The 144,179-nt window shown below is 38.7% G+C and overlaps 1 pseudogene; it reads right to left on the reverse strand.

The window, feature by feature from the left end:
• Nucleotides 1-47,333: 47,333 nt before the first annotated feature.
• On the reverse strand, nt 47,334-97,729 carry LOC149147272 (mannan endo-1,4-beta-mannosidase 6-like; annotated as a pseudogene).
• Nucleotides 97,730-144,179: the final 46,450 nt, after the last annotated feature.

Consider the following 144,179-nt stretch of genomic DNA (forward strand, 5'->3'; position numbering starts at 1 on the left):
GACGAAAGTCCAAAGGTCGAAACGGCAGTTGACCCGGTTCTGCCTTCAGAGATTTCATCTTCAAATGACACCGTCACTGAAGATTCATCTTCAAATGACACCCTCACTGAAGAGAATAAGGATGACACCATCCAGATTCTTTTCATCAACACCGACTTTGATGAGCATCAGGGCAATGCGCCCATTCCTTTATCGCAGGAAGGAACATCATCAGGGTCATATCCGGCCGTGTATTCGGTCCCACCACCAAGCAACCTGGTTGTGTCCTTTGATTGGAACCAACTTGGCAGACCCCGGTTACCAACCAGTATACCATTCAGAATTATAGTCCAAATATACAGAATGGTAATGGCTGGAACTATCATTGATGAAGGGGCATCTGTGAGTATCCTTTCCTCTATTGCTTGGAAAGCACTAGGTTCCCCGGCGCTTTTGCCTGAGATAAGAAATCTCTCGGGTTTCGATAAAGGAACCAGTCGACCATTAGGGATCCTCCCCAATGTGCCTATTACATTGAAAGGGAAGGCCGTTCAAATAAACGTGATGGTTGTTCAAGGACCCTTGGATTATAACCTACTCCTTGGACGAGACTATATATATTGCATGGGAGCAGTAGTCTCCTCACTCTTTAGACTAATGTGTTTTCCACACGAAGGAAGAATGGTCAAGCTCGTAGACCAACTTTCATTTCTGGGATCACGCATCGCAAATAGTCACATACCAACCCTGAATGGTCTATTCAATCAAGAAAGGTCTCCACCCCCGGTTCTTCTTCCTGATGAGTGCGAGTGATTCGGGAAAATAGTACTGGAACCCAGGGGGCATGCATCCTGGTCTGCTTTGGGCAGAGAAAACCCTGGGTATAAGGTAGAATTTCAGCGGGAGAATATGACTAGTCCGTACCCCGTCACATCCTTCCTCTTCGTAAGATAGAGCCGGCAAAATCCAAGCTCCCATGAAGAAGAAGGAGATGAAGGAAGAGGGGTTGTTCTAGAACAAGATTCTTTTGTCAAAGTTATGTGTTTAAGGCAACGCCACTCACCTTTGTCTACTTCAGTAGACACCGCCAAGGAATGTTCTGTTTAAACTACTAATGGAACAATCTTTGGATAACCTGAAAGAGGTATCCCTTTGGTAAAACAAATGTTTTGTCTTTGAGGAATGTTCTTCTCTTATCGCAAGTAGTTGTTCTCTTGTTGCAAGTAGCTGTTCTCTTGCGATCTTGCAAAGATCCATCAAAGTTAGACTAACGAGAAAAACCAAGTAGTTGCTCTCTTGTGATCTCGTATAGTCCCAGTAAAACTAGACTAGCAAGGAGACAAGTAGCTGTGAACACCCAAAGAAAAGCAGATGTGGAAACTGGAGGGATGACCTTGAAATTGTACTTTATACCTGGGGGCATGCAAACCTTTTGGAGTGCAAGCGAGGAGCGGTTATTTATCTGCTTTTTGGATTAGTCGTAACCAAACTTGCATAAAGAAAGGATATGGAGCATAGCTTCGTGATATAAAGCTCCATAAAAAATAGCTATCTCACAGGAGACATTTCTTATTATATGACTGGTATAAACGAGCAGTTTTGGCAAGGTTCATGCTCGTTAAAAAATAAACGCAAAACCGAGCAGTTTTAACGCGGAATTCATGCTCGTTAAAAAATAAACATAAGCATGTGAGCAAGCTTCCCCTAGAGTTCAAGCTCATACAGAAAAAACGAACCGGTAAATAACCATTTGAGATCGTAAATTCATCAGCCATAAAAGCCTTGGTCGTGTTTGCACCGTCACCTCCACTTTTCATTTGGCCAATCATTCACTTCCACGTGATTGTTTACCTATTTTGAGGAACAACTTCGAAGAGTGATTTCACCTAGCCATCCTTGTGACATTGCCGTGATTGGAAAATTCCAACCTGTACCTGGAATCTGCTGCTATCCCTGTTTATCACTCGTTCCTCAAAATACGAGTCTTCTTTGAGCTCTTTTCACTGACTCGTAAAATATGAAAAGTTTGCCGAGTTTTGGCCTTCCAACTCGTTAAAGCGACCGGAAGAGCTATCCCTCCTCTAGATTTTAATCTTTTTGGACCTGAGGGATTATTGCACAAAAAGATCGAGCGCTTGTCTAGTTCGGCTCGATAAAACTATCGAACATTCATCCCTTCTGTATTGTTTTATACGGACTTGAGGGATTAGATGATGAAAAAGGACCTTTGGAGTTAACTTTACGTACCTTTTCAGACTCTCTAAAAATGAAAAGGACCGAGTTGTCTTTGTCGCTAGACTCGTTAAATGCATTAAATAGCGACAAACTTGTCTTTAGACGAGAACGAGTTTCCCTATCGCTAGGCTCGTTAAAACATAGCGATGGGCTTGCCCGAAGGGCAGGTTATAGAACAAGCATATGTTATCCTCCTCAAGCTTGACAAAAATAAAGAGGTACTGGTCAGAAATGACTGGGGAAAAATTGGGAGAACCTCAAAGCTTTAATGGTAGCAAGTCGCTCTTGAACATGACACTTTTGCCTCCGTACCACATCGGGTTGGGTTGTTTCATTCACCGGTCTCATAACCATGGTCTCGCCATACCATCCACATTTGGGGTAATGCTACCGATCCATCACATCAGTGTCGTCATATGTTCAAGAGATGTCGTTCAGAAAGAGTCAACCGTATCCCATCCACTGCCATACATCATCTTTCATCCTTTCATGACCGCCACCCTGAATCATATTTCACAGATCGTTTTGACCTTCATCACAATCATTAGCTCCGTTCCGTGTCACTGATGTGGGATTCATTAAGGCCCTCCTTTGACGGATCGCTTCTTGTCGACATCAGCTCATTATCCAAGAAGTTGATCTAGGAACACCCCCCTAGTACTTTGAATCTTGCATGCCTCAATGGCAAGTTTCTCACTTCCGGCGACAGGTATACATCAATGACCTTCGACCAGAAGATTCTGCGTGGTGTTCGACGCCAAGTCCTATATTCACACCACGTGAATTGTACTGCAGTACCTTGAGGATCATCATCATTATCGGTGATTCCTCTCGCGCTTGTTAACAGTTTACATTATTGACTGGTAATCAAGCGATGTCTTTCCATGTTCGACTCAAAGAAATTCTCACAAGGATCGACTTGTACTTAGAGTGAAGATCGGACGAGTTTGAAGACCCCGGATCTAGTTTCATCCATCCGGGCTGCGATATATATTCAGGAAATAAAGACATTGACATGTGCAGCAGATGATCATCCTACTCAAAGGATGATAATTTCAGCAGAGAATTATCAGTCTACCTTCAGACGATTGTCTGTTCTATGTACAGAAAAATGTATTTATAAAGCTGAGCATGGGAAATGCCCGCCTCAGCTAGATCATGAAAGCAGTATGAAAAATAATGTATTGTATTGTATTTTATTACAGGTCACCTCCCGGCGATTGAATGAACTTCGGATCCTCCTGATAAAGCATTTCACCCGATAAACGACCTCATACTTTAGGGGGCAACTGTTATAGACATTTTTGTGCCTTACAGCATGAAGCATGAAATGTCAATAATCTAAGGGATCCAAAGTCCCTAAACATGTTGTTCCTACCCCTAGAGGAACAGGGCCAGCAAACCACAGCAATTCAAATCAGTTCTCCACTGAAAAACACTCAAAAACAAGTCAATTCTGGATCATGTCAACTGCTCCACTGAGCATTTGCGTTGAATGTCAACTGCTCCATGGTCTACCTACGTTGAATGTCAACTCCAACAAAGGCTACCTGCGCTGAGCGAGTTTTGACATGTGGAGGTATCTTTCCTCAATGTGTCAGTGCCCAGGAAGCTTCCAAAGTGACACTTGGATCAAGGAATTCGCCTAGTGATGAGTAAGAGGTTCTAAAACTCCAAGTGGAAGCAAGGATCTCCAAGTGGAAGCAAGGATCTCCAAGTGGACTCAAGAACTGAAGAAGAACTGGAGTTGAAGAGGACACTAGTCACACATCAAGCTGACTCATCTTCTCTCCAAAACTCTATATAAGGATCTCTACCCTATGAGATCTGGGGGCTGGAATTTGTGCAAAGAATTTTTGTTGGTTTTAGTATAGAATTATTGAGGTGATTTGCTTTGAAGGAGGTGAAGAGGAGATTTCTTTCCGTCGGGAAGGTGATGCTGGATTGGGCCTCTTATGGTTGTATCACATCCTGAACCTTACTTTCTTCCATTAATAAAGCATTTGAGGTTCTTCTATATGCATGTGTTTCAATGATGTATTGATGTACTTGTGTATTTGATTTATTCTAATCCTTGAATCAATTATGAATGTATGCTTCTTGTAGTTTCCCTCTCTTGTTATTTTGCAGGATCTGTGTGTAGCTGGGCCCGTGAAAGAGCAAGGAGCTGGGAGCAAGCAGCAAGGAGAGAAGATTGGATCAACCATTAGCGGAAGACATCGGTTAGTGGACCTATTTCTCCCTCCTTTTACTTTCATAAAGAAGAAATCTTAGATAGCTTTGCTTCGATTGTTGCTAAGGAACTGTCACCCTTAGAGTGGGATAGGGTCATTCCGTATTGGATACTTTTCCCAAAAACAATGTTGTTGAATTTTTAGGCTATGATGCTTCTCTATATAATGAATGTTTGTCGTTATTTTGTCTATATTTGAAATTTAGAAACTTTCCTTTTTTTGGATTGATAGCAGAAGCTCAATCAAGTTGTTAATCCGTAGCATTTAACATAAATGGATTTAATAAAAGCTGGTAAGCGGTTGGTGGGTACTTAGCTTTTTAATGGCTAAATGGAGTAGTTGGTTAACCACTTATACACCTTGATAAGGGTTTATTTAACACTTTATCAAGCTATTTGAATTTGAAAATTAAGTACTCAATTAACTATTTTAAGCACTTGATTGGACTCTTGAGGTCCTAAAAATCATAGTTTTAGCAATTTTTTGGAGATTTCTCTGCAGCCCCATTTTGTACCCTAGCAGATTGAGAGAAAAATTTATCCTTAAGTGCCAAAGTTGATCATGTTGGATTCAGAATTTGTCTCTTTCAAATTCATATGATATTTTTTGTCTAATTTCTTTTAAACATAATGCTTTAATTTTTTTTTGGACATTTTCAAAGGGGCTCAATAAAAAATCAATAACATAAAAAAATTCAAAAAATACAAAATGCAATTGAGATATTAGTTCTCCAACTTCCAAAAATAACAAAAAATATGAGTTTGCATAAACAAAAAAAAGTAATATGAAAAACTTAGTTCTCTCCATGTAGACCATGCTTCCTATATATATATATATATATATATATATATATATATATATATATATATATATATATATATATATATATATATATATATATATATATATATATATATATATATATATATATATACACTAAGTTATGCTAAGCAACACACTCATACCTCTTAAGATGTGCAAAAGTTTGCAAGGACAAGTAATGCATTTCATGGAAAATTGAGAGATTATAAGACATTCATTTTTTTTGCAAAAAAATCATTAGGACAACATAATTCCCCACATATTATCTTTTCACTCTGAGTCAAAATTCACAATGCTACATGAATTTTGAAGGCCTCAAAACTTGAAATTTTATTGCCAAAAGTTCATGCATTCGCCATATATATATATATATATATATATATATAGATATATATATATATATATATATATATATATATATATATATATATATAGAGAGAGAGAGAGAGAGAGAGAGAGAGAGAGAGAGAGAGAGAGTTATGTTATTGCATTGAGAGGCACTCTACAACCCAGTAGAGGAGAGATGTTACATTTAAAAATAGTAAAATAATAATTTAAATTATTAAATTAAAAATAGTAATAACAAAAGAAATTAATGTTGACCATAATTAAAATATTTCAATTTGAACCTTAATTTTACATAACTTTATATAGAAATATAGAGTGACTGAAAGTAAAAATAATTTACCGTTTAGTATGAGTACAAAATGTAATTTATTTACTACTTAATATGGAGATGAGTAAAAAAAAGTAATTTACTTTTTAATACGAGGAAATGTAATTTCATCGCTACTATTGATATTACATGTGTAATTCATAAATAAAATATTTCAAAGTGAACTAAATATATATTATACTAACCTAGTTCCATCTTAACTCTAGGCTAGTATGCTAGATGCTATATAGTTATATTATATAGAACTATATATATATAGTTATGTTTTTTCATATATATATATATATATATATATATATATATATATATATATATATGACTTTATGCTTTGTTTTATATATAGATATATAAAATAAAAAAATAGTTTTGGACTCTTAATCTACTTTATATTTTATTTAAGTAGAATTATTTTTTTAAACCGATTACTATATATATATATATATATATATATATATATATATATATATATATATATATATATATATTTATATTTAAAAATAAAAAATAAAATAAAATTTATTATTTGATTTAATAGAGGTTCACCATGAGCAACAGTAACTATCATGCCAATCTAAAACTCTTAATTTATTTATTTACCAGTTATAGTTTAGTTGTTTTCTGTTTTGGAATTTTTTGGGGCATACTTCTAGCCAAATATGTTAGAAATTTAAAATGCATTTTAAATAACAAAAAAATTATTTTTTGAAATTTTATTTCACTAAATTTCTAACAAAAAAATTTAAAACCTAAAATACCTAAAAAAATAAAGTTTTTACCATAGAAAATATTCATAATAAACGTGCTACCATTGTCCATAACTTATACAATTAAATAAATTAATAAATGAATTAAAAAAACCTAAAATACAATTTCATTTGGGTGGTCTTCATGAGTTTTCTTGGTGGTTTTCTAGGTTTTTGGTCTTCAAGGATTTTCTTGGTTTTTTTAAGGTTATTTTTGTGGTTTTCAAGGGTTTTCTTGGTGGTTTTTTGTGCTTTTTATGGTGGCTTTCATGGTTTTTTTTTGTATGGTAGTTTTCTTCCAAATTAATTTATTTTATTTTGCAAGAAAAATTAAATAAAAGAGACAAAAATGATAGGAAACCTACCTTGTCTTGAGGCTTTGGGTCGTTGGCGAGGTTTATGGGTAGTTGGATTGAGTTCTTCCATCTCTGTCGAGCTTAGAAATCTACCTTCAAACTCCTTTTTCCTCATGGTCTATACAAAACGGCTCAAGTATATTGCAACCTAGGTTTTTAATAAGAAATAGGGCTCAATTGACTTATAGCACTCAATCAAGCCATAGTGCTTGATCAAACCATATAGCTCGATCTAGCCCTAACTCTCGATCGAGCCTCTAACTTGAGTTACAAAGTATCTCAATCAAGGGTTTGTTTAAATTTTCGACCAAGCTATTTTAAAGCCTTAAGAAGCTCAATAGAGAACTTAAAAATTGCTTCATTGAGTGCTTAAAATTTCTCGATTGAGCATTCTTTTTTCACCAAAATGTGCCCTCACTCTTCCTAAAAGTGTAAGCCAACTTCATGCACCCACCCCATGGACACAATTTGAAAACAATCACCAATAGAGGATCCAATTGTATTGAGCTGTCAAATCTTGCTATCTCCTGCACGAAGACAAGTGGCTCACGAGGGACTAAATTTAGCAAAAGTTTCCCCATCTTATTGAGATACTCAACGCAATGGGGACCATTGATTCCCAAGGGGGGAGGACCGATCCAGGTGGATATTGGTGGCCACCAACCTATTATACTTGGACCTATAATGTTGTTTCCTTTTAGTTTCCTAATTTCTAGCATAGTTTCTTATTTCGTCATTTTTCTATTTTTGGTAGTTTTTGAATTCCTCAACTTCCAGAATGTTTTTTAGGCCCTAAACAAAAACAAATTGGGAAATAGGTAAACACATGTCAAACACAAGGCCTCTAGCCTATGATTGTAGTCGAAAGTTTTTTTCCTCAGATAAATCTTTCTAACTATCTATCATGTGTACCAAACGAAGATCGTATGCCAAAGTTACAACCCCAGGAAGTTCATGTTCAAACTAACCCCGATGAGGCCCACAAGCTTTTGGTGTTTCATCTCCTAGAGTTAGGCTTTTGGATGTTTATGGTTATCCATTATTTCTTGATGATAAAAATTCCTAAGAGGTTCATCGTAACTCAATTCAGAAGGCATGTAGTCGTCGCATCTGTTCTTAGAGATAGGCTACCATCGCTTGAGCTATTTTGTTTCCTTTCTGCATGTAAACAATTTTCCACGATTACTATTTAATAACTGAAGTTTTGTTTTTTTTTCTATCTCTATGCTTTTGTTTAAATCTATATTTAATTTTGTTCCTTCATAAATCTCGATCATAACCACCAATGTAGGTGATGCAGACTAATGTTGACATGGTTCCCATGTGGAGTGACATGTGGTAGAAAGAATCAACCTTGTTGGATGGTGGAAGAGTCAATTTTTAGATGCAATGTGGTACTATCAAAGGATTCCACATGGGAGGATGATGTGGAGACAGTTTATGTGGATGCAAGATGGCACCGCAAGGCATGCCACATCATCCTCAAGACATAAGGTGCGAGGTCTATTTTTTATGTTAAGAAATAGGAAAGTTTTGATTCATGCCTTGTGTTTAGCACCCAAAGGAGAGTGCTAAATGAGAAACATTTTAGGAGATTAATGTAAATGTCTACATCTCGACACATCATGGAGGGTAGATAGTGGAGTGCCATGCATGCATGGGCTCAATGGTGTAGACTAATGGAGAGTGCTAGATGGGGAACTTCTTGGTAACTAACGTGCAATTTATCATCTCACTGTGCCATATTAGAATGGTATTTCCTCTCATGTTAGCATGATGGCATGATGACAATAGGTGCATTGGCATGATGGCATAATGGCGCTAGGCACACTGGCATGGAAGGAGCCATGTTGGCCTATGAGCAATGAGGCATAGCCATGTATGCCATGTGGTGGTGCAAGCTGATGTAACAAGCATTAATGAACAAATGTTCAAATGGGAATAACTTTCAATATTGATGTTGGATTGAGATAAAAAATTATATTACCAAAAAGCTCTCAACAAGCCAAACATGATCATGACTTCAATTTTCAGCTTTAAAAAGGTTGGAAAAAGAGGATTTTTTGACTCCTTCTCAATAATAGACCTTGGAGATCAGTTTATTTTTAAAGAAGAACCTTCCATGGCCTAAGAATAATCCAAGGGGGTAGGAGGGTGTGTTACATCCAATTTGCATAAACACATACACAACTTATGGTAGATAAAGGTTCCATTGCAATAATGTGTTGTGCCAACACATTTAGCTACAAACAATTGGTTTACTAACAAACTCAGTTGCAAACTCGTGAAAAATATTAAATTCTAATGTTAATGCACTACCTTACTTTCTAGTCTATAAGGATTAAGCTTGAAAAAATCTCCTAAAAATAGTCCCTTCTCGTGGAAGAATCTATCCCATTCTAGGTCAAATACCATGTTCAAAATGAATTAACATTATAACAACCAACAAAACATGTAGGTCTTTGTTTATTATTGTTAACTATGTTTTGTTTGTGTACTTAAAAGGATAACTTCATATCCTTCCCATGTAGTCTCAAATTTTATCTCTAACATGTTTGTCTATTATAGGTTGATTGGAACATACAAATTACCAACATTGTCACTCTTACTTAAGCTCTTGAGGGTGGGATGTGGTGTCTCCAAATATTTGAAACCCAAGGAGTTAGCTCAATCTGTGTTTACCAATATTCTTAGGAATTTAGTTAGCCTATTCAAGAAAGTGCCCAATTTAAATTCTCATAATACAAATGTAAGAAAATTTCCCCTAAATTCCTTGAAAATAAAATCTACATTTACTATTCACAATTAAATACACACACACACATATAAGGTGAACATTCACATAATATTAATTTCCATATTTGTAAATAAAATTATGATAATTATTTTTATCTAAAATTCTATTATTTTAAACACTATTCATATGATCTAATAATAAAAAATTACTTCAACCTAGGTTTGAAGTGATTGGAAGTATGTCATTTTGACTTGTTGCATTGAAAATAAAAACTATCAAATTTGATGGATGGTTATAGGAGTATATATAGTTTGAGTGGTTCCACTGAAAAAATCTCATATACGTATTTTGTTGATAAAGTTGGCAACGATTTTCATTGATGTCAAGTTCAAGGGAAGATTCAAATTCATATGAAAAATTCCTTATTGGATAGCCGTCTACAACACCTTTTCAATGGCATATGACACTTATCCTAACTCCCATGGGATGAAGAGAAACCATAGTTTTCAATTTTAATGTCAGCATGGTTCTAGAGGTTCATGGTTTCAAAGGGCCCCACCATATCAAATCGGTGAATTCGAAGAAAAATGTAGAAAATCTCGGGAGGAATAGTTCGACAGTCGATGAGTGGTGAATTGGTAAACCCCCAGTCATAGCCCCTAGTTCTAAGGGTTTTATAGTTAGTGCCAAAGTTCTCATCAGACCACCTAGTCAAATTGTTGTCAACACAATAAAGCTCCTGGTCATAATCGCCGATCATAGGGTTCTTAGCCAAGGCACCAAATTGTTTATTAGAGAGCTTAGACCACACGATGTACAAAAGAAATAATAGGTGGAAAGAAGCAGGTGACAATAGTTGGAACATTTGTCAAGGTATCAAGTGGTAGAGATACTAGGCGGTAGGATAATGACATGTCCAATAAGGTGATAACATGTAGTGGTGAAATGTACTAGATGACATGTGGCACTCTTTAGACATGACATGTGAAAGGTGGATTTGATATTTTTGGTGGGGCAAGTTACCCTGTCCTAAATGACATGTTGTACTAATGTGGAAAAATAAGTGGCAAAGAGATGGCATGGCAGAATGTGAGAGTAACACATGGTAGGTGGATTCAAATTTTTGGATGGCCAAATGGAATATTGTCAAGTGACACATGGCAATACATGTGGTAGGATCTGATTTGTTGTACATGATGATGTGGATGACATATATAAGGTGACATATGACATGTGGCACAGGGTGATTGGTAAATGTGGACTTGACATGGCAACTTTGGATGCATTAGGATCTGCACCAGGGACTGGTTTTGCATGAGTTTTCAATGTTTAATATTTCGGTATTTTCATCAGTTTATGAAGTGGGGACAATTAGATACCACCTGTCACCCATCAACATGGTATCAAGTTTCAAATACTTTGTCTAGTGGCAGAGTGGTAAGCATTGAGGCAACTAATGAAGATTTGGGCATTAAGTGTGGTAATGTCAAGCAATAGTATTGTTTGTCGAACTGCCCAGTTGGTAAGGTGTTGCACACAACAACAATAAATGGGCAATAGGAAGCGAGTGATGGGTTGATAGAAGACTATCCATTGGTCATGGATCTCAATCAAAATGGGCTAGTATTAAGTTCCCAGGGATCTATCGACCATCGAACATCAGATTGCAATGGTGCATGGAGAGATGCTAGTGAGTTTGACATGGCGATAAGCACATTAACGCCTAGGCTCTTGGTTTTTCCTGAAGCTCTCATGTGGTCAAGGGTTACATGTCAAAGGGTAATGAGACTTAAATTTGACATTCGAGTGCCAAATTATGCTAAAGAATTAAATTCTACAATGGGATGAAGATTAAGGAAACCACATGTATAAAAAAAGAAAAAGAAAAAAGGATGATGACATTATGTGGAATGGTTCACATACAGGTGAAAGATTTGTAACTATTATGACATGTAGAAGCATAAGAAACTTGAACTGATAGGGGAGAGAAAATGATAATTGAACAACATATTGATGTTAAGAAAAACTAAGAAAAGTTTGATGACAATTGTTGGATAAAGGCCTCGTGTGTGGATCAATTGAGAATCAAACTTAAGAATTGCTAGCATACCATAAAAAATTAACAGTTGTCGGTTTACAATATTTTAGTTAAAATTTTCCATGATATGAGTTTGAAAATTAATGAAAAATGGATCTAAGTGGTTGTTGCGGGTTGGAGCTTTCAACTTATGGGATTGGAGTCTTCTCCAGGTTGGTTCTTATAAATATCACGGGGTTGGTGCCTCCAGCAAGTTTGTGTTTGAAAATATGAGGGGTTTGGCGCCCCCTTCAGGTTGGTGCCTACAAAGGTTGATTTAAATTGAAGTTATGGCTTACATTTACACTATAACTACAAGAAGCTTTGTGGTTTTCTCCCGTATGAGTTTCCACGAAATATCTTGTGTTCAACATCTTATGTGATTGGTGAATTGTTGCATTATTGATTATATTTGATTAGTTAAATAATTGTGAAAAAGTTATAATACTAATTCACCTCTCCCATTTTAGCATTACTTTGACTCCCAACAATTGATATCATAGAAAGTTCCTTTAGGAAAAATTTAAGAACTAGAAGGTAGATTTGAAGGGAATGAATGGCTAATCAAGATGGATTTTTCTCAAAAAGAGTACAAATATTTAATGGACTAAATTATTTGTACTAGAATATAAGAATAGAAACTTAAGTAATTTTTCATGGTGTTAATTTATGGGTCTTTTTTGATGTTGGATACACAATTCTAATAACTCCTCCACTATATTCAGATGAAATAAGGTCCTACTAGAACAATGCAAAGGATAGCAATGCAATTTGTTTGGTCTTAATCAATCTGAACTTGTCAAGGTAATGCATTGCAAATCTACTGAGAAGCTTTGGGATAATCCCAAGAACAATTATGAAAGAGATGCTAAGGTAAATAAATCTAAACATAAAAGACACAGAATAAGGTTTAAAAGACTAAAGATGAATGAGGATGAAAGTATTGCAAAATTATTTCTCAAATTTGATGATGTAGCTAATGCCATTAGAGGCCTTAATGAAAATATTGATGAAGAATTTTTGGTTCAGAAAGTATTGAGATCTCTTCCCATGAGATTAGATGCCAATATATCTTCCATTGAGGAGATGCGTGACCTTAACACTCTCATGATGGAAGAACTACATGGAATTCGCACAACATATGAAATGATGACTGGAAAACATAAGTTAGAACAAAAGGAGGTTTCCTTCAAAGAATCAAAGAAGTTTAAATAAAATCAAACATTTCTCTAGTCACGAGTCAAATCAGGAGATGAATAAATTTATGAGGAATTTAAAAAGGGGATCTAGAAAATATAAAGGTAAGTTTCTTATCAAAAGTTTACATTGTGGTAGAATTGGTCACTTTGCTTCAAAATTTCCTTACTCTAAAGAATACAAGTAGGAAAACAAAAGATATAAAAAGAGTAGAAATAGAACCATAAATATAAGAGTTATAGAGAGTCATATGAAGAGAGAAGACATCTTCGAATGTGTAGGGATAATTGCAGAAGAATTGCTAAATAAAAGGCCAAAATATCAGTCGATAAGAAGGCTTGAGAGAATGTTGAGGAGTGTGGTGTAAAGAGAAGATCGTTGTGTTGAGAAGGTGGGGTCACAGTGGACTGTGGATTCCTGTCTAGTGTGTGGAGAAGCTATGTTTTATGGTTCATATTATGGTGTTTAATGGGTGGAGACCCTAAGGGTGGACTCTTGATTCATTTGATGCCAAATAAGTGGAGACAACATAGGCTCTAGATTCATGTAGTGATTGTTGAGTGGAGGAATGTGTGCTCTAGATTTCTTGAAGTGTCGTATTGGGTGGAGACACTGTGTGCTATGGAACCTTGGGCATCAAGTGGAGACACGTTTTGCTCTGGACTCCTGGGTATTAGGTGGAGAAAACATGTGCTATGGATTCCTAGTTATGTTAGGTAAACTTGACTTGAGGAAACAGTCAACGTTGAGTAGGTCAAAGGGTAGTGGTTTTTGGAATTTGGTTTAGCATACCCATGGTTTTCTGCCCATGGGATTCATGTAATGAAGCCTTTAAAATGCTTTGAATACTTCATTGTAATGGGGCCTAGGGGACGTGAGCGGTCAAGGCTCACTTGGTAGGCTTGGCCAGGGTTTTGGTGAAGGTATCTTATGGAATTCTGTTAAGATGGGCTTTTCCTCAGAGTTAAAGTTTTCTTAGGGTAAATTGTGTGCATTATGTGTTTGATTTTGTTCTTGGTGTGTTATGTTTCTCTCAATAATTTATTTCTCTCCTATAAATTTATATCATTTGGTATCAAAGCTGGATATTAGATTCAATGGGATGTCTATGTTTCCAAGGGTTTATATGCTCTAACGAATAAATGTCACATAAATCCAGACATCCCGATGACCGAGAGGTAGAGAAGGGTCATCTAGTTGTGGTGCCATCATTGGAGCTTTCTAAGTATTTTTAAAATTGCATCGTTGTGTTCTGAGATTCAAATTTGAGATCGACTAGTATGGTGGTGACAGTGGACGAGTTGGATAACACTAGTATTATATAAAAGGCATAGCAAATGAGGAGGAACTAGTTGTGATCCTAGAGAGATGAGACATGAGGAGCCATGTGTTGATGGCCAAAAATGACCTCCTCAACATTAGGGAGACCACTTGATAAGAACCCCAAATCAGAGTCTTTTTTATATGGGATGGTGGTTTTCACTTATTAAATGGGTCAAGTTACCCTTGTCCTAAAACTAGCCTAATCCAATGTTATTCTAATCTAAATTAATCTATACGTACAAACCTAATTCTAACAATATCCTTTGCCCGCTAGTATATGATATTGTGTGTTGGAACTAACAGACAAAGAGAAATATTTTCCCTCTCGTGGACACTTGAAAAAGGAAATATTTCATGTTAGTTGAAATAAGGGCTCAACTAAGCCACATGGATTTTGCTCCTGCAAAAGGAGAATTCAAGAAATGAAATGAAATTACCCTAAATGCAAATGCAAATCTAATCTATGATGTAAGTGATAGAAAGGAAATATAATGTATCATATGTCAATCAAGAGAAGGATAAGCCTTACTCCTAATCAAGAGTAAGACTTGGAAAAGGAAAATGACTTGGATTGAACTTAAGATTAAGATACACTTGTAAATCATCAAACAATGCTCAAAATACGCCATGTATATACTTAAATCCAATCATTGAAAATAAATTTGATATTAGATTTATATTGGACTAAAGAAATTGTTCATTTAATTCAATATAAATTGAAACAAGATAAAATTTTGATTAGCTAATAAATAGTTATCAGCAAACACAAGCTAGTCTCCTCGAATTCAATGCCAATCCTTATGAAAATCTTGTTCAGTCTTGCATAAGAAAGTTTTAGACAAAACTTCAATTAGCAAAAAATAAATGAGATTAACAACAATGCTAATACAATTATTAATATACTAATTGAAATAGAATTAGAAACAAAATTGAATAATCATTAAAGAAATAATATGTGTATAAATCTAATACAATAATGCAAAGAAACTAGAACTTATTATTAGCTTCAAATGATTTTTTTTAGTGTATTCCTTTGAGCTTCAACCTCATTCAAATGAGATTTACAAAAGTACAAATTCCTCTCCTCTCAGAGATCAAAAATCTCCTTATAATACAGAAAGAAAGCTCTCTCATACGATAGTGCAATTTCCAAATGCATATCCATACTTCTTTTATAAGCATATGATTTTTTTTTTTACTTCCATGACCTTATTCCTCCAAAATCTTTGTAATCCAAACCATAAGTTATTATTAAAAACAATGTAATCTAAAAATAAACAAATAAAAACTAAATATAATTATAACTAAATACAAATTTCATAAAATATAATAATCATATATAAATTAAAATATAAAATAATACAATCTAATTAAAATATATTCAAATTATATCAATGCTAAAAGGAAAACAAATTAAAATATGTTAAATAAAACCAAAAATTAAAATAACTAAAACTAATTAAATATATAAAAAATTAAAATATAGCTAAAACTATAGTTTAATAAAACAACTAAAAGTAACCAAGGAAATAAAGATAAATAAAACTAAATATCATAATAGAAACCAATCATTAAAAAAAACTAAACTACAAAATTAAACTAAAGTTAAAATTCTTTTGAAGTACTAAAAACGATAACTAGAAATTTCACCACATGTTTCAATGGGAATGTAGTAAGGCTTGTTGCAGAAAGGGCTCACCATGTATTTATTTGGTCGTCTAACAAAGTGATCTAAGGGCTCACGTGGAATGGAGTGGATTTCTTCTCAAAGGTAAAAACAATAATATAATAGATAACCACATGCCATTCATTAACATAAAATGTTGTGTGATAATGTAGAGTTATTATATCTAACATTGATAAACACCAAATTAATTTATATTAAACCCATTATGTAAAATTCATAAGATTAATAAAAAAATACAAAATAGATAACCACGTGTCATTCAATAAAATAATATGTTTGTGTGATATAGAATTAATTAATTTTATCCTTAAAACAAGACATGAAGAATCATCAAAACTTTCCTTTCTCTTCTTTGTTATTTAAAATAACTAGTATATAATGATATTCATTAATGTGAACTATAACACGAACACAAACCTATGTTAAAGATGAGAAGGATTACAAAAAATTGACAACAAAAAAACATTAACATGGATGGCTTACTTATGTTAAACATATGTTGTGTTATATTCTTTGTAGATAGGTGGTGTAAAGTTCATAATTTTTTTTCATATTAATATATTGAAAAAATTCAATATATCAACATGAAACTTAAAAATAAATAAACACTCATTAATAAATGATTAGAAATTCCAACCCAATTCTATTACATTTTAGAAACCTCGTGTTGATTGTTCTCTTCATGTTTATATTTCTAGATACTAATGAGAGACACAAATGTTCTCACATCCACTGAAGTGAATCCAAGGGCAGCCTCAATCTAACCCATGTTGTTTATGGGAGTGAGAGCTGCCTCAATACAACATAGTGACCCTATAAAAAAAATCCACATGTCTAAGTTCAACAAGCCTTGAAGAATTGAGTAATTTTCTCCTCACATAGGAGCCTTGGTATATTTTGAATATATTCCTCTTAATCCAAGCTCCTTTAATTCTTTTGAAGCAGAACCAGGAGCCTTGATACACAATGAATATACTTTTGTGAAACTTACTCTAAAAATTTTCAGTATCCCTATTATAGAAAAACCATCAATATTTGTTTCCTGGACATCTTTGGGTTGATCTACATGAGTGTGGGCCAACCCAAGATCCCTCTTCTTTGCTTGGAATTTGTTAAGCTCTTCCCTTGCAACCACTCCTAGGCGTGCCATGAGAACAATTGCAATTATAGCTGCCACAATCTTAAACCCAATGGAAGGGAACTTGGAATGATTTTCTACAATGATAACAACTAAAAGAAACCAAGAGTCTCAAGATTGAACCCCCAAGACACTAAAGATCACAAGAAAAGAAATAAATATATTAGGGTTAAAGATAAAGATCATGACCAACAAAGAAGCCCATCCATTTCTAAGATCGTCCTGCTCGCTGTCAGTTTCCCCTACCCCTACCCATCCCCAAAGAATTCTTCTCTCTTTCACTGGATCATAAAATGACTTGGAAGCATAATATTTTCCATAATCATACCACAGCCCGAGCCCGATGTTCATTTCTGGATTATCGAGATTTTTGTTTTGGCTCATGGCACTATAAGTTCCAATGGCATAACAATCGTGCTTATTGTCATCGAAGATAGCTTTGAGCTCATGCCTAATGTCCACTCCATTTTCAGAAGTGTCCAAAGTTGACACTCCAGAGGCAGTTGCAGGATAGAAATCCACTCACTCCCACATGTTAGTTTCATTAATAGAATGAAAAATATTCTCTTCTTCATACTTGATGAAGACCTCCATCTTGAAAATCAAGGCCGCTCCGGTCATCTTGAGCTTTGATCTGATTTTAATTCGCTAAGCTCCATCTTCGTCGATCTAGCTCGTGGTGAGATCCCTGAAATACTTTAGCCCTAGGCCCTTTGGAGGGACGATGTGAGGATTCACATCTGATTTCACCCATTTCTAGAGAAGCTAATTGGAGGCATTCTTTGGAAAGGCCAAGTTTTGGAATTGAACAGATTCTACGAAGCATAGTACGACACAAACTGTTAAAACAATAAATAAATAATCTAACCTAGTGCTCTGAATAGTAATGCTTATTCCCATTTGAACTGATAGTTAAGAAATCACATAAATCTTGAGTTGAGATGCATATAATCTAAATTTTGGCATCCTATGATGCTATTGATGGCACCCAAATTGGTTGACTTCTCCGAAATAATTTTGCGGTTGACTAGTCTTGTGATAGCACGATCTCAAACCCATATCCCATACAATCTTTGTCCTATGGAGATGTTGTGGCCACCAAAAACCCCCCTCCTTACTTAGTATTAGCAATAACACTATGTAAGTGGGGACCCTTAGTCAAAAAATTCAAAAAATCAATTAGTGCTCATATATGTCACTCCTTATGAAACATCGCATCGCACAAAGAATGATACAACATTTTCTTATGATTAAAAATGATAAACTGCGAGATTGCGATGCGAACTCCATCGCATCGCATGCATTAAGAAAAACTCACATTGGAAAACCTTAAAAAATCGCCGATATGCGATATCGCATCTCGCAAAATTGCTTGAACGACACATAACGATTTAGCGATACTGCAATCTACGATCTTGCGACACTGCGATCTTGCGATAGCGCGATCAAGCAACATTGTGATATCACAGCACGATGAAATTGCGGTAATGCAATACAGCGAAATGTGATACTGCGATGAAAATCGCAGAAACATTCCATCGCAGATTTTCCCGGCTCAACATTCAAGAAAACGTTTTTCCATAAACCAAGAACTGGGTACGCACTTTAATGATAATTAATGATTTATATGCCAGTTGTTAATGAAATATGGTTTTGTATTGTTCGAAGAGCCAGTTCACGTCAGGTGGCGTGTTTTTGCATATCCATAGCATTTAAAGCTTTCCTGTCGTTATTTATTATCATTACTCTCTCCTCACTTGTGAACTGCAGGAACGAAAAAAAATAGTTACACAAAGCAATGTGCAGGAAGCTATGAGGAAAAAGGGTAAAACTCCAATGTTCAAAGACAGAGAAAAGACGCCCTCATAAATAGATACCAAATGCAACAGAGCCGCAGATTCACAGAATGCTGCTGATCTTTCATTTACATCCATGATTGAATGAGTATTGAACGATGCTGATATCAACAGGCAGTTTAATGCTTAAGGTCAAGAGCTCACTAAAGAATTATTTTTACAAATTTTGAAGCTTTATACCCAACAAAGGTGAAGAGGCACGAAAGGCAAAAAATGCATCAGAGAAGCCCGGATCAAAGAACGGAGGCAGTTTCCGATGCACGATTAGCGCCTAGTGCTAATCGCGCATCGTTGAGAAAATTGCTCAAGAAGGAAAGCCTCTAACTGCTCAATCACCTGTAAGCCCGAAAAATGCAAGAAAGCAATGGTAAAGAACAAACTGGAAATAGAAAGCTAAAGAAAAGGCAGAAGCAATCCAAAGGGTTAACCAAGTTGAAATGAGATTATTACTGGGCATACGCGGTAAAGCCACATAATCAGAAGATGACTCTCGAGTATATCATCGATTTTGCTGAAAAGATGGTGCCAGCTCTTACCATTTCTGTTTGTTTAGCTCAACCAAAAGCGGAAGACAGTCAGCCGACTCTACCTAGGCAAATATTGAATGCTTGCAACATTAAGGAGCAAATGCAGAAATAGTTAGATATTATATTTAATTTTTAGAAATAGTTTTGTTTTATTTTTGCTTAGAAAAAGGGCAGTCATTTAAATCGTATCCTGAATCTGTGTAATTAAGTTATTTAGTTAGTAGTATTTAAACCCTTCTCATGCATTTAGAGAAGGGTCCAAAATTTATCAAAAACTTGTCCTCAGAACATGCACTTTTGCACCCTCAGAGGAGGTTTTGGTGAATGAATGGAACAGGATTTGTTGATGTTTGCATTTTGATATATGCTACTGATGTTGCACTTCTGTACTCTTAGTGGATGTTAGAGCAACGAGAGATAAATCATTGTCGCTTGAAGCTCATGAGTAGGGCTAGTCATAAATGGTACTTTTATCTCTTGACCATTGCTGCTTATGTGTTAAAGTGATATACAATTTTTAGTTGTTTATGTATTATTGCATGAATGCCTGAGTTATCATTTGGCACTTTTGTACAGTGATAGCTATTTATTTATGCTTAATGTATGAATAGCTCATTATGCGATATGTTTTTCACAACTGTTTCGTCTAACTTTTTATGCGAAGTGGTTCATTCTTATTGATTTATTTTCTCATAATAGCTGAATGATCTTTATTACCAGTTGTTATTTGAAATCTTTTTAGATTGCATAATAGAAGAATTACATCCCGGGTTAGTATAGACTTAGATGTTGCTGTTTTTTTAGATTACAATAGCATAGAATTAGATTAAAGTTTGAATTAGAATATATTAATTAGGAACTGTTAGATCAGGGACATCAAATTCTACACACACACACACACTCATAGATTGGGAAACTGGTCCCATTATCCCCAGCCGGACCCGCTATACCAAAAGGATAAGGAGCTGCCAACCAAGGTCCGGACCGGGCAGGTATCCCCCTTGTTGTCGACCCGATTTTCGGGGCTTCAACATATTTGGCGCTAGAAGGAGGGTCTGAACTATGAATGGCAAGTAAATCTAAATCTGAATACCATTCTGAGAGTAAATCGCCCTCACCATCTCCCCCGACTTCTCCATTACACTTAAATCCAGAGTTAGAAGTCGCTCGAGTATCAACTGCTGCTATAAACCCTGACGTTTCAGAACAATCTACTATTGAACTTACTGAATTCGAAACTCTAATTCACAAACTTCAGCGATTTTCCATTTCTCCTCAAAGGTCTGATAAATCTCAAGGCAGCGTGACTTCGCAATACAACCCTGCTCGTCCCCTGACCAGGGTAAAGAGTGAAAAAATTGGCATTCAGCCAACTGAATTACCTCTTCCCACCAAGAAAAGTGCAAGGAAATCACCTAAAGATTCCGACAGCGAGACTCTTTTGTCAACATCGTCCATCTCAACTTCTTCACCGCGAAGTCAACCATCCACTATTCCACTCCAGATCATCATCCATCCATCCATTGGAACCCCCACAACTCCTCTTCAATCATCTACAATCGTAGTATCCTCATCTTCCCAGCCACGGGGATCATCTTCTGCACTTTCCTCTGTTAGTAGTTCAGTAATGGCCCAGTCTCCATGGAATAACCCTGGGGCAGTCTTAATGCCTGCACCCTTGAGTCAAATACCGGCCCATCCTGAGAAATGGCTGCCTAAGTTTAATCCCGAGGCAGGCATGCTAGTAGAAGAGCACATAAACAACTTCATGCTATCCATTAATCTCAATGGGGTTACTAATGAAGATGCTTTTGTTCGACTTTTTCTTTATACTCTGCAAGGAACAACCGGATCATGGTATTTTTCATTACCCTCCAGATCTATCACTAGTTGGGATATTTTCTAGGAGCAATTCCTGGCCAAGTTTGGTGATGACAGGTCTACGGAAACGTTAATCAATGACCTATCCAACTTTAGGGCCGAATCTAGAGAGCCTATCAAAGATTTCAATTTACGTTTCAACAAAATCCTAAACAAAATTCCTACTGCTTCCCAGCCTAGCGAAGAAGTACGATGTGAATGGTATATCACCACTCTACCATCAAACATAGCAATCTTCATGGACAGGGCTAATAAAACAACCTTAGCCGAAAACATGAAAGAAGCAATAGCAGTATAGAAACATATAATAGCCCTGGAAAAGAAATCCACGATAGAGGAACGCAAATCCAAGAAACTCACCTTCAAGGAAGATTCCAAGAAGAAACAAGCAAAAGATCCATTTGATTTGGAAGGATTGCAGAAAGTTCTAAAGACCGTGTCTAATGAAATGGTCGACATTAAAAAGAAAGTAGCAAAAGCTTCTTCAAAAAAGCCCTACAGAGCTTTTAAAAGAGGCCCTTCAACGGATTCAAAGCCACCCAATGCTATTTCAAATGCTGAATCCGAAGAAGAGGAAGAGGAAATTGCCACTGAAGGGCAGACTGATGAAGACGAGGTTGAGGAATTACAAGGACTGTGGGATTTCATCCTCCCACAAGAAGAAGATCAAGAAGTATTCCCAGTTAGCACACGAAGCAAAAATCAGCTTGATCCTCCCCAAACTATCCCTAAGCCAAAGAGCGCAAGCTCTGCAATAAAGGATAAAGTCGCAACAAAGAAAACGACATCTAAAGCGACTCAAACCAGCCCAGTCCAAACAGATGAATCAACTCCATCTAAAACATTGATCGTGTCGGATGAAATGGAGTACAATATTATAGAAGATATGAAAAAGACTAGGGCCAACATCACTCTTTACGAACTGAGCAAGTTAAAGCATCAACAAAAGATAATGATGAAAGAATTACATGCTGTGCCAGTTGCACCTTTGCCTGCCGCTGTACTTTCTCAAGCTTCCCATAACATGGGAAGACCTCCAACTAATGCGATCAATAAGATTGATCCAAATGACATCGCTCTAATTGGAGGAAGATCAAGATCTCATACTCCCCCGTTTCTCCTTACTTATGAAATTTTCAATAAAAATGTGCACAATTGTTTGGTAGATTCTGGCACTTCATCCAATATTTTACCAAAATCAATATGTGCCAAGTTAAACGTTCAACCACAGAAATCTGCCATGCGCATGGTTCAGCTAGATCAATCTCAAGTCGAAGTGATTGGCAAACTAAATCAAGTAACCATAAGGTTGTCATCCAACCCAAAGGTATGTCAAATTATTGACATTTTAGTTGCTGATATTCCAGAATTCTATGGCTTAATTCTTAGCAGGGATTGGTCAGAAAAACTTCATGGATACTTTGCAACTGACTGGTCGCACAAGTGGCTGCCCTACAATGGTAAACCGAATCAAATAAAAGTTGAACGAGAGCTACACTAGAAATACATAGTAACGGAGCTAGAGGGGGAAAATGAACCAGTAGCGTATAACAACAGCATTATTGGCAATTAATCGGTAGATTCTTTCCTCGGCAATTTCAATGCTCATGCGTCACTCTATTTAGAACACTCTGTTTTGTCCCAAGTCGAAATTTTTTCTCAAACTGATAGTTCGAAATGTATCAATTTTTTAGATAAACCTGTAAATAAATCTTTGTTTTGGAAATTATTTTTTGATGGTTCTAGATCTAACGAACGAGCAGGAGCAGGATGCATTTTGATTAGTCCAGAAGGAGATAAAATCATGCTAACATGCAGACTTGAATTTTATTGCACCAACAATATAGCAGAATATGAGGCTTTGGTCCAAGGGTTGTACAAAGCAATCGGGTTAGATGTCAAGTACCTTCAAGTTTTTTGAGACTCTGAGATTGTGGTTAGGCAGGTATGTAACACTATACATTTCTTATCAGGTCATTTAAAACATTATAAATCCTTAGTTCAAGATCTGACTGAGCATTTCATAGCATTTAATATTTCTTCAATCCCCAAACTCCAAAACGCAAGAGCAGACCTTTTGGCTAACGTAGCTTCTAAGCTTATTCCTTCAGAAGATTTTAGTCCAGATAGATTCTCAATAGAATTAATCTTTACACCATCCATTCCTGATAACATCTCAAATTGGAGAGTATTCAACGACGATTCTGATATTGTAAATTTCCTCACATCTGAAGGATCCTACTCCAATCAAATAATTGACAAAGACCAACATGATCGACAATTGCAACAAGATAGCACTAACAATGCTATACCTAAGTCGGTAGTCAAGTTAGAAGACTTGTATGATTTGAAAGATTGGTTTAAAAGGTCTACCAATTCGAAACTCCAAAGTTCAACCTTGAACTACGAATTAGTAAACCTAGGAACCCATGCCAAACCACAAAACATTAATCTAGGTCTCGGCCTAGCCCCTAAAGAAAAATCAGTGTATATTTGTCTTTTGAGAAAATATAAAAATGTTTTTGCCTGGAATTATGATGAGCTCAAAACATATGACACTTCCATCATCCAACATACTATTCCCATGATCGATAATGAAAAACCTGTCCAACAAAAGTTGAGAAAGATCCATCCCAATTTAGAAAATCAGATAAAAACCGAACTCAATAAGTTATTGAAAGCCAAAATAATCTTTCCCGTCAGACATTCTAAATGGGTCTCCAACATGGTACCTGTTAGAAAGAAAAATGAAGATATTAGGATTTGCATTGACTTTCGAAACCTTAACAAGGCCTGTCAAAAAGATAATTTCCCTTTACCACTTATGGAATAGATATTGCAGGCAGTGGCAGGCTCAGAATTAATGTCTTTCTTGGATGGATTTTCAGGATACAATCAAGTGTTGGTCCATCCTGATGATCAATTGAAAACCACATTCAAAACTAAATGGGGCACATATGCATATCGAAAGATGCCGTTTGGTTTGATTAATGCTGGTGCCACATTTCAGAGAGCCATGGACATCGCATTTAAAGGTTTAGTCAATAAATCTGTAGTAATTTATTTGGATGATATAACAGTGTATTCCAAGAAGCAAAGTGACCATCTTAAAGACTTGAAACAAATCTTCCAAAGGTGTTTAAGGTATGGAATTTCACTTAACCCAAAGAAATCTTTTTTCGCACTAAGTGAAGGGAAACTTCTAGGATTCATAGTGTCAAAATCTGGTATTCACATTCATCCCGACAGAATCAAAGAAATTTCTGAAATATCCCTACCTCACAACAAAAAAGCCATGCAATCTTTCCTTGGTCAGATAAACTTTATAAAGAGATTCGTTCCAGATTTTTCACGAATCGTGTCTCCTTTGCAAACCATGATTAAAAAGAACTCAAATTTTAAATGGGGCCAAGATGAACATAAAGCATTCAACTTGATCAAACAAGCTATTATTAATGCTCCATCGTTAGCAACTCCAAATTTTTCAGAGCCTTTTATTTTATACACATTTGCCTCAGATAAGTCATATGCTATGATACTCACTCAAGTAAATCAAGAAAAAGCGGAAGCCCCAATTGCGTTTTTCAGTTGAAATTTACAGGGTGCTAAATTAAATTATTCAGACGTGGAGAAACAGGCTTATGCTTCAAAGTGGTCAAATACTTCAGACCTTTCTTACTCAAGACCCATACTAAAATTATAGTACCATTTCCAGCGGTAAGGAATCTTCTAGTACAGAAGGATGTGGGTGAGAAAAGGGCCAATTGGGTTACTGCCTTACAGGAATATGACATTGAGATTAAACCAGCAAACATTGTAAGAGGCCAAGGCTTTTGCAAAATGCTGGTTGGAGCGTCGCAAATTTCTGAAATTCCATCTGCAGAGGTACAAATGTGCGAGGTAAGCCTAAACGATGCAGAGTCATTATACGTTGATATCATTTATTATCTTAAGAACGGGAATGCTCCTTCAACCCTCGACCATACTAAGAAAAGAGCTCTAATGTTGAAAGCCAAACAATATCAGCTCATAAATGATATTCTTTTTAGAATAAATTATGATTCTGTTCTTCTTAGGTGTCTTGTGAAATCTGAAGCTGAAAAAGTTTTGCAGAAACTCCACGATGGGCCGGTAGGTGGACACTATGCTGGAGATGCTACTGCACATAAAATATTGCGCGTAGGATATTACTGGCCCATGTTATTTAAAGACTCGCGCAGTTACGTGAGGAAATGTCAAGTCTGCCAAACTACTGCTAGAAAAAAAAAGAAGCCATCCTTGCCACTACAACCGATAAACATTGAGCAACCTTTCAGTCAGTGGGGATTGGACATAATAGGTGAGATTGTTCCTCACTCTTCCAAGCAGCATAGATACATCCTCACAGCAACAGATTATTTTACTAAGTGGGTAGAAGTAGTTCCACTCAAGGCGGCTAATGCTAAAAATATCATTGAGTTCATAGATCAATTTATAATCACCAGGTTTGGATTGCCTTCCGCTTTAATGTTTGATAATGCATCATACTTTTTTGGAAATGCAATGACTGAATTTGCACTTAAAAGAGGATTCAAACTTAAATATTCGGCCAATTATTACCCGCAAGGCAATGGGTTAGCTGAGTCCACAAATAAAAACCTAATCAGGATTATAAAAAGAACAGTTGACCAAAATCATAAAAATTGGATTAAGGCTTTGATATATGCTTTATGGGCAGACCCAATAATGCAAAAAGCTTCTATCGGCACTTCTCCCTTTAACTTAGTTTATGGGAAAGAAGTGGTTCTTCTGACTCATTTAGCGATTCCCTCTTTGTCTCTAGTTCAATACATTGATGAAGTACCCACTTCCTCCTTACAGCTAAGACAAATGGAAATAATCAAATTAGAAGAACAATGAGAACAGGCTAGGAAAACGCATGCTCATCATCAAGCACTAGTAAAATCCTCTTTTGATTCAAACATAATGACCGGAAAAGATTTTCAAATGGGAGACTTAGTTTTAAAATGGGACAAGGCTCATGAAGAGAAAGCTAAACATACAAAATTTCAAAGAATGTTGCTTGGTCCTTTTCAAATTGTAGAAGTCATAGATCCATTAATGTTTGTGTTACAGGATTTAGCAGGTAAGAGGGATCCTTTGCCTGTTAATGGACAAATTCTCAAGAAATATTTTCCATAGAAGATTATTCTTCTATTTTTGTAGAATAGTTGTTTTTTTCTTTTTCATAATAAAACCAGTTGTGAGTGGTTACATTAGGCATTTACGAAAAAGATACCAATTCTCTTTTAGATTTTGAACTTTTCGCTTGTATAAATAGAAAATCTTTTGGAAAACTGATCTTTATTATTGATAGATACAGTTAAAAACTCTAGCCTAGATATGATACTAGTTTCAACTTCAAAAAGTTTGATGAAAACAACCTTTAGTGAAGAAATTGTTTTATCTCAGTACAATGAAAGGTATCAATAACAAAATAAAGATTCTCTGTAGAACAACTGTTTCCAAAAATCTATTATTGTCGTCTAGAGCTATCTTAAGGAAACAATGACTTCCACCTTGCTAAGGAAATCACAACTTTTAGAGGAACAACCCAAGGATACACTTTATCTTGAAGAATAAGAGGTTTCATCACGAGTCGGCTTATCATAATCACAGATATTATAACTTGTTGATTTTGCCAATACTTTACACCACAACAGGGCAATGACTCAAGATTGTTGCAATCAAAAGACAAGGGGTCTCATCACGAGCCAGCTTGTTCAGCAAATTTATAAATCAAGTGAATGACTGTGTCATAATTTGGCTACCAAACCAAGACATTGTTCTTTAAAGAGTAAAAAAGAAAATCAAAGCAATAAGTGTGGATATGGATTTTTCCTTGAAAGTTGTAGGTTGCCTTAAGTAGGATACAGGATCATTGCTGGGTAACAGGTAACCCTGTCGAGGCTATAAACGCCTGCTGGCAGCAGAGGCTCTACCTACGACAAACGAGCATATTTAAAATTGGTTTACAGAGAAGACTTTGTTTTATCTTTACAAGACCAAGTAATGACTGGTGTAAATACAAGGACTAGCCTGAGGAAGCAAAGAATCAAAGTGGAAAATAGTTGAAACAAAATATCATTGACAGGTTAGAGAATAATGTACTTTATCTTTCCATAATAAAGTTTAATTTTCTGAAAAATTTTCTGTTTTGGAAGTTTAGAAAATTCAATAGAATAACAGAGATAACTGGTTCTTCCAAGAGAATCGCTAATTGTTGTGGCCACCAACAACCCCCCTCCTTACTTAGTATTAGCAATAACACTATGTAAGTGGGGACCCTTAGTCAAAAAATTCAAAAAATCAATTAGTGCTCATATATGTCACTCCTTAAGAAACATCGCATCGCACAAAGAATGATAGGGCATTTTCTTATGAGTAAAAATGATAAACTGCGAGATTGCGATGCGAACTCCATCGCATCACATGCATTAAGAAAAAATCACGTTGGAAAACCTTAAAAAATCGCCGATATGCGATATCGCATATTGCATCTCGCAAAATTTCATGAAAGACACATAACGATTTAGCGATACTGCAATCTGCGATCTTGCGATCTGCGATCTTGCGATAGCGCGATCAAGCAACATTGCGATAGCACAGCACGATCAAATTGCGGTAATGCGATACAGCGAAATGTGATACTGCGATGCAAATCGCAGAAACATTCCATCGCAAATTTTCTTGGCTCAACATTCAAGAATTTTTTTTTCCATAAACCAAGAACTGGATACGCGCTTTAATGATAATTAATGAGTTATATGCCAGTTGTTAATGAAATATGGTTTTGTATTGTTCGAAGAGCCAGTTCACGTCAGGTGGCGTGTTTTTGCATATCCGTAGCATTTAAAGCTTTCCTGTCGTTATTTATTATCATTACTCTCTCCTCACTTGTGAACTGCAGGAACGAAAAACAAAAGTTACACAAAGCAATGTGCAGGAAGCTATGAGGAAAAAGGGTAAAACTCCAATGTTCAAAGACAGAGAAAAGATGCCCTCATAAACAGATACCGCATGCAACAGAGCTGCAGATTCACAGAATGCTACTGATCTTTCATTTACAACCATGATTGAATGAGTATTGAACGATGCTGATATCAACAGGCAGTTTAATGCTCAAGGTCAAGAGCTCACTAAAGCATTATTTTTACAAATTTTGAAGCTGTATACCCAACAAAGGTGAAGAGGCATGAAAGGCGAAAAACGCATCAGAGAAGCCCGGATCAAAGAACGGAGGCAGTTTCCGATGCGCGATTAGCGCCTAGCGCTAATCGCGCATCGCTGAGAAAATTGCTCAAGAAGGAAAGCCTCTAACTGCTCAGTCACCTGTAAGCCCGAAAAATGAAAGAAAGCAATGGTAAAGAACAAACTGGAAACAGAAAGCTAAAGAAAAGGCAGAAGCAATCCAAAGGGTTAACCAAGTTGAAATGAGATTATTACTGGGCATACGCGGTAAAGCCACATAGTCAGAAGATGACTCTCGAGTATATCATCGATTTTGCTGAAAAGATGGTGCCAGCTCTTACCATTTTTGTTTGCTTAGCTCAACCAAAAGCGGAAGACAGTCAGCCGACTCTACCTAGGCAAATACTGAATGCTTGCAACATTAAGGAGCAAATGCAGAAATAGTTAGATATTAGATTTAATTTTTAGAAATAGTTTTTTTTTTTTTTTTTGCTTAGAAAAACGGCGGTCATTTAAATCGTATCCTGAATATGTGTAATTAAGTTATTTAGTTAGTAGTATTTAAACCCTTCTTGTTGTGGGGAAAAATGCCTATGCAGGACGATCCTATCCACCTAAGATGTGACAGTGCCTTAGCAACAAACAGAGACAGCTATTCTAGTATTCTTCCTTTATGAATTAAGAATGAAGAGAGATGGATGGACTAACCGATGTCTTCTGTTTGTACCTCGATCCGGTTTCTCTTCTCTTTGGGAGTTCCCAGCTACTTGTCTTCTCACTCGCCCAGCTTCAACAGGTCTTTGCAAGATCACAAGAGAAGAACACTACACAAAGACATTGATTCATAATCATAACTAGTTCAGGATTAGAAGTAAACTAAACATACTAATGCAATCATACATCAAAGATACATCAGTATATAGGAGAAACCAAGATAGCTTTATTGATGAATAACAAGGTTCAGGAAGAGATACAACCCAGAGGGCTCCAATCCAGCATCTCCTTCCCAGCAAATGGAATTCCTATCTTCACCTCCCTTCAAAGCATTAAGCACCCAATGATTCCAATCTCAAACCAACAGCAATTCTTTGCAATAACAAAATTCCAGCCTCCAGATCTCATGGAGGAGAGATCCATATATAGATGTTTGGAGAGAGGATGAGTCAGCTTGAGATCTGACTAGTGTCCTCTCGCTCTGTCAGTTCTTGATTCCACTTGGAGGTTCTTGCTTCCACTTGGAGATTTGGAACCTCTTACTCATCACCAATCGAATTCCCTGAGGCAAGTTTCATTTTGGAAGCTTCCTGGGTTGTGACACCTTGAGAAATGAGCTTGCCACATGTCCACTCTCGCTGAGCGCAGGTAGCCAGTGTTGGCTTTGACATTCAGCGCAGGTAGCCAGTGGAGCCATTGACATTCAGCGCAGACAACCAGTGGAGCCATTGACATGATCCTGAATTGACTTGTTTTTTAGCAGTTTCTGGTGGAGAACTTCTGTGAATTGCTGTGGTTTGTTAGCCTTGTTCCTCTAGGGGTAGGAACAACATGTTTAGGGACTTTGGATCCCTTAGATTATGGACATTTCATGCTCAATGCTGTAAGGCACAAAAATGTCTATAACAGTTGCCCCCTAAAGTATGAGGCCGTTTATCGGGTGAAATGCTTTATCCAGGAGGGTCCGAAGTTCATCCAATGCTGGGAGGAGACCTGTAATGAGATACAATACAATACATTATTTTTCATACTGCTTTCATGATCTAGCTGAGGCGGGCATTCCCACGCTCAGCTTTATAAATTCATTTCTTTGTACATAGAACAGACAATCGTCTGACGGTAGACTGATAATTTTGATGAAATTATCATCCTTTGAGTAGGATGATCATCTGCTGCAATGATGTACATGTAAAATGTCTTTATCTTTCCTGAATATATATCGCAGCCCGGATGGATGAAACTAGATCTGGGGTCTTCAAACTCGTTCGATCTTCACTCTAAGTACAAGTCGATCCATGTGAGAATTGTTCTGAAGTCGAACATGGAAAGACATCGCTTGATTACCGGTCAATGAGGTAAACCATTAACAAGCGCGAGAGGAATCACCGATAATGATAATGACCCTCAAGGTACTGCAGTACAATTCACGTGGTGTGAATAAAGGACTTGGCGTCGAACACCACGCAAAATCTTCTGGTCGAAGGTCATTGATGTATACCTGTCGTCGGAAGTGAGAAACTTGCCATTGAGGCATGCAAGCTTCAAAGTACTGAAGGGGTTGTTCCTAGATCAACTTCTTGGATAATGAGTTGATGTCGACAAGAAGCGATCCGCCAAAGGAGGGCCTTAATGAATCCCACATCAGTGACACAGAACGGAGCTAATGATTTTGATGGAGGTGAAAATGATCTGTGACATATGATTCAGGGTGGCGGTCATGAAAGGATGAAGGATAATGTATGGCAGTGGATGGGACACGGTTGACTTTTCTGAACGGCTTCTCTTGAACATATGGCGACACTGATGCGATGGATCGATAGCATTACCCCAAATATGGATGGTATGGCGAGACCATGGTGATGTGACCGGTGAATGAAACAACCCAACCCGATTGTGGTACGGAGGAAAAGTGTCATGTTCAAGAGCGACCTGCTACCATCAAAGTTTTCTTTAGTTTCTCCCAATTTTTCCCCAGTCATTGCTGACCAGTACAAATTGGTGACTCCGCTGGGGAAATTTGTTTTAGTCATTTTATTTGTCTCTCTATCATTGTTTGTTTCATAGACTCAACAGCAACAATCGAACTGCTTCTGCTATTCTCAGTTGCAAGGTAGACAGTTGTTGCTTTGATCCAATCACTGGATTTGTCTATGATTGAACAATGGACTCACAAATGATTTGATGATCCTTTGTGATAGATCTTAGTACCCCCTCAAAGCATCCCTTTGATTGCACCTTGCTTGTTGCTTTTATTTGGCCTGAAACAATAGATTAATTAGCAATCTGTGACCCAGAACCCAGTGAGAAACTCTCGTTTCTCGTTCAGCGCGACCCCTGTGAAGGGATTCTGCATTTTAATGCAGGTCCCGTGAAGGCTACCTGCGCTGAATGTCAAAACCCCAGTGTTGAGGTTGCGCTGATCCAGTTTGTCCTTGTGCAGCTAGGGTTCTCTGCTCTGTTTTGCCCTGTTTTGATCTCTGATTTTTGCAGCCTGTAACCAGCATAGGTACCAGTCTAATAACTCCTTTTCTCTGCTTAAATTCTGCCTCCTTTTGTACAAAAGGACTGTGAATGTTTTTATGTGTTTGTGGCGTCATTTACAGTTTTCCTTTGCATGAGTGAAATAATCATCCTGTAGCCCTTGATTCAGATCTGTTGATTGTGATCTTAGGAGAGAGTTCATTGGCTGTTTACAGTTGATTATGCATTTGCTTTTGCTTATTGGTTTGAGTTTGTCTCTTTTAAGTGTCGAAACAAGTGTTCATTTCAAAAGTCGTAAAGTGTTGTAATCTCTTCTACCCTTTCTGATTTCGAAAAAGTAAACTTGTTTGTACTTGTCATTTAAAAGCAAATTCAAAGTTGTACAAAAAGCTTTCTTTGTAGGCATCAATACTAAGAAAGCGGAAAACAAACACCTGCATTGTGCATTTTCATTTTGATAGTTTGCATGCTTGATTTAGGAAAAGTGCATTAGAGTGTGTTGATTACTCTTTGAGAAAAAATGGTGTCTTTCTTTTCCCTTAGTAGCTAGGATTTTCAAAGTTGAAAAGATATAAAGCTTGCTTATCATCTTAGAATGCATTTAGGAATTGTATCATACATCTCGTGGTGATCCAGAAAGGCAACCTTCTAAAAAGATCAACTTAAAATAAACTGAATGAACTTAACAATGCTTTGCAACATAACGCACAACATAGAGGTCTAGGCTAGAGACGTGTTCCGGCGTTGTAAAGCCTGGTGACTGTCGATCTCGTTGAAGGTGGGTGATTCCTCCTGAGGGACGATAGCGCCAGTACGGATTGTGCTCCCACGTACCGTCGCGTATATATTGGGAGACCCCTATAGGAATATAACCTTTATCCTTAGGAAGTCGTGTCGGCCACCCTACTGATCGCAATGCACTGAACACAGCATTCAGGAAGATTGACCGCCCGTACCTTAAAAAGTATTCTGCGGTTTTGCGAAAAGTTTGGCACACCCTCTGCCTAGAACTCCAGAGCAATTCCTTTTGGCCTTTTTCAGACTCTATAACAGAAAAAGTCCATCCGAGCATTTGTCACTTTGGGCTCGTTAAAACATCGAAGGAGACTAGAGTCATCTTTAGCTTTTTCTCGACTCTTTAAAAGTGAAAAATCAAGTTGTCTCTAAAGCGTCGTTAAAAATTTATTTTAAACAGAACAATCACCCTTTATTCCCGCGTTGATCTTTAGGTTGAAAAGATGGAGCCCACCAACCAAGGAATTCCCCTTGGTGGAAATCCTAGTCCCTTCTCCTCTTGGGGAGATGTTGGTGCGCCCCACATGGCCACTTTGTCACTTCCAGGATTGAAAATTGGCCTGCCGGTCTGGCTCTTTTCAACCAATGTCGTTCAGAACACCACTATTCCTGAACAGTCGAGTCAACAGTTAGACCAGACCAGAGTTGCCCACCAGCCTTCGACTTCATATAATTCTTCCTCTCCTCCTTCCTCTTCGCTTGACGGAACTGGTAAAACAAAAAACCGAGTTCCTAAGGAGAAGAAGGAGAAGAAGAAGAAAGAGAAGAAGAAGAAGGAGCCAAAGGCGACTGGGGGCAAACAAGTGTCGTCTGACAAAAATCCACACACAGCACTGACCAGGCCTAAATCACCATGTGTCATATGCAAGGGAGACCACTTCCACAGAGATTGTCCCTACATCCCTCGGATACTAAGCGACTGGTCTCCCCGTTTGCACAATTCGGTAGCATCGACCTCTGATAGCCATGTTGACTGCTCACCATCAACTAGCGGGAGTGAAGCCCCAAGACAGAGAGGGAAAGCTAGTTTTCCCTGCAAACTGTGTGAAGGCGATCATGCCATCCACCGTTGTCCCTTCTTAGATGAGGCAAAAAGAGTTTTGGAAGATCGCCCGATTTTACGAGCGCAACTTCCTCCTGGATATCAAAAACTCCTGCCAAGTCCTTCGCTAGTTGAGAACTTGGCTGGCCCACTCAGGTGGTCAGCCGAAGCACCTATCATTGAAGATGAACCGTCTGAATCCATACCTGACGAAAGTCAAAAGGTTGAGGCGGCAGTTGACCCGGTTTTGCTTGCAGAGGCTCTATCTTCGAATGATACCATCACAGAGGAGAATAAAGACGACATCGTCCAAATTCTCTTCATCAACACTGACTCTAATGAACAAGGGAGCAATGCCCCCATTCCTTTATCGCAGGAAGGAAGTTCGTCAAAAAGATATCCGGCCGTCTATTCGGTCCCACCACCAAGCAACCTAGTTGTCTCGTTCGACTGGAACCAACTAGGCAGTCCCCGGTTGCCAACCAGTATACCATTCAGAATTATCGTTCAAATATACAGAATGGTAATGGCTGGCACAATTATTGATGAGGGGGCATCTTTGAGTATCCTTTCCTCTATTGCTTGGAAAGCGCTTGGTTCGCCAGCGCTTTTGCCTGAAATGAGAAATCTATCAGGCTTTGATAAAGGAACCAATCGACCTTTAGGGATCCTCCCCAATGTGCCCGTAACATTGAAAGGGAAGACCGTTCAAATGAACGTGATGGTCGTTCAAGGACCCTTGGATTATAACCTACTCCTTGGACGAGACTATATATATTGCATGGGAGCCATCGTCTCCTCACTCTTTAGAGTAATGTGTTTTCCGCATGAAGGAAGAGTGGGCAAGCTCGTGGACCAACTTTCATTTCCTGGATCACGCATCAGAAATAGTCATGTACCATCCCTAAATGGTCTATTCACACAAGAAGTGTCTCAACCCACGGTCCGTCCTCCTGATGAGCGCGAGTAATCCGGGAGGATATGACTGGAACCCAGGGGGCATGCGTCCTGGTCTGCTTCGACAGGAAAACTTTGGGTATAGAGTAGGTTTCCGTGGGAGAATATGACTAGTCTGTACCCCGTCCGTCTAGGAAGAGGGGTTATTCTAGAATAAGATTCTTTTGTCAAAGTTATGTGAGTTGGCGGGCTTCGTCGCTCACCTTTGGTAGACATTGCCAAGGAAGTGTTTTGTTTGAAAAATTAACGAGACAATCTTTGGGTAACCTGAAAGAGGTAGGCCTCTCTTGGCAAGACAAATGTTTTGGCGGAGGTGAAGTAGAGGTAACCTTGAAATCGTACTTTATGCCTGGGGGCATGCAAACCTTTTGGAGTGCAAGCAAGGAGCGGCTATTTATTTTTTAAATTTTTAGGACCTCTAACCCCTTAAACTCGTAGGATTAGTCGTTTCCGAACTTGCATAACGAAAGGATCCAGAGCAAAGCTTACGTAAGATCTAAGCTCCCTAAAAAATAGCATCTTCAATGAGACACTCTTATCATATGACTGGTAGAATCGAGCAGTTTTAGCATACAGTTCATGCTCGTTAAAAAATAAACGCAAGATTCGAGCAGTTTTAACACGGACTTCATGCTTGTTAAAAAATAAACATAAGCAATGAGCAAGTGTTTCCACCAGTGTTTAAGCTCATTTTAAAATAAAAAATGAACCACCACCCAGTAAATAACCACTGTGAATGTAACCTTATCAGCCATTAAAGCCTTGGTCGTGTTTGCACCGTCACCTCCACTTTTCATTTGGCCGATCGTTCACCTCCATATGATTGTTTACCCATTTTGAGGAACAGCTGCGAAGAGTGATTTCACCTAGCCATCCTTGTGACACTGTCGTGATTGGAAAATTCCAACCTGTACCTGGAATCAGCTGCTAACCCTGTTTATCACTCGTTCCTCAAAAGACGAGTCTTCTTTAAGCTCTTTTCAACTGACTCGTAAAATATGAAAAGATTGCTGAGTCCTTGGCCTTCCAGCTCGTTAAAGGGACAGGAAGTGCTATCCCTCCTCTAGATTTTAATCTTTTTGGACCTGAGGGATTATTGCACAAAATGATCGAGCGCTTGTTTTGTTCGGCTCGTTAAAACTATCGAAAACTCATCCCTTCTGTATTGTTTTATACTTTTTCGGACTAAAGGGATTAGATGACGAAAAAGGACTTTTGGAGTTAACTTTATGTACCTTTTCAGACTCTCTAAAAATGAAAAGGACCGAGTTATCTTTGTTGTTAGACTCGTTAAAATCACTAAATAGCGACAAACTTGTCTTTAGACGAGAACGAGTTTCACTATCGCTAGGCTCGTTAAAACGTAGCGATGGGCTTGCCCGAAGGGCAGGTTATAGAACAAGCATATGTTATCCTCCTCAAGCTTGACAAAAATAAAGAGGTACTGGTCAACAATGACTGGGGAAAAATTGGGAGAAACTAAAGAAAACTTTGATGGTAGCAAGTCGCTCTTGAACATGATACTTTTCCTCCGTACCACAATCGGGTTGGGTTGTTTCATTCACCAGTCACATCACCATGGTCTCGCCATACCATCCATATTTGGGGTAATGCTACCGATCCATCGCATCAGTGTCGCCATATGTTCAAGAGAAGCCGTTCAGAAAAGTCAACCGTGTCCATCCACTGCCATACATTATCCTTCATCCTTTCATGACCGCCACCCTGAATCATATGTCACAGATCGTTTTCACCTCCATCAAAATCATTAGCTCCGTTCCATGTCACTGATGTGGGATTCATTAAGGCCCTCCTTTGACGGATCGCTTCTTGTCGACATCAACTCATTATCCAAGAAGTTGATCTAGGAACAACCCCTTCAGTACTTTGAAGCTTGCATGCCTCAATGGCAAGTTTCTCACTTCCGGCGACAGGTATACATCAATGACCTTCGACCAGAAGATTTTGCGTGGTGTTCGATGCCAAGTCCTTTATTCACACCACGTGAATTGTACTGCAGTACCTTGAGGGTCATTATCATTATCGGTGATTCCTCTCGCGCTTGTTAACGGTTTACCTCATTGACCGGTAATCAAGCGATGTCTTTCCATGTTCGACTTCAGAACAATTCTCACATGGATCGACTTGTACTTAGAGTGAAGATCGAACGAGTTTGAAGACCCCGGATCTAGTTTCATCCATCCGGGCTGCGATATATATTCATGAAAGATAAAGACATTTGACATGTACATCATTGCAGCAGATGATCATCCTACTCAAAGGATGATAATTTCATCAAAATTATCAGCCTACCGTAAGACGATTGTCTGTTCTATGTACAAAGAAATGAATTTATAAAGCTGAGCGTGCGAATGCCCGCCTCAGCTAGATCATGAAAGCAGTATGAAAAATAATGTATTGTATTGTATCTCATTACAGGTCTCCTCCCAGCATTGGATGAACTTCGGACCCTCCTGGATAAAGCATTTCACCCGATAAACAGCCTCATACTTTAGGGGGCAACTGTTATAGACATTTTTGTGCCTTACAGCATTGAGCATGAAATTTCCATAATCTAAGGGATCCAAAGTCCCTAAACATGTTGTTCCTACCCCTAGAGGAACAAGGCTAACAAACCACAGCAATTCACAGAAGTTCTCCACCAGAAACTGCTCAAAAACAAGTCAATTCAGGATCATGTCAATGGCTCCACTAGCTGTCTGCGCTGAATGTCAAAGCCAACACTGGCTACCTGTGCTGAAAGTCAAAGCTAACACTGGCTACCTGCGCTGAGCGAGAGTGGACATGTGGCAAGCTCATTTCTCAAGGTGTCAAAACCAAGGAAGCTTCCAAAATGACACTTGTCTCAGGGAATTCGACTATGATGAGTAAGAGGTTCCAAATCTCCAAGTGGAAGCAAGAACCTCCAAGTGGAATCAAGAACTGACAGCGGGAGAGGACACTAGTTAGATCTCAAGCTGACTCATCCTCTCTCCAAACATCTATATATGGATCTCTCCTCCATGAGATCTAGGGGCTGGAATTTTGTGATTGCAAAGAATTGATGTTGGTTTGAGACTGGAATCATTGGGTGCTTAATGCTTTGAAGGGAGGTGAAGATAGGAATTCCATTTTGCTGGGAAAGAGATGTTGGATTGTCGATCCTATCCACCTAAGGTGTGACAGTGCCTTAGCAACAAACAGAGACAGCTATTCTAGTATTCTTCCTTTATGAATTAAGAATGAAGAGAGATGGGTGGACTAACCGGTGTCTTCCATTTGTCCCTCGATCCGGTTTCTATTCTCTTTGGGAGTTCACAGCTACTTGTCTTCTCGCTCGCCCAGCTTCAACAGGTCTCTGCAAGATCACAAGAGAAGAACTCTACACAAGACATAGATTCATATTCATAACTAGTTCAGGATTAGAAGTAAACTAATCATACTAATGCAATCATACATCAAAGATACATCAGTATATAGGAGAAACCAAGATAGCTTTATTGATGAATAACAAGGTTCAGGAAGAGATATAACCCAGAGGGCTCCAATCCAGCATCTCCTTCCCAGCAAAATGGAATTCCTATCTTCACTTCCCTTCAAAGCATTAAGCACCCAATGATTCCAATCTCAAACCAACAACAATTCTTTGCAATAACAAAATTCCATCCTCCAGATCTCATGGAGGAGAGATCCATATATAGATGTTTGGAGAGAGGATGAGTCAGCTTGAGATCTGACTAGTGTCCTCTCCCTCTGTCAGTTCTTGATTCCACTTGGAGGTTCTTGCTTCCACTTGGAGATTTGGAACCTCTTACTCATCACCAGTCGAATTCCCTGAGGCAAGTGTCATTTTGGAAGCTTCCTGGGTTGTGACACCTTGAGAAATGAGCTTGCCACATGTCCACTCTCGCTGAGCGCAGGTAGCCAGTGTTGACTTTGACATTCAGCGCAGGTAGCCAGTGGAGCCATTGACATTCAGCGCAGACAGCCAGTGGAGCCATTGACATGATCCTGAATTGACTTGTTTTTGAGCAGTTTCTGGTGGAGAACTTCTGTGAATTGCTGTGGTTTGTTAGCCTTGTTCCTCTAGGGGTAGGAACAACATGTTTAGGGACTTTGGATCCATTAGATTATGGACATTTCATGTTCAATGTTGTAAGGCACAAAAATGTCTATAACAGTTGCCCCCTAAAGTATGAGGCTGTTTATCGGGTGAAATGCTTTATCCAGGAGGGTCCGAAGTTCATCCAATGCTGGGAGGAGACCTGTAATGAGATACAATACAATACATTATTTTTAATACTGCTTTCATGATCTAGCTGAGGCGGGCATTCCCACGCTCAGCTTTATAAATTCATTTCTTTGTACATAGAACAGACAATCGTCTGATGGTAGACTGATAATTTTGATGAAATTATCATCCTTTGAGTAGGATGATCATCTGCTGCAATGATGTACATGTCAAATGTCTTTATCTTTCCTGAATATATATCGTAGCCCGGATGGATGAAACTAGATCCGGGGTCTTCAAACTCGTTCGATATTCACTCTAAGTACAAGTCGATCCATGTGAGAATTGTTCTGAAGTTGAACATGGAAAGACATCGCTTGATTACCGGTCAATGAGGTAAACGTTAACAAGTGCGAGAGGAATCACCGATAATGATAATGACCCTCAAGGTACTGCAATACAATTCACGTGGTGTGAATAAAGGACTTGGCGTCGAACACCATGCAAAATCTTCTGGTCGAAGGTCATTGATGTATACCTGTCACCGGAAGTGAGAAACTTGCCATTGAGGCATGCAAGCTTCAAAGTACTGAAGGGGTTGTTCCTAGATCAACTTCTTGGATAATGAGTTGATGTCGACAAGAAGCGATCCGTCAAAGGAGGGCCTTAATGAATCCCACATCAGTGACACGAAACGGAGCTAATGATTTTGATGGAGGTGAAAACGATCTGTGACATATGATTCAGGGTGGCGGTCATGAAAGGATGAAGGATAATGTATGGCAGTGGATGGGACACGGTTGACTTTTCTGAACGGCTTCTCTTGAACATATGGCGACACTGATGCGATGGATCGGTAGCATTACCCCAAATATGGATGGTATGGAGAGACCATGGTGATGTGACCGGTGAATGAAACAACCCAACCCGATTGTGGTACGGAGGAAAAGTGTCATGTTCAAGAGCGACTTGCTACCATCAAAGTTTTCTTTAGTTTCTCCCAATTTTTCCCCAGTCATTGTTGACCAGTACCTCTTTATTTTTTTCAAGCTTGAGGAGGATAACATATGCTTGTTCTATAACCTGCCCTTCGGGCAAGCCCATCGCTATGTTTTAACTAGCCTAGCGATAGTGAAACTCGTTCTCGTCTAAAGATAAGTTTGTCGCTATTTAGTGATTTTAACGAGTATAACGACAAAGATAACTCAGTCCTTTTCATTTTTAGAGAGTCTGAAAAGGTACATAAAGTTAACTCCAAAAGTCCTTTTTCATCATCTAATCCCTTTAGTCTGAAAAAGTATAAAACAATACAGAAGGGATGAGTTTTCGATAGTTTTAACGAGCCGAACAAAACAAGCGCTCGATCTTTTTGTGCAATAATCCCTCAGGTCCAAAAAGATTAAAATCTAGAGGAGGGATAGCACTTCCTATCCCTTTAACAAGCTGGAAGGCCAAGGACTCGACAATCTTTTCATATTCTACGAGTCAGTTGAAAAGAGCTTAAAGAAGACTCGTCTTTTGAGGAACGAGTGATAAACAAGGTTAGTAGCTGATTCCAGGTACAGGTTGGAATTTTCCAATCACGGCAGTGTCACAAGGATGGCTAGGTGAAATCACTCTTCGCAGCTGTTCCTCAAAATGGGTAAACAATCATATGGAGGTGAACAATCAGCCAAATGAAAAGTGGAGGTGACGGTGCAAACACGACCAAGGCTTTAATGGCTGATAAGATTACATTCACAATGGTTATTTACCGGGTGGTGGCTCATTTTTTATTTTAAAATGAGCTTAAACACTGGTGGAAACACTTGCTCATTGCTTATGTTTATTTTTTAACGAGCATGAAGTCCGCGTTAAAACTGCTCGGATCTTGCGTTTATTTTTTAATGAGCATGAACGGTATGCTAAAACTGCTCGATTCTACCAGTCATATGATAAGAGTGTCTCATTGAGGATGCTATTTTTTAGGGAGCTTAGATCTTACGTAAGCTTTGCTCCGGATCCTTTCATTATGCAAGTTCGGAAACGACTAATCCTACTAGTTTAAAGGGTTAGAGGTCCTAAAAATTTTAAAAATAAATAGTCGCTCCTTGCTTGCACTCCAAAAGGTTTGCATGCCCCCAGGAATAAAGTACGATTTCAAGGTTACCTCTACTTCACCTCCGCCAAAACATTTGTCTTGCCGAGAGAGGCCTACCTCTTTCAGGTTACCCAAAGATTGTCTTGTTAATTTTTCAAAGAAAACACTTCCTTGGCAATGTCTACCAAAGGTGAGCGACGAAGCCCGCCAACTCACATAACTTTGACAAAATAATCTTATTCTAGAATAACCCCTCTTCCTAGACGGACAGGGTACAAACTAGTCATATTCTCCCGTGGAAACCTACTCTATACCCAAAGTTTTCCTGCGAAGCAGACCAGGACGCATGCCCCCTGGGTTCCAGTCATATCCTACCAGATTACTCACGCTCATCAGGAGGACGGACCGTGGGTTGAGACACTTCTTGCGTGAATAGACCATTTAGGGATGGTACATGACTATTTGCGATGCGTGATCCAGGAAATGAAAGTTGGTCCACGAGCTTGACCACTCTTCCTTCATGCGGAAAACACATTACTTCAAAGAGTGAGGAGACGACGGCTCCCATGCAATATATATAGTCTCATCCAAGGAGTAGGTTATAATCCAAGTTCATTTGAACGGTCTTCCCTTTCAATGTTACGGGCACATTGGGGAGGATCCCTAAAGGTCGACTGGTTCCTTTATCAAAGCCTGATAGATTTCTCATTTCAGGCAAAAGCGCTGGCGAACCAAGCGCTTTCCAAGAAATAGAGGAAAGGATACTCACAGATGCCCCCTCATCAATAATTGTGCCAGCCATTACCATTTTGTATATTTGAACGATAATTCTGAATGGTATACTGGCTGGCAACCGGGGTCTGCCTAGTTGGTTCCAGTCGAACGAGACAACTAGGTTGCTTGGTGGTGGGACCGAATAGACGGCCGGATATCGTTCTGACGAACTTCCTTCCTGCGATAAAGGAATGGGGGCATTGCCCCCTTGTTCATCAGAGTCAGTGTTGATGAAGAGAATTTGGACGGTGTCATCTTTATTCTCCTCTGTGATGGTATCATTCGAAGATAGAGCCTCTGAAGGAAAAACCGGGTCAACTGCCGCCTCAACCTTTTGACTTTCGTCAGGTATGGATTCAGACGGTTCATATTCAATGATAGGTGCTTCGGCTGACCACCTGAGCGGGCCAGCCGGGTTCTCAACTAGCGAAGGACTTGGCAGGAGTTTTTGATATCCAGGAGGAAGTTGCGCTCGTAAAATCGGGCGATCTTCCAAAACTCTTTTTGCCTCGTCTAAGAAGGGACAACGGTGGATGGCATGATCGCCTTCACACAATTTGTAGGGAAATCTAGCTTTCCCTCTCTATCCTGGGGCTTCACTCCCGCTAGTTGACGGTGAGCAGTCAACATGGCTATCAGAGGTCGATGCTACCGAATTGTGCAAACAGGGAGACCAGTCCCTTAGTATCCGAGGGATGCAGGGACAATCTCTGTGGAAGTGGTCTCCCTTGTATATGACACATGGCGATTTAGGCCTGGTCAGTGTTGTGTGTGGATTTTTGTCAGACGACACTTGTTTGCCCCCAGTTGCCTTTGGCTCCTTCTTCTTCTTCTCTTTCTTCTTCTTCTCCTTCTTCTCCTTAGGAACTCGGTTTTTTGTTTTACCAGTTCCGTCAAGCGAAGAGGAAGGAGGAGAGGAAGAATTATATGAAGTCGAAGGCTGGTTGGCAACTCTGGTCTAGTCTAACTGTTGACTCAACTGTTCAGGAATAGTGGTGTTCTGAACGACATTGGTTGAAAAGAGCCAGACCGGCAGGCCAATTTTCAATCCTAGAAGTGACAAAGTGGCCATGTGGGGCGCACCAACATCTCCCTAAGAGGAGAAGGGACTAGGATTTCCACCAAGGGGAATTCCTTGGTTGGTGGGCTACATCTTTTCAACCTAAAGATCAACGCGGGAATAAAGGGTGATTGTTCTGTTTAAAATAAATTTTTAACGACGCTTTAGACACAACTTGCTTTTTCACTTTTAAAGAGTCGAGAAAAAGCTAAAGATGACTCTAGTCTCCTTCGATGTTTTAACGAGCCCGAAGTGACAAATGCTCGGATGGACTTTTTCTGTTATAGAGTCTGAAAAGGGCCAAAAGGAACTGCTCTGGAGTTCTAGGCAGAGGGTGTGCCAAACTTTTCGCAAAACCGCAGAATACTTTTTAAGGTACGGGCGGTCGACCTTCCTGAATGATGTGTTCAGTGCATTGCGATCAGTAGGGTGGCCGACACGCCTTCCTAAAGATAAAGGTTATATTCCTATAGGGGTCTCCCAATATATACACGACGGTACATGGGAGCACAATCCGTACTGGCGCTATCGTCCCTCAGGAGGAATCACCCACCTTCAACGAGATCGACAGTCACCAGGCTTTACGACGCCGGAACACGTCTCTAGCCTAGACCTCTATGTTGTGCATTATGTTGCAAAGTGTTGTTAAGTTCATTCAGTTTATTTTAAGTTGATCTTTTTAGATGTTTGCCTTTCTGGATCACCACGAGATGTATGATACAATTCCTAAATGCAGTCTAAGATGATAAGCAAGCTTTATATCTTTTCAACTTTGAAAATCCTAGCTACTAAGGGAAAAGAAAGACACCATCTTTTCTCAAAGAGCAATTAGCACTCTAATGCACTTTTCCTAAATCAAGCATGCAAACTATCAAAATGCAAATGCACAATGCAGGTGTTTGTTTTCCGCTTTCTTAGTATTGATGCCTACAAAGAAAGCTTTGTGTACAACTTTGAATTTGCTTTTAAATGACAAGTACAAACAAGTTTACTTTTTCGAAATCAGAAAGGGTAGAAGAGATTACAACACTTTACGACTTTTGAAATGAACACTTGTTTCAACACTTAAAAGAGACAAACTCAAACCAATAAGCAAAAGCAAATGTATAATCAACTATAAACAGCCAATGAACTCTCTCCTAAGATCACAATCAACAGATCTGAATCAAGGGCTACAGGATGATTATTTCACTCATGCAAAGGAAAACTGTAAATGACGCCACAAACACATAAAAACATTCACAGTCTTTTTGTACAAAAGGAGGCGGAATTTAAGCAGAGAAAAGGAGTTATTAGACTGGTACCTACGCTGGTTACAAGCTGCAAAAATCAGAGATCAAAACAGGGCAAAACAGAGCAGAGAGCCCCAGCTGCACAAGGACAAACTGGATCAGCGCAACCTCAACACTAGGGTTTTGACATTCAGCGCAGGTGGCCTTCACGGGACCTGTGTTGAAATGCAGAATCCCTTCACAGGGGTCATGCTGAACGAGAAACGAGAGTTTCTCACTGGGTTCTGGGTCACAGATTGCTAATTAATCTACTGTTTCAGGACAAATAAAAGCAACAAGCAAGGTGCAATCAAAGGGATGCTTTGAGGGGGTACTAATATCTGTCACAAAGGATCATCAAATCATTTGTGAGTCCATTGTTCAGATCATAGACAAATCCAGTGATTGGATCAAAGTAGCAACTGTCTACTTTGCAACTGAGAATAGCAGAAGCAGTTCGATTGTTGCTGTTGAGTCTATGAAACAAACAATGATAGAGACACAAATAAAATGACTAAAACAAATTTCCCCAGCGGAGTCGCCAATTTGTTGTGGGGAAAAATGCCTATGCAGGACGATCCTATCCACCTAAGGTGTGACAGTGCCTTAGCAACAAACAGAGACAGCTATTCTAGTATTCTTCCTTTATGAATTAAGAATGAAGAGAGATGGATGGACTAACCGATGTCTTCTGTTTGTCCCTCGATCCGGTTTCTCTTCTCTTTGGGAGTTCCCAGCTACTTGTCTTCTCGCTCGCCCAGCTTCAATAGGTCTCTGCAAGATCACAAGAGAAGAACACTACACAAAGACATAGATTCATCATCATAACTAGTTCAGGATTAGAAGTAAACTAAACATACTAATGCAATCATACATCAAAGATACATCAATATATAGGAGAAACCAAGATAGCTTTATTGATGAATAACAAGGTTCAGGAAGAGATACAACCCAGAGGGCTCCAATCCAGCATCTCCTTCCTAGCAAATGGAATTCCTATCTTCACCTCCCTTCAAAGCATTAAACACCCAATGATTCCAATCTCAAACCAACAGCAATTCTTTGCAATAACAAAATCCCAGCCTCTAGATCTCATGGAGGAGAGATCCATATATAGATGTTTGGAGAGAGGATGAGTCAGCTTGAGATCTGACTAGTGTCCTCTCCCTCTATCAGTTCTTGATTCCACTTGGAGGTTCTTGCTTCCACTTGGAGATTTGGAACCTCTTACTCATCACCAGTCGAATTCCCTGAGGCAAGTGTCATTTTGGAAGCTTCCTGGGTTGTGACACCTTGAGAAATGAGCTTGCCACATGTCCACTCTCGCTCAGCGCAGGTAGCCAGTGGACCCATTGACATTCAGCGCAGACAACCAGTGGAGCCATTGACATGATCTTGAATTGACTTGTTTTTGAGCAGTTTCTGGTGGAGAACTTCTGTGAATTGCTGTGGTTTGTTAGCCTTGTTCCTCTAGGGGTAGGAACAACATGTTTAGGGACTTTGGATCCCTTAGATTATGGAAATTTCATGCTCAATGCTGTAAGGCACAAAAATGTCTATAACACTTCTCATGCATTTAGAGAAGGGTCCAGAAATTTATCAAAAACTTGTCCTCGGAACATGCGCTTTTGCACCCACAGAGGAGGTTTTGTTGAATGAATGGAATAGGATTTGTTGATGTTTTCATTTGATATCTGCTACTGATGTTGCACTTCTGTACTCTTAGTGGATGTTAGAGCAAGGAGAGATAAATCATTGTCGCTTGAAGCTCATGAGTAGGACTAGTCATAAATGGTACTTTTATCTCTTGACCATTGCTGCTTATGTGTTAAAGTGATATACAGTTTTTATTTGTTTATGTATTATTGCATGAATGCCTGAGTTATCATTTGGCACTTTTGTACGGTGATAGCTATTTATTTATGCTTAATGTATGAATAGCTCATTATGCGATAAGTTTTTCACAACTGTTTCGTCTAACTTTTTATGCGAAGTGGTTCATTCTTATTGATTTCTTTTCTCATAATAGCTGAATGATCTTTATTACCAGTTGTTATTTGAAATCTTTTTAGATCGAATAATAGAAGAATTACATCCCGGGTTAGTATAGACTTAGATGTTGCTGTTTTTTTAGATTACAATAGCATAGAATTAGATTAAAGTTTGAATTAGAATATCTTAATTAGGAACTGTTAGATCAGGAACATCAAATTCTACACACACACACTCATAGATTGGGAAACTGATCCCATTATCCCTAGTCGGACCCGCTATACCAAATGGATAAGGAGCTGCCAACCAAGGTCCGGACCAGGCGGGTATCCCACTTGTTGTCGACCCAATTTTCGGGGCTTCAATAGGAGACACTAGCTGCCATACTAGGCTCTCTCATACTGCTCCACCAATTCTTGAGGACCTTAGCACACTATCATACACAACCTCTATGCAAATATCCTTGTATCCTCCATCTCTTTTAGGGATTCCAAATTCAAACAATAATAGAGGCATTTTTAGTGTCTTCTCACTGTGTTCAATATGAACTCGCCTCCCATTTTTCACAAACGAGATATGACATTATCGATCAATATTCTAAAAAATCTTGTGCAGAAGGATACCTTGGTGTTAATCTTGTTAAGGGCAGGCTCATAACCTTATCATTCACTATATGAAACCCTGTAAAAAGCTTGAGTATTGCACCAAGATAAACAATCGAAGATGTTTCATTTCAGTGAAAGATGGGTATGTCACGCTGTGTAATATCATCATTGAACTATGATGGAAAAGAATGAATGTGCATAATCTCAAAAGAGTAAATATACCCGAAATCTTTTCATCTTTATATGAAAATGTTTTCACAGTTTGAACTCATGTTGCCGATCAAATGTTTTTAGAAGAAATTATGTTTGTGTGGGAAACCAAAGAGCAAATATATCTTAACCTTGAATCTTTTAAATGAAAAGAAGTTTGGGAATGAAAATTTCCACAGTTTGAACTGATGTTGTGGATAAAATGCTTCTAAAAGAAATTGTGTTGTGTGTGGAAATTTTCTGAGGATGCTCCACCCACTATCGGGGACAAACAACACTATTTTTAGAGGTAGGGCATCCCTCCAAACATCAGACATTTCCCACACCAAACACAGTTTCTTCCAAAAATATTTGATTGAAAACATCAAAAGAAGTTTTATCTATTGATTTAAAAGAAGTTACACAACAAGTTTTTTAACAGATTTACCAGTTGGTGAGATAGATGTGTATAGAGGCAAAGTCGATGCCAGCAGCTTGGTGGTGGAAAATGTTCCTTCCTGATGCACACAAGTATGGGGATTAGACTCTATTCTATCAGGGCTAGAAGGCCTATAAAATCCTCCCATCCCTATGCCCGCTAGATGCTTGGGATCAATCAATTTTACATATGCATCCTTTTATTCTATCCACACTTGATCACATCAACATATATGTATGTACATTGATCATACTCTTCTTTACACATTATTATTTACAATCAAGAACATCCATGTGTCTAGTAGCAGAGGTCATAGTCACTTACATGCATTGTGTCTCCCGTTGGATCGGATTCACACTGGGATTCGTTTATGAGCTCTAAAGCAAATATAGTTGGATCATTCTTGTAAATCACATTTGTCAATGTGATCACATTGTTCAATATAACCTGTTGAAATGTATGTCATTCATGGTAGTGCTTAGTAGTGGGATTGTGAAACACTTTATAGTTGAGGTGGAATAGATGTGTTATTCATGAATAAATTTCTACATAGATATAATGTATAATTAAAAAAGAAAAAGACATAAAATTCTCAACGTTTAAAAATTTTGAAGTTAAAATGACCCTGTATACACTAGAGCCACCTAGATACTTAAACCAGATAGACAAACCCATTAACTAGAGAAAAAATAGCTAAAATGGGTTAGGCTTAACCTATTGGCTGAATAAAAATGAAGAGGCCTAGCCCTAACTAATCATGGAACCAACAAAATGGCACTTTGGAATAAATTAGGGTTAGATTTATCCTATTGGCTGAACAACAATGAAGAGCAGTGGCCCTCACCCTAACTGGTCATGAAGCTAACAAACTAGCACTTAGTAAAAAACCAATATTGCTTTAGTATGAGACTTCAAAGATGCACAGATAGCTTGCAAATGGGGAAATGAAGCTACAGTCAATACAATGCAGCACAAGTTATAAGAAGTTTTTTCTCACAATAGGAGAAGACAAAAAAAAATATTAGAACAAAGGATGTAAGATCCTTGTTGTTGGCATTAGGGCACAAGAGATAGCCTAATCTTGCAGTTTGTGTAAACTAATGTGAAGCACAAACATATAGAAGAAGATCGGTACTGGATAGTGTGGATGTATTTATTTCTTGTTGCCACTTGTTTTACCTATCATTTATTGATTTAAGATCCGTACTTGTACCCTATAACAAAGTTTCCTATCTCATTTTTCCATAAGTTGTTGCAATAATTTAATTGACAAAAGAACATAGTAGTAGTGTTAATCCATGGAATATATACAAAAAGAAATCCATATTTCTTTGACGAATTGAGATAGATCCAATAGAAGTATAAAATTCAAATAAAAAAAGAGTTTATACAAAGTGAAAATTTATTGCTTCTTAGGATTCAAAAATAAATTAAGAGGTCTGGAAGTGATGTAATTCTGTAACAATGCTTTTAAATTGTCATAATTTGGTAATATAAAAAGTTAGATAATCCATAATTTTAAATGAATATTTGATGATCTAAATTGATACAACATTGGGAAGAACTAATCTGGATTGATATAGTATTCGGAAAATCTCAAAAGGTCATCATTACATCATGTATGAAACTTGGATTATTACAAATCTCTCTTATTTAAAATTTCCACTCGATTATAATCAAATTAAAGATTTCAGGCTTCTGTGATCTATGTTTTGTGTAGTGTTATCTTCCAGAGTCATCACATTCATCTTTTGTTGGAATCAACGTTTCGAACCAACCTCTGTGGTTCATCTTCAGGAATAGATCCAAGAATGAATAAGTCAAAACTCAATAGGTTTGATAAATAAAGTTAGGGTTGGTCTAGAAATGAATACTAGCCGACATATTTAATTCAGACTTTTATTTTATTTTGTTGTTAATTATATAATTAATTTATATTTTAATGTATTGGCTTCATTTTTATATTTTTATTCTATTTTTATTTTTAGTTCCCAATTGAATGTCTAGTTTTTCTTTCTTAGGATTAGAAATTTATTAATTCATAATTAATACTAATTAGTGATTATGAACTTGTTAATAATTATGTGTATTATTAATTATTTTTTATTAATTATATGATTATTTTGATTTTAGGTTATGCTTGAATGATAACTATTGATACATATTTATTAACTATATGATTATTTTAATTTTAATTTATGCTTCAATGAATAAAAAATTTGAGGAATGGTTAAGTTAATTATAAATTAATGGTTAAGTGAATGTATAAATTAAAAATTTAAATTAATTATACAATTAATTTATATTTTAATTTATTGTTTTTATTTATATATTTTTATTTTATTTTTATTTTTAGTTCCTAATTAAATGTCTAGTTTTTCCTTCTTAGGATTAGAAATTTATTAATTCATAATTAATACTAATTAGTGATTATAAACTTATTAATAATTATGTGTATTATTAATTAATTTTTATTAATTATATGAATATTTTGTTTTTAAGTTATGTTTGAATGATAAATATTGATACATATTTATTAACTATATAATTATTTTAATTTTTAAGTTATGCTTGAATGATTAAAAATAAATAATAATTAATACTTGGTGACTAATAATGATCAACCCAATTCATTATTATGTCTTAATAAATTAATTTATGTTATGAGTTTATTAAATCTTGTTGAATTAAATTAAATAAAAACTTATATGTCCTTTTTTAGGTTTAGTGTATGATGTTGTTTAGGTATGTTGTGAATTTAATTATATTTCTATGCACTTATTGATAATTACTTCATAAAGAATTATATTGTTTTTAGAATTGAATATGATCAAATTAAAGTTGTTTGATTAATTTGTTTTTGTTTGGTGATTATGATTTTTATTTATTCTTTATGATTTGAGGAATGGTTAAGTGAATGTAGGGCTAGTGCAAATAAGAGGGCAAGGAACACTTAGAGGAAGGCAGGTTAAGAGGTGAGAGTTAGGATCTAATTATCACTAATTTTCCATCCATCATCACAGTTAAGGTTGTTAGGGTGTTTACCTATTTCGATGGCTTCTCTAAATTTCTCCTGGTGACAATGATAAATTTTGGCCACAACACAAGAGTTTTCAATACATATATGATGATTGGTTTTATTGGAGTGTTCAGCCAAAGCTTGAAATTTCTAACCAATTCTAATTAAATTGATAGTAAAAGAAAATTGTATATTTATTATTAGAATAACTTACTCGCTCCTAGGGTTCGAGCTATATACCTTAATATAGGATTTGAAGTAATTTTTGAGGGTTGGATTGGAGAAGAATGCATCATTGGAGGGGAGATTCAAACCATCATTTCGCCCCTATTTTACATATTGTGCTTTCCCTCCATACGCATCCCAGTTATTGACCAAACTCAATATCAATCAAATTTTGTTTCGCTTAGCTTCACTTATGACTAAATCTAGAGTTTGAAACTGAGAAAACTAGAAGAATATGATTTCATAAATGTGAACCACCTAGCCTATATGTCTCAAATCTGAAATGTCTAGATCATTGTTCTCGGAAATCCTGTGCAGAAGGATACCTTGGTGTTAATATTGTTAAGAGAAGGCTCATAACATTATCATTTACTATATGAAGCCCTATAAAAAGCTTTAGTATTGCACCAAGATAAATATTCGAAGATGTTTCATTTTAGTGAAAGATGGGTATGTCACTCTATGTAATATCATCATTGAACTATGATGGAAAAGAATGAATGTGCATAATATCAAAATAGTAAATATACCATGATCTTTTCATCTTTATATGAAAATGTTTTCACAGTTTGAACTCATGTTGGTGATCGAATGTTTTTAGAAGAAATTATGTTTGTGTTAGAAACCAAAGAGAAAATATATCTTAACCTTGAATATTTTAAATGAAAAGAAGATTGGGAATGAAGGTTTCCACAGTTTGAATTGATGTTGTGGATCAAATGCTTCTAGAAGAAAATGTGTAGTGTGTGGAAAATTCATTAGGACACTCCACCAACCATTAGGAATAAACAACGTTATTTTCATAGGTAGAGTGTCCCTCAAAACATTGAACATTTCCCACACCCAATATGATTTTTCCAAAAAGATTTTATTGACAACATGAAAATAATTTTATCCATTGATTCAAAAGAAGTTACACTGAAATTTGTTTTATCCCTTGAATGGGGTTGAGATACATGAGATAGAAATTACACTACAATTTGTTTCAACAAATTTACTAGTTTCTTAGATAGATGTGTATAGAAGAGAATTCGATGCCAGCAGCTTGGTGGTGGTGGATGAAATCGATTCCTTCCTGATGCACACAAGTATAGGTATTGGACTCTATTCTATCAGGGCTAGAAGGCCAATAAAATACTTCCATCCCTATGCCCACTAGATGCTTGGTATCAGTCAATTTCACATATGCATCCATTTCATCCATCCACACCTAATCACATCACCATATATGTATGTGCATTGGTCACATTCTTCTTTACACCTTATTATCTGCAATCAATAAAATCCATTTGTCAAGTTGTAAGGTCATAGTAACCTACATGCAATGTGTCTTTGGTTGGAACGGATTCACGTCGGGGTTCATTTATGAGCTCCCATGAAAATATAGTTGGACTGTTCTTGTAAGCCACATTTGTCAACGTGTTCACCCTATTCAATCTAACCAGTTGAAATGTGTGCCATTCATGGTAACACTTAGTAGTGGGATTATGAAACACTTTACAGTCAAGGTGGAACAATTGTGTTATTTAGCACTACATTTCTACATAGATATACTATACAATTAAAAACAAATTAGACATAAACTTCCCAATGTTTAAAACATTTGAAGTTAAAATTACCATATATACACCATAGCCACATGTTATAGACATATTTGGGAACTTCAACCCCAATCTTATATGTCAATAAACTAGGGCTCTTCAAACCCTAAAAGAGTTGCTTCATACCCTAAAATAACATGGTCATCTGATTACATCATTCCCCAAAAGTTCCACCTGAGAAGCCATCCAGAATTGGCCTAAACTGGACCATACTGACTGCTCCACTGTTAGGGTGCGATGCATACTGACTTCTACACTAGCCAGGTGCGAGGCATACTGATTAGGCCTTCTATAGGGTGCGATGGGCGAGGATGGACAAATGTTCGAGAAACTTCTCATGGAATCTTCTAGAAACTTCTCTTATGACACTTGCCTCTCTGAATTCGCCCAGGGATGAGTAAGAGATCCAAGAAATATCCAAGTGGAACCAAATGCAACAAGTGGAATGACACTAATCAAAACCCTAGAGATGACTCACACACTTGCACACATCTATAAATGGATCCCTCATCTAAGAGATCTGGAGGCTGGAATATTGTGAATTGCAAGGAAGTGCTGATAGTTTGTGTTTGAGACAAGAGCATTGTATTGTTGGTGTGATCTTTCTATTTCATGAGGTGAAGAGGGATTGATGTTGGGAGGATGATGCTAGATCAGACAACTGGGTTGTAACTCTCCCTTCTATTGAATAAAGTTCTTCAAGTTTTCTTCCATATAATTGTACACTTGTGAATGTTATTATTTGTGAATGCCATTGTATGTTCATTATACATCTGATTTTGTAGTGTTTATGTTACCATAGATCAAGATGCTTTGATGTTTCTTTGCTACTGTGGTTCTATAGGTACTCTTCAAGTGGGATAAGTACAGAGAGGAGTTGCAAGCTCTATCAAGGGGGAGAAAGATCAAGCAAAGGATTAAGCAGAAGTTCTGGGTTGGTCCACTCATCTTTCTTTTATCCATTGTGTATAGAAGAAATCATTGAATTAATTTGAACTGTTGTTTCTAGGGTAGCTGCCAAGCCTAGAGGGCTAGTCGATTGAAAAGACGCTAGTTTTCCCAGAAACAAAATGGCGACTCCACTGGGGAACACCCTTGGACACATCTATAAATGGATCCCTCATCTAAGAAATCTGTTAGGCTTTAACAAAGGAAGCAGTCGACCATTAGGGATTCTTCCTAAGTTACCGATCACTTTGGGAAAGAAAACCGTTCATCTGAACGTGATGGTAGTCCCAGGACCATTATATTACAATCTACTCCTTGGACGTGACTATGTTTATAACATGGAGGCTATTGTTTCAACACTCTTCCGAGTGATGTGTTTCCCACATGAAGGCAAAATTTTCACTGTTGACCAGCTTTCATTTCCCGGTTCAAGCACAGCTCCAAGTCAAACATCATCCCTAAATGGTCCTTTTGCATCGAAAGTGTCTCTCCAACCTTCATTCCATCCACCTGATTGCCAGGAGTAGTCCGGTGAATGTAACGAAGCTTAGGGGGCATGCACTCTTGTCTATTCTGCGGATGAACCTAGTTGAAAAGATAAGTTTCCCTATAGGTTATGTGATTGGTCTGACACACCATTCACCTTTGTCTATTCTGCGGATGAAGCCAAGGAAGTGTTTTGTCTATTCTGCGGACGAAACCATCCTGCCTAACATGGTTTCCCTGTAGGTTATGTGATTGGTCTGACACACCATTCACCTTTGTCTATTTTGCGGATGAAGCTAAGGAAGTGTTTTGTCTATTCTACGGACGAAACCATCCTACCTAACCTCAGAAGTTTCCATATGGCTACTAGAGACTCTCCTTTTCATCATGCTGGGGGCATGCAAACTTTTTCAATTTCATTTTCTAGCTTTTTAGCTTTGTCGTTTTCTAGCCTTTTAGTTTTGTTTCAAGCTTTAGTTTTTTTCCTTTTTTTTTCGATTTCTTTTTCGATTTTTAGTTTAGAGCTTGCATAAAAAGAAAACTAAAACCGAGCATAGTTCCCCCATGGTTTAAGCTCGTTAAAAAATAAACCCACCACTGAGCAGAGTTCCCCCATGGTTCAAGCTCATTAAAAAATGAACCCAACTGGAGTAATTAACCTTTGTGATTGTCATTCTATTAGCCTTTTGAACCTTGGTTGTGTACCTCTCATCACCTCCATTCTTTTGGCCGATCATACGCTTCCACTTGGTTGTTTACCCTTTTTGAGGAACAGCTACAACGAGTGGTCTTGTTAGCCAACCTCTTCCCAGAAATGACCATGTTTTGAGAAGTTCCAATCTCACCCGGAACCAGTTGCTACCCTAGAAACCACTCTTTCCTCAAAACAAGTCTCCTTTAAACCATTTTTAGACTCGTTAAATATGAAAAGATTGTCGAGCACCAGCCTTTCTAGCTCATTAAAGTGATTGGAAATGTCATCCCTCCCGTATATTTTAATCTTTTCCGGACCTGAGGGATTATCTCACAAAAAGGATCAAGCGCTTGTCTTTTTCGGCTCATTAAAGTGATCGGAAAAGTCATCCCTTTTGTATTATTTTATCCTTTTTTGGACTTAAGGGATTATTCTACGAAAAAGAACTTATGGAGTTTTCTTTTTGTCCCTTTTCAAACTCTCTAAACATGAAGAGGACCGAGTTATCCTTGTCGTTAAACTTGTTAAAACAATAGCAACAAACTTGTCCATTCTAGACAAGACCGAGTTTCACTGTCACTAGACTCATTAAAACATACCGACAGGTTTGCCTGAAGGGCAAATTATAGAACAAGCATATGTTATCCTCCTCAAGCTTGACAAAAATAAAGAGGTAATGGTCAATAATGACTGGGGAAAAAGGGAAGAAACTTGAAGAAATTTATCGTAGCAAGTTTCTCTTGAACATGACACTTTCACTCCATCACCATTATTGAGTTAGGTTGGGTTATTTCTTTCACCGGTCCTCTAACCATTGGTCTTCCACACCATCCATATTTTGGGGTTAACGCTACCAATCCATCTCAGTGTCATTGAAATGTTCAAGAGAAGTCATTCAGTTGAGAAACCACAATCCAGTTAATGCCTCATCCACTGCAATACCTCCAACCTTCATCTTTTCATGACCGCCATTCCTGAATGTTGTGTCGTCAAATTGTTTTCACCTCTAGAAATCATTTTCTTTGTTTCGTGTCATAGATTTGGGATACATCAAGGCCCTCCTATGATGAGTTGCTTCTTGTCGACATCAGCTCTTTATCCAAGAAGTCGACTTAGAAACACCCCTTTCAGTGCTTTGAAGATTACATGCCTCAATGGAAAGTTTCTCACTTCCAGTGACATGCTGACATTAATGGCCTTCGACCAAAAGATTTTGCGTGGTGTTCGACATCGGATCATAAATTCACACCACGTGAATTGTACTATAGTACCTTGAGGGTCATTATCATTATCGGTGATTCCTCTCGCACTTGTTAACAACTCACATTATTGGTTGGTAATCAGGCGATGTCTTTCCATGTTCGACTTCAGAACATCTCTTCACATGGATCGACTTATACATCGAGTGAAGATTGAATGAGTTTGAAGGCCCTGTATCTAGTTTCATCCATCCAAGGTGCGACATATTCAGGAATATAAAAACATCAAATGTACAAAGATGCTTCACAGATGGTCATCCGGACCAAGGATGATGACTCTACACCTGAAGAATCACCAGTCGGCATATGCAGATGACTATTTGTTCTATGTACATGAAATGAATTTATAAAGCTGAGCATCGGAATACCCACCTCAGCTAGACCATGAAAATTATATTATAATGATGTATTGTATTGTATCTTATACAGGTCACCTTCCAGTTCGAAACCTCGATTCCTCATGATAAAGCATTTCACCTGACATCAAGATTTACAACTTCATGCTTTAGGGGGCTACTGTTATAGACATATTTGGGAACTTCAACCCCAATCTTATATGTCAATAAACTAGGGCTCTTCAACCCCTAAAAGAGTTGCTTCATACCCTAAAAGAACATGGTCATTTGATTACATCATTCCCCAAAAGTTCCACCTAAGAAACCATCCAGAATTGGCCTAAACTGGACCATACTGACTGCTCCACTGTCAAGGTGCGATGCATACTAACTTCTACACTAGCCAGGTGCGATGCATACTGATTAGGCCTTCTATAGGGTGTGATGGGTGAGGATGGACAAATGTCTGAGACAGTTTGCTAAGTGGATGCTCATGGAATCTTCTAGAAACTTCTCTTATGACACTTGCCTCTCTGAATTCGCTCAGGGATGAGTAAGAGATCCAAGAAATCTCCAAGTGGAACCAAATGCAACAAGTGGAATGACACTAATCAAAACCCCAGAGATGACTCACACCCTTGCACACATCTATAAATGGATCCCTCATCTAAGAGATCTGGAGGTTGGAATATTGTGAATTGCAAGGAAGTGCTGATAGTTTGTGTTTGAGACAAGAGCATTGTGTTGTTGGTGTGATCTTCTTATTGCATGAGGTGAAGAGGGATTGATGTTGGGAGGATGATGCTGGATCAGACAACTGGGTTGTAATTCTCCCTTCTATTTAATAAAGTTCTTCAAGTTTTCTTCCATATAATTGTGCACTTATGAATGCTATTATTTGTGAATGCCATTGTATGTTCATTATACATCTGATTCTGTAGTGTTTATGTTACAATAGATCAAGATGCTTTGATGGTTCTTTGCTACTATGTTTCTATAGTACTCTTCAAGTGGGATAAGTATGGAGAGGAGTTGCAAGCTCTATCAAGGGGTAGAAAGATAGAGCAAAGGATTAAGCGGAAGTTCCAGGTTGGTCCACTCATCTTTCTTTTATCTATTGCGTATAGAAGAAATCATTGAATTACTTTGAATTGTTGTTTCTAGGGTAGTTTCCAAACCTAGAGGGCTAGTCGATTGAAAAGGCACTAGTTTTCCCAAAAATACCACATAGATATTTAAACAAGATAGACCAACCCAATAACCAAAGAAAAAATAGTGAAAAGGGTTAGGCTAAACCTATTGGCTAAACAACAATGAAGAGGCCTAGCCGTAACTAATCATGGAACCAACAAACTAGCACTTAGGAAGAAATTAGGGTTAGATTAAACCTATTGGTTGAACAACAATGAAGAGAAGTAGCCCTCACCATAACTTGTCATGAAGCCAAAAAACTAGCACTTAGCAAGAAACTAATATTGCTTTGGTAGGAGAGTTCAAAGATGCACAAATAGCTTGCAAATGGGGAAAGGATGCTACAGTCAATACAATGCAACACAAGTTAGAAGAAGTTTGTTCTCACAATAGGAGAAGACAGAACATATATTAGAACAAAGGATGTAAGATCCTTGCTGCTGGCATTAGGGCACAAGAGATAGTCTAATCTTGCATTTTGTGTAAACTAATGCTAAGCACAAAGATATAAAAGAAGACCGGTAGTAGATAGTGTGGACGTATTTAGCTTTTCTTCCACATTTGTTAGCTGTCATTTATTGATTTAAGTTTCGTACTTGTTATAGGTTCTGTAGTTGTACCCTATAACAGAGTTTCCTATCTCATTTTGCTACAGGTTGTTGCAATAATTTAATTGACAAAAGAACGTAGTAGTAGTGTTAAAGCCATGGAATATATACAAATATAAATCCATATTCCTTTGATGAAGTGAGATAAATCGAGTCAAAGCATAAAATTCAAATAAAAAAAAAAGAGTTTATACAAAGTGAAAAGCTATTGCTTCTCTGGATTCAAAAATAAATTAACGTCTTTGGAAGTGATGTAATTTTGTAACAACATTTTTAAATGGTCAGAATTTGGTAATATAAAATGTTAGATAATCCATAATTTAAACGAATATTTGATGATCTGAATTGATATGACACTCGGAAAAACTAATCTAGATTGATAAAGTATTAGGCAAAACTCAAAAGGTCATCATTACATCATGTATGAATCTTGGATTATTGCAAATATCTGTTATTTAAAATTTCCACTTGATTTTAATCAAATTTGTAGCTTGAAATTTCTAACGAGTTCTAATTAAATTGATAGTGAAATAAAAAGGTATATTTATTATTCGAATAACTTACTCCCTCCCAGGATTCGAGCTATAGACCTTAATATAGGATTTGAAGTAATTTTTAAGGGTTGGATCAGAGAATAATGCATCATTGGAGGGGAGATTGTTATGAAACCATCTCACAAAAAGATAGAAAAGATAGATCAACGAGTTAGAAATAACCCTCTTCGAGGGTGAAACCTCCTTTACATTACATAAACGAACAACTCTTCAATGATACAAATGACACAACCTCCTTTCTATATATAGGAGTCTAAGGGGTCACAATATAATCAGAGCAGACATAACAATAATAATGTAAGGGCACCACAATAACAATAATGGGCTTCTATGGGGCACAAAAATAACAATAAGAGGACTACACTAATAACAATGAGGGAATACTGGGCTTCTATGGGGCACATCAATAACAATAAGGGGGCTACACTAATAAAAATGTGGGAATACACTAGTATTATAGGGACCTAACATGTCCCTCTCCTTCAAAAAAAACATTGTCCTCAATGATTGAGTAGTTTTGGATTCTTTTGTATAAAATTCTCATCCTCCCATGTGGAATCTTCTGCTGGTAAGTTCTTCCACTTGATGAGATACTCTGAAATTGATCGATTTCGTAACTGTCGAGTTCTTGTTTCCATGACTTCTTCAGGTTCCAATATGATTTTTCCTTCCTCGTCAAGTTCTAGAAATATTGTTTGAAGTGGGAGCTTGTCACCTATAACCTTATTTAAGCATGAAACATGGAAAATTAGGTGCACTCTGGAAGATATTGGAAGCTCCAATTTGTATGCCATAGTACCAATGTTTTGCAACACATTGTAAGGACCATATTACTTTGGTGATAATTTGTTATCCTTCTTAGCTTGCTTGAAGGACATTTGTTTGTATGGTTGTAGCCGTAAAAACACCTAGTCACCTACATCAAAACATATTTCACTGCGATGTTGATCTACCTGTTGTTTCATTCTATTCTGCGCCAAAGTGAGGTTATCCTTTAAGAGTTGGAGAACTTGTTTTTGATGCTCTATGTGATCTTCCACCTCTTGAACCTTAGAATTTTCTCTTAAAGATGACGTGATGGATGGTGGATGATACCCATAAAGTGCCATAAATGGGGTCATTTTTTCTACAGTATGGAAGGAAGTGTTATACCACCATTCAGCCAGAGGTAACCATTTGACCCATTGTGTTTGTTTATTAGATACAAAGAAACGAAGATATCCTTCCAAACATTTGTTTACTATCTCAGTTTGCTCATTTGATTGAGGATGATATGATTAGCTATGAGCTAATTGAGTACCTAGACAAGAAAATAACCCCGTCCAAAAATTTCCAGTGAAAATAGGATCTCCATCTCTTATAGTAATCTTTGGGTTTCCATGTAGCTTTTGAATTGTTTCCATAAATGCAGTAGCACTTGTACTAGCTTTAAATGGAGGAGATAGTGCACAAAAGTGTGCATACTTTATAAGTCTATCAACTACCACCATGATGACACTCTTTCCTTCGGACTTGGGTAAACATGTGATAAAATGCATTGAAACCTCCTCCCAACGTTGACCTAGAATGGATAAAGGTTGTAACAGACCCGGGGCCTTAATTGTCTCAACTTTATTTTGTTGGAAAACCAAGCATTCCACCACAAAATTTTGAATATCAACTTTATGGCCATCCCAAAAGAATTCGTTCTTAATCTTGTGGTAGGTTTTTAAAAATCCTGAGTGCCCTCCTAAGGGAGAGGTGTGCAATGCAAGAACAATCTTTTGTTTGAGTTGGGAATTATTACAAAGGTATAAGCGATCTTTGTACCATAATGCATCATTTTTCAAGCTAAATGTATTAGATGTACTAGGATCTTGCTGCAACTTTTGAATGAGTTGCCACACTTCTTCATCATTCTTCCATTCATCCCTCGCTTCGGTTATCCAATCTGGTTGGATAATAGAAATGGCACAAAGAAATGCTTCCACATCCTCATCCTTTCTTGAGAGTGCATCTGCAACAACATTTTTCTTCCCTTTTTTATATATGATTTCAAAGTAATAACCAAACATCTTTGTGACCCATTTTTGTTGTTCCTCCGAAGACAATATTTGTTCTAAAAGGTATTTAGGACTATCATGATCTATTTTTGCCTTGAAGTGCCTTCCTATTAGGTAAGGTCACCATTTCTTAAATGCATATAGTATTGCCAACATTTCCTTCTCATAAATAGCTTTGTGTAAATACTTTCCTTTGATTTGACAACTTTCAAAAGCATTGGGTCTTCCTTCTTATATTAAAACAACACCAATTCCATTTCATGAGGCATCACATTCCACAATAAAGTTTTTTGTGAAGTCTGGCGTAGCTAAGACTGGTACTTGACACATTGCCTCTTTAAGATGCTCAAAGGCCTTAGTTGCTTATGTAGTCCAAGAAAATTCATCTTTCTTCAATAATGTTGTTAGAGGTTCTACTATTCTGCCATAGTTCTTAACAAAATTGCAATAATACCGTGTCAACCCAAGAAATCCTCACAGATTCTTTATGGATGTTAGAAGTTATCATACCCAAAGATTGTAACCATTGGACTCCTAGTACAACATCAACACCGCCCATTGGAATGGAAAACATTGGACTATTCACTACATATTCTCCCATGGATAGCTTGATATTATGACACTTTCCAGAGAAATTTATCATTCCTCCATTTGCAACCATCACTTGACACTTTGATGTTGGATATAGGAAGAAATTTAATTCCTTTTCTATCTTACAATGAATAAAATTATGGGTACTACCTTAATCAATCAACACTATTACCTTTTTCTTCTTGATATGTCCTTCTATCCTGGGTGTTTGAGGCGTGGTAATTCCTGCCAATGCATTACAAGATATGGTCAGATTCATTTCTTCTTTCTCTGTGGTTGATACCTAGTGTATATCCTCCTCTTTTGATGTTTCTTGTTCCTTTTCTTCCTCCTCTTCACAATCTGTATATAATAATTTCTTCTCAGCACATTTATGACCTTTAGTGTATTTTCTATCACAACTGTAACAAATCCCTTTTGCTCTTTTTTCCTCCAATTATTGTGGTGTCAACCTTGTAGGTTGTGGAAGGCTAGGACCAGTAACACTTCCATCTTTATAGTTGTGATTGGTAGTGATCTAGGTGGCTCCAGAGACACACACAAGAGAAAGAGGGCTTATGGAAGCTCGAAAATCAAAGTGATCATAATGCTTTCAAACTAGGACCATAGCGTAGATCTCGTCGTCCTGATCACAACAGTGTGAACGGTTCGTCAATCCAAGCTCGTATGAGGGAGAATGAGCCAGCCAAAGTTTTGGTCAAATTTGGGCTGTGGGCCATGACCCCCACCACCCCCATTGGGTCCATCCATCCAGATATATATATATATATATATATATATATATCTATATATATATATATATATATATATATATATATATATATATATATATATATATATATATATATATATTAAAATGGGTGGTGGGCCATGACCCCCACCACCCCCATCGGGACCCAAAACAAATTTTAAATAAATTTTAGGTCCACGGGCCATGACCCCCGCTGACCCCGAACCAGCCACCAAATCAAAGTTAAATTTGGGTCGGTAGCCATTACCCCGCCGAACCCTCCATCAACCACCGCATCATATATAACTATATACGGGGTGGGTGGGTCACCTCTGGTGGACCCAACCCACACCCTGACACCACACCTTATATTAAATGTGAGGCCAGTGGGGATTGAGCCCACCCAGCCCACGTGTGCCAGCCCCCACTGAGCAGCGCCATGTACCAACCCAAAACGTAACGAACGCAACCGCCCATTCAACATGATTACATCAAACCTTAACGTTGGTTGCAAACAGACCACCACACCCAAAATTAAAACAAACGACGTGTATATATGGCGCAGGTAGGATTTGATCCCCTGACCTGTCCGCCTTATCACCTCCGCCCTAACCAATGTGTCGTGGGTGCTTTATTGATATTTCTGCCACTAAAACATATTAAAACCTTATGTTTCCATTTGGCACAGGGGGGTGTAGAGAACCAAACGGGAATGAACGGAGCAGACCAACATTGGAACCGTGAGCATATGCAGTTCTAGGAGGCAAAGATGGAGCACAGAAATCGAGGCATAATTTTTAATTAATTTATTGCGGGTGGAACCATGAGCCCAGAGAAGAGGCAGGCATAACCATGATTGGGCGAAATTCTCAAGAGGATGAAATTTTTGTAGTGTCCAAATTGGACAAATTTTATGTCGATATTACACCTCTAAGCAATATGAACATGATGGCATAGTCAGTTTCCTGATCTGGGCAGAAAATATTCAGATGACATGGAGGAGGGAATCTTTGAGTAATCTAGGGGAGTCTAAAAGATTCCTCAAGCCAAAGATTTTCATTTTCTCAGAATTCATAAATTTTATAGTCGATTTTACCCTATTCGACGCCACAAATCTGATAGTGCATTCAGATTCTCCATTTGATCATTTAATTTTTTAGCCACTTTTCAAAGTGGAGTGTAGGTGTCAGCATTCATGTGCGAGCAGTCATTCCATGAGATTCGACGCCGCAAGATTGATGGTACGGCCAGCTCCAGTAGTTTGACATCCTTTTCTTCAGATGGCCCCATGATGTGAGGTATATGCAGTGTGTTCATGTATTTCTTTGTCTATGAGATGCATTGTGCTACATAGATCCCTGTCTGATGTTTGATGTGAGATCTTGTTTTCTTACTTGCTTTATGATTCCTACTCGATGTGACGCGAAATAATTTTTGGGATGTACTTGTTGTCATGGTTCATCATGTTTTGTTGAGATCCCTTTGTTGTTATGTTGATGGGATACTCATGTGTCACCATGTATGTTTGCATTGAGATCCCTTTTATGCCATGTTGGCAGGATGCTCATTATCATCATGCATGAGTTTAGGTCATATTGATATGAGTCCTTTTTGAATGAGAGTTACTGCAGTGGAACATCTCTTGGAGCCACTCCTTCATGAGGGAATTTTCCTTATATGATAGTGACGTAACCACTTGTGTACATCATCACGATTGACAACACTTAATGCACCGACCTACACCATCTTAACATCAGGGCCTGGAGACGTAGTCCCTCCTGGATGGACTCCATTATCAACATCTTGTGTTTTGTGTTGTTGATGATTGTCATGTTACTTCTTCTTTATAGCATGCATTTATGTTCCTTTACGATATTTTGATTGCAATTCTAATCACATCACAAAAGTAAAAGATCTTGGTTAAATCCGAAATTTGAGTCAACTCGGATCAAGTTTGGTATCAGAGCGGTCTTTGCGTGGATGTGAATTGCAAGCGTGAAAAATGGAACATGCAGCGACAGAGGATGAAAAAGCGATGTATGAAACCATGCTCAAAATTTCCCAAAGGGTGGAAATAATGTATGAAGCTCTACAAAAAGAGACAGAGGAAAAGGAGCGATTGCAGCTTCAGTTGCGAGCCACGGAAGAGGCCCTGGAAGAACTGAAGCACAACAACCAGAATCTTCAAACAGAGAATGTTGAATTGAAGATGCTTCTACATGAAGAGAAAGAGGAAATTTTTTTTTTTCTAAAACTGTTGCAAGCTAAGGACAATGCCTTGGAAAAGCTACAACGTGACCCATGTGAGGTAATTCTCTAAATTCATGTATGTGTCCTGACGATGATTTCACTATTTTTGAAAATCATACCATAGGAATTGGGTCCAAACTGTTGAAGAGAATGGGGTATGAAGGAAAGGGCTTGGGAGTTAATGGCCAAGGCATTGTCAACCCCATCAAAGTAGAGGAATTACCCCATCAGGCAGGACTTGGGTATGTCAGAAAGGAAGTTGGGGAATGCGCCGAGACAACTAGCGAACCACCAACAACAGATGATGAGAAGCCCTCATCAATTCTTTCCAAATCGACCAAGGAGGTAAAAGATGTTGATTTCCTTTCAGTTTCGTCTTCACGTATTATGATTTCTGTTGGAGATGTGGAGATACCAATTACAGGGACAAACATGAGGCTCCTTACTAGGATGAGGTACAAGGAGGAAAAAGAACTTGGTGTTAATAACCAAGGCATAACTCAACCATTGGAGGTTGTACAGAGACCTCAATTTGCAGGCTTAGGATACACCGAAGGAGAATGCTCGAAGGTGTTAGATTCTTCCAAGACATTGTGGAAATCATCAAGGAAAGAGAATGATGGGAACACATCCCCATCATCCCATGGCAGTGCCCATTGCAGGGAAAGAGCTTAGGCAAGTTCTCATTACCATAATGACACCAGAGGTAGCAAGGAAAGGTATAAAATAGTCTCAACACTCGAATGTTCATTTTGATTATAATCATGTGGTTAATGATGGACATAAATCAAGGCATCGAAAAACATGTACCTTTTGTGGATTACATAGCCATACATTTTCTAAGTGTTGGAAAAGAATAGCAGCACCCAAAAGGAGGAGGCATGAAAGACCCTCTCAATAGCAAGTAAAGAAACATGTTAATCAGATTTGGAGGAAGAAGATGTACTGCATCCATTGCAACAGAGGTGGCCATCAAATAGCCACTTGTTGAAGGCTCCATCTAGAGAAACGCCTTAAATACAAAGTGTTGGTGCATGAACAAGGTGAAACAATTGTTCGACAAGAAAAACCACCATAGGGGGATGACCCATTCACAACGATAAGTAAAAAATGGTTTCTAGATATGTTAGCTTGACATGGTCGTGCTTTTGTAAATAATTTGTTGCATTTTAAAATGTAAAAGTGATGTGTTTTCCATCACTTATTTAGAAAAAATGATTTCTAGTCTTATTTTGAGTTGCATGATAAACTGTGAAAGTGATGTCGTGTTTCCATCACTTGTTAAAGAAAAATAGTGTTTGGCCTTATCTTTGTAAACCATGTGTTGTAGCAATAATGTGTTTTCTGTTACTTGTTGAAGCAACGATGATATGTTGGCCTTGTTTTTGGTAGCTGGGGTATTGTTTCCATCTTGATGTAAACTTGACCACTAAGTATGTGTCATAAATTGTGGCAAGTAGGGGATGCTTGGGTCATTATTTGGTCATGTAAGTCAAGCATGTAACTGTGGGCTAGGTTTAAGTGTCCTACAATTTTACTGACCTTGAGGCATGAAACCTAGCTCCCGAAAGTGGGAAAAATTGTGGCCTTGTTAAATTTCCCAATGTCCCTTATTTTCGAAAGATTTGAAAAATGACTATTATGTTTTATAAATAATATATATATATATATATATATATATATATATATATATATATATATATATATATATATATATATATATATATTAAAATGGGTGTGTAGGTTTTAACCCTGTACAGAAATTACCTGCATACGAATTCTTAAACAAAGAAAATAAACAATGCGAGAGCATAACCCATAAAACACATATGCACAAAGATTTTTCCCTGGATCCCCAAACCGGGACTACCAGCTTGATTTTTCATTATATTCCTTTCAATGTTACAATACATATGTATACATGCCGAAGCATTCAATACCATGGACCGAAAAACCATCGCGTCCAATACCATGTGCGAAAATCATGCACAAAACCATAGGTAGGTTCACCCAACCTAATATAGGGTCCAAAAAAAATTTTCCCGGGGCACTGCCCCGGACCCCGTAGAGGGGGGCTACCCGCCCCCCTCAAACCCCCCGGACAGGGGGGGCTGCCGCCCCCCTCTAACCCCCCGTTTAACTACGTAGGTTAGTCGTGGAAAGAATATAACACAACCCAACAGGGTGGTGGGCTATGACCCCCATCGAGACCCAAAATAAATTTTAAATAAATTTTGGGTCAATGGGCCATGATCCCAGCCAACCCCCAACCAACCACCAAATCAAAGTTAAATTTGGGTCGGCAGCTATTACCTCGTTGAACCCTCCCTCAACCATTGCACCATATAAAACTATATACGGGGTGGGCATGCCACCATCGGTGGACCCGGAACACGCCCCAACACCACACCTTATATTAAATGTGAGCTGGCGGGGATTGAACCCGCTCAGTCCCACCAGGCGCGTCCCATATACCAACCCAAAATGTAACCAATGCAACTGCCCATTCAACACAGTTACATCAAACCTTAACGTTGGTTGCAAACAAACCATCGCGCCAAAAATTAGAACAAACAACATGTATATATGGCACAACCAGGATTTGATCCCCCGACCTATCCGCCTTATTACCTCCACCCTAACCAACGTGTCGTGGGCACTTCATTGATATTTCTGCCATCGAAACATATTAAAACTTTATGTTTCCATTTGGCACGAGGGGTGTAGAGAATGGAATGGGAATGAATGGAGCAGACCAACAATGGAACCGCGAGCATATGTAGTTCCAGGAGGCGAAGATAGAGCACGGAAATAAATACATAATTTGAAATTAATTTATTGCAGGTGGAACCATGATTGGGCAAAATTCTCAAGAGGGTGAAATTTTTGCAGTGTCCAAATTGGACAAATTTTATGTCGATCTTACACCTCTCAGTGACACGAACCTGTTGGCGTAGTCAATTTCCTGATCTGAGCAGCAACTCTTCAGATGACCTGGAGGAGGGAATCTTTGAGGAATCTAGGGGGAATCTAAAAGATTCCTTTAGCCCCAGATTTTCATTTTCTCAGAATTCAGAAATTTTACAGTCAATTTTACCCTATTCGATGCCACAAATCTGATGGTGCATTCATATTTTCCATTTGATCATTTCATTTTTCAGCCACTTTTCAAAGTGGAGTGCAGGTGTCAACATTCATGTACGAGGAGCCATTTCCATGAGATTCAACACCACAATATTGATGGTATGGCCAGCTTCAGTAGTTTGACATCCTTTTCTTCATATGGCCCCAGGATGTGAGGTATATGCAGTGTGTTCATGTACTTATTTTTCCATGAGATGCATTGTGCTGCATAGATCCCTGTTTGATGTTTGATGAGAGATCTTGTTTTCTTACTTGCTTCATGATTCCTGCTTGATGTGATGCAGAATCATTTGTGGGATGTACTTGTTGTCATTATTCATCATGTTTTTTTGAGATCCTTTTGTTGTTATGTTTATGGGATACTCATGTGTCACCATGTATGTTTGCATTAAGATCCATTTTATGCCATGTTGGCGGGATGCTCATTATCATCATGCATGAGTTTAGGTCATACTGATAGGAGTCCTTTTTGAATGAGATTTCCTCAGCGAAACATCTCTTGGAGCCACTCTTGGGTGATTGCATTTTCCTTGTATGATAGCGACGTCGCCACCTATGTACATCATCATGATTGACAACACTTAACGTAGCAGCCTACACCATCTTGACACCGGGGCTCGGAGACGTAGTCCCTCCTAGATGAACTTCGTTATCAACATCTTGTGTTTTGTGTTGTTGATGATTATCATGTTCCTTCTTCTTTACAACATGCATTTATGTTCCTTTATGCTATTTTAATTGCAATTCTAATCACATCACGAAAGTAAAAGGTCTTGGTTAAATTCGGGAGTTGAGTCAACTCAGATCAGGTAGACTTCCTTGTTGCCATAATTTTGCTTTCAACTTTTCTTGCCACCCTGAATGCCTTCTCCAAGGAATCAGGTTCCTAAAGGTGAACCTCATGTTGGATTTTATCTTTTAAAGTCCCTATGAAGACATCAATCCTATGCTGCTCTATAATATCGGTTACCCTAATATTCAATTTTTGTAATTCTTCAATGTGCTCTGTTGTTCAACCCTTTTGTTTGATACTTAACAATTGGCTAAAGAAGGTGTTGCTCTTTGTATCTTCATAATGTGCTATCATTTATTTTGTAAAAATTGACCAGGTGACAAGTGGTTTACGAGAACAAAGCCATCTATACCATACAAACTGATTGGGTTCTAAATATAAATATGCAATATGTACCTTTTGTGAGGGTTGCACATCCTTTAGATAAAAATATTTTTCCATCTGTATCATCCAAGTTACCGGATCCTTCCCATCAAACTTCCACATCTCTATCTTTAGAAAGCAGTGTTTCTTAAACCCCACATGGGAGTCTCTAAAATTGTGATTGATATTTCTTTAGTCTTCATCATTATATTCATGGATTTCCTTGTCACCAATGGGACGCCTTTCTTCTAGCAACTTTGCCAAACTTTCTTTCAATCCTTCTATCTTGACATTCATCATTGCTTCCATGTCTAATTTTAAACCATCATTCAAAAATACCATGTCCCTTTTTATACCATCTATATTAACATTCATCATGGCTTCCAATACATTTTTTGTTACTTTTTGCCAGAGTGAAATTTGTTGCATTTGTTCTTGCAATTTTGATATATCATGTTGCATTTCTTCCTCTTCTTCATATGTCATAGTGGAAATTGTGGGTTTCTTACTAGGTGTTTCCATTTTCTTTCTTCGGGGCATCTATTAATGATAATTATGCTTCACTATGCCCTTTTTAATCACTTCAAACCAATTTTTCAAACCAAACTTATGCAATTTTTTATTTTTATTTTTAAATACTACACACCTTTTTTTTGTTGGGTAGGAGCTCGATATTGAATCTGTTGTACCTTTGCAATTTCCTATCTCCAAGGTCTAAAATTGCGTCCTATGGCAGCCCTCTAAAACCTCTTTCTAGCCCCACAGGTCTGATAAATATTGGAGTCTTCAAGAAAGAGTTAGGCCAAATCTCCAACATTGACCTCATTATAGAATTCTTCAGTAAAGCAAACTTGTACAAAGTGCCACGTATCATTGTTTCCACCTTAGGACCTCTAAATGCTACACTGAAAGATACAGTCCATCCCATTTTGGTAAATTCTTACGAAATTTCAATCTGATACCCATATAGAAAATTATTATAATTTTCCCATGGTCACCTATTTGGGATGTAATTCGGGATTCTGTAAAAACCCTAACTTCCTTGGATCATAGCTCCAAAAAATATAGCCTGATGAGATCTGAAATTCTGACCCGGGCGTCATCGAGGTTTCGGCTCATATGGGTTGTAATTTCAGAGTCAGAACCTTTGTAGAAACAAATTATAGTGAAAATTCCACGATGATCTTTTCAATATGGAATTATGGAGCTTACAAGAACCTTCACTTCCTCTGATCATATCTCCGAAAATATAGAGAGACGAGATCTGAAATTCAGACCCGAGGTTCAGAGAGATTTTAGCTCAAATGGGTTTTTTTTTATCTTCTGAAACTTCATAGAGAAAAGGTTATAGCGACCATTCCATGATGACCTGTTTGGAGTAGTGAAACCCTAGAATCCAAAGCTCTGATACCAAATGTTACAAAACCAACTCACAAAAAGATAGAAAAGATAGATCAACGAGTTAGAAATAAGCCTCTTCGAGGGGGAAACCTCCTTTGCATTACATAAATGAACTATTATTTGATGATTCAAATGACACAACCTCCTTTCTATATATAGGAGTCTAAGGGGGCACAATATAATCAGAGCCGACATAACAATAATAATGTAAGGGAACCACAATAAAAATAGTGGGCTCCTATGGGGAACAACAATAACAGTAAGGGGGCTACACTAATAACAATGAGGGAATAGTGGGATTCTATGGGGCACAACAATAACAATAAGGGGGCTACACTAATAACAATGTGGGAATACACTAATATTATAGGGACCTAACAGAGATTCAAACCAACATTTCACCCCCACATTACATATTGTGCTTTGCCTCCATACACATCCCACTTATTGAACAAACTCAATGTTAGGCGAATTTTATTTCGCTTGGATTCACTTATGAAAAAATCCAGAGCCTGAAAATGAGAAGAATATGATTTCATAAATGTGAACCACCTACCCTATATGTCTCAAATCTGAAAGGTCTAGTTCTTCCTAATACCTAGAACACTTGTTCATCATAAAAGCCAAAAGATATTTGTAGAAACGTCCAACATCTGTCATTGAAATCCCAAGTTTTACCTATAGTAAGTCCTACCGAAGCAGCCTCTTTAAGGACCAAGCTAATTTTGTTTTGGACGGAAGGATCAACAACAAGGACCATCAACTAGTATGCATTAAATCTATTCACATAGAATGGTGATCCTTTCAAGACAAACTCCATGCAATTTATTCTTGCCATACTCCATGATGGCTCTCATTCATTATCTATCCGCATTATTAAAACAAACTCAAACATAATACTTGTAGATTTCCAGAATATCTCTTAGATTTGTGATAATCTGATCAAGAGAAATGAGGGTACCTGTGAATATCTATGTAGTCAGCTATATTTTGCTCCGAAATTCAAATTTTATGAGTTTTGGGAAAAGACTATGTCACAAACTTACAGATAAAGACATCCTACCATAGAACAAGGAAACTGTTAGGACCAAAGGAAAAAGGACCAGTGGAACCACTAGATAAAAATTGGCTAAGAAATTGACAAATGGAATTGACTGTGATAAACCCCAACACCAATCCCACACACATCAATAGAAAAGAATTAGAATAAACCAAAGAAATTAAATATAAGTAAAAATAAATCCAAATGTATTAAATTTCTTCCAACATAGTATCGTTCATCCAATTCTTCTTAGGCTGAAAATGAAACCCCATTCACTGCCATGAGAGAGCAAGATTCCTCCATGGATACGGCAAAATCAAAGACCCCATTTCATAAATGTGAACCACCTACCCTATATGTCTCAAATATGAAAGGTCTAGTTCTTCCTCATACCTGGAACACTTGTTCATCATAAACGTTAGGAGATGTTTGCATAGCCCTCCAACATCTGTCATTGAAAGCCAAAGTTCGCCCTATAGTAAGTCCTACTGAAGCAGCCTCTTCAAGGACTGAGCTAATTTTGTGTTGGGCAAAAGGATAAATGGCAAGGATCATCAGCCAATATGCATTCAAGCCATTCACATAGAATGGTGATCCATTAAAGACAAACTACATGCTATTTATTCTCACCATACTCCTTGATGGTTCTTGTTCATTCTCCATCTACGTGATCAAAACAAACTCAACAGAATACTTGTAGATATCCATAACAATGCTAAGATTTGTGATAATATGATCAAGAGAAGTGAGGGTACCTGTGAATATTTATGTAGTCAGCTACATTTTGCTCTGGAATTCAAATTTTATGAGTTTTGAGAAAAGAGTATCTCACAAAATTATAGATACAAGCATCCTACCACAAAACAAGGAAACTACTGGGATCAAAGGAAAAAGAACCATTGGAACCACTAGATAAAAATCGGTTCACTAATTGAAAAATGGAATTGGCTATGACAAAACCTAGCGCCAATCCCACACATAGTAGACAAGAATCAGAAAAAAACTAAGAAATTAAATAAAAGTAACAGTAAATCCAAATGTATTAAATTTCTTCCAACATAGTACCGTTCATTCAACTCTTCTCAGGATGAAAATGAAACCCCATCCGCTGCCATTAGAGCTCAACATTCATCCATGGATACAGAGAAATTGAAGATCCCGCGGTTTTTTCAGAAACACCTTCGATTCGTCCCCTGGAAATCACATGCTTTGTTGTAAGTAATTCTTCCCAGTGTTCTCCATCATTTGTCCTATTGAATATCATCTTCCCACAGAGTCCTACAACAACAATAAGAAACACATAAATAATTTTAGGCCTAAGCGATGGGTATGGATGCAAGTCCAATATTGTTTTGGTTATAACGAGATCTTTGATTCAATGGTGGCAAAAATTTTAATCATCTAACATCCTAACAGAACATCATATCAGAGGGATCATAGTAGGACACGTAAGACAAGAGAGGAGATGGTTTCAGAGGGGAACGCCTTACGACATAATTGTGGTAAATCAATGTCATAATAGAATTGCACTTTAATATAGTACCACTGAATTAAAGTGACTGAAAATTAAAAACTACATAATTAAAATATAAGTATAATAACCACAAATATAAAATAAAACCTATATTGAAGTCAAAACTATAGAAGTTAGTATAAAAACTATTTCATGCTAATGAAAATAACTTCAGTCGAGTTACATAGTACGAAAACCATTAAACTAAATAAATAGTAAGTTAAAGCAAAATTAAACCAACAAATTGTGAAAACACACCTGAGTTAATGCATCATCAGATACTACAATAGAGGTTATTAAATCGATTCATAAAGTATGATGCACCTGAAAAAATAAACTGGATTTTATAGTTGTTATCATGTCAAACTAGTTGGTGAAGGATGCTACGAATATGTAAAAACATGCTCTAAATGCCCTCTTTTGTTCCTACTTTTGGTCTCGTTAATTCTGTTTGGGGAGTTCCATTCCAACGACAATGTATATATACAAAATAATTCCTCAACAATAACAAAAGAGGGATATCCCATTTAAACTCTGGGAAGATGGGCCAAAAACTAGCAACACAGAAAGAAGTAAATCAAAGAAATCAAAGAAGAATACATTAAAATGTTGGGGCTACAAAAAGAAAAACTACTTTGTTACCATCTTTATAAGTGTTAATTTTTGTAGCTCAGATAGGAGTTCTAGTCTCAGGTGGTGCCAATGAGGCTAGAAACATAGATGAATTAATTATCTCTAATAACCAAAAAACGTTTCTAAGGAAAATTGTCTTATTTAGATTTAATTAGGCAATTTAATTATTTTCCTCAGTCTAGCCTCCAAAAAGTTGTTATTTAATTAGGATTAATGAGACAAATTGATTTTTCTCTAACGACTTCTAGAAAAGTGATGGAATGAAGTCAAGATGATCTTATCCATCGATTTTGAATAGATCATGGTCGCCAATTACTCAAAGAAAATTTATGAGAGGATATTTATGTTACTTTTGGAGATAGAGTGATTTGCAGTGATAACAAGAGCGCAATGATAGCGTGGGAGACACCAGAAATGGGGTTTCAATAGGAGAAATTGAGGAGAGAAATTATGGAAAGGGTCTTCACGAAGATTCCAGTTTTTTGAGAGAATGAAAGAGGCTAAACTATTTCTACAAAGAGAGACCACATTAGCAAGTGTGAGTTGCTGGAGCTACAGATCGATTTCCAGTTTCCAAAGATAATTACTGGAGGAATTGCAATTAGCTTTAACGAGTTGTTGGAGGAAGTGTGAGTTGCACAAAGAGCATTGAGTTTATTTGCAGAGGTTTGATTTGATTAATAGAAGTGAAGGAAAAATATTGCCAAATATTTGTCAATAAGAGGCAAGCAATTTATGTAATCCTTGACTTCGTAAAGAATAATAAAACCCTCATCTATAGAACTAGTTTTCCCCACACTGGGGTTTTTCCAGGGATATTTGTCCAAAAATATCGGCGTCTATTATTTTGTGTGTGTGATATTTTCTTAACTCTTGTGATTTAATTTGGGTGAAGTTGGAAGAATGTTTTATAAAGTATTTTTCGTATATGACTTACATAAGAAAATTAATCTTTTAAAAATAAGTGAATAATAACTAGATTAACTGTAACATTTAAAAATTTCACATGGTATAGGAGAAGATCTATGGGCAGAAGAGTCTTAGCGCAGACACATGAAGAGTAAATCGAGGGTTTATAAAACCTAGTTCATTTTCTTTAGATTTATTTGGGCATTTCTAAATTTACCAAAGGTTTTTTTTTTTTTTTTTTAAATCGCTTCAGCGAGATTGAGAGATTGGGACAAAATATATGTTGCCTCTAATTTGATGCCTAGAAAGCTAGAATTTCTTTGTTGCTAGAAGAAAAATGGTATCAAGGAATATGCAGCCAATGTTGTAGTTGTACCCACAGATCCAACACAACTTCTTGAATATATGAAGTAAGATGCCAAAGAAAGGAGGATAATTATTGATGGTGTTAAGGATCATATTGCTCCACATATCAAAGATTTGGATACAGTGATGAAAATGTGTGATTCCATTATGAAGTTGTTATAGGATGCTACCACTAACGAGAAGATGATTCTCAAAGAGAAGCTGAGAAATACCCAGATGAATAAGGGAAAAAGAATTGTGAGTTACCTCACCAGAGTTCGAGTTATCAAGGATGAGTTAGAAGCTATTAGAGATAAACCATATGATTATGAGCTTGTGCGAATAACCTTGGATGGGTTTACTAAGAAGCGATATGTCTTCATTCAAATCATCAATGGATGAGACACCTTACTGACTTGGGATTGGCTATGGCACGATTTCACTAAGGACGAATTTCGACTAAGCCTTCTTACTGGGAACGATAGCAAGCATCTCAAAAGCAAGGAGGAATGGGAAAACATGGACCTAGCATCAAAATGGAAGGTGAAGAAGGGTTCTAGTAAAGGTCCTAACCCGAAAATTGAGAATAAGAAAAATGAAAATTTTCAGGTCAAATGCTACAGATATCATGAGTTTGGCCACTATGTCATAAATTTCTTACAAAGGAAGAAAAGCTAAAAGAAGGGCAAGAAGCATATGAAGGCTTCAGCGAATGCAGTTGAGCTCTCTAGCCGGATGGAACAAGAGTTTGCACTCATAGCTTGCCTGACAAGCTCGACCTCACAAGGTGTTTGGTATATATATAGTGGAGTGTCATTTCATATGACACGAGTTAGGGAGTACTTCTCCAATTACAAGGAGGACATCAAATTCCATATTTAGATGGGGAACAATTCTAAGTGTAATCCAGTTGAGAAAGGGATTGTTCTATTTTAGAGGGAGTCTAGCACACTAATTCCCATTCATGATGTGTTGCATGTGTCAAGTTTGGGCATGAGCCCAATTTTTGTATCTATCCTCTAGGATAAAGGGTACTATAACCCATAGATATTGGAGTTAAGAGTGGTTGAATTTATAGTTTGTAGTTTGATACTCCTAAGGTACTAGTGAGAAACAACGATCCTAGAGAAAAGGGGGAGTCATGGCATAGGAGGATGGGCCATATTCATCATGGAGCATTTAAATTGCTTCAAGAGATAGTGGCAAGTGTTCTATAAGTGAGAATAGAGCATGGTGATGTACGTAGTGGATACATGTTGGGGACGTTTGAAAAAACAACTTTTCCAACAAATGACACCAGATGCAAGGGTTGTAACACCCCACCCCACATTTACCTGCTTTTACAAGCTCACCCAGGTAAACATGAGTAAAAAGATACTATGCATGACCCAACATCCAAGTTCCAGTTACAGATTTGGGGTCTACCATCCTGCACTTACTGCAACCTTATAAGGACATGTAATCATCTAGACATCAGACCAATTCCACCGGTGACCATTCCCTTAACTAGAACAACCTTTTTCAACCACTTTACCTCTTAGTTACACACATGAAGATCTATGCATGCGGTTAGAAAGATCTAACCTCATGTGCACAACTCACACTCAACGTGGCTACAACCAAAATTTCTAGGATCTTAGAGTGTGACTATAAAACCTCGTCCATATTTTAGGACTAGTTCCAAGCCAACTTCCCACAACTGTCCAAAATCCTTCAAAATCATCTTAATCACCTACAGGAGTCATAACTCACTATTCTTGACTCATTCCCTACTCAAACTTAACAAGTACATGAAATTCATTTAGACAAACACTTTCTAAACATACAACTACATATCATGAATGCATATGTGTTCACTATATCAATAATTCCATTGGAGAACCATCCAAACGGCTTATTTCCATCTCTTGCTAGCTACATCGAACACATATTAGCTCATGCATTCAAATATATAACCAAGATCCTATCAACCATGGATTAAATCCACAACAATACCACATCACATAATGATAAATACACCATGATTACAACCAACATTTAACCAGAGAGAGACCATGACTAATGAGTCATAAAATCACCACAATAATACATAAATTTGCTTAACGATCATAGTAAAAAATAACTCATATTAGCATATAAAAATTCCAACCGAGTTAGGGAATACCTTGAACCAAATCCCCCCCATGCCATATTCCATGAATGAAAGTGGGATCACATGGGATGAACCAAAATAGAATCAACCAAGGCTTCTAGAGGTTAAAATACCTCAACCCTTCAGCAGAATGATTTCACATAAATCGATCAATAAATCACCAAAACCAAAAACGTTAGAATGCCTCCAACCTTCTCACCATACCCAGAGAAATTTTCCTGTCCCCACCCATCCTTCAAGAGTTCCATGAGAGAGCCCATCTCCACCCTTGACCCTTAGGAATTTCTCGAGACCACCTAATTGGTATCCAAAGTTTATCGACCATCCAAAGATTAAACCAAACAAGGAACCCACAACACCATGGCTATCCAAGGAATGACTAAGCCAAGGCTACAAACCATTGTCAATCCAATAACATCCCATTCCAATGAAAACAAACATACACTGCAAACCAATGCATGCACCATGCATCAAATCCCCACATGCTAAATCACACATGCACACTATTACCTGCAATACCACAACTATATTTTGGCTTACTTTTCACTGTCCAAACTTCCTCTTGTGCTCCCTTGTTTTCCTTTGCCTTCTCCTTTGCTTGTTCTCTGGCCCTTCGAGTTTGATTTCTGAAACTGATCAAAAGCTGAGCAAAAGGTTGTCAATTGTTTTTCAAGTGCATTTTTATCATTGATGTCTCATGTCTCTTTCTTTCTTTTTTCCTTTTTCTACATTTTCCCCTAATTTCTCTCTAATTTCCCTTGCATGCGTATTTGTGTCCCTTCATCTCACTTTTATCTCATTTTCCTTTATTTCTCATATTAAATTGTCATTTAATGCCTCGTTCATTCCTGGATTTGGTTCATTAATTTTGTTTATTCCTGGATTTGGTCTCATTAATTTTGTTTAGCGAAATACATTTCAACTGCAATGAACATATACAAAATCACTGCAAAAATTTGCATCCTTCCCTCTTGTATGGAGTTTTTTTTCTTCTCAATGAATTCGGGTATTTATTTGCTTTAATACAATAACCCGTTTTAGCGGCTTGGTAAAATTATGTCATGGCGATATTCTCATGGAGAAATCGATATATAGATTTTTAAGTTGTGATGCTCCAGTTATCACTTAGAGGCATGCAACATATCAAAGCTTTTCTTTACTAATCAACTGTTGTACATTGTGGATGTAATTCATGAATTCATGTTTCATGTTTCCAACTATAGATTGCAATCAATATCCATTTGAATCGAAACTCCTACTTTTGTGAATCTATGAGATTGGTCTTGTTTGTGGTTTGAGTTAGTCTCCACGGTTTGACTTTTTTCAACTTAGTGAAGCGATTTGAAATGCTCATCACGATATGATTCATACGCTAGCTCACATTTACAAACGAAGTATCTCAACCATCTTTGGCTTGGTTCTCTCTCCGATATCATGAAGTTGATTTCGGTGATCTCTTCCAGTGGTCGTATGCAGATGTGAGCGGTGGATAGTGACTACGTGGGAATCGTAGAGGGTTTTTGAGCTGGCAGGGTTTGGAATGAAAGAAAGATATAAGTATTTGGATGCTTGTGAATATACACCAGTTCCACGTGTTTGAAACATCCTGGAGACCTCCCCTATTCTTCCCAGAAGATATGGTAGGATTTTGAAGCTATAAATTATTTCATTTCATTGATAGATATTACTTATCTTCGGTGTTGAGCGTCAATAATTGATAACAAGGGGAAATGAGAGTTTAGTGAGATAATTTGTTGAACTGGAGTGGGAGAAAAAAACACGATAGAAAATTAGAAGTCGAAGATCTAATTACTGAAGTGCAGAGGAAAAATCATCAATTAACCCTCAATACATCCTAAATTCATGTCAAATGCATATTTTCAGTGATTGGTCTTGCAGTGAGGCCATGCGGAAGCCACATGGATGCCCACATCACCCCGGCGTTCCCCGGCATGCCCTAAGATTAATGTCACGGGCTGACATGTTAACCCTCAATGTGTTTTACAATATAATGCACATGGGTTGGGCTGCAGTGGAATTTTACAATAATCATGGTGTATAAAACATATATAAAAAATGTAACATATGAATTTATTTACTTGGGATGGAACTTTACATGAGATTTATGGTGTTCTATGATATTTGTTTTTCATATCTTTTTTTTAATACTTTACCTTATATACAAAATATTATTTCTGTGAGTGTGGGGGCTTGAACTCAGTGCTTTTGAGCTTGGCCTTTTTTATTTTATTTAATATATTTACATTATTATATTATGGAATTAATTAAAACTATATTACAATAAAATAAAATTAATTAAATTTAATTGTATTTATATATTTTTAATTAAAATGGTTAGTGTTTACATTTTTTAAATTTTTTGAAAATCTATAAAAAGGAAAAATACATATTTACAGGATTTAAGCCTAGGTAATGAAAATAACCAAATTTCAACCAACTGTGAATTGAAATTGAGTGAATTTTTTGGCGTTGGAAAGCTAGCAGGGAAACGAAAGCAATGGAGTAATAAGCGACGAAAATTGAAACAGCTGAAAACCCTCAGAGAAAAGGAAAGTAACCTTAAAATGTCATTCCCCAGGTTAAATGGAGGACCCCATAATTTTTGAAATTAAGAGGAGTTTAGTGGCGACAATACAACATCATGCCAACAATGGTAGGATACTACTACTTCTGGTGATAGATTACCTCTTCCTTCACGTATGAGCATGAAAATGAATAGGAAAGAGGGTTAGATCGGTTATATTTTGATGACGCATGATATGTGGAGAGGATGTGGCTGATGTTGAGCAACACCCCATTGACAATGCATCACAAAGGGATTACAATTGGTGTAATTTTCTATTATTGTTTTGGATGCCTCTAACATGAGTGCAAGAAAATTGACCACCATATTTGAGATACATAATGTGAAAAAAAAAAGCACAAGAAAAAGTTGGAGGGAATGTGGTTGATGGCACAGGACTCACTCATGTAGGCATATGATCCCAAGGAACTTAATGGGGTTGCACTGGAGGCTGGGAAGCATGAGCTAGAATCACTCCTAGCCAACCCTAAGGGCGAAGGTTAGGAGGACATGTTGGAGCTAGGGCGACTATTGCTAACATAGTTAGAGTAGGATCAGGTAGGTATGGCTTGGGAGTCACTCAAGAAAAACACCAAGTAAAACTCAAGAAATGGCTACACCATGAGGGGGCACTTCTTGTGAGGGTTCAAGAGTGGTTATAAAGAACGTTGGTTCTAATAGCCAAGGCCCTACAAAAATGAGTTGAGTACTTGTTTTGTGTTCTTAAGAGAGTAAGCACTTAAGTGAGTCACTTGTTCGATGTTGAACCTATAGAAACCAACATTGACCAAGTAAAGAGTGTGTTGCAGTCCTTAGAACAAGTTATGAGATATCACACCAAGGCATCCCTCAGGCTATGTCTTAGCAAGGTGGGTTGGAATAATCAAATTCTTGGAGTGGTGTGTGAGTTCAATATCCTAGGTAGTAGACAAGTGTTTTTGCTATGCTAATGGATAGGGAAGCAAAGTAGGGATGCCATCTAAAGAGGATGTTGAGAAGGGCGATAAGTGGTACCCTAAATGGAGCGAAGAACACGTGGAAGGAAATATGGTTGTTGCAAGATGGAAAAACCCTCAGGCTAGCCACATGATGAATTTTTGGTTCATGTTTATGAGTCATGGTGCATGGCTAAGAAGCAAGTGACTATGAAGATTGGATGATAGATTATGGGAGGTTTAGGAGAGCATGAGGCTCAGAGTGTGTCAAGGAGAGAGAATGGAAGTCAAATCAATAATTAAAAAATAACAATTATTATTACTATAATGGACTCATAATTATTGCATGTAACTGAGCATACTATTGTAAGACCTGGTAAGTCATGTGTACCCCTGGAAAATTGCCAAATTACCAATAAAGTGTGGTGTTAGACCTAGGTGATAGGGGTGAATGTTTGGTTAAAGTAAACCACAGGTATAAAATTTCAGTAGGGTAATGGCTAGAGTGCGTAGGACTAACTCACTTGCCTAGTTTGGGTAGTTTTAGTCAAGGAAACCCCAAATCAAGGTTTAACGGGTGATTATTAGGTAAACTTGACATGGGGAAAGATTCAAAGTTGACCAAGTCAAATGGTAAGTGTTTTTGGGCACGTGGTTTAGAGTACATGTGGTTTATTGCCAATAAAATTCATGTAATGAAGCCTTGAAAAGCCTTGCAATACTTACATGTAACGGGGCCTAGGGGAGTGAGCGACGAAGGCTCACTTGGCTAGCATGGCTAGGCTTTTGTCCAAGGGATCTAATGGAATTCCATTAGGTTAGGTTTATCCCCAAAGTTATGGTTTTCTGAGGGTAAGTTGTGTGCATTATGTCTTTAATTTTGTTGTTGGTTGTGTTATGTTACCCTTAGTAATTTATACTATCTCACGGTAAATTTATATTGGTTATTAGGTGGAGACATTATGTGCTTTCGATTCCCATGTGATTTGGTTGACTTGTACTAGTTTACATTCCCTTAAGATTTTAATTCCTTAGCCTTTGAATTTGGTTCACAAGTTGTCAATTGTAAGAAAGGTTGCATTATAGTTGACCTATCGTTGGGTGGACAATTGAAGTCCCTCCCTCAAATTCTAGTTATCTAACTTAATAAGATAATTATATCCACTTCTATAGATATGTGTGTGTGTGTGTGTGTGTGTGTTGCACTGTGAATAATGAAAGTTAGTGATGTATGTTATGCTAATGTGTGTATCAACATTGTTTATGGCAGAATGTGATATTCTTGGCTGGCTCTAATAAGATGTATCTATATGTTCTCATGTTTATGAGGTGTTGGGAGGCCTTTTTTCTTGAGATATTTTACTGATATACATAGTTTTTTACATGGTTTGAATGAATTCTTGATGTGAATAGTTCATTGCTACTTTATGTGGAATTCTATTATTTTATATACCAATAATTATTTATTGGTTAAGACTATTGGATTTCTTTATGTCATAATATATGTTTCACCAGTAGATCTAATGGATTTTTCTGGGATCCATTGTGTGGCTAATATGATGCCACTATGTTGGAAGTTATAGAGCTATGTTAGCTATGGGTTGGCTCGTTTCTATGCCTAATGATAGGCATGTTGAATGTTTCATTGATGTGTCATGGCTATGCATAAAATCGTTAATACCAATGTGGAATAAGGGATTTAACCTTGTCAACTTCATTTTTCTAAGAATCATTTTTCTTTAGAGAAAGTTTGGGCAAGTCCCTAAGAGTTCAGTGGAATTTCTAAGTCCAAGCGTAGAAGAAATTAGACTTGTATCGGGGACATAGTTATCTTGTTAAAGTTAATTAGATGATATTACCTATATGGTGTTTTTAATGTTAATATGAATGATTGTCGCTTTATACAACAATAAACCACATTGTTAGGTGATAATTTGGAATGGGTGTTGTAGACAGAAAGCACAATTCCAAGGTTCAGTGTCAAAGGATGAGAAAATTTATGTCACACCATCTATTTAGCCCCAGGCTTAAATGCAGTCCTTTCCAAACTTGGGCATGGTTAATGAAGAGCATGATAGAGCTATCTTTTGTTTATAAATAGAAAGCACGAAATTACATGAATGACTCAAAATTCATTAGAGAACTTTTGAGGTCTAAAATGGGCCTCCTAAGAAAAACGTACAACCAAAATAAAATTTATAAGAACCAATAGGATTCAATATGATGATGTCAACCATGGGGGATGATTCACCATTTTTGGGGTAAAAAAGTTAAAAGATTAAAAAATAATAAAATAATAAAACTACTTTTTCAACTTGTATTTTCAACTTATCTCCCTAAGGTTTTACTCATAGAGAGATAAGTTGAAAATACGAGTTTAAAAAGTAGCTTTTTCTTTTTTTCCTCTAAAATTTGATAATGTAATGTAATCTTGTTTTTATTATGTCCACTATTATTTTATAATTTCCTTAGGAGGCCCATTTTAGACCTCAAAATTCCCCTAATGGTGGGACTTGAAATAGAATAAGCTGGCAAATCCCATAAAGGCTAGGTAAGCCTATGTGGTTGCCACATAGTTGGAATGACATGGTAAGGTAAGGTTGATGACATGACATATTATTGGAGTGATATGAAATAGGCATAAATAACCTTTTTGGAGGGCCAAGTGGTTTTTTTTGGATGATAAGTGGCGCCGACAAGGGATGACATATGGTAAGGTAACATCACCATGATGTTAATGTGACGTTAGCAAGATGCATTGAAGGTAGGGTGACATGGAGTCAGAGTATGTGGAATCTATGTAGACACATGGATAGGTGGTGCCATTTGACATGTCATATCATCTCGGACTATGCCCAATGGGATATTCGTGAGGTTAGCCCTTGTTTGTTGGTGTGGATATTAAAGAGCGTGACATCAAATTTGGTGTTTTAGGACAAGAAAGATGTAGGTTTTAACCCTATACAGGAATTAACTATAGATGAATTCTAAAAATAGAAAATAAACAATGACGAGAATATAAACAAATACACAGAGATTTCCCCTCGATCCCAAAACCGAGACTACAAGATTGATTTTTCATTATGTTCCTTTCAATGTTACAATACATATATATACATGTTGAAGCATTCATAAACCCCAATCTATTAACCCTGGATTAGAACATAATCCTAGCTCCCTTGACCAGATCTACAAAATACCATGGCAAAAAACCATCATGCCGAAAACCATGTGCAAAACCCATGCACAAAACCATAGGTAGGTCCACCCACCTAATATAGGGTCTAAAAGAAAACTCTTGGGGTGCTTGCTCGGACCTCGTGCAACAAACAAGGGGGATTATCACCCACCACCCCGACCTCCACGCCCCACCGCACCACACCCCGCCTGCGCATGCGACTAGGTGTGGAAAGAATATAACACACACCAAACATTCTCCCACTTGTTGTTTTCTTTTCCACAAAAGGGGTCACAGGAGATCTTAGTCATTGGTCCAACCTTGCAACACCCATTGTTTATCTACACGAAGAAAATTTTTCAGTGCTTACAGACTTCATCAAGGCATCTGCAGCATTCTTCAAAGTGTCCACCTTTACCAGGAACACCTTTTTGTCCTCAACCATATCCCTTACAAAGTGATATTGAACATCAATGTCCTTTGTATTTGAATGATAAGTATGGTTCTTTGCCAATAAAATTTCACTTTGGTTGTCACATTATATCCTTATATCGCATTGTACTAACCCCATACTTGAGCACAATCTCTACATCCAAATTTCCTCCTTTCTTGCATGAGTGGCTGCCATGTATTCAACCTCTATAGTTGAAAGTGCCACTATAGACTGTCTTTTGCTCATCCAACTAATTGCACCTACAAATAGATTAAACACATACCCACATGTAGATCTTCTTTGATCCAGATCTGCAACCATTTTGCATCAACAAAGCCATGGATGTCCAAAACTCTACATAATGTTGGAAATAATACTGAGAGGGGGGGTGAATCAGTATTATCAAATTATTTTCAATATACCTTCCAGATTTATACTTTAATTTATTCTTCAGATATTGATCATTAATTTGTATGTCAGTACCATATAATAATGAACAAGAACAAGAAAAATATATAGGCACACCAAAGAACACCAGATATAAGGTGGAAACCCAATGTGGGTGAAAACCACCTGCTGCAATATGTCTCTATCTTCTTTCAATTAGAAACTTCTTTTACAAGGATTTTGTACTGGTGCAGTCCTTTACCAATACGCAGGCTGCAACTTGCAGAGAACTACAACTCTCTCTCGTTTTCCAGTCTCTCCTGGAAGGGAGCTACAACCCCCTTTGCTCTTTTACTTCTTTAAGGACCACGTTTCATTAATTTTCAGACTGGATCCAAGAAGATCAAATAATCATCAAGTACATGTGAATCACCCAATCTCGTTATACAATCAACCAATGAATCACCCAACTTCTCAGAATGTTGTAAACAGAAAAGTAATACCAGTAATCTAAACCCAGAACTCTGCAGCAATAGATAAAAGGCAGCCAACAAATATTTCAAGAAAAGTCCGCAACTTCACCAATATAAACCTGCGGATATCCATAGCTTTTTTGTGCTTGAAATGCGCAGATCTACACCTAGTCCTTCTTCTGCTCCGCATACCTCCGCACCTACTCCTTACGCTGCACTGCGTACCTTAGCTCAGATCCGCACTTGCACTGTCTGCCTGACAGCGTATCCTCTCACTGGTCCTTCTGTTCCTCTGCGTACCTCCACATTGTGATTTCTGCTGCGCTGCGTACCTCGCACTGTGTCTTTTGCTACGCTGCGGATTCCCGCACCTGCGCCTTCTACTGCGATGCGGACCCCCGCACCTACGCTGTGGATCGCCTGCGGACCTCTGAATAGAGCCAAATTAACAGTGCTCCAATGTGCCACACACAGTCAGATCCACAGATCTGGTCATGCGCCCGAGAGATCATGACTTATCAATAGATTCACCTTAAGTTTTCACCTTGATTTAGATCTATCTTTTAAAACCAATCACCCAAAATTTCAGATCTTAAGATATTCAAATTTCACAAGTGTCTAGCCAAGTGATCTCCTTTCCTTTTTATAGTCAAGCCCTTATTCACACCATGGGATAAATCCATCGAAAACCAATACAAGGGATCCAAACAGGGGTTCAATAATTTAGATCCTATACCATGAGCCAAAACCATAGGATCATGAATCGACGGGTTAAATACCAAGGGCCAAACATAAGAAACCCCACGTGAGCGCACTTATGTGCATTGGAGTGAGTGAACTGGGGTCCGCATCTTCTGAAAGGATAACCTGCGGGTATGTCCACACTTCCTGGTCGGCGAACTTGCGGGTCTGCACCTTTTGAACAATGCACCTACGAACCTCTTATTTTCCATCATTTTGAGAGCCTGAACAGAGTTTTTCCACTTGAGTGAGTTTCCATCAAGTACAACACCTGTACCATAGAGCCAAACCAGAATCATAATGCCAACAATCTCCCCCTTTGGACTTGATGGCAACCTCAAGATCCTCAACGTCATTCTCCCCCTTTGACATCAAGGGCAAAGGGTTATGCTCCCCCTGAGAACATGCTTAAGCCTTTGCTTTTCTGATCATGCTCCCCCAGACTATAGATCAGATCTGCAAAAGAAGAAAAAAATTCTTCAAGAAGAACCATAATCCACCAAACACCAAAAATGACCGTGAAAGAGATAGAGACATATTGCAGCAATATTCAGATCAGCATCCATGTTCTCCTTCTGTACTTCCTCCAAGATATTCTACCATAATTCCAACAATGCATTATTAGAAGAATATATTCTCCCCCTGAACCTGTGCCATTCGATCTTCGACCAATCCGTAACCCAGCGAATGTACACGTATACCCCATATGAAACTTGCGTACAACCAACAATCTCTGAAACAGATGAGATTCAACAACAAGATGATGCATCAACAACCCCCAGATTTTGCCTGAGGTATTCAAAGGTCTCCCTGGGCAATGCTTTGGTGAGTATATCAGCAACTTGTTCCTTAGAAGTAACATACTCCAACTTGACCTTTTGTTCGAGCACTTGTTCCCTAAGAAAGTGATACTTGATCGGTATGTGCTTGGTCTTTGAATGCATGACTCGGTTCTTTGAAATTTTGATTGCACTTGTATTATCACATAAGATGGAGATAGGTGGTGTACAAGTGATTTGAAAATCCTGCAAGGTCTGCATCATCCAAAGGAGTTGAGTGCAGCAAGATGCAGCAGCCACATATTCCGCTCCAGCTGTAGATAAAGCAATTGAACTCTGTTTCTTGCTGAACCAAGATACTAATCTGGAACCCATAAAGAATGCACCACCACTTGTGCTCTTCCTATCATCCACGCTTCCGGCCCAATCTGCATCTGTATAAGCATGAAGTGTGAGATCTGTATCTCTAGGATACCATAAGCCATAGTTTTGAGTTCCTTGAAGGTACTTGAAAATTCTCTTCACTACCTGAAGATGAGTTTCCTTTGGATTTGTCTGAAATCTTCCAACTATTCCCATTGCATGCATGATGTCTGGTCGGGTACCTGTCAAATAAAGTAGACTTCCAATCATAGATCTGTAGGTTTGTTGATGCACTGCTGTTGATTCATCATTTGCACTGAGGCTACATCCTGTGACCATGGGGGTACATACTGGTTTTGCATCTTCCATGCCATATTTCCTCAAAATATGCTTGAGATACTTGGTTTGAGACAAGAAGATCCCGCCTTCATTTTTTTGGATTTGCAATCCAAGAAAATATGTCAGTTCTCCAAGAAAAGACATTTCGAATTCTTTTTGCATCACCAAGGCAAAGCTTTGACTCATAGCTTCTTCATTGCTGCCAAAGATAATATCATCTACATACACAACAAGTATTAGCAATTTGTCATTTTGAATTTTTATATAAAGATTGCTATCTGCTGATCCCTTTGAAAAACCTTGTTGATGAAGATATTTGTCCAAACGGTAGTACCAAGCCCTTGGAGCCTGTTTAAGACCATAGAGAGCCTTTTTTAGTCTTCATACAATATTTGGATCATTCCCAAGGATGAAACCATCTAGTTGCTCAATGTACACTTCTTCTTCTAAGTCTCCATTTAGAAAGGCTGATTTCACGTCCATTTGAAATACTTTGAACTTCTGAAAGCTTGAGGGAGCAAGGAACATTCGGATGGCCTCAAGTCTAGCAACGTGAGCAAAAGTTTCTTCAAAGTCTATTCCTTCTTGTTGAGCATACCCTTTACAAACAAGTCTGGCCTTGTTTCTAATTACTTTCCCATTTTCATTCAACTTATTTTTGAAGATCCATTTTGTCCCTATGACATTCTTATCTTTTGGTCTAGGAACCAACTCCCAAGTGTTGTTCTTTTCGATCTGCTCAAGTTCTTCATCCATTGCCTTGACCCAGCATTCATCTTTGCATGCCTCTCTTACATTTTGTGGTTTAGTGGAGGAGAGCAATGCCAAATAGCTTGAGGCTTCTGCAATTGTTCTTCTTGTTTGTACACCTGCCTCTTTCTGCCCCAAAATCTGAGATTCTAGATGATTCTTCTGAACGTACCTGGATGGAGTCTTCTCTTCTATCCTTATCTGTTCCTTTGGTGCCTCTTGAGATTCTTCTTCATCATCAGTCTGATTTGGAGAGTAGTCTTCATCCTCCTTGATATTTTCATAATTTACTTGCTTAGGAATGTATCATTTTTCATCAACCACTACATCAATGCTGTCAACAATTCTTCCAAGTCTTTTATTGTAAGAATTATATGCTTTGTTGTGGGGAGAATAACCAAGGAGAATGCCTTCATCTGCTCTAGGTTTAAGTTTTCCAAGTTGTTCATCATTATTCTTAATATAGCATTTGCTTCCAAAATTTTTGAAATGCTTTACCGAAGGAGTCTCACCATACCAGAGCTCATGAGGAGTTTGAGTGCTGTTCACTCGGACATTCGTTTTGTTGAGAATAACAACCGCAGCAAATGTAGCTTCATCCCAGAAGGTTGCGGGAGTTCCAGACTCATCAAGCATAGCACGAGCCATTTGTTGGACCGTTCTGTTCATCCTTTCCACCACTCCATTTTGTTGAGGAGTCCTAGCTGTAGAGAATTCCCTTCTTATTCCATGTTCTTTACAGAAATCAAAAAATTCATTTGAGGTAAACTCCCCACCTCTGTCGGATCTGAGGCACTTAATTTTGTGATCTGATTCGTTTTCAGCCAAGGCTTTGAAGGATTTGAATTTTTCGAATGCTTCATCTTTGTGCTTCATAAGTCCTAACCAAACCATCCTTGAGAAGTCGTCAATGAATAATATAAAGTATTCTTCTCCTCGAGGTGACCTTGTCCTAAATGGACCACATACATCTGTATGGACTAGCTCAAGAGGCCTGCTAGCTAATCCTTCCTTCTCAGGGAAGTTAGTTCTGGTTTTCTTACCAAACTGACATGATTTGCATATTGTGCTGTCTGGAATTTTGATATTTGGAAGACCACGAACTGCCTGGTATTTGCATGCTTTCCTTATTTGTGAAAAGCTTAGATGCCCCAACCTCCGGTTCCATAACCAGTGTTCATCATCCTTGCTCAAATAGAATTGTTGTTGTCCTTCTTCAAATATGTATAAATTATTTGAAGTTCGTATGCCTTTGATCACTGTTTTCCCCGTATCAAGATCACGAACACTACATCCATTTGATCGAAATATTACCTCAGTTCCTTGATCCCACATATGACTGACACTTAGTAGATTATGCTTCAAGCCATCAACATACAAAACGTTTCCAGCTTTGACCTTTTCTTTCAACTGAGCAGTGCCTTTTCCTTTTATGGCTACAGGCGTATCATTTCCAAAAGAAACTTTCTTTCCCTTTTCTAAAGTAGTATATGATTCAAGTTTTTCTTTATCACCTGTCATATGCTTCGAACATCCGCTGTCGATGTACCATTGATTTTCCTGTCCTTCTGCATATAAAGCTATCCCACATCTTTCTGGTTGCGGTTCCTTTATTCTCCATGTTCTGGCATTTGAGATTTGTTCCTTCTGAGTTTTCTTCCAAAACCTGCTCCTACATTCAGACTCTTCATGACCAAAGTTATTACAAATAGAACATTAAATTTCACTTTCAAGAGTAGAAAAGTTGTTATAGGTCCTCTTCGTGATTCCAGACATACTTATTTGTTTTTGAGCTTCTCTAGTCATGATTGTCTTATAGGCAACACATTGAGCTGCTTTGTGACCAAAGTTATGGCAAGAGAAACATTGACCATTGAAGAAACTTCTGCGATTATCAAATCTACCTGCCAAATGATTGTAGTTTCTATTGTCATCCATTCTTGAGGCAAATTGAGAAGATTTTACCTGTGGCTGGTTGTAGCTTTTGTTCATCCTTAAGGTGGATTGCCCCTGATTTACCTGATGATTTCTATTAGGCCTTTGCTCGCTCCTCCTTGCTGCATCAAGATAACTTTTGGAGGTGGATGCTTGAGAAGTTTCTCCATTATATCCCAGACCTGTCTTGATTAGTGGAGAACGTTGTACATTGATAATCTCATCCAGAGTTTCAGATCCTTCAACAAATTTAAGATTAAGAGCCTTTGTTTTCTCAATTTCTTTTCTAAGGCCAACAATTTCACATTCTAGCTTCTCAAGAAATTTTTCTTTTTCATCAAGTTGAAATTGCAAAGTATCAATGATCACATTATTTTCTTCTAAACATGTCTTGAGTCTAGAAATGTCTTCATAGAAGCCATCCACATCTATAGCATCCATGTAATCATCATCTTCAAAAGCCATTAACAGTTTATAGTGATTACCTCGTTCATCTTCATCACTATTTGATAGTCCATCACTGTCTTCATGAGTGTAATAGCTTTTCTTAGTTGCATTTTGTTTCTTGTTCCATCTAACAGGTTCCTTCCCCTTGTCAATCTTATCCTTATGAGGACATTTGGCAGCATAGTGACCTACTCTTCCACAAGAAAAACATTTGAAAGGTAACTTACCTCTGAATCTTCCAGTACCCCATTGAATATTTCTGACAAACTTTGATTCTTCTTCTTCTTCTGACACGTGTCCTGATTCATAGTACTCTCCTTTGCCTGAATCCTTGAAGGCAACTTCTCTCCTGTCTGATGAACCTCCTTTCCTCATTTCATAAGCAGTTAGAATTCCGTGTAGCTGTGACATTTTAAGGTTTTGTAGATTCTCTTTTTCTTCTATTGCAGAAAATTCAGATTCAAACCTAGGGGACAAATATCTTAGAACTTTTTCAACCACAACAGCCTCTTTTATTTCTTCACCCAAATTTTTCATACAATTAACAATCTCATCTACACAAAGAAAATAGTTAGCCACACTTTCATCATTGTACATTCTGAGATTTTCATACTGAATTCTGAGGGTTTGAAGTTTTGCTCGTTTTACCTGATCATCTCCTTCATAGCTCAGAACAATCTTGTCCCATATTTCTTTTGCAGATTTATACTGCATAACCTTCACGAATTCTGATTGAGATAGACATCCTAGAAGAGTATTAACCGCCTTTGAATTTTTTTCATATTTCTCCTTCTCAGCCGGATCTGTAGGAGTTGCTGATGGAAAAGCATACCCTGTGTCTATGATATCCCAGACTTCTATACCAAGAGATTGAAGATAGGAAGTAACTCTTACCTTCCAATATACAAAGTTTGTCCCATCAGAAATCGGTGGCTTGATTGATGCTTCCCTCTCGTAGTTGCTCATGATGGATATTGATCATTAATTTGTATGTTAGTACCATATAATAATGAACAAGAACAAGAAAAATATATAGGCACACCAAAGAACACCAGATATAAGGTGGAAACCTAATGTGGTTGAAAACCACCTGCTGCAATATGTCTCTATCTTCTTTCAATTAGAAACTTCTTTTACAAGGATTTTGTACTGGAGCAGTCCTTTACTAGTATGAAGGCTGCAACCTGCAGAGAGCTACAACTCTCTCTCGTTTTCCAATCTCTCCTAGAAGGGAGCTACAACCCCCTTTGATCTTTTACTTCTTTAAGGACCACGTTTCATTAATTTTCAGACTGGATCCAAGAAGATCAAATAATCTTCAAGTACATGTGAATCACCCAATCTCGTTATATAATCAACCAATGAATCACCCAACTTCTCAGAATGTTGTAAGCATAAAAGTAATACCAGTAATCTAAACCCATAACTTTGCAGCAATAGATAAAAGGCAGCCAACAAATATTTCAAGAAAAGTCAGCAACTTCACCAATATAAACCTGCGGATATCCGCTACTTTTCTGTGCCTGAACTGCGCAGATCGGCACCTGGTCCTTCTTCTGCTCTGTGTACCTCTGCACCTACTCCTTACGCTGCACTGCGTACCTCAGCTTAGATCCGCACCTACACTATCTTCCTGACAGCGTATCCCCGCACTGGTCCTTCTGTTCCTCTGCGTACCTCCGCATTGTGATTTATGCTGCTCTGCATACCTCGCACTGTGTCTTTTGCTACGCTGCAGATTCCCGCACCTGCGCCTTCTGCTGCGCTGCGGACCCCCGCACCTGTGCTGTGGATCGCCTGCGGACCTCTGAATAGAGCCAAATTAACAGTCCTCCAATGTGCCACACACAGTCAGATCCACAGATCTGGTCATGCGCCCGAGAGATCACGACTTATCAATAGATTCGCCTTAAGTTTTCACCTTGATTTAGATCTAGCTTTTAAAACCAATCACCCAAAATTTCAGATCTTAAGATATTAAAATTTCACAAGTGTCTAGCCAAGTGATCTTCTTTCCTTTCTATAGTCAAGCCCTTATTCAGACCATGGGACAAAACCATTGAAAACCAATACAAGGGACCCAAACCGGGGTTCAATAATTTAGATCCTATACCACGGGCCATAACCATAGGATCATGAATCGACGGGCTAAATACCAAGGGCCAATCATAAGAAACCCCACGTGAGCGCGCTTCTGTGCATTGGAGTGAGTGAACTGGGGTCCGCACCTTCTGAACGAATAACCTGCGGGTATGTCCGCACTTCCTGGTCGGCGAACCTGCGGGTCCGCACCTTTTGAGCGATGCACCTGCGAACCTCTTATTTTCCATCATTTTGAGAGCCTGGACAGAGTTTTGACACTTGAGTGAGTTGCCATCAAGTACAACACCTGTACCATAGAGCCAAACCAGAATCATAATGCCAACACATAATTCTAGTCTTCTTTAGTAGTGCAGACCGTTAACACCCAGGTTGTTCCCTATGACTCCCAAGGGAATACGGCCGGGGTAACCACTAACCAATCTTTGGGACACAGGTTCTAGCCTACCTATGGCCAGAGAGGGCTCTCTCTTTAAGTTTTAACTCTGTTTTGTGAAGATTTTAGGCTAGCTATGATGTTCAAGGCTTTGTTTTTTGGAATTTGTTGGGTGATGACTTCAGTCAAAATATGTATGTATTTACCAGAGTGTTCTAGTCCATTGGGCATGGAGTCAGTGGTCCTTTAGTTTGTCTGATATGCTGTGTTGATACAGTAGTGATGCTGCAGAGCCAGATTAGTGTCTGAGAAATAACGTTATGAAATTGTGATTAAGTGTAATGTGTTTCAGGTAAGGAAAGGCAATTAAGAATCTTTTAGTTAACTGATATGGAGAAACAATGAGAATATTATTCTAGAAGCAGTGAAGAATTTCTAGATAACGTTCATATTTATAGAATTAATGAAAACATGAGCAATTAAGAATTCATGTCCATGGTTAATTCTGAAGAAAACATTTACAACAATAAAGATTGAGCACAAGGTGTAACCAAACATATCCTGCACTATTCTTTTTCTCTACTGCTAGTTCAGTGAAACATGAGTATGACTTGATAAACATAAGAAGACAAAACAGAGTTTAAGAAAGACTTATTATTCCATCAGATAGCACAGGAATTCTGCATCAGCACACATGGCATCAGTAAGACATCAGATATTCAGGAAATCACTGAGCTGTTCCAGCCCTTTGTATTAGATAATCTGAAAAGTTTACAGTACATTTGCTTCATAATCAAAATCACCAAACCTTAATGCCTTGCTAAGGGGGGTATATATACAAATTTTACATAAGAAAATATCAAGAAAAGGAGTTAATGGCTCATAAATGTTATGCCAACTCCTGGAGCTTTGTGGCCGAGAAAGTAAATGCTGTAGTAACTCTTTATTGCTTTAGCTCTCCAAAATAGTCAGAAATTGATGACTCGGTGGCTGTTGGAGTCGGCTGAGGCTAAGCTATCCAAAATTCTCGTATTCTCTTATCCTTTGGGCTAGCTGTCGTTGTGCATGTGCTGAGTCACCCTTCAGCTGCCTTTAATGTTAACTTTATTTGCTGTTTGTCTTCTTATGAGCTGGAGCTGGCAGTGACCGAGCAGCTGAGGCTTATCGTGGCAAAATTTGAAGCATTTCCTGCCACCAATCCTCCTTGGGCAACTGATGTCTTCGAATTTTCTCTAAAGTTTCATCGGCCTCTGTATATCTATAAAAGTTTGGAGGAATTTCAAAAAGGTGCTTCACCTCATTCTCAATGAAGAACAAGCCTTCAAGTTTATCGTATAGGCTCTGTCCTGTTGGAGGCCCGGTCTCCTCAGATGTACCACCAGATGCAGTGATTTGATTTTCAATGTATGTTGCCATTCTGTTGGTATACTGCTCTCTGGAGATCAACTTTCCTGCACCGTTTAGAAGGCTGGGCAGTCCTTTTGCTTGCAGTGCTGCCATTTTGAGCTGGTACTCATCCACTTCAGCTTGTATTTCAGGCCAATAGAATGGTCAAATTTTTGAATAGGCAAGGAAAGGAGGAACTGGCAGCCATAGGCATAACCAACAGAACAGATGCTGCCCTCACAGCTAAAAAGGTACTCACTCTCAGGAATTATGTACAAACTGTGGAGAGGAAGTGCTATGAAATACAAGCTGAAGTGGATGAGTACCAGCTCAAAATGGCAGCACTGCAAGCAAAAGGACTGCCCAGCCTTCTAAACGGTGCAGGAAAGCTGATCTCCAGAGAGCAGTATACCAACAGAATGGCAACATACATTGAAAATCAAATCACTGCATCTGGCAGTACTTCTGAGGAGACCGGGCCTCCAACAGGACAAAGCCTATACGATAAACTTGAAGGCTTGTTCTTCATTGAGAATGAGGTGAAGCACCTTTTTGAAATTCCTCCAAACTTTTATAGATATATAGAGGCCGATGAAACTTTAGTGAAAATTCGAAGACATCAGTTGCCCAAGGAGGATTGGTGGCAGGCAATGCTTCAAATTTTGCCACGATAAGCCTCAGCTGCTCGGTCACTGCGAGCTCCAGCTCATAAGAAGACAAACAACAAATAAAGTTAACATTAAAGGCAGCTGAAGGGTGACTCAGCACATGCACAACGACAGCTAGCCCAAAGGATAAGAGAATATGAGAATTTTGGATAGCTTAGCCTCAGCCGACTCCAACAGCCACCAAGTCATCAATTTCTGACTATTTTGGACAGCTAAAGCAATAAAGAGTTACTACAGCATTTACTTTCTCGACCACAAAGCTCCAGGAGTTGGCATAACATTTATGAGCCATTAACTCCTTTTCTTGATATTTTCTTATGTAAATTTTGTATATATACCCCCCTTAGCAAGGCATTAAGGGTTGGTGATTTTGATTATGAAGCAAATGTACTGTAAACTTTTCGGATTATCTAATACAAAGGGCTGGAACAGCTCAGTGATTTCCTGAATATCTGATGTCTTACTGATGCCATGTGTGCTGATGCAGAATTCCTGTGCTGTCTGATGGAATAATAAGTCTTTCTTAAACTCTGTTTTGTCTTCTTATGTTTATCAAGTCATACTCATGTTTCACTGAACTAGCAGTAGAGAAAAAGAATAGTGCAGGATATGTTTGGTTACACCTTGTGCTCAATCTTTATTGATGTAAATGTTTTCTTCAGAATTAACCATGGACATCAATTCTTAATTGCTCATGTTTTCATTAATTCTATAAATATGAACGTTATCTAGAAATTCTTCACTGCTTCTAGAATAATATTCTCACTGTTTCTCCATATCAGTTAACTGAAAGATTCTTAATTGCCTTTCCTTACCTGAAACACATTACACTTAATCGCAATTTCATAATGTTATTTCTCAGACACTAATCTGGCTCTGCAGCATCACTACTGTATCAACACAGCATATCAGACAAACTAAAGGACCACTGACTCCATGCCCAATGGACTAGAACACTCTGGTAAATACATACATATTTTGACTGAAGTCATCACCCAACAAATTCCAAAAAACAAAGCCTTGAATATCATAGCTAGCCTAAAATCTTCACAAAACAGAGTTAAAACTTAAAGAGAGAGCCCTCTCTGGCCATAGGTAGGCTAGAACTTGTGTCCCAAAGATTGGTTAGTGGTTACCCCGGCCGTATTCCCTTGGGAGTCATAGGGAACAACCTGGGTGTTAACACAGACCATAATCACTAGTGCCACACAAATACCTAAAAACCTTCTTGACTGTTGTCCAATGCTCCTTCCTGGTTTTAACATAAAACTTCTCAATACTTCCACTGCATGTGCAATGTATGGTCTAGTAAAGACCATTATATATGTTATCACTCAGGTTGTTCCCTACCTGCTGAAGGGAATACGGCTGAGGTAACCACTAACCAATCTTTTAGCTGCAGGTGCTAGCCTACCTGCAACCAGAGAAGGCTCTCTCTTTGTAATTTAGCTTTGTTTTTTGAAGTATTTTAGGCCAGTTATGATGCACAGGGTGTTGTTTTAAGTTTGTTGGATGGTGATTTCAAGCAAAGTTGGGATGCAAGTCTAAAACAGTCTGTTCCATTGGGAAGATGGAGTTAATGATGAAGAACTGCCGAGAGTGTTTTCTTTGATAAAGGGCAATAGTACAGAGAAAGATAATCAGTCTTGGAACAATTTTTAAATCTGGGAATTGGTGGATTGAAAGTTAGGGAATGAAAGGCAATCAAGAATCTTTCATTATGCTAGCAAAGGGAAAGTGCATGGATATTATCAACGAGCAATAAAGAATTCCTAGGTAATATTCAAGGTGAGAGAATTAGTGTAAACAGGAGCAGCTAAGAATTCCTATTTATGACTAATTCTGAAGAAAACATAATAAATACTAGAGATTGAACACCGAGTGTATTGAAACAAATTCTGGGCTATTCTTTTTCTCTGTTACCAAGATTATGGAACATATATGAAATTTGCAAACACAGAAAACATAAAACACATTTTAGAATAACTTATTGATCCATCGAATGACACAGGAATTCTATAGCAGATCCTAGAACATCAAATATGCACTCAGACAGTCAAGCAACAGTGAACTTCAACAGCCTTTGTATGAAACAATTTCAAAATTACAACGCAGTCCAGAGAGAAAATCACCAACCCCAAATGCATCTTATGGGGATGTCTTTATACAAAAATGAGATACAAAATATCTTATAGATAAGTCTTCATGCAATAACTACCCTCACAAACTCTTCATAAGAGGTAAATAAGAGAAATAAATGCCACAGTAAATGTTGGTCTACTAGCTGTCCAATTTGTCAAAGATATTTGACTTTCTGGACTAAGTGAGTCGGCTGATGGCTGCGGCTTTATTCTGCGTTTCCTATGTTTGTTGTCTTGTTGTCTTGCTGTCTTCGATGCTCGGTCTTGTCTTTAATGAGTTGCAGTTTCAAGATGACTTCCTCTTTCGGTTGTTTTTTCACTTTAACAGGTGGCCCGTGTATGTGGAGTTGCTGACCTATAGCTGACTCAAAATGGGACAGAAATCAAATCACCTGGGTAGAATTTCCAGCATTGCCTGCCACCAATCCTCTGTAGGCAGCTAATGTCTTTGTATTTTAATCAGTGTTTCATCAGCTTCAGTATATCTGTAAAAGTTGGGCTGAACCTCAAACAGGTGATTTATCTCATGTTCAATATAGAACAGATTTTCTAACTTGTCATAAAGACTCTGTCCAGAGGGAGGCCCTATTTCTTCTGAGGTACTTGAGGATGCTGTAATCTAATTGGAAACATAGTTGTTTATCCTGGTGGTATACTGTTCACGGGTTAGCAGTCTGCCACTACTGGTCAATAGGCTGGGTAACCCTCTGCTCTGCAATGCTGCAACCTTTGGTTTGAAGTCATTTATTTCTACTTGCATTTCCTGGCACTTTCTTTCTAGAGTCTGCACAAAATGTCTCAGGGTCAGCACGTTTTTCACTGTCAGAATAGTATCTCTCCTACTACTGATATCCAGCGCTGCCAGCTGCTCTTTGGTATGAGTGTTCAGGAACTGAATCATTTTATTTTCCTGCTCAGGAATATTTCCTAATGATGCTCTGGCCCTTTGAGTCTCAAATTGAGCTAAGCCTATCAATTCTATTTGTTCATGTATGGTCTAAATTGATTGCCATTGGTCAGTGACTGACTAGCCAATTTTGGCCCACAAAATTTTCTTGATTTCAGCTAGAGTTTTATCTAGAGTAAGCTCCTTCTCTAAGGCTTTTATTTTGTTGTCCAAGACTTTTATTTCTCTTGTTTTTTCAGCCACTGTCATCTTGGACTTGTCATATCTTGCCTCCAGCTTGGCCAACTTTTCTTTGGCCTCTTTCAGCTCTGTCACCTGAACTTCTAGCTCTTTGACTGCCTTCATCATTTCTTCCATACTCATGCTAGATTCTGGTGTTGTTGTTGCTGTTGTTACTAAAGCATCCGTGGTTGATGTACCTGTTGTTGGTGCTGGAATGACAGGAGGAACTGCTGCTGCTACTGTGGGAAGGGCAGTGGGGACCGTTGGAGCTGTTATAGGTGGCTGGGAGGTCGACTCTCCCTGCTTGCCTTGCAATGTTTTCTCCAAACCTTGCTCCATTTGAATTATTCTTTGATTCATCTTCATCAGCATATCCATCATATCTTCACCTTCCTTTTCTTGTACAAGTTCTGCAGTTTGAGGTTGCATGGTTGCAAGTAACCTCAATTGTTTTCTGAGTGCAGCAATATCTTCTTGTTTTTTCTTTATGAGGGACTGGATGCCTTTGGCATCCTTCTTAGGATCATGTTCTAGTTCCACAATGATTTCCTCCAATGTCTTTATTCTGTTATCTTTGGCCGAGGAAGACATTCTCTCCAAATCCAATTGAGTATTTGTATTTTTCAATGATTCCTTTAGTTGATGGGCCAGCATTGCCTTGTCTGCTAGAGTAGCATAGACCATTTTGCCTGTTTGCTTGTGTAGCTCAATTTGGTCCATCGGGTGTATGTCCTTGGCGAGGACCTCTAAGTTTGTCTTTATGTAATCTGCAGCTGTCTATGGCTGTGGTATCTTAGGCTTGAAATGACTTAAAATCATTTTCTCCTCCTTAAAGTCATAAGCTGCCATTAATCTCTACTATTTGGAGGGTGTTGTCTTGAGCAATTGATCATACAGCTATACTCTTAACAACTCATTTTGGCCCTTGATTTCCATGAAAGTTCCTTTAATACCAGGCGGTTGCTTGCTTTGCTACCTTGAGGAGGACACCTCCATACCATGCTACCTCTCTTGCTCTTGCTGGAATGAGCTAGTAGGTGTTTGCTGGCTAGTTCCTCTCTCTCCTCAGACTCTCTATGACTTCTTCACTAATTTCCTCCTCAACTTGAGGATCAACTCTCTGTCTTTTGGCTTCTGGTTGCTGTGTTGACCCACTTGGAGGTGTGGTCTCTTCCCTATCCCGCTTCTTGCCTCTTTCCTCACTGAGAGGAGTTTGCAATGCTGGAATTTGTAGTGCCTCGCTCTGCTGTGGAGGGACTTGCCCTTGACTCTGCTCCTTAGAGGAAGTTGGCTGTTCTGTCACTGTTTCTTGCTCTGCATCCATTACCTCCTTGCCTTTTGTTGTTCCTGTTGCTGGTGTAGTCCTTTCTTGGGCAGCTTGTGAAGCTGCAGTAGTTGATGTGCCTTCTCTGACTTGTTGTGACAGTTTGAATGTTACCTGCTCAAAAGAATCCAAGTCAAGAGTCTTTTCCAAATCTTTGAAATTTTCCTCCATTATTTCTTCCTGAGTGAACTCTTCAACTAGTGTGCCTTGCACCCACTCATCTTGGTTAGCAAATTGTTTAATCTGTGGGATTTTGCAATGTTCATAAGTTGAAAGCCTATATTTTATTTTTCTGGCATTGATGAAACCATCTGGGTCATAAGGGACCCACCAAAAACTTCTTTTTAACTTGAGTTTCTCCCCCAATATTTGATCAGCATCTTGCCACCCTTCTTTTTTGTTCATGACAAAGGGGCCTAGTTGGTCTTTGAATTTCAAGCGAGCCTTTTTCTTGGCACTATGAAAATGAGTTAAATCTGAATTGATGAGTTGCCTGTAATATTCCAAGGCAAACAGTCTCATTGGCACATATCTTGGCAGCCTGTAGGGACAGAGCTCACAGCCATATATCCTAATGACAGTGTGATTCTGGTAAAAGTACCAATCACCTATTTTGTAGTTCTTTGAAAGCTGCAATATTTTCTGCATGTCATAGGATAGCCTACCAGGAGGAGTTCTCATCATGAGACAAGAGACTGGATAGACAAACAGGTCAATGAACTCATAGTAAGAGTAGGGGGAGTTGTGGACCTCATGAAAGACTGAGGTCCACAAAATCACAGACCTCTTTTCTCCTTTGGAGTCTAATCTTTTGATGGGGCATTGAAAACAGTCAGGCTGATAATACATGAATAGATGATAGATGTAGGATGAGTACTTAAAGACTCCCTCCCTATCCAGTTTCAGTAGTTGGTCATGTATCTTATTGGCAATGAATTTGGCATAGTTGTATTTGACAGCAGGGCGCTGTCCTGGGGTAAATGCAGACAGCAAGACCAATATAGTATGATCAATATGTTCACTTGTTTTGAAACCTAGCACATAAGATATCATATCCACTAGTAATTTGTCCACTACATTAAAATGCGCATAGAGAAAAGGAGGTGGCCCTATAGGCTGGTGGTCTGCTCTCATGAATACTTTAGCAATTCGGGCTATCTCTGAGCTGGGGAGTTTGGGACCTTCATCAAGTAGGAATTTCATAGAAAAAGGGACCAGAAGCTGAGTTTTCTTGAAGTTTAGCATTTGGTTGATTGAGTCAGGAGTTATATGGAAGAGGGTGCTCCCAGATGGAGACCTGACTGCTCTTTGAGTTGGGTCATAGTTTTCACAGCAGAGGCGAATAATTTCAGGGAAGACATTGACAGAAGGGAGAAAATAGATGGGCAAGTTTGATTCCCAAATGCCATAAATGTCACTATTGTTCAGATAACTGTTCCTCAGCTGACAGAAGGTCTGCAGGTGGTTTCTGTCACCAACCAAGTCTTGAATTAAGTGGTCCCTATTAGCCAAAGGTAATGCTTCCAGTTCCTTGTGGGGTGCATTGAGAGGAGTGATATTCAGTGCTGCTGGAGTGGCCATTTTTAACTTCTCTGTGTTTGTAGTTTGGAATTCAGGTGTATTCAACAGTAGAAAACAGGATACTGGCCTCGAAGTTCTTATCAGGGAATTTGCAGATTGAGCCTATCTACAACTGACCTCACTGTGTGAAATTTATGGTCAAAAAAAAAATGTTGCAGGGTCTAGCAAGGTCTTTACATGAATTTGCTGGATTGCAAGCTCTGTGAGCAGAATGTAGAGGAAATGGTGGTCTTTGCAGAGGATTTTTTGATAAATTATCTTAATGCATGGGCAGTTTGGAGACTTTGCCGGTGGAAACGGGCTCGAAATATGGTTTAAGGGCCTATTTGCAGAAGAGGGCACCGCTCGCCGATTTGCTTTGAATCAATAGCTCACACAATGAATACAAGGTGGTGATTGATAGGCAGGAGAACTTTTGGATTAGAATTATAGATCTTTAGGCGATTTTAACAGTGAATTTCGGAAAAAACAGGGTTTTCGGGCAAACAATGGGTAAATACCTGTCTTTGGTGGCGCAGAGGGAAATTAGCAGGTACAACTCGAGCTACGGGGTCGAACTACGAAGCCAAATTCGTAGGGTGATGGACTGTGCATGTTTGGAGGTTGATTGATCGTAAAATCGCATGTAAGCATCTCCACTGGCGCATAACAACAATTGACAAAAAGCGTCGTTTTCACGACTTTTAACAAGATTTGGACATTTTAGCGCTTTTTTTCGCTTTTTAATGATGACGTCATCCTGACGTAATTTTGGCGTGTAGCGGGTACGGAGGGTGAAATGGCAGCTGACGTCATATGGTGACGTGGTGTGTGACACAGTGGGCGGGCGGTGATGTGGCAGTACTGCAGAGGAGTGGGGGGCGACGTGGACACAACGTCAAGGTGATGTGGGCATGATGTCAGGGAGCAGGTGGCGGGCGGTAAGTGGTTTTCCCCGCACCGCCTTTGGCCTAGGCTGGTTTTGCAGGAGTGGGCTCCGATCACGCCGGGAGATTGACGCGTGGTGAGGGTATGGCAGCAATACCGCCCATCCCCCGGACGCTAACCTTCGGCGGATAAGGACCTCCGATATCACCGCTAGCCGTCAGATCTATGGCGCAGGATCGAACGGTTGTCGGGAGTTTAAAGCTGCGGGTTTTGAAAATGAGGGGGGCCCGCGCAATATTTAAATGTTTTAATAATGCGCCAGGGTTTAAAACTTTGGGTTATATGGGTTTTATGCGTTTTGTTTAGGCGGGTATGGTTATTAGTTCAACCATATGTCAAACTAATCCCATTATATACATGCGCGCAGGGTTATTTACATGGTTTTAGGTGGGTGGGTTAACAAGGTTATTCATCTAACGAGGAGTTGGATCACCCAAGGTTTATACGCGGAAGGGTTAATACTAAGGTCCCAGATGGACTTAATATTCCCTGAAAACTGTATTGTATGGCTATAATTGCCAATGGGTAGGGATATTTAGATTTTTTGGGTTTTTATATAGTTTTTGTAAAAATAAGGGTGGGAAAATTGATTGAGGGAGCTAAATAATAAATTTAAATGTTAATATGACTTTATGGAATGAAACTACATGAACAAATGCTAAGTTTGTAAAGTGAAAACTTAGGAATAAGGAAATGAAAGGAGTATGGAATGATGTTTTTTACACAAAAAATGTGGCTTCTTTCAACTAGGGAAACTCAGAGTTCAACTTAGCATTAAAAAATGAAGTGAAATTGGACTACTGGACAGATCCCAAGGTCCTTGAGGGGATGTTAGTAAATGATTTCTAGGGGAATAAGAGGGGGAGTTAGTCATGCTTCCACTGTTCAGCAACCAAACAGCTGCCTTGGTACTTGTGTCACTGATGAGATGAGTCTTTCTCGACAAGACAAAAATTGATCATAACCTTGCTTCTGCAACCTCAAACTGCTTACCCAGCCTAATACACGTAGCATTTTTTCTTCCTTTGGATTGGGTGCATTTGGACTAGCAAACCCTAATTTTCCTCTTTTCTTTTGGCTGCCCTCCTATCTAAGTCTACCCTTATCTCTTCCAAGAGCCCAAATTAAGCAGTTGGGCTCCTTAATTTCTCTACCTATCTACTCATCTGCCAAGCTTGAAATGTTTGGACAGATATTCATTCTCTATTCTACAACAACAGATTTAAATATGGAGTGGTCCAGATTGAACTGTTGGTCCATCCATCAAGTGTGATAAGCAACAATATTTGCACATTGTGAAATTGCAAATAAGATAGCAGTGGCATTTTGACTGGCCACTTTCCTGGTCTTTTGGTTTGGGGTTCATTTCTATTATTTTTTCTGACCAATTTACTCTTCTTGCCCTTTGATTATTCTTTTAGGGCATACCCTCTTTTCATTTTTTAATTTTCTTCATTTGTTTACAAAATATGGAACCTTTGCAGCATGAAAGGATGAACATATTTGGCCCTTCCACAGTCAATCATGAAAAATGAAACCTATTGGTATAGGAACCTAACAGTGGCTCCACTTGGGGATGGCTTTTCCTGGTGAAAAGTCAAGAACAGTAGGTCAGATGGCCTTATTTACAACTCTTGCTGTAATCTGAAATTCCTCCTTTATTGTAATGGTGTTTCTGCAAAATTTGAGTGTTTCTCATGCATTCATTCACTTAGTTGCAGCTTTGTTTAGGTTACTATGCCTGAATATTTAGTCACCATCTTCACAACTCCCAAGCTTTCTTCTTGATCTCTTCTGGTAAATTGAAAATATACACAAAAAGGTGGTACAATTCCTTGTCTTTCCCTCAAAATTTGTTGCATCTGATTCCCTATCTAATTGCTGTAATAAATTGCAGAAAATAAATAGTATTAGGTACAAACTGAAGTGCTGATTTCTTTAACAAACAAGATCAAAATAATGTTTTAGCATTCGACCATTTACTGGTCCATCATCTGCCTCTGTGCCATCCAAGACTTTCAGAAAATAGGTGTTGTTTCCTTGTACAGTTTGAATAATAAATGGTCCTTTCCAAAGAAAATCAAATTTTCCATGTTTCCCTTTATCCTCTCTTCTAGAATCCCACTTTAAAACTTTATCTCCAATGAAGAAATCCTCTGCTTTGGTTCTTTTATCAAACATCATTTTCAGCCTCTCTTGTAAAACCTGACTTCTCTGATATACTTCCTCTCTTGTCTGCTACAAGTGAATAGTTTGATTGATCCTTCTCTGAATATCATTAGGTTCTGCTTGTATTTCTTGCAGCAACTTTATCACTGGTATTCCTAAGGAGGAAGGGAACACAGCCTCCAGGCCATATACCAACTCATATGGGCTGGTACCGATAGATATTTTGGTGGTCAATCTGTCTGCCCATAGTGCATTTACAAGCTTTTTATGCCAATTCTTTTTATTCTCCTCCAAGGCCTTTTTGATAATGTTAATTAAGATTTTGTTGGAAGACTCAGCTAGGCCATTACCTTGAGGGTAATAGACTGTGGAGTGGTGTTATAGACATTTTTGTGCCTTACATCTATAAGCATGAAATGTCCATAATTCAAGGGATCCAAAGTCCCTAAAGATGTTGTTACAGCTCCTAAAGGAACAAGGTCAACCAATGACAGCTTCTCCCAGAAGTTCTCCACCAAAAACCACTCAGAAATAGTCAATTCAGGATCAATTCAGAGGCTCCACTAGCTGCCTGCGTTGAAATGCAGAGACTACATTGGATAGGTGCACTGCAACGCAGGTGGAAGCACTACCAGGGTGCGTTGAGCGGGAAATGACAAATGGCAAGCTCATTCAACGAGGTGGAAAGACCCTGGAAGCTTCCAGAATCTTCTCCAATGACACTTGCCTCAATGAATTCGACTAGTGATGAGTAAGAGGCTCTCAACCTCCAAGTGGAAACAAGAACTGGCAGAGAGAAGCCACAAGTCAAAACATAAGCTGACTCATCCTCTCTGCTTACATCTATATATGGATCTCTCGCCCAGAGGTTCAGGAGGCTGGAATTTTGTACTTTGCAGAGAATTGCTGTTGGTTTGAGATTGAGATTAGTACATTGGGTGATTTATGCTTTGTTGGAGGAGAGGAAGGGATTCCTTTGCTGGGAGGTAGATGCTGGATCGGAACTCACTTGGTTGTATCTCCTCTTGGACTTTCTTATTTTATCAATAAACTACTTGAGTTTCTCCTACATGCTGTGTACCAATGATGTTTTGTTATGCTTACATGTTTAGCTTAATCTGATCTTGAGCTTTTTATGAATGTATATCTGTATCTTTGTGTAGTTTCTCTCTCTTGTGATCTTGCAGGAATTCGGTGAAGCTGGACCGGTGAAGGAGCAAGAAGTTGGGAGCTACTGAAGAGAGGAGTGATTTGGATCGACAAACTAGCGGAAGACACAGGTTAGTTAGATCCTTCTTCCTCATTTACATTTCATAAAGAAGAATACTCAATTAGTTTACCTTGTTTGTTGCTAAGGCACTATCACACCTTAGAGTGGGATAGGGGCATTCCGAATTGGATACTTTTCCCAACAACAAATTGGCGACTCCACTGGGGAGAGTATATTGTTAGTTTATTTGTGTTTCTATTGTTGTTCTTCTCATAAACGCAGGAGTGCCGAATCGAAATGCATTTGCCATTTTCAAATGCAAAGTAGAGATCTGCCACTCTAGTCCACTCACTGGGCCTGTTTTTATGATCGGAACAAACTGATCCACAAGTTCTCTAACAGCCCTTTGTGATAGATCTTAGTCCTCCTTTAAATCATCCTCCTAATTGTACCTAATTGATAGCTTTGATCCGGCTAAAAACTGTAGATTAAACTACAAACCGTGACCCAAAACCCAGAAACAACTCTCGCTTCTGCTTCAGCGCAGACTCTGTGAAGAGGTTCTGCATTTCAACGCAGGTCCCGTGAAGGCTACCTGCACTGAAGTTCAGTTTCTCTGTGCTGAGGGTGCGCTGATCAACACTTGCCTTGTGCAGCTGTGGTTCCCTGCTTCCTTTTGCTCAGTTTTATCTCTGTTTTTTGTAGCCTGTTATCAGTTAGTGTACCTATCTGAAACCCTTTTTCTTTGCCTCAATTCCGCCTCAGTTGTATAAAGAAACTGTATTTGTTCTTTGTGTATTTGTTACATCATTTGCAGTTTCCCATTACAAAAGTAAACTAGTCATACTGTCGCCCTTACATCTAGACCTGTCGTAAGTGTCGTTTTGATCTTGGGAGTGAGTTTGTTTGCTGTTCGCAGTTGATTGAGCTTTTACTTTTGTTGTTTGGTTTGAATTTATGCATTTCTAGTGTCGAAACAAGTAAATCATAAAGTGTCGTAATCGTCTTTTTGATTTCGAAAAAGGAACTTGTTTATGTTTTCACTTGAAATCGAATTCAAATTTGTACAACAGCTTTCTTTTTAGGCATCAATATTAAGAAAGCGAAAACAAATACATGCATATGTGCATTTGCATTTTGATAGTTTGCATGCTTTGATTTAGGAAAAGTGCATTTACAGTGTGCTCTATGCTCTTTGAGAAAAGTTTGTGTCTTCCTTTTCCCCTTGTAGCTAGGATTTTCATTGTTGAAAAGATATAAAAGCTTGCTTATCATCTTTAGACTGCATTTAGGAATTGTATCATACATCTCATGGTGATCCAAAAAGTCAAACTTCTAAGAAAGATCAACCTAAAATAAATTGAATGAACTTAACAACGCTTTGTAACTTAACGCACAACATAGAGGTCTAGGCTAGAGACGTGTTCCGGCGTCGTAAAACCTGGTGACTGTCGATCTCGCTGATGGTTGGGTGATTCCTCCTGAGAGACGACAGCGCCAGTAGGGATTGTTCTCCCACATACCGTCGAGTATATACTGGGAGACCCCTATGTGGAGCGATAAAAAGGGTCTTTTTAACACCTAATTACCTCACATTAATTGTCAACCCAAGGACGACTTTTTATTTCAAGAGTGTACTCAGTCTGAGGCGGCTATTTACTCAAGAGTAATGTTTAGTAGTACGGTGTTCAGAGAACACAAGAGTAGACGGATGCTAAACTATGACTAAATTTCTTTGAAAGAAAAGAATCACACCAGGTAGTTTATCAGTCGAGGGTGCGGAAGCGATAACCCATCCCTCTAGAAACTGATGGAAAGGAAATTAGAGCATGGACTATAGGTCTGGGAGCTAAGCAGTGACTTGCTGGCTCACTACAACCTTAGACCTTCTCTCACACCAAAGCAGCAAATGCAAGTAAATGAAACGGCAGAAAGTAAAATGGAACAGCAAACAGGAAATGGAACAACAAGTCTAAAATGGAACAGCAAGAAATGTTCTAAACTAAATCATTCACTCAAACAACCATCAATTGAGGATACAGTAGCAATAACTCATTCCTCTAGATATTGATGCAATTGAAATCAAACACACAACATTAAATAACCAATTGGAAAGTGCAAAGAATTAAATCAATCGTATTACTACAACTCGATGAAAATGAAACAATTGTGCTAATTAAAAGAATGCTGAAAGGTAAGCTTAAATAATTGCAGAAAGTAAATAAATAACAACGCTAAGTATTAGAACTAAATAGCCAAACTTATATAACTGTAATGAACAGAAAATTGTTAAATTACTGGAGTGATCAGCGCAGCTTTGAAGATGAAATGAACAACGCAACAACATGCTGACAAAAAGCAGTGAGCTCTGTTAAGAAGGAAATGAACAGCAACGCAATTTAAGTACAGTATATAAAACATATCAGTTCATTCAGTCTGGAAATACCAATCAGTAAAATTACATGATTATGATAAGTAGAAATAAAATCAAACCATCACACAATAAAGATCATGAAATAATGGTACAAGAACGACAAGTGAATCCACTGGGGTTGGGCCCGTAACCACCAGTGATCACTGCCGGTAGTGCTTCAGAAGATGCGAAGGAATAATAACTCTGCTTATATATTGATCATCAAATTGAACAGCATTACATTGAGTGGTGCCTTCTCAGCAGTGAGAGTCTGCAAATAAAATTACAGTTCAACATAATACTCATTCCATCTCTCCCCCTATCCTATCACTCTTGAATCTCTAATTCTACATCCTCAATTCCATCATTCGAATTCCAAAAGTCCTTCTGAAGTCATCCTGAAGCCATCCTCTCTCTGATCTTTGTTTTCATTTAAATAGAGAAAGATCAGAGAGCAGTTACAACATAGATAAGTACAACATGATTTCTTTTACAAAATTGGATGGATTCTAACCAATTGATCAACAAGAAAATATATTTCCATCTAACTTCCAACAAGAGCAAGGCGAATTTGGGTTTGCAGCTGAGATTTGGAGGACGGCCGCAATAGCAAATCTGAGAAAATCATGCTCAAAGAACCCTACGTTTCTCTCTGTACAAGCCGAATTTGGGCAAACCGTTCTACACTAAAGTTAATTGGGCCCGTTCTGGACAAAACCCATGTTCTGGATTTCTCAAATTCGTCTTCATTTGCTCATAATCGCAACCGCAAAACTGTCACTCCTTAAACCAGCGAATTTCTGAGTTGGCAGATTTAAAAATCAAATCTTCAATCTGGAAGTTACCTTGGAGGCTAAAAATGGTGAATAATGTTATAAACAACTTATTAGAACTATCATTGGTAAAATAATGCATAATCATCAATTTATTAGAAATAAAGGAGAATAAATAATATAAGAGCATAAATCATCATAAAATGGATTTATATAATAAATTATAATAAATGACATGATGAAGAATGGTAGAAATGGGTGGAATAAACATTCACAAGTGACAATAATAATGGCATATTAACGACCCAACATACCCCCACACTCAATATGTTGCATGTCCTCATGCAACGAAAACTGAATATATTGCATGTCCTCATGCAACCCAAAGACAATAAACAAAATGGCTCATGAGATATAAACAAAATGGCTGTAGGTGAGAGTGCATGATTTCCGAAATTTTATGAACCAATATTTCTTGAAATTGTGTGGATTTGTATTAATGATACGTATGTGTTTTCCAAAAATTACAAGGATTGAGTTCATAGTTTTAAAAATATGTGGAAATCAATTTCTGCACTGTGTAAAAATGAAATTGTATTCCTTAAATAAGGAAGAAAGTAGAAAACATCCATCATGCATAGCAATTCCTCCCCCTCTCTGAAAAATTAGCATGCCCTCATGCGATGCTAGAAAACAAATAGAGGTGGTTGCTACCAGCGGTTGAATTCGATGCTTGGTGTAAAACAACATGGAATAAGGGAGGTGTTGAGAAGGAATAAAAATAAAAGGAAAGGAACACTCCCCCACACTCGAAAATGATATGCTACTGAAAAAGGGGAAGTGGTAAAGATGTGGAATGAAAGATGACAAATAATGCTCAAAATGGATGTTCAGTAAATTCTCCTAAATTCGTAATAAATCAGAAAATTATGCTATTTTACCTCAAGTTTTACCTCCAAAATAAAAATGTGGAATGACATATATGTATTGACAATTGCTGAAGCTGATGTAGGCAAAGTTGGTGCTGAAAGTGATGCAAAAGGTGGAATCCAGGTAAGCACATAATGTCTGAAGAGTTGTTCACGTTCGCGAGCCTCTACTGTGAAGTGCAATAGTGTGGTCATGCTACGAATAGAATTATGCCCATACTTGTTGGTCTCCTGTAAACAAAGCACTATTTTGCATACAATGTGCTTGAATCCATAGTGTGAGTGTTGAATAGCAATAGATAAGATGCATGCAAAATTTCAATTAGAAAAACTTATGTATACATGCAAACTAAGATGTTGTCAAATCAACAAGGTATGGCAAAGTGTAGTAATCATATCACATGCAATCCCATAATGCATACATTCCCCCCCTCCAATTGGAAAATGGATTCCATAACCATAAAGCATATGAGAGGGGTGGTGCGGACGGCAAGGCAATGGAATGAACAATATATCAGTAAGTGAAGCAGAGTACACTTATCAATGATAGGACGGTGAAAGTCATGGTTATATTGAGAGAAAAGTGTGTAAAGATAGTTATGAATAAGAGATAGGATGCTTTGGATTGATGATAGTTTATGCAAAACGAAAAAGGACAACAATATGCTAAAAAGATGATTTGCTGACGGTATTCTAGTTGAAAATGATGTGATTGATCATAAAACAATTTCTCATGCATAAAGGTTCAAACAGGGAAAAATTAAGGAAATAACTTCTCTGATAAAAAGAAAATAAGAAAAGGGTATTATAATAATAATTGACGAAAAGATATAACTTCAATACCATAAGCAGAGCCGCTGCTGCCAGCAGGCGTCCATAGCCTCGGCAGGGTTGCTTTTTAACCCATATGAGCCAGGATCCTCAATTTATAAATGGAGAGTTTTAGTGCTGTTCTACAGAAGAGATCAGTGTGCTGGCGTGGTAACCAGATAACCACACTGCCATTCACTAGGAGGTAGCAAAAGTGATCAGGCCGGCTCGTGATGAGACCTCCTGTTCCAAGGATAATTTGGCTATCCAATGGATCATAACCCTGGTGTGGTGGCCATAATGGGAATGTCACTTTGTTACAGCCTTATGAACATGGTAGGCTGGCTCGTAATGAGACCCCCTATCCTCTATCTGCGAACAAAATTTTGTTGTTATTACACATTTTTATGAGAAAAAGAGGGAGGCTCAGTACTCCTTAAGAGCAGGGATGGTGGAAGAAGTTGAACATGTCAATATAAAAAAATATACCCATAATCTCATTTATTACAGACAGAGAAGATTATAACCAGGAAGGGTGGAACCAGCATGGTATTAAGATGATCAATCAGTATCATGTACAGCAGAAAACAATGCAGTAAAGTAATATATAAATAATTGTGTCCCTTTTTTAAAAGATTCTAACATCAAGGATCTGTCCTGTTAAAGATCATAATGTGAATGATAATAACTCGCTTCAAAAGAATCCATAATTCTTGTCCTCATAAAAGTAGTGTACTTCATGCCATGAAAGAGAATCAGGAGAATGTGGTTGCGCTGAACTATGAATAATCCCACAAGAGAAAGGAAGGGTTGCTCTCAAAAATACTCTCAAAGTGTTGCTTTTTTGAAGGAACAGCAAAAACACTCAAAAAGAAAGTGGTGTTCTGTGTAGGGAACAACAAAGAAAATGCATACCAAAAAAAAAAAAAAAAGCAAAAATACACACAAAAACGCGAAAATGCAAATGTCGTTCGGGTTGACAATTAATGTGAGGTAATTAGGTGTTAAAAAGACCCTTTTTATCGCTCCACATTTTGGCGCCGTTGCCGGGGACGACTTTTTATTTCAAGAGTGTACTCAGTCTGAGGCGGCTATTTACTCAAGAGTAATGTTTAGTAGTACAACGTTCAGAGAACACAAGAGTAGACGGATGCTAAACTATGACTAAATTGCCTTGAAAGAAAAGAATCACACCAGGCAGTTTATCAGTCGAGGGTGCAGAAGCGATAACCCATCCCTCTAGAAACTGATGGAAAGGAAATTAGAGCATGGACTATAGGTCTGGGAGCTAAGCAGCGACTTGCTGGCTCACTACAGCCTTAGACCTTCCCTCACACTAAAGCAGCAAATGAAAGTAAATGAAACGGCAGAAAGTAAAATGGAACAACAAACAGGAAATGGAACAACAAGTCTAAAATGGAATAGCAAGAAATGTTCTAAACTAAATCATTCACTCAAACAACCATCAATTGAGGATACAGTAGCAATAACTCATTCCTCTAGATATTGATGCAATTGAAATCAAACACACAACATTAAATAACCAATTGGAAAGTGCAAAGAATTAAATCAATCGTATTACTACAACTCGATGAAAATGAAACAATTGTGCTAATTAAAAGAATGCTGAAAGGTAAGCTTAAATAATTGCAGAAAGTAAATAAATAACAACGATAAGTATTAGAACTGAATAGCCAAACTTATATAACTGTAATGAACAGAAAATTGTTAAATTACTGGAGTGATCAGCGCAGCTTTGAAGATGAAATGAACAACGCAACAACATGCTGACAAAAAGCAGTGAGCTCTGTTAAGAAGGAAATGAACAGCAACGCAATTTAAGTACAGTATATAAAACATGTTAGTTCATTCAGTCTGGAAATACCAATCAGTAAAATTACATGATTACGATAAGTAGAAATAAAATCAAACCATCACACAATAAAGATCATGAAATAATGGTACAAGAACGGCAAGTGAATCCACTGGGGTTGGGCCCGTAACCACCAGTGATCACTGCCGGTAGTGCTTCAGAAGATGCGAAGGAATAATAACTCTGCTTATATATTGATCATCAAATTGAACAGCATTACATTGAGTGGTGCCTTCTCAGCAGTGAGAGTCTGCAAATAAAATTACAGTTCAACATAATACTCATTCCTTCTCTCCCCCTATCCTATCACTCTTGAATCTCTAATTCTACATCCTCAATTCCATCATTCGAATTCCAAAAGTCCTTCTGAAGTCATCCTGAAGCCATCCTCTCTCTGATCTTTGTTTTCATTTAAATAGAGAAAGATCAGAGAGCAGTTACAACATAGATAAGTACAACATGATTTCTTTTACAAAATTGGATGGATTCTAACCAATTGATCAACAAGAAAATATATTTCCATCTAACTTCCAACAAGAGCAAGGCGAATTTGGGTTTGCAGCTGAGATTTGGAGGACGGCCGCAACAGTAAATCGGAGAAAATCATGCTCAAAGAACCCTACGTTTCTCTCTGTACAAGCCGAATTTGGGCAAACCGTTCTTTGTTAAAGTTAATTGGACCCGTTCTGGACAAAACCCATGTTCCGGATTTCTCAAATTCATCTTCATTTGCTCAGAATATCAACCGCAAAACTGTCACTCCTTAAACCAGCGAATTTCTGAGTTGGCAGATTTAAAAATCAAATCTTCAATCTGGAAGTTACCTTGGAGGCTAAAAATGGTGAATAATGTTATAACCAACTTATTAGAACTATCATTGGTAAAATAATGCATAATCGTCAATTTATTAGAAATAAAGGAGAATAAATAATATAAGAGCATAAATCATCATAAAATGGATTTATATAATAAATTATAATAAATGACATGATGAAGAATGGTAGAAATGGGTGGAATAAACGTTCACAAGTGACAATAATAATGGCATATTAATGACCCAACACCCTATAGGCATAAAACCTTTATCCTTAGGAAGCCGTGTCGGCCGCCCTACTGATCGCAATGCACTGAACACAACATTCGGGAAGATTGACCGCCCGTACCTTAAAAAGTATTCTGCGGTTTTGCGAAAAGTTTGGCACACCCTCTACCTAGAACTCCAGAGCAGTTCCTTTTGGCCTTTTTCAGACTCTATAATGGAAAAAGTCCATCCGAGCATTTGTCACTTCGGGCTCGTTAAAACATCGAAGGTGACTAGAGTCATCTTTTGCTTTTTCTCGACTCTTTAAAACTGAAAAAGCAAGTTGTGTCTAAAGAGTCGTTAAAATTTATTTTAAACGGAACAATCACCCCTTTTTCCTGCGTTGATCTTTAGGTTGAGAAAATGGAGCCCACGAACCAAGGAATTCCCCTTGGTGGAAATCCTAGTCCCTTCTCCTCTTGGGGAGATGTTGGTGCGCCCCATATGGCCACATTGTCGCTTCCAGGGCTGACAATTGGCTTGCCGGTCTGGCTCTTCTCAACCAATGTCGTTCAGAACACCACTATTCCTAAACAGTCGAATCAACAGTTAGACCAGTCTAGAGTTGCCCACCAGCCTTCTACTTCCTCTAATTCTTCCTCTCCTCCTTCCTCTTCGCTTGACAGAACTGGTAAAACAAAAATCCACACACAGCACTGACTAGGCCTAAATCGCCATGTGTCATATGCAAGGGAGACCACTTCCACAGAGATTGTCCCTGCATCCCTCGGATACTAAGGGATTGTTCTCCCCGTTTGCACAATCCGGTGGCATCAACCTCTGATAGCCATGTTGAATGCACACCGTCAACTAGTGAAAGTGAAGTCCTTGGACAAAAAGGGAGAGCTAGATCTCCCTGTAGACTATGCGAAGGCAACCACGCCATCCACCGTTGTCCCTTCTTAGACGAAGCAAAAAGAGTTTTGGATGATCGTCTGGTTTCACCGTTACGACTTCCTCCTGGATATAAAAAACTCTTGCCGAGTCCTTCATTAGTTGAAAATCTAGCTGGCCCGCTCAAGTGGTCAGCTGAAGCGCCGGTCATTGAAGATGAACCAGCTGAATCCATACTTGACGACAGTCAAAAGGTCGAGGCGGCAGTTGACCCAGTCTTGCCTTCAGAGGATTTATCTTCGAATGATACAGTCACTAAAGAGAATAAAGATGACACCATCCAAATTCTCTTCATCAACACAGACTCCGACGAGCACGAGGGAAATCCCCCCATTCCTTTATCTCAGGAAGGAAGTTCATCAGAGTGATACCCGGCCGTCTACTCGGTCCCACCACCAAGCAACCTGGTTGTCTCCTTCGACTGGAACCAACTAGGCAGACCCCGTTTGCCAGCAAGCATACCATTCAGAATTATCGTCCAAATATACAGAATGGTCATGGCTGGCACCATCATTGATGAGGGGGCATCTGTGAGTATGCTTTCCTCTATTGCTTGGAAAGCGCTTGGTTCACCAGCGCTTTTGCCTGAAATGAGAAATCTGACAGGCTTTGATAAATGAACCAGTCGACCTTTAGGGATCCTCCCCAATGTGCCCATAACATTGAGAGGGAAGACCGTTCAAATGAACGTGATGGTCATTCAAGGACCCTTGGATTATAACCTACTCCTTGGACGAGACCATATATATTGCATGGGAGCCATCATCTCCTCACTCTTTAGAGTAATGTGTTTTCCGCACGAAGGAAGAGTGGTCAACCTCATGGACTAGCTTTCATTTCCCAGATCACGCATCGCAAATAGTCATATACCATCCCTAAATGGTCTCTTCACGCAAGAAATGTCTCAACCCACGGTCCGTCCTCCCGATGAGCGTGAGTAATTCGGAGGGATATGACTGGAACCCAGGGGCCATGCGTCCTGGTCTGCTTGGGCAGGAAAACTTTGGGTATAGGGTAGGTTTCCGCGGGAGAATATGACTAGTCCGTACCCCGTCCGTGATTAGAAGAGGGGTTGTTCTAGAATAAGATTCTTTTGTCAAAGTTATGTGTTTGGTGCTCGTTGTCACTCACCTTTGTCTATCTCGGTAGACATCGCCGAAGAATGTTTTGTTTGAAAGATTAACAGGACAATCTTTGGGTAGCCTGAAAGAGGTAGGCCTCTCTCGGTAAAACAATTGTTTTGGCGGAAGTGAAGTAGAGGTAACCTTGAAACTCTGTTTTATACCTGGGGGCATGCAAACCTTTTGGAGTGCAAGCAAGGGGCGGCTATTTATTTTTTAAATTTTTAGGTCCTCCCTTTAAACCTGTAGGTCTAACCCTTTAAACTCGTAGGATTAGTCGTTTCCGAACTTGCATAACGAAAGGATGCGGGGCATAGCTTTGTAAGGCGCAAGCTCCATAAAAAATGGAATCTTACATGAGACATTCTTATCATATGACTGGATAATCGAGCAATTTTAGCACATAGTTCATGCTCGTTAAAAAATAAACATAAGACTGAGCAGTGTTTTTCCGCGTTTAAGCTCGTTAAAAAATGAACTATCTTCCAGTAAATAACCACCGTGAATGTAACATTATCAGCCATTAAAGCCTTGGTCGTGTTTGCACCGTCACCTCCACTTTTCCATTGGCCGATCATTCACCTCCATATTGATTGTTTACCCATTTTGAGGAACAACTGCGAAGAGTGATTTCACTAACCATCCTTGTGACACTACCGTGATTGGAAAATTCCAACCCTTGCCTGGAATCAGCTGCTAACACGTTTTATCACTCGTTCCTCAAAAGACGAGTCTTCTTTAAGCTCTTTTCATCTGACTCGTAAAATATGAAAAGATTGCTGAGTTTTGGCCTTCCAGCTCGTTAAAGCAACTGGAAGTGCTATCCCTCCTCTAGATTTTAATCTTTTTGGACCTGAGGGATTATTGCACAAAAAGATCGAGCGCTTGTTTTGTTCGGCTCGTTAAAACTATCGAAAACTCATCCCTTCTGTATTGTTTTATACTTTTTCGAACTTAAGGGATTAGATGATGAAAAAGGACCTTTGGAGTTATCTTTACGTACCTTTTTAGACTCTCTAAAAATGAAAAGGGACCGAGTTATCTTTGTCGTTAAACTCGTTAAAAAACATTAATAGCGACAAACTTGTCTTTAGACGAGAACGAGTTTCACTATCGCTAGGCTCGTTAAAACATAGCGATGGGTTTGCCCGAAGGGCAAATTATAGAACAAGCATATGTTATCCTCCTCAAGCTTGACAAAAATAAAGAGGTACTGGTCAGCAATGACTGGGGAAAAATTGGGAAGAAACTCAAAGAACTTTATTGGTAGCAAGTCGCTCTTGAACATGACACTTCCACTCCGTGCCAGAGTTGGGTTGGGTTGTTTCATTCACCGGTCACATCACCATGGTCTCGCCATACCATCCACCTTTGGGGTAAATGCTACCAATCCATCACATAAGTGTCGCCGATATGTTCAAGAGAAGTCATCCAGAGAAGTCAACCGTGTCCCATCCACTACCATACATTATCCTTCATTCTTTCATGACCGCCACCCTGAACCATATATCATCAGATCGTTTTCACCTCCATCAAAATCATTTGCTCCGTTCTGTGTCACTGATGTGGGATACATTAAGGCCCTCCTTTGACAGATCGCTTCTTGTCGACATCAGCTCATTATCCAAGAAGTTGATCTAGGGACACCCCCTTCAGTACTTTGAAGCTTGCATGCCTCAATGGCAAGTTTCTCACTTCCGGCGACAGGTATACATCAATGACCTTCGACCGAAAGATTTTGCGTGGTGTTCGACGCCAAGTCCCTTATTCACACCATGTGAATTGTACTGCAATACCTTGAGGATCATTATCATTATCGGTGATTCCTCTCGCGCTTGTTAACGGTTTACATCATTGACCGGTAATCAAGCGATGTCTTTCCATGTTCGACTTCAGAACATTTCTCACATGGATCGACTTGTACTTAGAGTGAAGATCGAACGAGTTTGAAGACCTCGGATCCAGTTTCATCCATCCGGGCTGCGATATATATTCAGGAAAAATAGAGACATTGACATGTACAACATTGCAGCACAGACAATCATCCTACCAAAGGATGATGATTTCAGCAAGATCATCAGTGTATCATCAGACAATTGTCTGTCCTATGTACATAAAAATGAATTTATAAAGCTGAGCATGGGAATGCCCACCTCAGCTAGATCATGAAAACAGTATGAAAAATAATGTATTGTATTGTATCTTATTACAGGTCTCCTCCCAGCATTGAATGAACTTCGGATCCACCTAATAAAGCATTTCACCCGATAAACGGCCTCATACTTTAGGGGGCAACTGTTATAGACATTTTTGTGCCTTACAGCTATAAGCATGAAATGTCCATAATTCAAGGGATCCAAAGTCCCTAAAGATGTTGTTACAGCTCCTAAAGGAACAAGGTCAACCAATGACAGCTTCTCCCAGAAGTTCTCCACCAAAAACCACTCAGAAATAGTCAATTCAGGATTAATTCAGAGGCTCCACTAGCTGCCTACGTTGAAATGCAGAGACTACACTGGATAGGTGCACTGCAACGCAGGTGGAAGCACTACCAGGGTGCGCTGAGCGGGAAATGACAAATGGCAAGCTCATTCAACGAGGTGGAAAGACCCTAGAAGCTTCCAGAATCTTCTCCAATGACACTTGCCTCAATGAATTCGACTAGTGATGAGTAAGAGGCTCTCAACCTCCAAGTGGAAACAAGAACTGGCAGAGAGAAGCCACAAGTCAAAACATAAGCTGACTCATCCTCTCTGCTTACATCTATATATGGATCTCTCGCCCAGAGGTTCAGGAGGCTGGAATTTTGTACTTTGCAGAGAATTGCTGTTGGTTTGAGATTGAGATTAGTACATTGGGTGATTTATGCTTTGTTGGAGGAGAGGAAGGGATTCCTTTGCTGGGAGGTAGATGCTGGATCGGAACTCACTTGGTTGTATCTCCTCTTGGACTTTCTTATTTTATCAATAAACTACTTGAGTTTCTCCTACATGCTGTGTACCAATGATGTTTTGTTATGCTTACATGTTTAGCTTAATCTGATCTTGAGCTTTTTATGAATGTATATCTGTATCTTTGTGTAGTTTCTCTCTCTTGTGATCTTGCAGGAATTCGGTGAAGCTGGGCCGGTGAAGGAGCAAGAAGCTGGGAGCTACTGAAGAGAGGAGTGATTTGGATCGACAAACTAGCAGAAGGCACAGGTTAGTTAGATCCTTCTTCCTCATTTACATTTCATAAAGAAGAATACTCAATTAGTTTACCTTGTTTGTTGCTAAGGCACTATCACACCTTAGAGTGGGATAGGGGCATTCCGAATTGGATACTTTTCCCAACAACAAGTGGCCCAAGGTAATGTAGTATTTATGACAGAAATTGATCATTCTTTTGGATTTGAAGGCTGCTGCATTGTTTGTAATGATCTTTTCTAGGTAGCCAAACCTAGACAGGATATTGGATTCTAAGAATTGCATGATGATTGAGTCATTGGCTTGTCTGCAAGGGGCAGATTCTATCCACTTGGTAAAGTAGTCTGTGGCAGTCAAAATCCACTTGTGTTGGCCAGAGGAGGAAGGGTGGATTTCCCCAATGAAGTCTAAACCCCATTGCTGAAATGGCCTTTCAGTTGAAATAGGCTTGAGGGGCAAAGGGAGCAGCTTTTTCTTGCCTTCAAAGATCTTGCATTTGTGGCAGGACATTACAAATTTTTTCACATCAGCAAACAGGGAGGGCCAATAAAATCCAGCCCTTAGGATTTTATCAGCTGTTGATTTCCAATACAAGTGTCCACCACAGTCCCCTGCATGAAATTCCTTGAGCACTTTGTTAGTTTCATCTAATGTTAGGCAATTAAGCAAAATACCTTCATGGTTTTTCCAATACAACACATCATCTATGATACAAAACTTTGAAGCTTTCATTTTCAAGAATCTCTTTTTAGTCCTGGATAACCCTGGAGGAGCTTGCAGGTTTAATAATATAAAACATATATCATCATACCAAGGTGATTGTAAAAAGTCTTGATTGATCTGTGGAGTCGCCATCTCCTGCTCGTTATCTAGTTCATTGATGTCAAGGGCTTGAAAATTGGTTTTAGTCATCAGTTTGGCTAATCCTTGTTCTTTTATGAGTTTTGTAGGCTTGATTTCAATGTCATACTCTAAGATATTGGCTATCCATTTGCCCCTTTTACCTCCAATTCCTTCTTGAGTCAGAATGTCTTTGACCACAACATTTGGAACATAAGCTATCACATGTGAGTACAAGATATAAACTCTGAAATCCTTGATGGCTTTTACGAGGGCATAAGCTTGCTTTTCCATGATCTGATATTTTAGTGGAGCATCTCTAAGGGCTTTGCTGAAGAAAGCAATGGGCTTCTCACATCCTTGGTCATCTTTTTGTAATAGGACAGTAGCAATAGTGTACTCAGATGCGAAGGAAAAGATCATGAAATCTCTGTCAAACTTGGGGCTTGTGAGGACTGGTGTTCTTGTTAAAGCTGTTTTAATGTCCTCAAAGGCTTGTTTAGCTTCTATGGTCCATTTGAATTTAGAATCTTTCTTCAACATGTTATTCAATAGTCTTATTAGCTCGGCCAAATTAGGAATGAATCTTCTTAGGAAATTGATTTTTCCTAGAAAGGCTTGTAGTTCCTTGATGTTTCTTGGATGAGGCACTTGGAGGATAGCTTGAATTCTGTCCGGGTCAATCCTAATGCCATCTTTTGAGATTATATGACCTAGGAGCTTGCCTTCTTCTAGGCCAAATAGTGATTTCTTTGGGTTCAATGATATGCCATATTTTCTTCAAATTAGGAACACTTGCCTCAAATTTTCTAAATGTTCTTGGTCTGATTTTGGAAAAGCAGTGAGATCATCAAGATATATGACTAAGAAATCATGGATCTCTTTGGCAAAGGCTATATCCATTGCTCTTTGAAATGTGGCCCCTGCATTTTTGAGTCCAAAAGGCATTTTCACATATTTGAAGGTTCCCCAAGGTGTTGTAAAGGCAGTTTTGTCTTGATCATCCAGGTGGACTAAAATCTGATTGAATCCTGAGAATCCATCTAGTAATGAGATCCTAGAGGCTCCCACTACCCTTTGTAGGATATGATCCATTTTTGGTAAGGGGTAATGGTCTTTGAGAGAGACTTTGTTCAAATTTCTCAAGTCAACACATAGTCTTATCTCTCTGGTTTTCTTCCTAGTAGGCACTAGATTTGAAATCCACTCTGAGAACCTGATAGGTGCAATGATTCCAGCTTCATACATTCGTTTAACTTCCTTTTCAATGAAGGGAAGGAGGATAGGATTCACACTTCTGAGATTTTGTTTAAAAGGTTTTTGATTCTCTTTCAAAGGTGTAGTGTGTTGGATGACCGAAGTATCATAGGACTTGAGGTCCTCATAACTCCAGGCAAAGACATCTTGGAACTCCTTAAATATCTCAATGTACTTTAGCTTTTGATCATCGGGCAATGTCTTCGATAGTTTTATCATTTTGGGATTTTCTGTGGTTCCAATGTTGCAGTCCTCAATTTCTGCATTCAGTGGTTGCATCTTTGGCTTTCTAGGAATGTCATTTGAATCAAATATGTCCTCTAAAGGAGTTAAGCCCGTGGGAATAAAATTATCCTTTAGCTCAATTACTTCAGATTCTGCCTCAGCCAATTCATCCAGGTCTGTTCGCTTCAGCTCTTGTAAATTTTTCTCATCAAAAGTTGTTGGGTGCAAAATCAGATTTGCTGCTTCAGCTGATATACTTTGTTCACTTTTGCCCATTTGTTGTTGATCATTAAAGGTTCTTGTATCAATGTTTATACCGGAGAATTCCTCTTTCAAAGTCAGGAAATTATTTATTTGGGTATCATTTTCAAAGACCTGCCAATTTTTGACATTATCTAGGACAGCAGGTCTGTGTTTGATTTCAGTAGTGAAGTGGTGGTTGGGCTCAAATGGTAGCTTGCAAGTGCTGGCAAAGGTTGCCAAGCTATGTGCATGTAAATTGTGCTTTCTTGGAATTTTGGTGAGTTGAGATTCTGAGAAAGTGTTAAGTATTTCAATGGCTGCCCCTCTGTAAGCCCTCAATCTAAGATCATTGGTAAAAAAATTTCCCTTCATCTGTTGTATAATCAAATCTGAATCCCCTAGAATTGAAACCTTAGTTGACCCTAGACCTCTGATCAGTTTAAGTCCTATCAACAGGGCTTCATACTCGGCCATATTGTTTGTGCATCTGAAATTTAACCTGAATGCATGACCTTCGGCATGGTCATTTTGCATGTTGTGTATCCACACCCCTGCCCCTGCTCCTAATTTGTTCACTGACCCATCGAACTCTAAGTACCATAATATTTCTTGATTATGACTAGCCTTAAGAGTTTCGGAAGCTTGTTCAGTGGGCAGATTTGACTCTTGTAACTCATATGATATGTCATTCTCCTTTATTGTGTCAATCACATCAACAATTTTATGATCTTGAGCACTAGATTGTTCATTCATACTCTGTTTGTGCTTTTTCTAGGAGTTTAACACCAATTTTGGGACACATCTCAGCATTATATAAAATGAATGAATCCATATCGGAATGCATAGAATAGATGGGGAAGTTTTGGGGTTTTTCTTGACTGCTAACCACATATTTCATTAATGTTTCCCGGTATAATCTCTTTGGCTGTCCAAAGACTGAAATAGTGGCATAGGACATGTCTAGTTGCAAAGATCCTTGGAGTTTTGCACCCCAAGATCTGGACAAAAGCATACCATACTTAGGTGGAATATCAGCTACCACCACATCCATCAAGATTGTTTTAGCTGGATATTGGACTAAAGATACACAAAGGTCTTTGATTAGGCCTAGACACCTGACCTGGCTAGAATCAAATGAGAACAAGTCTTTGTAGGGCCTTGTGATGTCTAGATCCAGTCTTTCCATCACAGATTTAGGCATTAGGTTATGGGAAGCTCCCGAATCAAACATAGCATTATGCAGTACCTTGTCATGAATGTTTAAGCTCACATAGAATGGAGGAACCCCTCCATCTACTGTTTTACCATTGACTTCAAGACCGAAAATTAACTCTAGTTGATCATCAAGAACATTGACTACATCCCTATTCTCTGGTATCTGTAGTGACCTATTGATTTGTTGTCTGTACACTTCATGTTTAGCCAATTCAGAGAGAGGAATAGCTATTTTTAGCTTGCCTATTGCTGTCTCTAAGTTAAAAGGTTTCTCTATCTGAATTTTTGCATTATGGACAACAGACTTTTCCTTTTCAGCTGAATTTTCATTGACCTTCTCTTGATCATGGTTGTTGTTCTGAGGTACATCTGATTTGAAATTATTTTCAAGAGAACAGTTTAGATTTTCTTTTGAAGAATGGGATGTGTATGGCTGATTTTTTGAGGGCTGTAGGTCCGATATGTCTTCCACAGTGACTTCCTTTGGATGCGGGTCTGTTTTGGTAGAGGGTTCTATCAGGACAGCTTTATCTTTAGTTTTCTTTGGCTGCTTGGTATCCTTCAGCTTGGTAGGTTCAAGCACATCTATGGTTCTGCTTCTTAATTTGTACTATTTGTGAACCTCATAGACCGCTGCCTCATAGCCTTCCCTAAAATAAAATGACTCTCCAGATTTGGTTTGAAATTGATTGAGATTGTGAGCCGCTTGGTCATCTTGTTTTAGAAAAATTTGTTGCTCACTATTTAACCCCATTAGGTTGATTTGGGTGTCCTCGGTTGGTTCACTAGATGTTGAGGTTTCGGCATAGTTCTCTTGAAATGGAGGTTTGATGTTCTAGTCAGGGCCAGTCCTCCCAAGATTTGGATTTTGGTTTTTTCTAAAGTTTGGGTTTCTTGCAGTGTTACTTGGTTGACCTTCCCATGATGATTTCCTTTCAGTAGTTTCCACCCTATCTCCAAGTCTGTCCATGCCTTTGATGATTCCATCAAGTTTTTGTTCAAAAGCTGAAGGCTCTTCTTTGAAAGTTGTTCTTCTTTCAGCTCTTGCCCTATTTCGTTTAGCAATTAAGTTTGCCTCCACACTAACTGCTATATTCTACATGTCTGCTAAGCTTGGAGGGGCTCTTTCCCTCAGTTGGTATGCCATGTCAGAATCAAATCCATCATGAAATTTGATCAAAGCTAAATCAGGTGGAGGTCTAAGGTTTTGAGGAATAGCATTATAAACTTGTTGAATCTATCACAATAGTCTTGGACGGTTTCTTGTGGGCCTCTTTTCAAATTGTCATATTCCGTTAAAATGTGTAGAGGGTCTTTCTTCTTCTCCCATCTGTTTAAGAAGGATTGATAAAGAGCTTCTGAATCAGCTATATAGTTTGCAGCAAGTGCTCTAAACCAAATCCTTACATCACCAGTTAGACTTTGGACAAAAATCTTCATTCTCACATCATCATCATCAATTTCATAGTTCTCAAAATAGTCTTTCATTTTCTTGGTGTGTTGCTGGGTTGTATAGGAGCCGGTACCATCAAAATATGTGATTTTACTCTGATAATCCTGAGGCATGGCCCCTGGATTTCCAGGTAACTGTAGAGGAGCATAATGGTTTGCCATATTCACAGGAATAAATGGGACAACGGGAAGAGATAAAGCATCTGGAACAGCGGGGACAACAGTGGAAATTTGTGCAGTAGATGGGGGAGTAGAGAAGCTACTTTGAGGTGTGGATGAGGAACTAGGAGAGGCTATTGAAATTATTGTTGCTCTCCCAGGTGTAAGCTCAGATTTTGCAAGGTTTTGCTGAAGTATATCAAGGTCTGAATCAACTGATTTTTCTAGTTTTTCTTATTTCCTAAGGGTCTTAGAAATTAAGTTGGGATTTTCAAAAATAGCTGGGGGATATGGGTCAGGGTTTGACCTGGTGTAACGAGTTTTCTTCTTTGGAGCCAGCTTCTAAATTTTTTTTTTGGTATTTTCTGGGAATGTTTTAAGATCACAGTTTTTCACAATATTCTACAAGAGATTCTTTGAAATATAGGAGGCTTTAGGCTTTCCTTCGAATATGTTGAAACAGAGGAAACTGAGCAAATCTTTGGAACATCTGTTTAAAGCCTAAAACTATACTGGAGATTGATTGAAGCAGCTTTCATTTACTCCTGTAAATGTAGAGCAAAGACAGCTTCAAAGGCTACCTGGCTAACTTCAGGCTCCATCTGTAGCTTTAGAAAATAGACAGCAATTACAAATAGTCATTCAGATCCTCGGCAGAGTCACCAATGATGTTATCACTCAGGTTTTTCCCTGCCTCCTGAAGGGAATACGGCCGAAGTAACCACTAACCAATATTTTAGCTGCAGGTGCTAGCCTACATGCAACCAGAGAGGTCTATCTCTTTGTAATTTAGCTTTTTTTTTTGAAGTATTTTAGGCTAGTTATGATTCACAGGGTGTTGTTTTAAGTTTGTTGGATGGTGATTTTAGGTAGAGCTAGGATGCAAGTCTAAAACAGTCAGTTCGATTGGGCAGATGGAGTTAATGATGAAGAACTGCTGAGAGTGTTTTCTTTGATAAAGGGCAATAGTACAGAGCAAGATAATCAGTCTTGGAACAATTTTTAAATCTGGGAATTGGTGGAATGAAAGTCAAGGAATGAAAGGCAATCAAGAATCTTTCATTATACTGGCAAAGGGAAAGTGCATGGATATTATCAAGGAGCAATAAAGAATTCCTAGGTAATATTCAAGGTGAGAGAATTAGTGCAAACAGGAGTAGCTAAGAATTCCTATTTATGACTAATTCTAAAGAAAACATAATAAATAACAAAGATTGAACATAGAGTGTATTGAAACAAATTCTGGGCTATTATTTTTCTCTGTTACCAAGATTATGGAACATATATGAAATTTGCAAACACAGAAAACATAAAACACAGTTTAGAATAACTTATTGATCCATCGAATGACACAGGAATTCTGTAGCAGGTCCCAGAACATCAAATCTGCACTCAGACGGTCAAGCAACAGTGAACTTCAACAACCTTTGTATTAAACAGTTTCAAAATTACAGCGCAGTCCAGAGAGAAAATCACCAACCCCAAATGCATCTTATGGGGAGGTCTTTATACAAAAATGGGATACAAAATATCTTATAGATAAGTCTTCATGCAATAACTTCCCTCACCAACTCTTCAAAAGAAGTAAATAAGAGAAATAAATGCCACAGTAAATGTTGGTCTGCTAGTTGTTCAATTTGTTAGAGATATTTTGACTTTCTGGACTAAGTGAGTCGGCTGATGGCTGCGGCTTTATTCTGCGTTTCTTGTGTCTGTTGTCTTGCTGTCTTGTTGTCTTCGGTGCTTGGTCGTGTCTTTAATGAGCTGCAGTTTCAAGATGACTTCCTCTTTCGGCTGTTTTTTCGCTTTAACAGGTGGCCCGTGTATGTGGAGTTGCTAACCTGTAGCTGACTCAAAATGGGACAGAAATCAAATCACCTGGGTAGAATTTCCAGCATTGCCTGCCACCAATCCTCTGTAGGCAATTGATGTCTTTGTATTTTAATCAGTGTTTCATCAGCTTCAGTATATCTGTAAAAGTTGGGCTGAACCTCAAACAGGTGATTTATCTCATGTTCAATGTAGAACAGATTTTCTAACTTGTCATAAAGACTCTGTCCAGAGGGAGGCCCTGTTTCTTCTGAGGTACTTGAGGATGCTGTAATCTGATTGGAAACATAGTTGTTTATCCTGGTAGTATACTGTTCACGGGTTAGCAGTCTGCCACTACTGGTCAATAGGCTAGGTAACCCTCTGCTCTGCAATGCTGCAACCTTTAGTTTGAAGTCATTTATTTCTACTTGCATTTCCTGGCACTTTCTTTCTAGAGTCTGCACAAAATTTCTCAGGGTCAGCACCTTTTTCACTGTCAGAATAGTATCTGTCCTGCTACTGATATCCAGCGCTGCCAGCTGCTCTTTGGTATGAGTGTTCAAGAACCGAATCATTTTATTTGCCTGCTCAGGCATATTTCCCAATGATGCTCTGGCCCTTTGAGTCTCAAATTGAGCTAAGCCTATCAATTTTATTTGTTCATGTGTGGTTTGAATTGATTGCCATTGGTCAGTGACTAACTTGCCAATTTTGGCCCACAAAATTTTTTTGATTTCAGATATAGTTTTATCTAGAGTAAGCTCCTTCTCTAAGGCTTTTATTTTGTTGTCTAAGGCTTTTATTTCTCTTGTTTTTTCAGCCACTGTCATCTTGGACTTGTCATAGCTTGCCTCCAGCTTGGCCAACTTTTCTTTGGCCTCTTTCACCACTGTCACCTGAACTTCTAGCTCTTTGACTGCCTTCATCATTTCTTCCATACTCATGCTAGATTGTGGTGCTGTTGTTGCTGCTGTTGCTGAAGCATCTGTGGTTGATGTACCTGTTGTTGGTGCTGGAATGACAGCAGGAACTGCTGCTGCTACTGTGGGAAGGGCGGTGGGGACCGTTGGAGCTGTTATAGGTGGCTGGGAGGTCGACTCTCCCTGCTTGCCTTGCAATGTTTTCTCCAAATCTTGCTCCATTTGAATTATTCTTTGATTCATCTTCATCAGCAGATCCATCATATCTTCACCTTCCCTTTCTTGTACAAGTTCTGCAGTTTGAGGGTGCATGGTTGCAGGAAACCTCAATTGTTTTCTGAGTGCAGCAATATCTTCTTCTTTTTTCTTTATGAGGGCCTGGATGCCTTTGGCATCCTTCTTAGGATCATGTCCTAGTTCCATAATGATTTCCTCCAATGTCTTTATTCCGTTATCTTTGGTCGAGGAAGATATTCTCTCCAAAACCAATTGAGTATTTGTATTTTTCAATGATTCCTTCAGTTGATGGGCCAGCATTGCCTTGTCTGCTAGAGTAGCATAGACCATTTCACCTGTTTGCTTGTGTAGCTCAATTTGGTCCATCGGGTGTATGTCCTTGGCGAGGACCTCTAAGTTTGTCTTTATGTAATCTGCAGCTGTCTGTGGCTGTGGTATCTTAGGCTTGAAATGACTTAAAATCATTTTCTCCTCCTTAAAGTCATAAGCTGCCATTAATCTCTGCTGTTTGGAGGGTGTTGTCTTGAGGAATTGATCATACAGTTGTACTCTTAACAACTCATTTTGGGACTTGATTTCCATGAAATTTCCTTTAGTACCAGGTGGTTGCTTGCTTTGCTGCCTTGAGGAGGACACCTCCATACCATGCTACCTCTCTTGCTCTTGCTGGAATGAGCTAGTAGGTGTTTGCTGGCTAGTTTCTCTCTCTCTCCTCGGACTCTCTATGACTTCTTCACTAATTTCCTCCTCAACTTGAGGATCAACTCTCTGTCTTTTGGCTTCTGGTTACTGTGTTGACCCACTTAGAGGTGTGGTCTCTTCCCTATCCCGCTTCTTGCCTCTTTCATCAGTGAGAGGAGTTTGCAATGCTGGAATCTGTGGTGCCTCGGTCTGCTGTGGAGGGACTTGCCCTTGACTCTGCTCCTTAGAGGAAGTTGGCTGTTTTGTCACTGTTTCTTGCTCTGCATCCATTACCTCCTTGCCTTTTGTTGTTCCTGTTGCTGGTGTAGTCCTTTCTTGGGCAGCTTTTGAAGCTGCAGTAGTTGATGTGCCTTCTCCGACTTGTTGTGGTAGTTTGAATGTTACCTGCTCAAAAGTATCCAAGTCAAGAGTCTTTTCCAAATCTTTGACATTTTGCTCCATTATTTCTTCCTGAGTGAACTCTTCAACTAGTATGCCTTGCACCCACTCATCTTGGTTAGCAAATTGTTCAATCTATGGGATTTTTCAATGTTCATAAGCTGACAACCTATATTTTATTTTTCTGGCATTGATGAAACCATCTGGGTCATAAGGGACCCACCAAAAACTTCTTTTTAACTTGAGTTTCTCCCCCAATATTTGATCAGCATCTTGCCACCCTTCTTTTTTGTTCATGACAAAGGGGCCTAGTTGGTCTTTGGATTTCAAGCGAGCCTTTTTCTTGGCACTATGAAAATGAGTTAAATCTGAATTGATGAGTTGCATGTAATATTCCAAGGCAAACAGTCTCATTAGCACATATCTTCGCAGCCTGTAGGGACAGATCTCATAGCCATATATCCTAATGACAGTGTGATTCTGGTAAAAGTACCAGTCACCTATTTTGTAGTTCTTTGAAAGCTGCAATATTTTCTGCATGTCATAGGATAGCCTAGCAGGAGGAGTTCTCATCAGGAGACAAGAGACTGGATAGAAAAACAAGTCAATGAACTCACAGTAAGAGTAGGGGAGTTGTGGACCTCATGAAAGACTGAAGTCCAAAAAATCACAGACCTCTTTTCTCCTTTGGAGTCTAATCTTTTGATGGGGCATTGAAAACAATCTGGCTGATAATACATGAATAGATGATAGATGTAGGATGAGTATTTAAAGACTCCCTCCCTATCCAGTTTTATTAGTTGGTCATGTATCTTATTGGCAATGAATTTGGCATAGTTGTATTTGACAGCAGGGGGTTGTCCTGGGGTAAATGCAGACAACAAGACCAATATAGTATGATGAATATGTTCACTTGTTTTGAAACCCAGCACATAAGATATAATATCCACTAGTAATTTGCCCACTTCATTGAAATGCACATAGAGAAAAGGAGGTGGCCCTGTAGGCTGGCGGTCTGCTCTCATGAATACTTTTAGCAATTCGGGCTATCTCTGAGCTGGAGAGTTTTGGACCTTCATCAAGCAGGAATTTCATAGAAAAAGGGACCAGAAGCTGAGTTTGCTTGAAGTTTAGCAGTTGGTTGATTGAGTCAGGAGTTATATGGAAGAGGGTTCTCCGAGATGGAGACTTGACTGATCTTTGAGTTGGGTCATAGTTTTCACAGCAGAGGCGAATAATTTCAGGGAAGAAATTGACAGAAGGGAGGAAGCAGATGGGCAAGTTTGATTCCCAAATGCCATAAATGTCACTGTTGTTCAGGTAACTGTTCCTCAGCTGACAGAAGGTCTGCAGGTGGTTTCTGTCACCAACCATGTCTTGAATTAAGTGGTCCCTATCAGCCAAAGGTAATGCTTCCATTTCCTTGTGGGGTGCATTGAGAGGAGTGATATTCAGTGCTGCTGGAGTGGCCATTTTTAACTTCTCTGTGTTTGTAGTTTGGAATTCAGGTGTATTCAACAACAGAAAACAGGATACTGGCCTCAAAGTTCTTGTCAGGGAATTTGCAGATTGAGCCTATCTAGAACTAACCTCACTGTGTGAAATTTATGGTCAAAAACAAATGTTGCAGGGTCTAGCAGGGTCTTTACATGAATTTGCTGGATTGCAAGCTCTGTGAGCATAATGCAGAGGAAATGGTGGTCTTTGCAAAGGATTTTTTGATAAATTATCTTAATGCATGGGCAGTTTGGAGACTCTGCCGGCGGAAATGGGCTCGAAATATGGTTTAAGGGCCTATTTGCAGAAGAGGGCACCGCTCGCCGGTTTTCTTTGAATCAATATCTCACACAATGAATGCAAGGTGGTGATTGATAGGCAAGAGCACTTTTGGATTAGAATTATAGATCTTTAGGCGATTTTAACAACAAATTTCGGAAAAGATAGGGTTTTCGGGCAAACAATGGGTAAATACCTGTCTTTGGTGGCACAGAGGGCAATTAGCAGGTACAACTCGAGCTGCGGGGTCGAACTACGGAGGCAAATTCACAGGGTGATGGTCTGTGCACGTTTGGTGGATGATTGATCGTAAAATCGCATGCAAGCGTCTCCACTGGCGCATAACAACAATAGACAAAAAGCGTCGTTTTCACAACTTTTAACAAGATTTGGACATTTTAGCGCTTTTTTGCGCTTTTTAATGATGACATCATCCTGACGTAATTTTGGCGCGTAGCGAGTACGGAGGGTGACGTGGTAGCTGACGTCAAATGGTGACGTGGTGCGTGACACGGTGTCCGGATGGTGATGTCAGCAGGTGATGTGGCAGTACTGCAGAGGAGTGGGGGGGCAACGTGGATGCGACATCATGGTGACGTGGGCATGACGTCAGGGCGCAAGTGGTTGGCGGTAAGCGGTTTTCCCCGCACCACCTTTGGACCAGGGTGGTTTTGCAGGAGGGGGCTCCGATCACGCCGGGAGATTGACGCGTGGCAGGGGTACGGCAGAAATACCGCCCATCCCCTGGATGCTAACCTTCAGTGGATAAGGGCCTCCGATATCGCCGCCAGCCGTCAGATCTACGGCACGGGAGTTTAAAGCTGCGGGTTTTGAAAATGAGGGGGGCCCGCGCAATATTTAAATGTTTTAATAATGCGCCAGGGTTTAAAACTTTGGGTTATAAGGGTTTTATGCGTTTTGTTGAGACGGGTATGGTTATTAGTTCAACCATATGTCAAACTAATCCCATTATATACATGCACGCAGGGTTATTTACATGGTTTTAGGTGGGTGGGTTAACAGGGTTATTCATCTAACCAGGAGTTGGATCACCCCAAGGTTTATACGCGGAAGGGTTAATACTAAGGTCCCAGATGGACTTAATATTCCCCGAAAACTGTATTGTATGGCTATAATTGCCAATGGGTAGGGATATTTAGATTTTTTGGGTTTTTATATAGTTTTTGTAAAAATAGGGGTGGGAAAAATGATTGAGGGAGCTAAATAATAAAGTTAAATGTTAATATGACTTTATGGAATGAAACTGCATGAACAAATGCTAAGTTTGTAAAGTGAAAAATTAGGCATAAGGAAATGAAAGGAGTATGGAATGATGATTTTTACACAAGAAATGTGGCTTTTTTCAACTAGGGAAACTCAGAGTTCAACTTAGCATTAAAAAATGAAGTGAAACTGGACTACTGGACAGATCCCAAGGTTCTTGATGGGATGTTAGTAAATGATTTCTGGGGGAATAAGAGGGGGAGTTAGTCATGCTTCCACTATTCAGCAACCAAACAGCTGCCTTGGTACTTGTGTCACTGATGAGATGAGTCTTTCTCGACAAGACAAAAAGTGATCATAACCTTGCTTCTGCAACCTCAAACTACTTACCTAGCCTAATACACCTAGTATTTTTTCTTCCTTTGTATTGGGTGCATTTGGACTAGCAAACCCTAATTTTCCTCTTTTCTTTTGGCTGCCCTCCTATCTAAGTCTACCCTTATCTCTTCCAAGAGCCCAGATTAAGCAGTTGGGCTCCTTAATTTCTCTACCTATCTACTCATCTTCCAAGCTGGAACTGTTTGGACAGATATTCATTCTCTATTCTACAACAACAAATTTAAATATGGAGTGGTCCAGATTGAACTGTTGGGCCATCCATCAAGTGTGATAAGCAACAATATTTGCACATTGTGAAATTGCAAATAAGATAGCAGTGGCATTTTGACTGGCCACTTTCCTGGTCTTTTAGTTTGGGGTTCATTTCTATTATTTTTTCTGACCAATTTACTCTTCTTGCCCTTTGATTATTCTTTTAAGGCATACCCTCTTTTCATTTTTTAATTTTCTTCATTTGTTTACAAAATATGGAACCTTTGCAGCATGAAAGGATGAACATATTTGGCCCTTCCACAGTCAATCATGAAAAATGAAACATATTGGTATAGGAACCTAACAATATACATTAGGCTACTGACTGTACTTGTATATGGAACATAGGACATGTCATATTCCTCTTCTTGTAACTTGAGACACTATTCAACACATAACTTTACACCTACAAGAATAGGAACCTTCACTGGTTTACTATCCTGCATATTAAACCTATGCAGTATTATCTCGACATACTTCTTATGGTTTAACCAGAGATTCCTCCATGCCCAAAATATAGTTCGCAACACCAATATCCTTCATGTCGAATTTGGAAGACAATTGGGTCTTCTAATCCTGGATAATTTCTTTATCATTTCCAATCAGAAACATATCATCCACATACAATACTAGATAAATAACATGGCCACCAATTAATTTAAAATACACACCATGATCCACTTTGCTTCTGGTGAAGCCAATTCCCCATATATATGTATCAAATTTATGATACCACATCCTTGGTGATTGTTTTAACCCATACAAAGACTTTTTTTAACTTGCATAATAATTCTTTCTTTCCGTTCACCATAAATCCTTCAAGTTGCTTCATGTAGATGTCTTCTTCCAGATACTGGTGAAGAAACATTTTCTTCATATCCATCTATTCTAACTCAAAATAAAAGTAGCAACAACAGATAAAAGTAATCTAATATAAGCTACCTTGGCAACATGAGAAAAAAATATCACCGAAATCAATTCCCGCCACTTGGGAATAAACTTTTTCTACCAACCGAGCTTTGTATTTCTCCACCTTGCCTTCTACATTCATCTTCTTCTTAAACACCCATTTTCTTCCAATGGGTTTCCTACTAGTTGGCAACTCCACCAGATCCCAAGCCTCATTTTTGTCCAAAGATGTCATTTCATCAACCATGGCCTATTTCCATATGTTTCCATCCTTTGAATCTACTGCGTCCCTGATAGTTCTGGGATCATCATCAGTAATAGAAAAAGAAAAATTTGAACAGAAAGCAGATGGACTATACCTTTCTAGCTGCCTTCTTTCTCGAACATATCTTATCATAGCTGGAGTTTGTGGCTCTTCATCTTCTGAATCCTATTTTGTTCTAGTTTCTAATTCTTCTTCCTTCAACTCAAACTCTATCTTCTTAGGTTTCTTTGGTAGGAATTCATGTTTATTAAAATATTTCACCTCTCTAAACACCTGTTGTGGTCACCAACAACCCCCCTTCTTCACTTGACATTAGCAATAACGTCAAGCAAAGAGGGGACCCTGAACAAAAATCCCAAAAAATATTTTTCTAGAGTTTTTGTATTTCTCTCCCTAAGGCTTAAATCGCATCGCAAAGAAAGGCCGAAGCATTGCTCGAGCGCGAAAAGCAAAACTGCGAAGGAGCGATGCGAAGTTCATCGCGTCGCATACATCACACGCGCCCCTTTAAAAGAAGACCTTCGAGAAATGCCGATCGCCGATATGCGATATCGCAAATCGCAAGCATCGCGCTATGCGGCGTAACCATTAAACAAAATTTGCGATATCTGCGATTTGCGATCTGCGATGGCAGCGATCTGCGACCTGCGATCTGAAAAGACTTATCACACGATAAACCCAGGATTAAGTGTGCGCCTTGAAGGAATTTAATGACCGCATGCTTGAGTATCTAGGAATGATTGCATTACATTTATCGAAGAGTCAAGTCATGATGAATGTCAGGGTTATGCATTCATTAGAGATTAATACTTTCACGTCAAATCTTTTCATTTCCCTTCTTCTTTGCGTAGACTGCAAGACACGCAACTAATATAAGTTTATATGCAGGAAACATCTGAGGGAAAGAGGAAAGCGCCAATCAGATAGCAAAGAGAGAATGCATCCGCAAACGGATGCCGCATGCAGCAGAACTGCGGATTCCAGACTATCAGCCAACCGGCACTGATGAAATTAGACTATCCAGGACTCAGAGTCAAAGGCACACAAAAGCAGCGTGTTCAGAAAAGATCCTGAAGCTCAGACTTGGTAAAGCAGAGAAAGAAGCGCATGAGAAGGAAGACGCTTCAGGAAAACCTGGAACAAAGAACGGAAACAATTCTTAAAACAGGGGGATGTCCATACAGCACGACTCCTAACCCACTCAGTCATTCGCACGACCGGAAACCGAAAACAGCAACAGCAAAATCAGTTCGAGAAGAACCTGGGTTATGCTAAGTATACACGCGGCGAATACACCCAGCTAGAGAAAGGTTTTTGAAAATATCTTCTGGTCTGCCGGAAGGAAGTGCCAGCTCCTGTTATTTCCACTTTTATCTCCAGAGCGAAAGAAGAAGGCGGCCAGCCGACTCTTCCCAAGAAAGAATTACACTGTTGACAGCACTAAAGAGAATATACAGAAACGGTCAGAAATTAGATTTTAAGTTTAGAAATAAAGTTGCTTTTAGTAAAAGGGCGGTCATTTGAAGCCGATTCCCTAATTTCATGTAATTAAGATTGATTAGTTAGTAGTATTTAACCCTTCTCATGGTTTTTGGAAAGGGTCCGGAAATCTGTCAAAAAACTTGTCCTCAGAACATGCACTTCTGCACCCTCAGAGGAGGTTTTTGATGAATAGATGGATCAAGATTTATTTATGTTTGCATTTTAATATCTGTTACTGATGTTGCACTTCTGTACTCTTAGCAGATGTTAGAACAAGTAGAAATAAATCATTATTACTTGAAGTTTATTAGTGAAGTTAGTCATAAATGGTACTTTTATCTCTTGACTAGATTTTGCTAGTATCCCTAAAGTGATATGTAGCTGAGTTCTTTATATGTTATTGTATGAATGTCTGCATTACCATTTGGCACTTCTGTACGGTGGGGTCATTTATTTATGCTTAACATATAGAAAACTGATTATGCGATATGCTGTTCACAACTATTCTGCCTAACTTCTTATGCAGAATGGTTTATCTTTATTGGTTTATATTCTGATATCAGTTGAATGATCTTTATTACCAGCTGCTGTTAGAAATCTTTCTAGATCACATAAACAAAAGAAAAACACCCCGGGTTAGCATAGATCAGATGTATTTCTCTTCATTAGATTACATTAGCATAGAGTTAGTTTAGCAGTTAAAATCAAGACTAGTTTAGAAAAACCTCTAGATTAATATCATCAGACTCTACGCACACACACACATCCATCACATTGGGAAACTGGTCCCATTATCCCCAGTCGGACCCGCTACTCCAAACGGGCAAGGAGCCGCCAACCAGGTTCCGGACCGGGTGGGTATCCCCCTTGTTGTTGACCCAACTTCGGGCCTCTCAACATTTCTGGCGCTAGAAGGAGGGCCAAGCTATGAATGGCGCATAATTCAAAATCCAAATACCATTCTAAGAGCAAATCACCCTCACCAACTTCCCCGACTTCCCCGGTATGACTAAACTCGGAACTGGAAGTCGCTCGGACATCCACCGCTGCTATACATCCCGATACATCAGAACAACTTATTGTCGATCCCCCTGAAGTTCAAACCTTGATCCGTAAACTCCAGGGATTCTCCATTTTTAACCAGAAATCTGATAAATCTAAAGGCAGCTTGACTTCGCAATACAACCCTGCTTATCCCCTGACCCGATTGAAGAGTGAAAAGTTTGGCATTCAGCCAACTGAAATCCCTCTCCCCACTAGGAAAAGAGCAAGGAAAGCACTTCAAGATTCTGATAGAGAGACTCTTTCATCCACCTCGTCCATTTCAACTCCCTCTCCGCGAAGTCAACCACCCACATCTCCACCTCAAATCATTCATCCATCTTCCGCAACCCTTCCTCCACAATCGTCAAAGATCGTAACATCTCTATCTTCTCAACCTCAAATATCATCTTCTGCACTTTTATTAACCAGCAAATCAGCGATGGCACAATCTCCATGGAACAACCCTGGGGTGGTTTTAATGCCTCCACCCCTGAGTCCAATACCTGCCCATCCTAAGAAGTGGTTACCAAAGTTCAATCCAGAAACTGGAATGCTAGTTGAAGAACATATCAATAATTTCATGCTTTCTGTTAATCTCAACGGGGTTACCAACGAAGATGCCGTGGTCCGACTCTTCCCCTATACGATGCAAGGGACAGCCGGGTCATGGTACTTTTCGCTACCCTCCGGATCTATCACCAGCTGGGATATTTTTCAAAATCAATTTCTCACCAAATTCGACGATGATAGATCGACAGCGACACTGATCAACGATCTGTCCAATCTTAAAGCTGGGGCTAGGGAACCCATTAAAGATTTTAACTTACGGTTTAACAAGATCCTCAATAAAATCCCCACTGCTTCCCAGCCCAGCGAGGAAGTAAGATGCGAATGGTACATCACGGCCTTACCTTCAAACTTGGCCATCTTCGTAGATAGGGCAAGCAAGACAACCTTAGTCGAAAACTTGGCTGAGGCATTGGCAGTCGAAAGACGCGTAGTAGCCCTAGAAAAGAGATCTACAATCGAAGAACGTAAATCTAAGAAAATCTCTTTCAAAGAAGAAACCAAGAAGAAGCAAACGAAGGATCCTTTCGACATGGAAGGATTACAAAAAGTCTTGAAAGCCATGTCTAATGAGATGATTGACATAAGAAAGCAAGTAGTAGAATCGTCCCCAAGAAATCCTTTTAGGAATTTCAAAAGAAATCCCCCTATGGAGACGAAGCCACCCAACGTGGTCTCAAATGTGGAATCTGAAGAAGAAGAAGAAGAGAGCACCATCGAAACACAGACCGACGACGAAGAAGTGGTGGAACTGCAAGGAATGTGGGATTTCATCCTTCCACAAGAGGAAGATCAAGAAGCACTTCCGGTTAGCACACGAAGCAGAAATCAACTTGATCCTCCCCAGACTACCCCAAAACAGAAGGGCGCAAGCCCTCCAGCAAAAGAAAGGGTCGCAACAAAGAAGACAACTCCTAAAGCGACCTCATTTAGCCCAGTCCAATCAGAGCAATTGCCTCCATCAAAGACACTAATAGTGTCGGATGAAATGGAGTATAACATCATCGACGACATGAAGAAGACTAGGGCTAATATCACCCTGTACGAGTTGAGCAAATTGAAACACCAACAGAAGATCATGATGAAAGAGTTACACGCCGTACCTACTGCACCTCTACCTACAGCTATAGCTTCCCATAATATAGGAAGACCCCGAATCAACGCGATCAATAAAATCGATCCAAATGACATTGCTTTGATTGGAGGGAGGTCTAGATCTCACACTCCTCCTTTCCTCCTCACTTATGAGATCTTTAACAGAAACGTGCATAACTGCTTGGTTGATTCTGGTGCTTCAACCAATATTCTACCCAAGTCAATATGTGCCAAACTTAATGTTCAACCGCAAAAATCCGCAGTGCGCATAGTTCAACTTGATCGATCACAAGTCGAAGTGATAGGCGAACTTAATCAAGTGAACATAAGACTGTCGTCCAACCCCAAGGTATTCCAGGTCATCGATATTCTAGTTGCTGACATCCCTGAATTTTATGGTCTAATTCTTAGCAAGGATTGGTCCGAAAAGCTCCACGGATACTTTTCGACTGACTGGTCGCACATGTGGTTACCCTTCAACGGGAAGCCAAATCAAATAAAGGTTGAACGAGAACTGCACCAAAAGTACATAGTGACGGATTTGGAGGGAGAGAACGAAGCCATAGCATACAACAGCAGCATCATAGGCAACTACCCGGTAGACTCTTTCCTTGGAAATTTCAATGCTCACATATCACCATATTTAGAAAATTCGTGTCCCAAGTAGAAAACTTTTCCCAGACTGATGATTCAAAATGTGTTAGTTTCTTAGACAACCCTGTAAATACTTCTTTATTTTGGAAATTATATTTTGATGGCTCTAAGTCCAACGAGGGAGCGGGAGCAGGATGCGTCTTGATTAGCCCAGACGGAAATAAAACCATGCTCACATGCAGGCTGGAGTTCGATTGCACGAACAACACAGCGGAATACGAAGCCTTGGTGCAAGGCCTATACAAAGCAATCGGCTGCAACGTCAAATATCTTCAAGTCTTTGGAGATTCCGAGATCGTCATCAAACAAGTACGTAACACCATACACTACCTGTCTAGTCATTTAAAGCACTATCAATCTTTAGTGCAAGATCTCACTGCGCATTTTACAGCATTCAATATTTCATCAATCCCAAGACTTCACAATGCAAGCGCAGACCTGTTAGCAAACGTAGCCTCCAGACTCATCCCCTCCGAAGACTTTAGTCCAGATAGATTTTCCATAGAATTAATTTTTAAACCGTCTATCGCTGACAACATCACCAACTGGAGAGTATTCAACGACGACCCGGACATCGTAAGTTTCCTCACCTCTGAAGGATCCTACTCAAACCAGATAATCGACGAGGACTGTCATGACCACCAAATACAACAAAATGGCATTGATAATGCTATACCCAAATCAGTGGTCAAATTAGAAGATTTGTATGACTTAAAAAGTCGGTTCAAAAGGTTAGCTAACGCCAAACTTTACAGTTCAACTCTGAACTACGAATCAGTGAACTTAGGAACCGATGAGAAACCCCAAAACGTCAATCTAGGCCAAGGCCTAGCTCTTGAAGAAAAGTCAGCATACATCCGTCTTCTACGACAGTACAAAAATGTCTTTGCCTGGAACTACGATGAGCTGAAAACTTATAACACTTCTATCATTCAGCACACTATCCCTATGATTGACAACGAGAAACCCGTCCAACAGAAGCTCAGGAAAATCCACCCCAACCTGGAAAATTAGATAAAAACTGAGCTGAATAAGTTGTTGAGAGCTAGAATAATTTTCCCGGTCAGACATTCCAAATGGGTATCCAATATGGTACCTGTTAGGAAGAAAAACGGAGATATTAGAATCTGCATCGACTTCTGGAATCTCAACAAAGCCTGTCAGAAAGACAATTTTCCCCTCCCACCTATGGAGCAAATATTACAGGCTGTAGCAGGCTCAGAATTGATGTCTTTCCTGGATGGATTTTCAGGATATAATCAAGTGCTGGTACACCCAGACGATCAGCTAAAAACCACCTTCTGAACTAAATGGGGTACCTACGCGTATCGGAAGATGTCGTTCGGTCTTATCAACGCCGGCGCTACTTTTCAAAGAGCTATGGACATTGCGTTCAAAGGGTTAGTCAATAAATCAGTAGTGATTTACCTGGATGATATAACTGTGTGCTCCAAGAACCGAAGCGACCATCTCAAAGATTTGAAGCAAATCTTTCAAAGATGTTTAAGGTATGGAATCTCGCTTAACCCAAAGAAATCTTTTTTCGCGTTGAGTGAAGGAAAATTGCTAGGGTTCATAGTGTCCAAATCGGGCATTCACATTGAACCTGACAGAATCAAAGAAATTTCCGAGATATCCATGCCCCATAACAAAAAGACCATGCAATCTTTCCTAGGACAGATCAATTTTGTGAAAAGCTTTGTCCCAGATTTTTCACGTATTATTTCTCCTTTACAAAAAATGGTAAAAAAGAATTCGAACTTTAAATGGGGTCTAGACGAGCACGAAGCGTTTAACTTAATCAAACAAGCCATCATCAACGCTCCATCCCTAGCAACCCCAAATTTTTCAGAACCATTCATCTTATACACGTTTGCCTCAGAAAATTCTTATGCTGCGATCTTGACCCAGGCAAACCAAGAAAAGGCAGAAGCCCCAATCGCATTCTTTAGCTCAAACTTACAAGGTGCTGAGCTGAAATATTCGGACGTAGAGAAACAGGCGTATGCCATTTTCAAAGCGGTCAAATATTTCAGACCCTTCTTGCTAAAGGCCCATACCAAGGTCATAGTACCATTCCCAGCGGTAAGAAACCTCCTGATTCAGAAAGACGTGGGCGAAAAGAGAGCGAATTGGATCACCGCCTTGCAAGAATACGACCTGGAAATCAAGCCGGCACACATCGTAAGAGGCCAAGGCTTCTGCAAGATGTTAGCTGGAGCATCGCAAATCCCCGAAGAATCGCCTGAAGAGGTACACACGTATGAGGTAAGCCTAAACGACGCAGAATCATTTTATGCTGACATCATTTATTTCCTGAAAAACGGATATGCTCCATTTCACCTGGATCACATCAAAAAGAGAGCCCTGAGGTTGAAAGCTAAACAATATCAGCTCGTAGATGATGTCTTGTTTAAAAGAAACTATGATTCTGTGCTTCTTAGATGTCTTGAGAAAACTAAAGCCGAAAAGGTTTTGCAGGAACTCCACGATGGACCAGCAGGTGGACACTATGCTGGAGAAGCCACCGCACACAAAATCTTACGTGCAGGATACTATTGGCCCACGCTGTTCAAAGACTCGTACAATCACGTAAGAAAATGCCAAGTCTGCCAAACGGCTGCAGGGAAACAAAAGAAGTCATCCATGCCACTGCAGCCAGTTAACATCGAATAGCCGTTCAGCGAATGGGGCTTGGACATAATAGGTGAGATCGTTCCTCAATCCTCTAAACAGCATAGGTATATCCTCACTGCAACTGACTATTTTACTAAATGGGTAGAGGCAGTTCCTCTCAAGACAGCTAATTCTGAAAACATTGTTGAATTCATAGATCAGTTCATCATTACTAGGTTTGGATTGCCAACGGCCTTAATATTTGATAACGCTTCATATTTTTCTGGAAATACCATGACTGAGTTCGCACTCAAAAGAGGGTTCAAACTGAAGTATTCCGCCAACTACTATCCGCAAGGTAATGGGTTCGCTGAATCAACGAACAAGTACCTAATCAGGATCATCAAAAAGACAGTCGACCAAAAGCAAAAGAATTGGCACAAAGCGCTGGTAAACGCCTTATGGGCAGACAAAATTACCAAGAAAGCCTCTATCGGGACTTCTCCCTTTAATTTGGTTTACGGGAGAGAAGCAGTTCTTCCTACTCACTTACTCATTCCCTCCTTGTCCTTAGTACAATACATTGATGAAGTACCTACTTCTCCCTTACAACTAAGGCAAATGGAAATAATCAAGTTAGAAGAATGACGAGAGCAGGCCAAGAAAACCCATGCTCACCACCAAGCGCTGATAAAATCCTCTTTTGATTTGAACATAATGACCAAAAAAAACTTTCAGATGGGTGATTTAGTTTTGAAGTGGGATAAGGCTCACGAAGAAAAGGGCAAACATACGAAATTCCAGAAGCTATGGCTTGGTCCTTTTCAAATCGTAGAAGTCATAGGCCCATCGACTTTTGTGTTGCAGGACTTGACAGGCAGGAGAGATTCTCTGCCTGTAAACGGACAAATCCTCAAAATATATTTCCCATAGAAAGTCATCCTTCTGTTTTTGTAGGATAATTTTAATTTTAATTTTTTTTTTTTACGTTAGTTTTCCATTTTTTCATAAATAGGGTTGGTTGTGAACGATCATAAATAGCATTCATGAAGAAACATACCATTTCTCTATCAGATTTTGATTTCACTTGTATAAATAGCAAAACTTTTCGAAAAATCTGACTTTTATTATTGACAGGTAGAGTTAACTTTAGCCTGAATGTGATGTTAGTTTCAACTTTACAAAGAAATCTGGGATGAAAGTAACTTTTGGCAAAAAATTGTTTTATGCCAATGCAATGAAAAGGATCATCGATAGCAAAATAAGTATTCTCTGCAAAACTGCTGTTCTTAAACTCTATTATTGTCGTCCAGAGCTTTCTTAAGGAAAAACAATGACTTCCTCCCTGCTAAGGAGAATCGCAGCATCCAGAGAAACAATCCAAGAAAAAACTATATCTCAAAGAATAAGAGGTCTCATCGCGAGCCGACTTATCATGATCATAGATATTATAACTTGCTGACTTTGCCACTACTGTCTATCAAAACAGGGCAACGACTCAAGATTGTTGCAATCGAAAGACAAGGGGTCTCATCACGAGCCAGCTTGTTCAGCAAAAGTGTAAATCAAGTGGATGACTGTGTCATAATTTGGCCACCAAACCAAGACATTGTTCTTTAGAGAATAAAAAATTAAAAAAGAAAGAAAAAGTGTCAAAAGGATTTTTCTCTGGAATGTTGTAAATAACCTCAAGCAGGAAAAAGGATCATTGCTGGATAACATGGTAACCCTGTCGAGGCTATGGACGCTTGCGGGCAGCAAGGCTCTACCTACGACAAAGGAGCATACTTTACAAAGCCAGTCCGCAGAGAAGACCTTATTTTGTCTTTGAAAAGACTGAGTAATGACTAGGTATGAATACAAGAAATAACCCAGAGGAAACAAACAATCAGAATGAAATAAGAAGTTATGACGAAACATCATTGACAGGATAAAAGGTAATACTCTATCTGTCAAGAACAAAATTTAGGCATAAGAAAAATTTTCTGTTTTGGAAGTGAAAATGCAGTAGAACAAGCAGAGATAACTGGTTCTTCACAGTGAATAGCCATTGTTGTGGTCACCAACAACCCCCCTTCTTCACTTGACATTAGCAACAACGTCAAGCAAAGAGGGGACCCTGAACAAAAATCCCAAAAAATATTTTTCTAGAGTTTTTGTATTTCTCTCCCTAAGGCTTGAATCGCATCGCAAAGAAAGGCCGAAGCATTGCTCGAGCGCGAAAATCAAAACTGCGAAGGAGCGATGCGAAGTTCATCGCGTCGCATACATCACACGCGCCCCTTTAAAAGAAGACCTTCGAGAAATGCCGATCGCCGATATGCGATATCGCAAATCGCAAGCATCGCGTTATGCGGCGTAACCATTAAACAAAATTTGCGATATCTGCGATTTGCGATTTGCGATGGCAGTGATCTGCAACCTGCAATCTGAAAAGACATATCACACGATAAACCCAGGATTAAGTGCGCGCCTTGAAGGAATTTAATGACCGCATGCTTGAGTATCTAGGAATGATTGCATTACATTTATCGAAGAGTCAAGTCATGATGAATGTCAGGGTTATGCATTCATTAGAGATTAATACTTTCACGTCAAATCTTTTCATTTCCCTTCTTCGTTGCGTAGACTGCAAGACACGCAACTAATATAAGTTTATATGCAAGAAACATCTGAGGGAAAGAGGAAAGCGCCAATCAGATAGCAAAGAGAGAATGCCTCCGCAAACGGATGCCGCATGCAGTAGAACCGCGGATTCCAGACTATCAGCCAACCGGCACTGATGAAATTAGACTATCCAGGACTCAGAGTCAAAGGCGCACAAAAGCAGCGTGTTCAGAAAAGATCCTGAAGCTCAGACTTGGTAAAGCAGAGAAAGAAGTGCATGAGAAGGAAGACGCTTCAGGAAAACCTGGAACAAAGAACGGAAACAATTCTTAAAACAGGGGGATGTCCATACAGCACGACTCCTAACCCACTCAGTCATTCGTACGACCGGAAACCGAAAACAGCAACAGCAAAATCCGTTCGAGAAGAACCTGGGTTATGCTAAGTATACACGCGGCGAATACACCCAGCTAGAGAAAGGTTTTCGAAAATATCTTCTGGTCTGCCGGAAGGAAGTGCCAGCTCCTGTTATTTCCACTTTTATCTCCAGAGTGAAAGAAGAAGGAGGCCAGCCGACTCTTCCCAAGAAAGAATTACACTGTTGACAGCACTAAAGAGAATATACAGAAACGGTCAGAAATTAGATTTTAAGTTTAGAAATAAAGTTGCTTTTAGTAAAAGGGCGGTCATTTGAAGCCGATTCCCTAATTTCATGTAATTAAGATTGATTAGTTAGTAGTATTTAACCCTTCTCATGGTTTTTGGAGAAGGGTCCGGAAATCTATCAAAAAACTTGTCCTCAGAACATGCACTTCTGCACCCTCAGAGGAGGTTTTTGATGAATAGATGGATCAAGATTTATTTATGTTTGCATTTTAATATCTGTTACTGATGTTGCACTTCTGTACTCTTATCAGATATTAGAACAAGTAGAAATAAATCATTATTACTTGAAGTTTATTAGTGAAGTTAGTCATAAATGGTACTTTTATCTCTTGACTAGATTCTGCTAGTATCCCTAAAGTGATATGTAGCTGAGTTCTTTATATGTTATTGTATGAATGTCTGCATTACCATTTGGCACTTCTGTACGGTGGGGTCATTTATTTATGCTTAACATATAGAAAACTGATTATGCGATATGCTGTTCACAACTATTCTGCCTAACTTCTTATGCAGAATGGTTTATCTTTATTGGTTTATATTCTGATATCAGTTGAATGATCTTTATTACCAGCTGCTGTTAGAAATCTTTCTAGATCGCATAAACAAAAGAAAAACACCCCGGGTTAGCATAGATCAGATGTATTTCTCTTCATTAGATTACATTAGCATAGAGTTAGTTTAGCAGTTAAAATCAAGACTAGTTTAGAAAAACCTCTAGATTAATATCATCAGACTCTACGCACACACACACACCCATCACATTGGGAAACTGGTCCCATTACCCCCAGTCGGACCCGCTACTCGAAACGGGCAAGGAGCCGCCAACCAGGTTCTGGACCGGGTGGGTATCCCCCTTGTTGTTGACCCGACTTCGGGCCTCTCAACAACACCACATCTCGGTTGTACACAACCTTCTCTGTTTCTGGATTCCAACTCTTATAACATTTTTAAACCATCCTTATACCCAATAAAGATGGACCTTTAAAATGTAATATCCAACTTGGTTCTTTTCTCCTTTGGAACATGTACATATGCATCACATCCAAATAGCCTCATATGTGAAAGGTAGGGTTTCTTACCAATCCATACCTCATGTGGAGTCTTATCCTCCAATGTTGATGAAGGTGATGTAATCTCCATCGCCTTTGTCCAGAATTCTTGTCCTAACCCGACACCACTGAGTATGTTTCTTGCCTTTTCCAGCAACGTCCTATTCATTCTTTCTGTAACATCATTTTTCTGAGGTGTGTATGGATTATTATTCTACCGTGCTATACTACACTTCTTACAGAACTCTTCAAATTCCTTCTTGCGAACTCTCCACCATTATTTATCCTCAAAACCTTTATCTTTTTCTCTGTCTTGTTTTCCACCAGAGTCTTAAATTCTTTAAACTTGTCAAAGACTTCATATTTCTTGCTAAGGAAATATATCTATGTATTCCTCGAGAATTCATCTATAAATGATACATAGTACATATACTTACCTAGTGATGGAACTGACACGGGTCTAAACAAATCACTGTGCAAAATCTCTAATATCCCTTTTGCCCTCTTAGCACCAAAGGGTAAGCTCACCTAAATCTGCTTCCCA

The sequence above is a fragment of the Pinus tabuliformis genome, chromosome 9, assembly GCF_031772625.1.
Source record: "Pinus tabuliformis cultivar Carrire ecotype Pingquan chromosome 9, CPIR1, whole genome shotgun sequence".
NCBI lineage: Eukaryota > Viridiplantae > Streptophyta > Pinopsida > Pinales > Pinaceae > Pinus > Pinus tabuliformis.